General features: G+C 43.6%; 4 protein-coding genes and 2 pseudogenes across 4 annotated transcripts; 5 read left to right on the forward strand and 1 right to left on the reverse strand.

Annotated features, from left to right (window-relative positions):
- The first annotated feature begins 8,276 nt into the window (after positions 1 to 8,276).
- On the forward strand, positions 8,277 to 42,897 carry LOC121567780 (RAC-beta serine/threonine-protein kinase). Its single transcript, XM_041878057.2, has 12 exons — positions 8,277 to 8,610; positions 15,443 to 15,606; positions 15,948 to 16,079; positions 16,376 to 16,487; positions 16,746 to 16,896; positions 20,410 to 20,541; positions 22,971 to 23,036; positions 23,150 to 23,341; positions 23,698 to 23,826; positions 32,946 to 33,160; positions 42,396 to 42,586; positions 42,737 to 42,897. The coding sequence occupies exons 2-12, from the start codon at positions 15,561 to 15,563 to the stop codon at positions 42,814 to 42,816; spliced, it is 1,446 nt and encodes a 481-aa protein (XP_041733991.1). The 5' UTR covers positions 8,277 to 8,610; positions 15,443 to 15,560; the 3' UTR covers positions 42,817 to 42,897.
- LOC121567781 lies at positions 42,890 to 61,219 on the forward strand (annotated as a pseudogene).
- A 2,290-nt stretch (positions 61,220 to 63,509) lies between these two features.
- On the forward strand, positions 63,510 to 81,833 carry LOC121567779 (CLOCK-interacting pacemaker). The gene is made up of 4 exons (XM_041878056.1): positions 63,510 to 63,765; positions 65,158 to 65,334; positions 78,965 to 79,119; positions 80,109 to 81,833. Exons 2-4 carry the CDS (start codon positions 65,166 to 65,168, stop codon positions 81,324 to 81,326), a joined length of 1,542 nt encoding a protein of 513 aa, XP_041733990.1. The 5' UTR covers positions 63,510 to 63,765; positions 65,158 to 65,165; the 3' UTR covers positions 81,327 to 81,833.
- Positions 81,834 to 83,136: 1,303 nt separating this feature from the next.
- LOC121568118 lies at positions 83,137 to 96,037 on the reverse strand (annotated as a pseudogene).
- A 3,133-nt stretch (positions 96,038 to 99,170) lies between these two features.
- LOC121568349 (major histocompatibility complex class I-related gene protein-like) lies at positions 99,171 to 101,928 on the forward strand. Its single transcript, XM_041878901.2, has 5 exons — positions 99,171 to 99,350; positions 99,482 to 99,748; positions 100,027 to 100,314; positions 100,452 to 100,739; positions 100,945 to 101,928. The coding sequence occupies exons 1-5, from the start codon at positions 99,296 to 99,298 to the stop codon at positions 101,067 to 101,069; spliced, it is 1,023 nt and encodes a 340-aa protein (XP_041734835.2). The 5' UTR covers positions 99,171 to 99,295; the 3' UTR covers positions 101,070 to 101,928.
- Positions 101,929 to 103,400: 1,472 nt separating this feature from the next.
- On the forward strand, positions 103,401 to 111,093 carry LOC121568348 (major histocompatibility complex class I-related gene protein). Its single transcript, XM_041878900.2, has 5 exons — positions 103,401 to 103,502; positions 103,718 to 103,975; positions 104,185 to 104,457; positions 110,497 to 110,781; positions 110,881 to 111,093. The coding sequence occupies exons 1-5, from the start codon at positions 103,457 to 103,459 to the stop codon at positions 111,003 to 111,005; spliced, it is 987 nt and encodes a 328-aa protein (XP_041734834.1). The 5' UTR covers positions 103,401 to 103,456; the 3' UTR covers positions 111,006 to 111,093.
- Positions 111,094 to 132,497: the final 21,404 nt, after the last annotated feature.

Genomic DNA, 132,497 nt, shown 5'->3' on the forward strand with positions numbered 1-132,497 from the left:
TACTGACATTTTGAAACCCTGTTTGAACAATTTCCTGAAGGCTTCTCAGTACTAGAAGAACACAAACTGTAGAAGAAAAAAAGTCAATGCATATGCCTTGTGCGGTACTGTGGGTTACATAGCTAGGATACATATTTTTTTTCATTTTGGGTTTAGTGAAGACTGATTTGAACTTCATAGATTAATTTATTGGTAAAGCCAAGCAATGGTCATATATTAGTGCTAAAGAACACTTATCCTCGATATTAGCGTACATGCATACAGATAAATAAACCATGAGACCCATGACATGAGCAGTGGCTGTCAGGGAGCATTCCAAATGCCATTTGACTAACGTTAGCTAATACCATAAAGTTAACACATTTTCTAACTAGGGTTCTTGCCCAAAATGTCATTACTAGTGAGCTATAGCCATATAAACTAGCTAGCCTAGTTAGTGATGCACGACTTATTTGGGATGAATCAAAATAAAACTCGGTGCTGTGTACGTTACTGTGTTCAAGCAAAGTGTATTCTTGTGTACAAATAACTACCATTGTGGACACTGACAACAACAGCTACAATCAGGAATTATTGGCCAAAGGCAGCCCAACATGAACTTGTCGGAGTTAGCCACGAAACTAGCTGGCCCGCTACTCCTACCTGGCTTTCGAGCTAGCTTGCTAACTAGTAGCAGTAGTTTTAAAGTTTTGAATAATCGCGTAAGATAATAAGGTGCTGAAAAAGTCCAGTACTATACTGTGGCTAGTTACTGTACTAGGTACCTAACAACTTTGTTCAACAACAATTTATACAGTTACATTATCAAGCCCCGTAAGGAGGGAGACAGTTGAAGACGTTTCAATCAGTTCGCTAACGTTACTAGTTGACGCTTTGGTCACTGTCCTTTTCCCCTCTCCTTCTTCTTTGACTTCAGACCAGACGCCTGAAGCTAGCAATCTCGATAGCAAACAAACCGGAGAAATGGAACGATTTCTAAGTGTGAATACATCAGTGTAAAGAAAAAAAGACGCATGTATTTCACTTACCCGATGGATTCAAACAGAATTGATTATTCCACTGAGAAATAGTTCGTTAGATTGGGATTGAAGCAGACTGTCTCCATCCCCAGTGTCCACACCCTCGTCGTCGTTTTACGTGGGAGAGGAAAAATATTTGCCCTCGTCCACTACCAAATTCTCCATACTAGCGCCCTCTATCGGAAAACAGCTACTTCTTTCCTGTATGAAGATACATTTCCGTGCCTCCAGGGCACGTTTTTCCCTCAGGTTTCAATGACACCTTTATTCTAGGCCTAGCTGTATATTTTCATTTCACCGACCCCAACATGAAAACAAACATGTCCAATAAAAAGGCTCTGCTGGGGGGTCCTCCTGTGGGGGAAGACGAGAGTTTGAGGAGAGGACAGTGAAAGTACATTCCAGACGGTGGTCCTCTGTAGCTCAGCTGGTAGAGCACGGCGCTTGTGTAGTGGGTTCGATCCCCGGGGACCACCCATACACAAAAATGTATGCACGCACGACTGTAAGTCGCTTTGGATAAAAGCGTCTGCTAAATGGCATATTATTATTATTATTACTTAATGATGAAAAGCTTTTTTTGTCTGTGGCCATGCATCTTGGATAGTAATTCAAAATATAGGGGAAACTTCAAGATAGTAAGGAGTTTTACGCTTTGAGAATTAGTGCTGAGGTATGTCATAAATAACTTCACTGTAAATGCAATGCCTCGTAATTTCCACTAGGTGGCAGTATAAACCAGCTCTTCTCTACAGTGATAGGCAGATGAGTAGAAGAGGCAGAGCCCCCAAGCTGCCTGCAGCCTGTAAGATTCATTCAAAGAGTTGAAAGATAAAAAAAAAATATGACATTTCATTCTGCTTGTCTCCTTCTCTCCAGGGGTTTAGGGGTGTTCCACTGTGTTACATTAGAATATATTATGCCTCAGAAATCAAGGCTACAGGCAGTCTTAATGAGGATGAGCTACAAAGTCACAAGCTCACTAATGAATTTGCTAATTTAGACACATTTACACTTTTTCTCGCTTGCTGAAACACACACATACCAGACTGACTGCATAAATTTGACTCGCTCGAATGCACCGATTCTCTTTGGTTGTAGGACTGACCAGGACAGAACCTCCACACTTGGGGGATGAAAGCCTCTCTGTAGTAAACTGAGCAGAGGATGCATTCTATTATCTGCTGATTCAAGGACGGTTACAGAATCACATACGTATTCATTTGACAATATTTCAACGAATATACTTTTTTGAATAGGTCACCGTTTTGCCAAATTAGCACATTGGAAATCAGTAAAATAACCACAGAACCTGTATTTTCAATTTAGGAAATAAAAGGCTCAATAAATTTCTAAAGCAACATTTATTTGTATTTTTTTGATTTTCTTCCTCTGTTCCCATTCCTCAAAGAGGGAATATGTGGGTTAATACAGAATCCAGCACTAGTAATAGCGTCTGCTAAATGACTAAAATGTAAATGTAGTAGAGATCCTAATTCTATGGCAACTCCTCTCAGGTGCAGTGGCAGCATATACAGTCATTGGGCGGATCACTTTTGTCAAGTCCATGACCATCATTGGTCACCGCCTTTCAAAGTGTGTTGCATTATGGGGATAAAAATGGTCTAACTTGCACCTACATGTGGACTGCGTGAACTTTACAAAAATAATGTGATCAAAGGTCAAGAAGGTTTGACTGCAGTCGACTACAAGTTTCTGCAGTTGCTCTTCACCAACTTCCTCCTGCAGCCAGCATTGTGGGAGGCTCTATTGTCAACCAATCATTACGGTGTTTTTGTTTGACCCACATGACCAAAGACATGATTGAAACCGGAACCAACTTTGCCGCGATTCATGTATTCAGTGGATATACAAATTAATGTGATATTTGATGTTCTCTCTCACTAATTGATTGTGCAATCTACACACATATGATTTCAGTTTGTGAGGGTGTGATATGGGGGTTAGAGACATGTTTACTTCAACATTATAAAGACAAACTGGTATAAAGAATGGCAACACTACCAGGTTGATCTGAGCCTTGCCTTTGGAAAACCACTTTAGTGACCTACTTTCGGCTGTCGCAGATGCACCACCCCTAGGTGCTTTTAGCAATGTGGGTGCATCTACATACACTAGCAACATCCCCCACAAGTTATTCCTTTCTTGTCCACATATGGCACACGTGCAGGACTTTTATTTTGACATGAGGTAAGCAGAGGGGAAGTTGAAGGAAGACTTTCATGGCAGCATCAGGGCGATACATGTAAGGGAGCCATGGATGACGAACCATCAAACAGGCAAAGCGTCAATACAGGACTAAGATTGAATCGTACTACACCGGCTCCGACACTCGTCAGATGTGGCAGGGCTTGCAAACTATTACAGACCACAAAAGGAAGAATAGCCGCGATCTGTCCAGTGACACGAGACTACCAGACGAGCTAAATTACTTCTACGATCGCTTCGAGACAAGCAACACTGAAGCATACATGAGAGCATCAGCTGTTCCGGACGACTGTGTGATCACGCTCTCCATAGCCGATGTGAGTACGACCTCTAAACAGGTCAACATTCACAAGGCCACAGGGCCAGACGGATTACCAGGACGTGTATTCCGAGCATGCGCTGACCAACTGGCAAGTGTCTTCACTGACATTTTCAACCTGTCCATGACTGAGTGTGTAATACCAACATGTTTCAAGCAGACCACCACAGTCCCTGTGCCCAAGAACACTAAGGTAACCTGCCTAAATGACTACCGACCCGTAGCACTCACGTCTGTAGCCATGAAGTGCTTTGAAAGGCTGGTCATGGCTCACATCAACACCATTATCCCAGAAACCCTAGACCCACTCCAATTTGCATACCGCCCCAACAGATCCACAGATGATGCAATCTCTATTGCACTCCACACTGCCCTTTCCCACCTGGACAAAAGGAACACCTACATGAGAATGCTATTCATTGACACAGCTCAGCGTTCAACACCATTGTGCCCTCAAAGCTCATCACTAAGCTAAGGACCCTGAGACTGAACACCTCCTTCTGCAACTGGATCCTGGACTTCCTGACGGGCCGCCCCCAGGTGGTAAGGGTAGGTAACAACACATCTGCCACACTGATCCTCAACACGGGAGGCCCTCCGGGGTGCGTGCTCAGTCCCCTCCTGTACTCCCCGTTCACCAATGACTGCATGGCCAGGCATGACGCCAACACCATCATTATGTTTGCCGAAGACACAATAGTGGTAGGCCTGATCACCGACTGCTCAGCCTCCGACTGCAATGCACTACAGAGGGTAGTGCGTACGACCCAGTACATTACTGGGGCCAAGCTTCCTGCCATCCAGGACCTCTATACCAGGCGGTGTCAGAGGAAGGCCCTAAAAATTGTCAAAGACTCCAGCCACCCTAGTCATAGACTGTTCTCTCTGCTACCGCACGGCAAGCGGTCCAAAAGGCTTCTTGACAGCTTCTACCCCCAAGCCAAAAGACTCCTGAACAGCTAATCAAATGGCTACCCAGACTATTTACATTGTCCCCCCTCCCCTATTTTACGCTGCTGCTACTCTCTGTTTATTATCTATGCCTGTTTATTATCTATGCACAGTCACTTTAACTCTACCTATATGTACATATTACCTCAATTACCTCGACTAACCGGTGCCCCCGCACATTGACTCTGTACCGGTACCCCCTGTATATAGCCTCGCTACTGTTATTTTACTGCTGCTCTTATTTTACTTAACAATTTTTTACTTAACACTGATTTTTCTTAAAACTGCATTGTTGGTTAACGGCTTGTAAGTAGACATTTCACTGTAAGGTCTACTACACCTGTGGAATTCGGCGCATGTGACAAATACAATTTGATTTGATTCTGTTGGCCCGAGTGAAGCTAGAGGAAATGAGTGGTATACTGAAACATCTAAGAATGGAACTAAAAGGGCTGAAGTTGTAAATCAAGACGAGCCTCGGTATGACGACGCCTCCTTGTTGGAGTGCATTTCATGAGCAAGGATGTTTTTTTGGGGAAACCCGTTTGCGGTCACAAAAATGGTGAAGGATGCATTGGTAGAAGTGGAGTCAGTCAGAGTGGAGGAGTGGTATGATGTTGATTTCATGCGTGTCAAAAGAACAAAAGGAGAAAGCTCTGTGGATGTACAAAGTCTCGACGCATGAAGTGGAATGCTATGATTATCGGAGTAGGGCACCGATAAAAGGTGTCATATCTGGCGTCTCGATGGATATTGAGGCTTCATGGTTTATATGAACATGCCAGGAATAGTGTTTGCAAACGGAATATCATTGTTGAAGAGTCTGAGGATGCAAGGTGTTGCAATTGTGATGGGAATCACGTTCCAGAGTTCCCTGAGTGCCCTGTTAGGGTGAAGGAGGTAAATGTAGGAAGGATCAGGGCTGTCGAGAAGGTATTTTATGCAGAGACAGTGAAAATTGTCAAAGCAGCGAGTAAAGATGATGAAGCTATGGCAGTGGATGCCCAACAGTCTGTGGTGGCAGGTAGCTTAGTGGTTAAGAGCGTTGTGCCAGTAACCGAAAGGTCGCTGGTTCTAATCCCCGAGCTGACTAGGTGAAAAATCTGTCGATGTGCCCTTGAGCAAGGCACTCAATCCTAATTGCTCCTGTAAGTCGCTCTGGGTAAGAGTGTCTACTAAAATGTGAAATGTTGTCAGTCAGTTGAGAGATCCTGAAACACTAATGATGAAGAAGTTTAATTTTGTTGCCTTTATTGTGCAGGTGATTCATTGTACAGGACAAACTAACAAAATAAATGAACAAACAGGAAATTATTGTGAAAGCGGCTAAAAGGTTATTGGATCTACAGGCTGAAACGTTGCAGGGAATACTATCTGAAGATGCTTCCCCCTCTCAGGCCCCAGAGCCTGTGTAGGGATCTGAGTACAGTGAAGGAGTATATTATTATTTATTTTGAATAATATGAGTGTGTTTTATTTATATATAGTATTTTTTTGTTTTGTTAAAGTATCTCAGTTATTACCAAACCCAGTAGGTGGTGGCAATGCTCCTTTTTGGATGTAGTCCGCCAATAAAACCTTGAAGAAGAAGAAGAAGAGGGTCTCTTGGGGGGCGACGGAAGAAGCAGGCCAAGATGTCGACACAAGTCCAGAGTATAGAATAGACGCCGGAAGGGAAAGGAGGGGGAAAATTGAGTTATTTGAGAAGAAAAGAAACCGATGGTGGTTAGGAGAAATGCATTATTATCATAAGGAGACGTATACTTGGATGAATGAGGAGGAATGGAGGGAAAAAGAGAGGCAGAGGAGGTCTAAGAGAGAGAGGGAGGAAGACTGTGAGTTTGAGTCGGGAAAAAATGGGGGGAGAAAGGGAGAAGGTTTGTTAAAGAAGAGTGGTAGGAAATGTAAGCAAAGTGAGCTGAAGACAGGAGGAGAAATGTAAGTGAATGAGGGTGAAGTATCGGAGATGGTAGGTGTGGTGAAGTGCTCGGAGCCAGAGGCTTGCACAGAGGGTCAGGATAAAGATGAGTCTGTGACAGTAGGAGTGAAGTTTGTGGAAAAAGTGGATCCTTGCCTTTTGGCTGATCCATTTGTGGTTTCAAGATGGGTGAAAAAAGCGTTGGGTGTAGTGGAATCGGTGAGGGTAACCAGAAGTGGTCTAGTGATAATTGTTTGTGTTTCTGTTGGGCAGAGGGAGAAGGCGCTCAGAGTTTCTCTCAAGAAAAGGGCGCCATTGAAAGGAGTGATTACTGGGGTAGCAGTAAATGTAAAAGTGGATCAACTGAAGGAGATGATTCCCGGTGTGTGTGATGCTTGTCGTTGGGTGCGACACAAACAGGGGGTCGAGAGTGGGGAAACAGAAGAGTCATTGTCTGTTCTTTTGAGTTTTGAAGTTGAGTCTTTGCCTGACAAAGTGAAATTAGGATATATAAGTTATCCTGTGCGAGCTTATGTGCCGAGTACATTACGATGTTACAGGTGTCAAACTTATGGGCATGTGGCAGCAGTATGTAGGCGGGAGATTCCAAGGTGTGAGAAGTGTGCAGAAGGGCATTAGACAAAGGAGTGTGAAGCAGTGGGGAAAGTGGTGGTATGTGCTAATTTTAGGGGTGGCCATGGGGCTGGGGATCAGACATGTCCAGTGCGAGAGAAGCAGGTTGAGGTTTCCAGGGTAAGGGTAGAGAAGAAATTAATATGCGGAGGCAGTGAAGAAAGTAGAGGAAGAGGGGTCGGTAAGATTGGCTTTTTAGCGTTTATAGCAATGGTTATTAATTGTACTGCAGGGATGGAACGTAAGTCAAAGAAAATTGAGGTTGTGGTGGCAGCTGCAGAGAGATATTTGGGTGTGCGAGGCTTGACAGCAGAAGAGTTACATGGAGTGTTAAGTGGTGATGTCCCATCATTTCAGGTTGAGGGTATGAGGTAGGTGTGAGTATATTTAAATAGTGGAGAAGGGTGGGGTTAATTATTAGTAATAGTTTTGAATTTGTGAGTGTAGTGTTAGATGGTAGGGTATTTCTTTGCTTTGCTTTATTTTATTTTTCAAGGAAAAGAAAAGGGAGTTGTACTCCAGTCTAGTAGGTGGCAGTAATGCAACAAATTGGATGCCAACCGCCGTTAAACCTCATTGAAGAAGAAGAAGGTCTGCCTTCTCAGGTGTATTTGGGTTATATGAAATTCCCTGTGAGATCCTTCGTTCCTAAACCAATTCAGTGTGATAAATGTTAATAATTTTAGCCTAAATGCTGCAATTGTTGTGGTGAACATGCACCCAAATTTCTGAAGTGTCCTGTTAGGGTGAAGGAGACTGAGGTGGCGAGAATAAGGGCTGTCCAGAATGTCTCCTATCCGGAGGCATTGAGAAGAGTGGAAGAAAGAGAAGTTGAAGAAGTAATGGTAGTAGGAGTAGAGGCACAAGATTATGTTCCTTGTCAACATAGTGATCCTGACATGTTGCATGTTAAAAAGGTGGACTTTGTAGCGTTTATTACTTTGGTTATCAACTGCACCGCGCAAACGGAGAGGAAATCGGAGAAAATATGCATCATTGTGAGTGCGGCTGAGCGTTTTTTGGGACTTAGCGACTTTTCCGCAGAGGCATTACAAGGAATCATGTCGATGAATGCTCCGTCCTTCAAGGCACCTGAGCCAGTGTATGGATTTTTTATTTATTTAAATGTGACTGAAGGAGTGGGATGGTTGTTTGATTTATTTTTGTATTATCTCACCTACCCGACTTCTCCTCGACTTTCGTCTACAGTCGGTTTATTGCCTTACCACTCAAACGCGCCCTTTTGAGTGGCAGTGATCAAGACCACTGGGAACTCTGAAAAATAACGAGGTGAAGTCATGACGTCAGTGATCTTCAGGTTGAAAGTCGGGGCTCGAGTTGCCAGAGTTTCCGACGTGGAATTCCAAATTGGATGACTTGTTCAAAATATACTTTTTTTCCGAGTTACCAGTTGTTTCATGTAAGCCTCTCAAACGTCATATCCTGTTTGTGCGCGTGTGGAGGGTTGCTGTTCTGTCTGGTTTGGACGGGGCCTGGCCTGCTGATAGAACTGAAGCACCAGCAATAACAGGGAACTGAAGGTAAAAGCAAAAAAAAAAATTACGTCAAAGGGAGAAGAATAATACCGAAAAAGGAATACATATGAATTGTAATTCCAAAACATAACGATTTGTAATTCTTTAAAAGTTGACTAGTCGCAACTAACGTACAATTCGCGAATACACCCGACCATTCCGTTTTACTATCTTGCTACAGTACGTTAATTAACTAACCTGCGACAACACGCCGCCGTTGTGGGAAGAAAAACAAGCTCTGCGAGCATTCGTTGGTGGTTTTTTGGAGGCTGTTTGATGACTGGCAGATGTCAATTCATTTAGTAAACATCAGTCATTGGTAACTAGGTAAGCTTGCTAGATGGCTAGCTAACCGGCCATTGTTCACAGCAGGTCTGGCAGAGGCAAACTGAGTTCGAAGAGCGTGTTAACGAACCATTATCCAGGTGTCATTGTTGTTAATTGACCCACACCTCCATGCAGTTTTATCTGGCAACAACATTATGACTGGGGCAGGTGTAGATATCGACCTAGCCAATTAAACTGAACTCCTCGATGTACGATGAGTTGAGTCGGCTAATATCGACCCAGGGTCACTGCTCGACGAAACGTTACTCTGAAAAGGCCCGGGCATTTGAGGCTTGCCCGCTTCAGTTGAAGTAGCCTAATGTGTGTTTAATGCAGTAACGTTATTTAGCTAAGTTATATCACCCACAACCTAGTTTTTCTTTTAAAAGTCTATCCGTTTTTGAATTTGTACCAATGCAAGTGGCTATTCCATTATCAAAATTAAGCCATTAAATAGTCCACAGATTTACACTTGATTAGTTTAATATTATATTTGGAATTGACTAAGTGGAAGGGATCCATTGGATTTAATCTCTGCAAACAATACAGTTCAAACAGACACATCAGTCACTTGTGTGTAATGTCAGGCCCCTCCCACTGTTTATAGTTTTATTGTGGTAACAGATCAACATTGAACATTTGACTACTCCTCTCCCATCACCCAATAGAATATTGTTACATCAGTGTAGCCTAGCCTGTAGCAGAACATGTTGTCCATTGTATGTTTCTAGGAAATGATATCATGCTGGTTCCCCTGTGGGGAGGCAGGTAGCCTAGCGGTTAAAGGAACATTTCACCCAAAGACATTTGGTATTTGTTTCATTAGTCTCTATTTAGAAAATTGTATATCTTGAAATCTTGATTGCTGACATGCAAAACATTTTGGGACTTTATCAACAATGGACTAATAGGTTTTGGGTGGAGTTTTCCTTTAAGAGCTTTGGGCTACTAACCAAAGGTCGCTGGTTCGACTCCCCGAGCTGACTAGGTGAAAAATCTGTCGATGTGCCCTTGAGCAAGGCACGTAACCCTAATTGCTCCTGTAAGTCGCTCTGGATCAGTGCGTCTGCTAAATGACAAATGTATAATGTTATGCTATTTCTGCCATCTTGCCATGATCGTGCTGCTGGGAAGCAGAATGTTTAGGATCCCCACAGACGTCTGACCTATTAGTAGATGTAGGGAAAAGCTCATCCTCAAAAGCGGAACAACTTTAGGTCTAATCTGAGATTTGACACTGCAGTGTTCAGGCATGTTGCCCATCCCTTGGATCAAAATACCCCCCCCAGTCAAAAGTTTGGACACACCTACTCATTCAAGGGTTTTTCTAGATTTTTACTATTTTTTACATTGTGGAATAATAGTGAAGACATTAAAACTATGAAATAACACATATGGGATCATGTAGTAACCAAAAAAGTGCAAAACAAATATTTTTTTTGTTGAGATTCTTCAAATAGATGACAGCTTTGCACACTCTTGGCATTCTCTCAACCAGCTTCACCTGGGATGCTTTTCAAACAGTCTTGAAGGAGTTCCCACAAATGCTGAGCACTTGTTGGCTGCTTTTCCTTCACTCTGCGGTCTAACTCATCCCAACCCATCTCAATTGAGTTGAGGTCGGGTGATTGTGGAGGCCAGGTCATCTGATGCAGCATTCCATCACTCTCCTTCTTGGTAAAATAGTCCTTACACAGCCTGGAGGTGTGTTGGGTCATTGTCCTGTTGAAAAACAAATTATAGTCCCACTAAGCCCAAACCGGATGGGATGGTGTATCGCTGCAGAATGCTTTGGTAGCCATGCTGGTTAAGTGTGCCTTGAATTCTAAATAAATCACAGACCGTGTCACCAGCAAAGCACCCCCACACCATAACACCTCCTCCTCCATGCTTTACGGTGGGAACTACCCATGCGGAGATCATCTGTTCACCCACACCGCGTCTCACAAAGACACGGCGGTTGGAACCAAAAATCTCAAATTTGGACTCCAGACCAAAGGACAGATTTCCACCGGTCTAATGTCCATAGCTCGTGTTTCTTGGCCTAAGCAAGTCCCTTCTTCTTATTGGTGTCCTTTAGTAGTGGTTTATTTGCAGCAATTCAACCATGAAGGCCTGATTCACACAGTCCCCTCTGAACAGTTGATGTTGAGATGTGTCTGTGACTTGAACTCTGTGAAACATTTATTTGGGCAGCAATTTTAAAAGTTCTTGAAATTGTCCTTATTGACTGACCTTCATGTCTTAAAGTAATGATGGACTGTCGTTTCTCTTTGCTTATTTGAGCTGTTCTTGCCATAATATGGACTTGGTCTTTTACCAATTAGGGTTATCTTCTGTATACCCCCCTACCTTGTCACAACACAACTGACTGGCTCAAATGCAATAAGAAGGAAATAAATTCCACAAATTAACTTTTAAGAAGGCACACCTGTTAATTGAGATGCATTCCAGGTGACTACCTCATGAAGCTGGTTGAGAGAATGCCAAGAGTGTGCAAAGCTGTCATCAAGGCAAAGGATGGCTACTTGAAGATTCTCAAATATACAATATTTTGATTTGTTTAACACTTATTTGGTTGCTACATGAATCCATATGTGTTATTTCATAGTTTTGATGTCTTCACTATTATTCTACAATGCAAAAATAAAGAAAAACCCTTGAATGAGTTGGTGTGTCCAAACTTTTGACTGGTACTGTATATATCTTTTTTAAAGGAACTCAGTCCAGCTTTTAAGTCTTTAAAGTTGTAATAGAATGCACAAGGTGCAATTTCAAAATTGGGTCATCAGTTCCTCTGGTCATGTTAGTCATTGCATACAAATGCATACACATTTTGTTACGTTACAGCCTTATTCTAAAATTGATTAAATACTTTTTTCTACACACAATACCCCATAATGACAAAGTGAAAACAGGTTTTTAGAAATGTTTGCACATTTATTAAAAATAAAAAACAGATACTTTATTTACGTAAGTATTTATACCCTTTGATATGAGACTCGAAATTGAGCTCAGGTGTATCCTGTTTCTATTGATCATCCTTGAGATGTTTCTACAACTTGATTGGAGTCCACCTGTGGTAAATTCAATTGATTGGACATGATTTGGAAAGGCATACACCTGTCTATTTAAGGTCCCACAGTTGACAGTGCATGTCAGAGCAAAAACCAAGCCATGAGGTCGAAGGAATTGTCTGTAGAGCTCCTTGGCAGGATTGTGTCGATGCACAGATCTGGGGAAGGGTACCAAAATATTTCTGCAGCATTGAAGGTCCCCAAGAACACAGTGGCCTCCATCATTCTTAAATGGAAGAAGTTTGGGACCACCAAGACTCTTCCTAGAGCTGGCTGCCCGTTCAAACTCAGGGAGATGACCAAGAACCCGATGGTCACTCTGACAGAGCTCCAGAGTTCCTCTGTGGAGATTGGAGAACCTTCCAGAAGGACAACCATCTCTGCAGCACTCCACCAATCAGGCCTTTATGGTAGAGTGGCCCGACGGAAGCCACTCTTCAGTAAAAGGCACCTAAAGGACTCTCAGACCATGAGAAACAACATTCTCTGGTCTGATGAAACCAACATTGAACTCTTTGGTCTGAATGCCAAGTGTCACGTCTGGAGGAAACCTGGGACCATCCCTACGGTGAAGCATGATGGTGGCAGCATCATGCTGTGGGGATGTTTTTAAGTGGCAGGGACTGGGAGACTAGTCAGGATCGAGGGAAAGATGAACGGAGCAAAGTACAGAGAGATCCTTGATGAAAACCTGCTCCAGAGTGCTCAAGGCCACCGACTGGGGTGAAGGTTCACCTTCCAACAGGACAACAACCCTAAGCACACAGCCAAGACAACGCAGGAGTGATTTCGGGACAAGTCTCAATGTCCTTGAGTGGCCCAGCCAGAGCCCGGACTTGAACCCGATCGAACATCTCTGGAGAGAAAGTAGCTTTTCAGTAATACTCCCCATCCAACCTGACAGATCTTGAGATGATCTGCAGAGAAGAATGGGAGAAACTCCCCAAATACAGGTGTGCCAAGCTTGTAGCGTCATATCCAAGAAGACTCAAGACTGTAATCGCTGCCAAAGGTGCTTCAACAAAGTTCTGAGTAAAGGGTCTGAATATATATATATATATATATATATATATATATATATATTTTTTTTTTATGGGGTATTGTGTGTAGATTGATGGGGGGAGAACAATTTAATCTATTTTAGAATAAGGCTGTAACTAAACAAAATGTGGAAAAAGTCAAGAGGTCTGAATACTTTCCGAATGCACTGTACAATAGAGAGCTATTTATAACTTGTCAGAAATGTCCAGATCAACTAGCCCATGTCAGCTGTTTTTTTATTTAGGTTTTTTAGCCCATAGATATTGTTGTAATTGGAATGTCACAGGAATACACATTAGACATGGCAAAATGTAGAGAACTGCAATAAAATTGGCTTTAAAACTTTACACATTTCTTTGCACCCCATGACAAAATGTGTAGAATTGCAGGAAATAAGCTTTTAACCTACAAAAATATTTGATAGTATGGTGACCGGGAGTGCTGCCAGCCTGTGCCAGGGCAAGCTGCGACCGGTGGCTGCTGGGCTCTAACTGTGCAGAGCTGGCTGCAGAACAGACACAGACCCAACATTGTCTGGTGATGAGGATTCACATACACACATCCAGGAGGTGACCAGAAAGGGGAGTCAGTCAACAGACTTGTCGGTTTATTGACAAACATGTCAACCTTGATGATCAAATATTTTGCTCTCCTCACTTTACACCCGCATACCTGTAAAGGCATCCGCATGCTTCCCATCCAAAACAGTTCGGAATAGTTAGTGCATATTTTATGACAACATTTTGTGACGTTTTTGTTCGTTTTGGCCTTCGGCAAGGGTTTTTACTTGAGGCAAGCAGAAGTCTACACCCCTTCATCGGTGATTGGTCAACTGTAGGGATTCTTCAATGAAGTGTTTGTTGTCATTCAACAATATACGACTCATTTTCATGCACATTTTGTCACTTGAGAAATACTGTACCAAACATCCTATTTAGGTGTAAAATTGTGAGACTAAGATCTACTCTGCAAAAACCTCAAAATTAATGACGGATTTCTTGAGTCATCTTACATTAATTCTGATTATTTTGAGGAAGCCTTAAGAGGCTGCATTTCTGTTTACAATCCTCAGCAGTTCTCCAGTGGAAGTAGGGCAATTCCATGGTAACAGAATTACGTAGACTTCGATTTTTCACTTTAAAATGTATACCTAACAAAAACCATTAATTTAGAAGTTTAACAAACAATAGAACCATGCCCAAGGACTACTTTTAACAATTTCCACTGAAAATGTTACAAAAACACATTTACAGGAAGAACTGTGCAGATACAACATTTGCTAACTGTATAAAACTGAGGGAGATTTTACTGTAATTCTGTTACCAAACTTTGCATCTGCACAGTTTTTCCAGTAAGTGTGTTTAGAAAATGTATTTACTATGTAAATTGTTCGAAGCAGTCATTGTGCATAGAGTTGAATGTTTTTTTTTGGCATACATTTTAAAGTGAAAAGTCTCCACATAATTCCGTTACCTTGAAATTTCCCATTATTTAAAAAGAAAAAAGTGTCAGAATTGCATTAAGAGTGTATGTGCTATCCCTTACTTTACCGTTGTACAGGTGAGGTAATCAGAACCTAGTAGCCTACAGGGATTTGTAGTCTTTGTAGTCTTTGGGTGGGCTGCCAAAGTATGTTTTTCGGTCGCCTACGTCCAACAAGTTATTTGTATTATCATTACTTTTCGTTATGGAAAAACACTAGGTGTAAACTTAAACGACTAAAACAAAATATATAAGTATGTAGAAAAGATAATGGAGCTATATATTTTTTAATCAGATCATCTTTGAGAACTAACAATCACCAAAATAAAAGGTAGACAGGGAGAATAGAACATTCCAAAAACCAAGTAATTTAGCAGTATTCATTTTGTTATGTTTGAGCAAAAGAACACTGCATTATCCATGGCAAAATGCATAGAATTGCAGGAAATTTTAGAAATTTGTAGAATTGCAGGAAATTGTCTTTAAAATGCCAAAATGTATCTGCAGCGCCAAGATGGGGGCCTCTAAAACGTTGTCTCGACGGCCGACCACGCCCCCTGCCACGCCCACCACCTAAGCCCCTTTTTGATCCAGTAAAAACCCTGGCCTATTTACCTGGTTGTTAAATGAAACCGGGCACGGAAAAAGTGTAACAGTGTTTTTCCTATCTGACTGTGCCTCTAATTTCAAGTTTACATTACACACATCTTGGAAAAGTTACATTTATGTCATCGTCATGCGGGCATTAATTTTCCATTGTCATACACCTACATGGTGCAATGTTTTCATGATCATCATTAAAGAGTATTCAGTTGTTTTCATATATTTTTTTAAATAATTAACAATGAAAGTGGATCCTCTTTCAATTGTGGCTAATTTCTTGGTATCTTTGTGTTCTTTCTGTCCCCCAGGCATTGTGAGACATTTTCGTCAGAGACACATCTGACGCCCTTCGCCAACAGTCACAGCTCCCCTTCCCCCTAATTCCCCTGTGACCCACCCTGAGCCCCAGCAGTCCTCCGCCGCAGCATGAACGACATCAGTGTGGTCAGAGAGGGCTGGCTCCATAAGAGGGGTGAGCTGAGCTTCACTCGTCTGTTCTCACTGTGTCTGTTAGGCTTTTTAGGACACTCTGTGTCCACTTTACTCACAATTAGTTAAACATAAACCCTAATATGTATGGCTCATGTGCCTCTCTTCCCCCCTCTCTCTTCCATTCCTCTCTCTCTTCCATCCCTCTCTCTTCCATCCCTCTCTCTTCCCCTTTCTCTTCCATCCCTCTCTCTCTTCCATCCCTCTCTCTCTTCCATCCCTCTCTCTCTTCCATCCCCTCTCTCTTCCATCCCCTCTCTCTTCCATCCCTCTCTCTCTTCCCCCTCTCTTATGCCCTTCTTCCATCCCTCTAACCCCCCGCAGGAGAGTACATTAAGACGTGGAGGCCGCGGTACTTCATCCTGAAGAGTGATGGCTCCTTCATCGGCTACAAGGACAAGCCAGAGATGACGTCCGACCACAGCCTCCCACCCCTCAACAACTTCTCTGTGGCAGGTTGGTCTCTGTCATTTCTGGGACAACTGGAGTCTGGTGGTACTTGGATGATGATTAGAGTTGCCTGGTCGGGTGCACACAGATTGTCTCTCTCTCAATAGTTTCTCTTTGATTCCTTGTGTCCGTCAGCAGGAAGAAGTGTTTCCTCTCCTTGAATCCTCTTCTCACTTTTTAAGCTGATGTTTTGAGGAGGTGTAGAGAAGATGGGAAGAGAGGAATGGATGGAAGACTATTAAGATTCACCCGATGTCTTCAGTAGCACATTCCAACACCTCTCTATTACTCCCTGTCTGCAGAGTGCCAGCTGATGAAGACGGAACGGCCCAGGTCCAACACGTTTGTCATCCGCTGCCTACAGTGGACCACAGTCATAGAGCGCACCTTCCATCTGGAGAGTAACGAGGAAAGGTGAGAACGGAAAGGTCCAGAGGCAGGGACAACAAGTAAAGTAAATGTTTTTTTTGTCTTTGTAAGTTGGGCAATGCCCTCCTTCTCCAAGTTGTATTATTTTTACTTCACCAACTTTCAGGATTAGAGGTCTGTAATTAGTGACCTCACTAGTCACCCTCATCCCCACCGTATCCACACACACACACTCACAGACAATGTAGATTCATCTCTTTTGGGCTTGAAGTGATCTACATTTAACCCCCTCTCCCCTTCCAGGGAGGAATGGATGCGGGCGATCCAAGCGGTGGCCAACGGCCTGAAGACGCGAGAGGAAGAGGCGCCCATGGACATCACGTTTGGCTCCCCCAGCGACTGCAGCAGCATGGAGGAGATGGAGGTGGTCATGTCCAAGTCCCGCAACAAGGTGGTCAGTGTCCTCCTGTCCCCCTACCAACCTAGCAGACCTGTCAATTGTCCTGTCCCCTACAAACCTGTCAGTGTCTTCCTGTCCCCTACCAACCTAGCAGACCTGTCAGTGTCCTCCTGTCCCCTACCAACCTAGCAGACCTGTCAGTGTCCTCCTGTCCCCTACCAACCTAGCAGACCTGTCAGTGTCCTCCTGTCCCCTACCAACCTAGCAGACCTGTCAGTGTCCTCCTGTTCCCCTACCAACCTAGCAGACCTGTCAGTGTCCTCCTGTTCCCCTACCAACCTAGCAGACCTGTCAGTGTCCTCCTGTTCCCCTACCAACCTAGCAGACTTGTCAGTGTCCTCCTGTTTCCCTACCAACCTAGCAGACCTGTCAGTGTCCTCCTGTTTCCCTACCAACCTAGCAGACCTGTCAGTGTCCTCCTGTCCCCCACCAACCTAGCCGACCTGTCAGTGTCCTCCTGTTTCCCTACCAACCTAGCAGACCTGTCGGTGTCCTCCTGTTCCCCTACCAACCTAGCAGACCTGTCAGTGTCCTCCTGTTCCCCTACCAACCTAGCAGACCTGTCAGTGTCCTCCTGTTTCCCTACCAACCTAGCAGACCTGCAGTGTTATCCTGTCCCCCTACCAACCTAGCAGACCTGTCAGTGTCCTCCTGTTTCCCTACCAACCTAGCAGACCTGTCGGTGTCCTCCTGTTCCCCTACCAACCTAGCAGACCTGTCAGTGTCCTCCTGTTTCCCTACCAACCTAGCAGACCTGTCAGTGTCTTCCTGTTTCCCTACCAACCTAGCAGACCTGTCAGTGTCCTCCTGTTCCCCTACCAACCTAGCAGACCTGTCAGTGTCCTCCTGTTCCCCTACCAACCTAGCAGACCTGCAGTGTTATCCTGTCCCCCTACCAACCTAGCAGACCTGTCAGTGTCCTCCTGTTTCCCTACCAACCTAGCAGACCTGTCAGTGTCCTCCTGTCCCCCTACCAACCTAGCAGACCTGTCAGTGTCCTCCTGTTCCCCTACCAACCTAGCAGACCTGTCAGTGTCCTCCTGTCCCCTACCAACCTAGCAGACCTGTCAGTGTCCTCCTGTTCCCCTACCAACCTAGCAGACCTGTCAGTGTCCACCTACGCCTGTCAGTGTCCTCCTGTTCCCCTACCAACCTAGCAGACCTGTCAGTGTCCTCCTGTTTCCCCTACCAACCTAGCCGACCTGTCAGTGTCCTCCTGTTCCCCTACCAACCTAGCAGACCTGTCAGTGTCCTCCTGTTTCCCTACCAACCTAGCAGACCTGTCAGTGTCCTCCTGTTCCCCTACCAACCTAGCAGACCTGTCAGTGTCCTCCTGTTTCCCTACCAACCTAGCAGACCTGTCAGTGTCCTCCTGTCCCCCTAACAACCTAGCAGCTCTGTCAGTGTCCCCCTACCAACCTAGCCGACCTGTCAGTGTCCTCCTGTTCCCCTACCAACCTAGCAGACCTGTCAGTGTCCTCCTGTTCCCCTACCAACCTAGCAGACCTGTCAGTGTCCTCCTGTTTCCCTACCAACCTAGCAGACCTGTCAGTGTCCCCCTACCAACCTAGCCGACCTGTCAGTGTCCTCCTGTTCCCCTACCAACCTAGCAGACCTGTCAGTGTCCTCCTGTTTCCCTACCAACCTAGCAGACCTGTCAGTGTCCTCCTGTTTCCCTACCAACCTAGCAGACCTGTCAGTGTCCTCCTGTTCCCCTACCAACCTAGCAGACCTGTCGGTGTCCTCCTGTTTCCCTACCAACCTAGCAGACCTGTCAGTGTCCTCCTGTTTCCCTACCAACCTAGCAGACCTGTCAGTGTCCTCCTGTTTCCCTACCAACCTAGCAGACCTGTCAGTGTCCTCCTGTTTCCCTACCAACCTAGCAGACCTGTCAGTGTCCTCCTGTTCCCCTACCAACCTAGCAGACCTGTCAGTGTCCTCCTGTTCCCCTACCAACCTAGCAGACCTGTCAGTATCCTCCTGTTCCCCACCAACCTAGCCGACCTGTCAGTGTCCTCCTGTTCCCCTACCAACCTAGCAGACCTGTCAGTGTCCTCCTGTTCCCCTACCAACCTAGCAGACCTGTCAGTGTCCTCCTGTTCCCCTACCAACCTAGCAGACCTGTCAGTGTCCTCCTGTTCCCCTACCAACCTAGCAGACCTGTCAGTATCCTCCTGTTCCCCACCAACCTAGCCGACCTGTCAGTGTCCTCCTGTTCCCCTACCAACGTAGCAGACCTGTCAGTGTCCTCCTGTTCCCCTACCAACCTAGCAGACCTGTCAGTGTCCTCCTGTTCCCCTACCAACCTAGCAGACCTGTCAGTGTCCTCCTGTTTCCCTACCAACCTAGCAGACCTGTCAGTGTCCTCCTGTTTCCCTACCAACCTAGCAGACCTGTCAGTGTCCTCCTGTTCCCCTACCAACCTAGCAGACCTGTCAGTGTCCTCCTGTTTCCCTACCAACCTAGCAGACCTGTCAGTGTCCTCCTGTTCCCCTACCAACCTAGCAGACCTGTCGGTGTCCTCCTGTTTCCCTACCAACCTAGCAGACCTGTCAGTGTCCTCCTGTTTCCCTACCAACCTAGCAGACCTGTCAGTGTCCTCCTGTTTCCCTACCAACCTAGCAGACCTGTCAGTGTCCTCCTGTTTCCCTACCAACCTAGCAGACCTGTCAGTGTCCTCCTGTTCCCCTACCAACCTAGCAGACCTGTCAGTGTCCTCCTGTTCCCCTACCAACCTAGCAGACCTGTCAGTATCCTCCTGTTCCCCACCAACCTAGCTCGACCTGTCAGTGTCCTCCTGTTCCCCTACCAACCTAGCAGACCTGTCAGTGTCCTCCTGTTCCCCTACCAACCTAGCAGACCTGTCAGTGTCCTCCTGTTCCCCTACCAACCTAGCAGACCTGTCAGTGTCCTCCTGTTCCCCTACCAACCTAGCAGACCTGTCAGTATCCTCCTGTTCCCCACCAACCTAGCCGACCTGTCAGTGTCCTCCTGTTCCCCTACCAACCTAGCAGACCTGTCAGTGTCCTCCTGTTCCCCTACCAACCTAGCAGACCTGTCAGTGTCCTCCTGTTCCCCTACCAACCTAGCAGACCTGTCAGTGTCCTCCTGTTTCCCTACCAACCTAGCAGACCTGTCATTGTCCTCCTGTTCCCCTACCAACCTAGCAGACCTGTCAGTGCTCTTTGTGTTTGTCCAACAGCCCTCCTCTAGATGTGGCTGCTTTTGTCCATTAGAAACTCTGCATCCTAGTTCTGAGTATCTCCTCCTTAGTAACAATACCTCATCACAGCTGGTTTACCATCTCCCTATGTGACCTGGGTCATTGTGTGCGTCTTCTGCTCTATTCTCTGCCCGTTCTTCATCTAAAACCTTTGTGCAGGTCTATGTAAGCTCTTAATTACTTATACGCAGTAATTGTCATGGTCAAATTAATCCTGTCATCCAAACTGTCTCGAATAAGACTGAGATCTGAACCCTCATGGTGTTTGTCTCCCCCCCCAACAGACCATGAGTGACTTTGACTACCTGAAGCTGCTGGGGAAAGGGACGTTTGGTAAGGTGATCCTGGTAAAGGAGAAGGCCACAGGGATGTACTACGCCATGAAGATCCTGAGGAAAGAAGTCATCATCGCTAAGGTGACCATTTGGCATATAAGGAAATGACAGTCGCTCAGACAGAGGCGTCCAAAGTGGTTTCTTATAAGTGCACTACTTTTGACCAGGACCCATAGGGTGCTGGTTAAAAGTAGAGGTGCACTATATAGGGAAAAGGGTACCATTCTGTATGCAGCCAGACTAGTGTCCCAGATTCACAAAACCTTCTTAAGAAGACATTTCTTCTTAAATGCAATTTTTTTTCCTTAACTATAGATCTTAACAAGAAAGTTATGCAAAGTTGCTATTCCTCAAAAATGTTCTTGAAATGTTCTTGCGCTATTTCTTATGTTTCTCCTTAAGCAAAAAGTTAAGGAGAAATTAGAATCCTGAAAATGAAGTTATTGGAAATGTTCTTCATTCCAAGATGGATAAAACTCATGGCAGTGAGAGAATAAGCTAATGAAAGCAATTGAACATGTTTAATTCACTCACAAGCCTCATCTGAAGGTTTCAGTATTGATTATTTTAAACCCTAGAACATGTTTTAGAACAGTAATCGCACGACAAAATGTTTGATGGTTTTGATGACAATTTACATTTACATTTGAGTAATTTAGCAGACACTCTTATCCAGAGCGACTTACAGTAGTGAGTGCATACATTTTCATATTTGTTCGTACTGGTCCCCTGTGGGAATCGAACCCACAACCCTCTACCAAGTGAGCCACACCACGACTTGTCCACGGTTACTTCTTGGTTCTATTGTGGGTTCTTGAGTGGCTCAGAAGTCCAAGTCCAGCTCTGCACTGCTGGGTGTACAGTGAGGGGAAAAAAGTATTTGATCCCCTGCTGATTTTGTATGTTTGCCCACTGACAAAGACATGATCAGTCTAAAATTTTTATGGTATGTTTATTTGAACAGTGAGAGACAGAAAAACAAAACAAAAATCAGGAAAAACTCATGTCAAAAATGTTATAAATTGATTTTCATTTTAATGAGGGAAATAAGTATTTGACCCCTCTGCAAAACATGACTTAGTACTTGGTGGCAAAACCCTTGTTGGCAATCACAGAGGTCAGACGTTTCTTGTAGTTGGCCACCAGGTTTGCACACATCTCAGGAGGGATTTTGTCCCACTCTTTGCAGATCTTCTCCAAGTCATTAAGGTTTCGAGGCTGACGTTTGGCAACTCAAACCTTCAGCTCCCTCCACAGATGTTCTATGGGATTAAGGTCTGGAGACTAGCTAGGCCACTCCAGGACCTTAATGTGCTTCTTCTTGAGCCACTCCTTTGTTGCCTTGGCCGTGTGTTTTGGGTCATTGTCATGCTGGAATACCCATCCACGACCAATTTACAATGCCCTGGCTGAGGGAAGGAGGTTCTCACCCAAGATTTGATGGTACATGGCCCCGTCCATCGTCCCTTTGATGCGATGAAGTTGTCCTGTCCCCTTAGCAGAAAAACACCCCGAAAGCATAATGTTTCCACCTCCATGTTTGACGGTGGGGGTGGTGTTCTTGGGGTCATAGGCAGCATTCCTCCTCCTCCTCCAAACACTGCGAGTTGAGTTGATGCCAAAGAGCTCGAATTTGGTCTCATCTGACCACAACACTTTCACCCAGTTCTCCTCTGAATCATTCAGATGTTCATTGGCAAACTTCAGACAGGCCTGTATATGTGCTTTCTTGAGCTGGGGGACCTTGCGGGTGCTGCAGGATTTCAGTCCTTCACGGCGTAGTGTGTTACCAATTGTTTTCTTGGTGACTATGGTCCCAGCTGCCTTGAGATCATTGACAATATCCTCCCGTGTAGTTCTGGGCTGATTCCTCACCGTTCTCATGATCATTGCAACTCCACGAGGTGCGATCTTGCATGGAGCCCCAGGCCGAGGGAGATTGACAGTTATTTTGTGTTTCTTCCATTTGCGAATAATCGCACCAACTGGTGTCACCTCACCAAGCTGCTTGGCGATGGTCTTGTAGCCCATTCCAGCCTTGTGTAGGTCTACAATCTTGTCCCTGACATCCTTGGAGAGCTCTTTGGTCTTGGCCATGGTGGAGAGTTTGGAATCTGATTGATTGATTGCTTTTGTGGACAGGTGTCTTTTATACAGGTAACAAGCTGAGATTAGGAGCACTCCCTTTAAGAGTGTGCTCCTACTCTCAGCTCGTTACCTGTATAAAAGACACCTGGGAGCCAGACATCTTTCTGATTGAGAGGGGGTCAAATACTTATTTCCCTCATTAAAATGCTAATCAATTTATAACATTTTTGACATGTGTTTTTCTGGATTTTTTTGTTGTTATTCTGTCTCTCACTGTTCAAATAAACCTACCATTAAAACTATAGACTGATCATTTCTTTGTCAGTGGGCAAACTTACAAAATCAGCAGGGGATCAAATACTTTTTTCCCTCCCTGTATGTCTTTCCCTCATGGTGTGTTTTTGTGTGACGTGTTCCATCAGGATGAGGTAGCACACACGGTAACAGAAAGTAGAGTCCTTCAGAATACGAGGCATCCCTTCTTAACGGTGAGTTCCTAACTGACATCTAACCTTAATGAATACTGATTACAACATTTCACCAAGCAGCCACTTGATTCAAATGTGGTCACTAATTCTGACTGTGTCGTCCACACACACAGACACTAAAATATGCATTCCAAACACATGACCGGCTATGCTTTGTGATGGAGTATGCAAACGGAGGAGAGCTGTTCTTTCACTTGTCGCGGGATCGCGTGTTCACAGAAGACAGGGCACGGTTCTACGGTGCAGAGATTGTATCTGCGCTGGAGTACCTCCACTCACAGGACGTTGTCTACAGAGACCTTAAGGTAAAGGCTGCTTCCCTGTCTGTCTAACAAATGGGACTGACAATCTGGCTGATATTTCCCTGACTCACCCATACTTTTACACGTACCTCTTCACATTGAAAGTATATTCTCAAGACTAACATTTCTCACAATAGGAAATATGGGCTGTTTTCCTGGACCCAGATTAAGCCCGGTCTTTGACTAAAAGTGCTTCTGAATTAGTCCAGGGCTAGGCTCAAACCACAGACTGCATTAGAAGAGCACCAGCCTCTTGGTGAAAAGCCTGTGGTAGCCGTCATGTTAGCGGTGGCATTGTCTGCTGCTGACTCACTCACTCTTGTTCTCTCCTCTCTGTCTCTCATCTCTTTCTCTTCCAGCTGGAGAACTTAATGCTGGATAAAGATGGACACATAAAGATCACAGATTTTGGATTGTGTAAAGAGGGAATCACAGACGGAGCTACCATGAAGACCTTTTGTGGTACTCCAGAATATCTTGCACCTGAGGTAACTACAGCATAGTGAACAGAATCATACATTCCTGTAATGCTTTGAACAGTACATGGCAGTGTGTGCAGTTAACAATTTCAGATGCATTCCTTGCTGGTTTCTCATCTTGTCTTGGACTGGTTTCCAGTCAATAATTATCTATCCAGCAAAGAACGCTTAACATACAAAGTTAATAATTCTACTTTGCCATTGGAAAGTATATGATTATCAACTGAAATAGACAGCCGGACTGCAAATGTATGTATGTATATATATATATATATATATATATATATATATACATACATACACACACACACACACACACACACTCCACTCACCACTCACTCACTCACTCACTCACTCACTCACTCACTCACTCACTCACTCACTCACTCACTCACTCACTCACTCACTCACTCACTCACACTCTCTCTCTCTCTCTCTCTCTCTCTCTCTCTACCGGTCAAAAGTTTTAGAACACCTACTCATTCAAGGCTTTTTATTTTATTTTTACTATTTTCTACATTGTAGAATAATAGTGAAGATATCAAAACTATGAAATAACACATGGAATCATGTAGTAACTAAAAAAGTGTTAAACAAATCAAAAATATATTTTATATTTGCGATTTTTCAAATAGCCACCCTTTGCCTTGATGATGCACACTCTTGGCATTCTCTCAACCTGCTTCACCTGGAATGCTTTTCCAACAGTCTTGAAGGAGTTCCCACATAAACTGAGCACTTGTTTAACATTTGTTTAACACTTTTTTTGGTTACTACATGATTCCATATGTGTTATTTCATAGTTTTGATGTCTTCACTATTATTCTACAATGTAGAAAATAGTAAAAAAATTAAGAAAAACCCTTGAATGAGTAGGTGTGCTAAAACTTTTGACCAGGTGTGTGTGTGTGTATATATATTTTTTTGTCATTTAGCAGACGCTCTTATCCAGAGCGACTTGCATGAGCAATTAGGGTTAAGTGCCTTGCTCAAGGGCACATCGACAGATTTTTTACCTAGTTGGCTCGGGTTACTGGCACAACGCTCTTAACCACTAAGCTACCTGCCGCCCCCATATGTATGTGTATGTGTATATATAAATCTCTATATCTCACACACAGTGCATTCGGAAAGTATTCTGACCCCTTGACTTTTTCCCCATTTTGTTACATTACAGCCTTATTCTAAAATTGATTAAATTGATGAGGGGAAAAACAATCTACACACAATACCCCATAATGACAAAGCAAAAACAGGTTTTTAGAAATTGTAGCAAATTTAAAAACTGAAATGTCACATTTATGTAAGTATTCAGACCATTTAGACAGTAATAATATGCCATTTAGCAGACGCTTTTATCCAAAGCGACTTACAGTCATGCGTGCATACATTTTTTTTTTTTTTTTGTGTACTTTGTTGAAGCACCTTTGGCAGCGATTACAGCCTCGAGTCTTCTTGGGTATGACACTACAAGCTTGGCACACCTGTATTTGGGGAGTTTCTCCCATTCTTCTCTGCAGATCCTATCAAGCTCTGTCAGGTTGGATGGGGAGCGTCACTGCACAGCTATTTTCAGGTCTCTCCAGAGATGTTCGATCGGTTTCAAGCCCGGGCTCTGGCTGGGCCACTCAAGGATAGGGCTGGTGTGGTGACTGTATTACCGCCACACAGGTGGTCACGAGTCATGACGGCAGTCAAATTCCACATGACCGTTTAGTCACGGTAATTAGGCTTCTCCAAGCTCTGATGCTGCTGCTGGTCATTAGTAGCCTAGCAAACTTGATAACTGCCTGGTATTCAGCACTCTATTGTCACTTAATGAGAGCTCATATTGTGCAACATTTCTATAGGCTATGCAATTACGGGAGAAAACAGAGTGATGGCCACTAATAAAAAGACGAAGATCCCATCAGCTTTCTATAGGCTAGGCCTACTGTATTTATTTCTCAACTTTCCTAATATTAAGCACATTGCTTATATTTACAACAGGAGTATAGCCTACCTGGCTGGCATGAAAATAAACCACAGGGAAAAGTGTCCTCCATTCGGTATTTAAGTGCATAGATGACATGTATTTTTTCCCGCTGCACCTGTTTCGATACAGGTGCATGATAATGGTCCATTCTAAATCAAAACAAATACCACACATATATTATTTAGTATATGTAAAGACAAGATTAAATCAAGAATAGTCTGATGGGGTGACAATATTAGCCTATCACTTGTGAATTATGTATTGTCACTTGTGAATGATGCCCAGCATAAGAAACAATGCCTTTTTTTTGCCACATTTTCGAATCATAGTCACACACCTCATGTAGCCTAGCTCATAGGCCTATATGTTTTAATAAGGTTTGTATCACAACTAAAGTGGCCAAATAACTTCTTAATATTAAGCACAGTAATCCGCTTTACAAGGGGTGTAGAGCCAAACTTGCATATATAAGCAGCGCGTGAGTTTCAAGTTACGGGAAGATAATTCTCACCATAAATATGCACCTTTATATATAAAAGCATTACATGCATAATTGCATTTTCGGTCACTTTTGATAATGGTGTTTTCCGCTAATGGAACATTCGCACTTATAGCTTACTACCATGTGCGCATTGCTGCGCTTATAATGTGAAGAAATAGCCTAATAGTTTATCAACGTTTTACACTAAATGTTCTGATCTGTTGCGTCAGCCACATTGCGTAAAAAATGTTTTCTGATGCTAGTGGTTGTATTAATTTGGGATCTATCGCATCCCACAACTGTCCCAGACTATGTTTGGAATATTTATTTCTCGCACAGTATAGAATAGAACTACCTTTGTACTATGGGGGATAGTAGATTGACATAGGCTAGTGCTTTTGCTGTTCGTTAGGCCTACTCATCTTGTTGGCTGACGAAAAGTAAATGTGGACCGTTCTTCCAATATCTTCAATATGCACCTCGGAATTGGATAAGGACAGTTGTGTCCCCGGTGTGTCTGTCTTCACTTGTAGCCTGTGAGAAAGACCCGATCACGTGACGGAGAGCCATGTGAGTGAGAGACGCTTCGGATTGCGCAGCACACTCAGGGAGAAGGGCACAACGCAGCGCTCTGTGCCGCAAAAGGCATGGATTTTTTTAGTGTGCATTATGGCCACAAAGGGGATGCCGCCGTGAAATTCGAGACATTATCAAGTGCTTGTCAAATTGTGAATGAGAGACTATTGGAGTGTGTACAGCCTGCGCAAAAAAAACAAAGCAGAGTTCATGCCTTTCAAGCGACTTTTTTCAAATCATCATTAGTCTCATCATGCAGCCTTACAATGTATTAACAATCAAAACATAAAGCCCAATGTTTGTAAAACAACTAAAGTTACATGAATAACTCTAAATTAAGCATATAGAAGTATCTATTTCTTTGTTAACCGCTCAACACAGAATAGCCGCATGTGCGCACTCCCTCAAATCGTTTGTAGAAAATATTTATATTTATATGTTCAATTGTATTCTTTTATAATATACAATAATTTGACATAGCCATATAAGGACAACTCAGAGTATGCTAGTCTTTTCATCTGAAATAGACTACATTTTCTTCATATCATGCTTCTTTAGACCTGTCTAAAATAAATAATGGATTTATTGTGAAGGTGTAGGCTATATTACATGGATTTCTTAGACTTTTAAAATGGCTTGTAGGCTATTTGTGCAAGCCACAAGATGCTAAATGTGTTTATGTTAATTTAATTCAATTACAGTGAGACCGACAGTTTTTGCAATTTTGTGACCGCCACAGCCCTACTCAAGGACATTCGGAGACTTGTCCCGATGCCACTCCTGCGTTGTCTTGGCTGTGTGCTTAGGGTCGTTGTCCTGTTGGAAGGTGAACCTTCGCCCCAGTCTGAGGTCCTGAGCGCTCTGGAGCAGGTTTTCAGCAAGGATCTCTCTGTGTACTTTGCTCCGTTCATCTTTCCCTCGATCCTGACTAGTCTCCCAGTCCCTACCGTTGAATAACATCCCCACAGCATGATGCTGCCACCACCGTGCTTCACCGTAGGGATGGTGCCAGGCTTACTCCAGGTGTGATGCTTGGCATTCAGGCCAAAGAGTTCAATCTTGGTTTCATCAGACCAGAGAATCTTGTTTCTCATGGTCTGAGAGTCCTTTAGGTGCCTTTTGTCAAACTCCAAGCGGGCTGTCATGTGCCTTTTTATTGAGCATTTTGCTACACCCGCAATAACATCTGCTAAATATGTGTATGTGACCAATAAAATTAGATTTGATTTTAGGAGTGGTTTCCGTCTGGCCACTACCATAGAGGCCTGATTGGTGGAGTGCTGCAGAGATGGTTGTCCTTCTGGAAGGTTCTCCCATCTCCACTGAGGAACTCTGGAGCTCTGTCAGAGTGACCATCAGGTTCTTGGTCAACTCCCTGACCAAGGGCCTTCTCCCCCATTGCTCAGTTTGGCCGGGCAGCCAGCTCTAGGAAGAGTCTTGGTGGTTCCAAACTTCTTCCATTTAAGAATGATGGAGGCCACTATATTCTTGGGGACCTTCAATGCTGCAGAAATGTTTTGGTACCCTTCCCCAGATCTGTGCCTCGACACAATCCTGTCTCGGAGCTCTACGGACAATTATTTCGACCTCATGGCTTGGTTTTTGCTCTGACATGCACTGTCAACTGTGGGACCTTATATAGACAGGTGTGTGCCTTTCCAAATCATGTCCAATCAATTGAATTTACCACAGGTGGACTCCAATCAAGTTGTAGAAACATCTCAAGGATGATCAATGGAAACAGGATGCACCTGAGCTCAAGTTCGAGTCTCATAGCAAAGGGTATGAATATGTACAGTTGAAGTCGGAAGTTTACAGACACTTAGGTTGGAGTCATTAAAACTCGTTTTTCAACCACTCCACAAATGTCTTGTTAACAAACTATAGTTTTGGCAAGTCGGTTAGGACATCTACTTTGTGCATGACAAGTAATTTTTCCAACAATTGTTTACAGACATTATTTTACTTATAATTCACTGTATCACAATTCCAGTGGGTCAGAAGTTTACATACACTAAGTTGACTGTGCCTTTAAACAGCTTGGAAAATTCCAGAAAATTATGTCATGGCTTTAGAAGCTTCTGATAGGCTAATTGACATCATTTGAGTCAATTGGAGGTGTACCTGTGGATGTATTTCAAGGCCTACCTTCAAACTCAGTGCCTCTTTGCTTGACATCATGGGAAAATCTAAAGAAATCAGCCAAGACCTCAGAACAAAAATTGTAGACCTCCACAAGTCTGGTTAATCCTTGGGAGCAATTTCCAAACGCCTGAAGGTACCACGATGATCTGTACAAACAATAGTACGCAAGTCTGCTAAATGGCATATTATTATTATTATTATTATTATTATTATTATTATAAGTATAAACACCATGGGACCACGCAGCCGTCATACCGCTCAGGAAGGAGATGCGTTCTGTCTCCTAGAGATTAACGTACTTTGGTGCGAAAAGTGCAAATCAATCCCAGAACAACAGCAAAGGACCTTGTGAAGATGCTGGAGGAAACAGGTACAAAAGTATCTATATCCACAGTAAAACAAGTCCTATATCGACATAACCTGAAAGGCTGCTCAGCAAGGAACAAGCCACTGCTCCAAAACCGCCATAAAAAAGCCAGACTACGGTTTGCAACTGCACATGGGGACAAAGATCGTACTTTTTGGAGAAATGTCCTCTGGTCTGATGAAACAAAAATAGAACTGTTTGGCCATAATGACCATCGTTATGTTTGGAGGAAAAAGGGGGATGCTTGCAAGCCGAAGAACACCATCCCAACCGTGAAGCACTGGGGTGGCAGCATCATGCTGTGGGGGTGCTTTGCTGCAGGAGGGACTGGTGCACTTCACAAAATAGATGGCATCATGAGGAAGGAAAATTATGTGGATATTTTGAAGCAACATCTCAAGACAGCAGTCAGGAACTTAAAGCTTGGTCGCAAATGGGTCTTCCAAATGGACAATGACCCCTAGCATACTTCCAAAGTTGTGGCAAAATGGCTTAAGGACAACAAAGTCAAGGTATTGGAGTGGCCATCACAAAGCCCTGACCTCAATCCTATAGAAAATGTGTGGGCAGAACTGAAAAAGCATGTGCGAGCAAGGAGGCCTACAAACCTAACTAAGTTACACCAGCTCTGTCAGGAGGAATGGGCCAAAATCCACCCAACTTATTGTGGGAAGCTTGTGGAAGGCTACCCGAACGTTTGACCCAAGTTAAACAATTTAAAGGCAATGCTACCAAATACTAATTGAGTGTATGTAAACTTCTGACCCACTGGGAATGTGATGAAATTTGAAACCCCACCCTAACCCTAACCCTAACCCTAACCCTAAACCCTAACCCTAACCCTAACCCTAACCCTAACCCTAACCCTAACCCCCCCCCCTACCCCACCCCAAAAACAAACAAACATTGTAAAATGGTTATCCCACTGGCTATAAGGTGAATGCACCAATTTGTAAGTCGCACTGGATAAGAGCATCTGCTAAATGACGTACATGTAAATGTAATGAAAGAAATAAAAGCTGAAATAAATAATTCTCTCTACAATTATTCTGACATTTCACATTCTTAAAATAAAGTGGTGATCCTACCTGACCTAAAACAGGGAATTTTTACTAGGATTAAATGTCAGGAATTGTGAAAAACTGAGTTTAAATGTATTCCGCTAAGGTGAAAAAAAGTCTGAAAATGTATGCACTCACTAAGTGTAAGTCACTCTGGATAAGAGCGTCTGCTAAATGACTAAAATGTAAATGTGAAATGTATGTAAACTTCCAACTTCAACTATATGTAAATAAGTTAATCTGTTTTTTGCAAAAATTTATAAAAACCTGTTTTTGCTTTGCCATTATGGGGTATCGTGTGTAGATCGATAATATTTTTATTTTTTATTTAATCAATTTTCGAATAAGGCTGTAACATAACAAAATGTGGAAAATGTCAAGGGGTCTGAATACTTTCCGAATGCACAGTGCCTAAAATTGATTAAATTAAATTAATGACCCTTTTATTCAGTACTTTTTTGTTGAAGCACCTTTGGCAGCGATTACAGCCTCAAGTCGTCTTGGGTATGATGCTATAAGCTTGACACACCTGTATTTGGGGAGTTTCTCCCATTCTTCTCTGCAGATCCTCTCAAGCTTTGTCAGGTTGGATGGGGAGCGTCGCTGCACAAAAGTATGTGGACACCCCTTCAAATGAGTGGATTCAGCTATTTCAGCCACACCTGTTGCTGGCATGTGTATAAAATTGAGCACACATTTACATTACATTTACATTTACATTACATTTACATTTTAGTCATTTAGCAGACGCTCTTATCCAGAGCGACTTACAGGAGCAATTAGGGTTAAGTGCCTTGCTCAAGGGCACATTTACGTCATTTAGCAGACGCTCTTATCCAGAGCGACTCACAAATTGAGTGCGTTCACCCCTATAGCCAGTGGGATAACCACTTTACAATTTTGGGGGGTAGAAGGATTACTTTATCCTATCCCAGGTATTCCTTAAAGAGGTGGGGTTTCAAATGTCTCCGGAAGGTGGTGAGTGACTCCGCTTGTCCTGGCGTCGTGAGGGAGCTTGTTCCACCATTGGGGTGCCAGAGCAGCGAACAGTTTTGACTGGGCTGAGCGGGAACTATGCTTCCGCAGAGGAAGGGGAGCCAGCAGGCCAGAGGTGGATGAACGCAATGCCCTCGTTTGGGTGTAGGGACTGATCAGAGCCCGAAGGTACAGAGGTGCCGTTCCCCTCACTGCTCCATAGGCAAGCACCATGGTCTTGTAGCGGATGCGAGCTTCAACTGGAAGCCAGTGGAGTGTGCGGAGGAGGGGGGTGACGTGAGAGAACTTGGGAAGGTTGAACACCAGACGGGCTGCGGCATTCTGGATGAGTTGTAGGGGTTTAATGGCACAGGCAGGGAGGCCAGCCAACAGCGAGTTGCAGTAGTCAGACGGGAGATGACAAGTGCCTGGATTAGGACCTGTGCCGCTTCCTGTGTAAGGCAGGGTCGTACTCTCCGGATGTTGTAGAGCATGAACCTGCAGGAGCGGGTCACCGCCTTGATGTTGGCGGAGAACGACAGGGGTGTTGTCCAGGGTCACGCCTGGGCTCTTCGCACTCTGGGAGGAGGACACAGCGGAGTTGTCAACCGTGATGGCGAGATCATGGAACGGGCAGTCCTTCCCCGGGAGGAAGAGCAGCTCCGTCTTGCCAGGGTTCAGCTTGAGGTGGTGATCCGTCATCCATACTGATATGTCTGCCAGACATGCAGAGATGCGATTCGCCACCTGGTTATCAGAAGGGGGAAAGGAGAAGATTAGTTGTGTATCGTCAGCGTAGCAATGATAGGAGCACGGCCATGTACTCTCCATAGACAAACCTTGGCAGTAGAATGGCCTTACTGAAGAGCTCAGTGACTTTCAACGTGGCACTGTCATAGAATTCCACCTTTCCAACAAGTCAGTTTGTCAAATTTTCAACTGTAAGTGATGTTATTGTGAAGTGGAAATGTCTCGGAGCAACAACGGCTCAGCCGCCAAGTGGTAGGCCACACAATCTCACAGAACAGGACTGTTGAGTGCTGAAGCGTGTAAAAATCGTATGTCCTCGGTTGCAACACTCCCCACCGAGTTCCAAACTGCCTCTGGAAGCAACATCAGCACAATAACTGTTCGTCGCACACAAGCTTAAGATCACCATGCGCAATGCCAAGTGTCGGCTGGAGTGATGACTCACGCTTTTCCATCTGGCAGTCCCGACGGGCGAATCTGGGTTTGGCGAATGCCAGGAAAACGATACCTGCCCGAATGCATAGTGACAACTGTAAAGTTTGGTGGAGGAGGAATAATGGTCTGGGGCTGTTTTTCATGGTTCGGGTGTCCACATACTTTTGGTTATGTAGTGTAGGTAATTGTTTACATTGCATCAGAGGTAGAGACAGTTCATTGGCTTCCACAGAATTGGATTTGCTATTTCTCTTTTTCAGTTCTCTCCCCCTCTCTCTCTCGCTCTCTCTCCCCCTCTCCCCCGCTCTCTCCCTCTCTCTCCCCCTCCCCCTCTCCCCCTCCCCCTCTCCCCCTCTCCACCAGGTATTAGAGGACAATGACTATGGCCGAGCGGTGGACTGGTGGGGTCTGGGTGTGGTCATGTACGAGATGATGTGCGGTCGACTGCCCTTCTACAACCAGGACCATGAGCGGTTGTTTGAGCTCATTCTCATGGAGGAGATCGGCTTCCCCAAGAACCTGGCCCCCGAAGCCAAGGCTCTGCTTGCTGGCCTCCTCAAAAAAGACCCCAAGCAGAGGTAGGTGAATGGATTTGTGTGTTTCCAATGTCATTTTTTTTATATACACTGAAAAGAAATATAAGCACAACATGCAACACTTTCAAAGAGTTTACTGAGTTACAATTCATATAAGGAAATCAGTCAATTTAAATATATTCATTAGGCCCTCATCTATGGATTTCACATGACTGGGAATACAGATCAAATCAAATGTTATTTGCCACGTGCCAAATACAACACTTAGAGTGAAATGGTTACTTACAAGCCCCTAACCAACAATGCAGTTTTAAGAAAAATAAGTGATAAGTAAAAAATAATAAAAGAGCAGCAGTAAAATAAAATAACAATTGCGAGGCTATATACAGGGGGTACCGGTACAGAGTCAATGTGCGGGGGCACAGGTTAGTCGAGGTAATTGAGGTAATACAGTTGAAGTCGGAAGTTTACATGCACCTTAGCCAAATATATTTAAACTCAGTTTTTCACAATTCCTAACATTTAATCCTAGTAAAAATTCCCGGTCTTAGGTCAGTTAGGATCACCACTTTATTTTAAGAATGTGAAATGTCAGAATAATAGTAGAGAGAATGATTTCAGCTTTTATTTCTTTCATCACATTCCCAGTGGGTCAGAAGTTTACATATACTCAGTTAGTATTTGGTAGCATTGCCTTTAAATTGTTTAACTTGGGTCAAACATTTCGGGTAGCCTTCCACAAGCTTCCCACAATAAGTTGTGTGAATTTTAGCCCATTCCTCCTGACAGAGCTGGTGTAACGGAGTCAGGTTTGTAGGCCTCCTTGCTCGCACACACATTTTCAGTTCTGCCCACAGATTTTCTAAAGGATTGAGGTCAGGGCTTTGTGATGGCCACTCCAATACCTTGACTTTGTTGTCCTTAAGCCATTTTGCCACAACTTTGGAAGTATGCTTGGGGTCATTGTCCATTTGACCCATTTGCGACCAACCTTTAACTTCCTGACTGATGTCTTGAGATGATGCTTCAATATATCAACATAATTTTCCTTCCTCATGATGCTATCTATTTTGTGAAGTGCACCAGTCCCTCCTGCAGCAAAGCACCCCCACAGCATGATGCTGGTACCCCCGTGCTTCACGGTTGGGATGGTGTTCTTCGGCTTGCAAGCGCCCCCCTTTTTCCTCCAAACATAACGATGGTCATTATGGCCAAACAGTTCTGTTTTTGTTTCATCAGACCAGAGGACATTTCTCCAAAAAGTACGATCTTTGTCCCCATGTGCAGTTGCAAACCGTAGTCTGGCTTTTTTATGGCGGCTTTGGAGCAGTGGCTTGTTCCTTGCTGAGCGGCCTTTCAGGTTATGTCGATTATAGGACTTGTTTTACTGTGGATATAGATACTTTTGTACCCGTTTCCTCCAGCATCTTCACAAGGTCCTTTTCTGTTGTTCTGGGATTGATTTGCACTTTTCGCACCAAAGTACGTTCATCTCTAGGAGACAGAACGCGTCTCCTTCCTGAGCGGTATGGCGGCTGCGTGGTCCCATGGTGTTTATACTTGCATACTATTGTTTGTACAGATTAACGTGGTACCTTCAGGCGTTTGGAAATTGCTCCCAAGGATAAACCAGACTTGTGGAGGTCTACAATTTTTTTTCTGAGGTCTTGGTTGATTTATTTTGATTTTCCCATGATGTCAAGCAAAGAGGCACTGAGTTTGAAGGTAGGCCTTGAAATACATCCACAGGTACACCTCCAATTGACTCAAATGATGTCAATTCGCCTATCAGAAGCTTCTAAAGCCATGACATAATTTTCTGGAATTTTCCAAGCTGTTTAAAGGCACAGTCAACTTAGTGTATGTAAACTTCTGACCCACTGGAATTGTGATACAGTGAATTATAAGTGAAATAATCTGTCTGTAAACAATTGTTGGAAAAATTACTTGTCATGCACAAAGTAGATGTCCTAACCGACTTGCCAAAACTATAGTTTGTTAACAAGAAATTTGCGGAGTGGTTGAAAAACGAGTTTTAATGACTCCAACCTAAGTGTATGTAAACTTCCGACTTCAACTGTAGTCAAAGGTTTTTAGAATGACACAAGTATTGGTCTTCACAAAGTTCGCTGCTTCAGTGTTATGAGATATTTTTGTCAGATGTTACTATGGTATACTGAAATATAATTACAAGCATTCCATAAGTGTCAAAGGCTTTTATTGACAATTACATTTAGTTTATGCAAAGAGTCAATATTTGCAGTGTTGACCCTTCTTTTTAAAGACCTCTGCAATCCACCCTGGCATGCTGTCAATTAACTTCTGGGCCACATCCTGACTGATGGCAGCCCATTCTTGCATAATCAATGCTTGGAGTTTGTCAGAATAGGTGGGTTTTTGTTTGTCCACCCGCCTCTTGAGGATCGACCACAGGTTCTCAATGGCATTAAGGTCTGGGGAGTTTCCTGGCCATGGACCCAAAATGTCGATGTTGTGTTCCCCGAGCCACTTAGTTATCACTTTTGCCTTATGGCAAGGTGAAAGGCATTGGTCGTCACCAAACTTTTCTTGGATGGTTGGGAGAAGTTGCTCTCGGAAGATATGTTGGTTGGTACCATTCTTTATTCATGGCTGTGTTCTTTTGCAAAATTGTGAGTGAGCCCACTCCCTTGGCTGAGAAGCAACCCCACACGAATGGTCTCAGGATGCTTTACTGTTGGCATGACACAGGACTGATGGTAGCGCTAACCTTGTCTTCTCCGGATAAGGTGTTTTCCGGATGCCCCAAACAATCGGAAAGGGGATTCATCCGAGAGAATGACTTTACCCCAGTCCTCAGCCGTCCAATCCCTGTACATTTTGCGGAATATCAGTCTGTCTCTGATGTTTTTCCTGGAGAGAAGTGGCTTCTTTGCTGCCCTTCTTGACACCAGGCCATCCTCCAAAAGTCTTTGCCTCACTGTGCGTGCAGATGCACTCACACCTGCCTGCTGCCATTCCTGAGCAAGCTCTGCACTGGTGGTGCCCCGATCCCGCAGCTGAATCAACTTTAGGAGACGGTCCTGGAGCTTGCTGGACTTTCTTGGGCGCCCTGATGCCTTCTTCACAACAATTGAACCTCTCTCCTTGAAGTTCTTGATTATCCAATAAATGGTTGATTTAGGTGCAATCTTACTAGCAGCAATATCCTTGCCTGTGTAGCTCTTTTTTGTGCAAAGCAATGATGACGGCACGTGTTTCTTTGCAGGTAACCATGGTTAACAGAGGAAGAACAATGATTTGAAGCACCACCCTCCTTTTAAAGCTTCCAGTCTGTTATTCTAACTCAATCAGCATGACAGCGTGATCTCCATCCTTGTCCTCGTCAACACTCTCACCTGTGTTAACGAGAGAATCACTGACATGATGGCAGCTGGTCCTTTTGTGGCAGGGCTGAAATGCAGTGGACATTTTTTGGGGGGATTAAGTTCATTTTCATGGCAATTAATTGCAATTCATCTGATCACTCTCCATGACATTCTGGAGTATATGCAAATTGCCATCATCAAAACTGAGGCAGCAGACTTTGTGAAAATTAGTATTTGTGTCATTTTCAAAACTTTTGACCACGACTGTACATGTGGGTAAAGTTAAAGTTACTGTGCATAGATGCAGTGCATTCGGAAAGTTTTCAGATCCCTTGACTTTTTTCACATTTTGTTACGTTAAAGCCTTATTCTAAAATGGATTAAATTGGGGAGTTTTCTCCTCATACACACAATACCCCATAATGACAAAGCAAAAACAGGTTTTTTTAAATGGTTGTAAATGTATTACAAATAGAAAACGGATAATACATTTACATAAGTATTCAGACCCTTTACTCAGTACTTTGTTGAAGCACCTTTGGCAGCGATTACAGCCTTAAGTATTCTTGGGTATGACGCTACAAGCTTGGCACACTTGTATTTGGGGAGTTTCTCCCATTCTTAATATATTATAATAATATAATAATAATAATCCATTCTTCTCTGCAGATCCTCTCAAGCTCTGTCAGATTGGATGGGGAGCGTCGCTTCACAGCTATTTTCAGGTCTCTCCAGAGATGTTCGATCGGGATCAAGTCCGGGCTTTGGCTTGGCCACTCAAGGGCATTCAGAGACTTGTCCCGAAGCCACTCCTGTGTTGTCTTGGCTGTGTGCTTAGGGTCGTTGTCCTCTTGGAAGGTGAATCTTCGCCCCCAGTCTGAGGTCCTGAGCACTCTGGAGCAGGTTTTCATCAAGGATCTCTCTGTACTTTGCTCCGTTCATCTTTCCCTCGATCCTGACTAGTCTCCCAGTCCCTGCCGCTGAATAACATCCCGACAGCATGATGCTGCCACCACCATGCTTCACCTTAGGGATGGTGCAAGGTTTCCTCCAGACATGAGGCTTGGCATTCAGGCCGAAGAGTTCCATTTTGGTTTCATCAGACCAGAGAATTTTGTCTCATGGTCTGAGAGTCCTTTAGGTGCCTTTTGGCAAACTCCAAGCGGGCTGTCGTGCCTTTTAATGAGGAGTGGCTTCCATCTGGCCACTACCATAGAGGCCTGATTGGTGGAGTGCTGCAGAGATGGTTATCCTTCTGGAAGGTTCTCCCATCTCCACAGAGGAACTCTGGAGATCTGTCAGAGTGACCATCGGGTTATTGGTCACCTCCCTGACCAAGGCCCGTCTCCTCCGATTGCTCAGTTTGGCTGGGCGGCCAGCTCTAGGAAGAGTCTTGGTGGTTCCAAACTTCTTCCATTTAAGAATGATGGAGGCCACTGTGTTCTTGGGGACCTTCAATGCAGCAGAAATGTTATGGTACCCTTCCCCAGATCTGTGCCTTGACACAATCCTGTCTCGGAGCTCTACGGACAATTCCTTCGACCTCATGGCTTGGTTTTTGCTCTGACATGCACTGTCAACTTTGGGACCTTATATAGACAGGTGTATGCCTTTTCCAAATCATGTCCAATCCATTGAATTTACCACAGGTGGACTCCAATCAAGTTGTAGAAACATCTCAAGTATGATCAATGGAAACAGGATGCACCTGAGCTCAAGTTCGAGTCTCATTGCAAAGGGTCTGAGTACTTATGTAAATAAGGTATTTCAGTTTTTTTTAAATATATTTTCAAACGTTTCTTAAACCAGTTTTCGCTTTGTCATTATGGGCTATTGTGAGTAGATTGATTGAGGGGGGAAAATATTTCATCCAATTTAGAATAGGCTGTAACGTGAAAAAGTAAAGGGGTCTGTATACATTCCGTATGCATCTGTTGGTCAATCAATCACATGTATTTATAAAGTCCTTTTTACATCAGCAGATGTCACAAGTGCTGTACAGAAACCAGCCTAAAACCCCAAACAGCAAGCATTGCAGATGTAGAAGCACGATGGCTAGGAGAAACTCCCTAGAAAGGCAGGAACCTAGGAAGAAACCTAGAGAGGAACCAAGCTCTGGGGATGGCCAGTCCTCTTCTGGCTGTGCCGGGTGGAGATTATGACAGTACATGGCTCTCCAAGAGGTTCAAACGTTCATAGATGACCAGCAGGATCCAATAATTATCACAGTGGTTGTAGAGGGTGCAACAGGTCAGTACATCAGGAGTAAATGTCACTTGGCTTTTCATAGCCGGACATTCAGAGGTTGAAATAGCCCACGAAAATCTCCTCCACCACACGAGCCCGAGGGGGCGACAAACCGGACAGGAAGATCACGTCAGTGACTCAACCCACTCAAGTGACGCACCCCTCCTAGGGATGGCATGGAAGAGCACTAGTAAGCCAGTGACTCAGCCCCTGTAATAGGGTCAGAGGCAGAGAATCACAATAGAGAGAGGTGAACCGGCCAGTCAGAGACAGCAAAGGGCGGTTCGTCGCTCCAGTGCCATTCCGTTCACCTTCGCACCCTTGGGCCAGACTACACTCAATCGTAGGACCTACTGAAGAGATTAGTCTTCAGTAAAAATGTAAAGGTCAAAACCGAGTCTGCGTCTTTCACATGGATAGGCAGACCATTCTATAAAAATGGAGCGCTATAGGAGAAAGCCCTGCCTCCAGCTGTTTGCTTAGAAATTATATGGACAATAAGGAGGCCTGCGTCTTGTGACCGTAGTGTACGTGTAGGTATGTACGGCAGGACCAAATCGGAGAGATAGGTAGGAAAAAGCCCATTTAATGCTTTGTAGGTTAGCAGTAAAACCTTGAAATCAGCCCTAGCCTTAACAGGAAGCCAGTGTAGAAAGGCTAGCACTGGAGTAATATGATCACATTTTCTGGTTCTAGTCAAGATTCTAGCAGCCGTATTTAGCACGAACTTAAGTTTTAGTGCTTTATCCAGGTAGCCGGAGAGTAGAGCATTGCAGTAGTCTAATCTGGAATTGACAAAAGCATGGATTAGCTTTTCTGCATCATTTTTGGACAAAACGTTTCTGATTTTTGTAATGTTACGAAGATGGAAAAAAGCTGAGAGATCTTGGTCCAGAGTAACGCTGAGGTCCTTCACAGCTTTTTTTTTTTTTTTAGACAACTGTACAACCATCAAGATTAATTGTCAGATCCAACAGAAGATATCTTTGTTTCTTGGGACCTAGAACTAGCATCTCTGTTTTGTCCGAGTTTAAAAGTAAAAAAGTTGCCGCCATCCACTTCCTTTTGTCTGAAACACAGGCTTCCAGGGTAGGCAATTTTGGGGCTTCACCATGTTTCATCGAAATGTACAGCTGTGTGTCGTCCGCGTAGCAATGAAAGTTAACATTGTGTTTCTGAATGACATCACCAAGAGGTAAAATAGATAGTGAAAACAATAGTGGTCCTAAAACGGAACCTTGAGGAACACCGAAACTTACAATTGATTTGTCAGAGGACAAACCATCCACAGAGACAAACTGATATCTTTCCGACAGATAAGATCTAAACCAGGCAAGAACTTGTCTGTGTAGACCAATTAAGGTTTCCAATCTCTCCAAAAGAATGTGGTGATTGATGGTGTCAAAACCAGCACTAAGGTCTAGGAGCACGAGGACAGATGCAGAGCCTTGGTCTGACGCCATTAAAGGTCATTTACCACCTTCACGAGTGCAGTCTCAGTGCTATGATGGGGTCTAAAACCAGACTGAAGCGTTTCGTACAATTCTTGAGAGGAATGGGAGATTCGATATAGGCCGATTTGAGTTTTTAACATTTTCTGGGTCAAGAGAGGCTTTATTACTGCCACTTTTAGTGAGTTTGGTACACATCCGGTGGAGAGGGAGCCATTTATTATGTTCAACATATGAGGGCCAAGCACAGGAAGTAGCTCTTTCAGTAGTTTAGTTGGAATAGTGTCCAGTATGCAGCTTGAAGGTTTAGAGGCCAATACTATTTTCATGAATGTGTCAAGAGATACAGGATAAAAAAACTTGAGTGTCTCCATTGATCCTAGGTCCTGGCAGTTCTGTGCAGACTCAGGACAGCTGAGCTTTGGAGAAATACGCAGATTCAAAGAGGAGTCCGTAATTTGCTTTCTAATGATCATGATATTTTCGTCAAAGAAGTTAATGAATTCATCACTGCTGGTCACAGATACCTTTAAAAAAAAAAAGTATGGGCGTGGATCAGAAAATCAGTCGGTATCTGGTGTGACCACCATTTGCCTCATGCAGCATGACACATCTCCTTCTCATAGAGTTGATTGTGGCCTGTGTAATGTTGTCCCACTCCTCTTTAATTGGGCTTCTGAGTGGTGCAGCGTTCTAAGGCACTGCATCGCAGTGCTAGTAGGCGTCACTACAGACCCGGGTTCGATCCCGGGCTGTGTCACAACTGCCCGTGATCGGGAGTCCCATAGGGCAGCGCACAATTGGCCCAGCTTTGTCCGGGTTAGGGGAGGGTTTGGCTGGGGGGGCTTTACAAGTAGGCTCCTGTAAGTCGCTCTGGATAAGAGCGTCTGCTAAATGACTAAAATGTAAATGTAAATTGTAAATAAGAATGTATTCTTAACTGACTTGCCTAGTTAAATAAAGGTTAAATAAAATAAATAAATAAATAATAATAATGGCTGTGCGAAGTTGCTGGATATTGGCGGGAACTGGAACACACTGTCGTACACGTCGACCCAGATCATCCCAAACATGCTCAATGGGTGACATGTTTGGTGAGTATGCATGCCATGGAAGAACTGGGACATTTTCAGCTTCCAGGAATTGTGTACAGATCCTTGCAACATGGGGCCGTGTTCATGCTGAAACGTGAGGGGATGGTGGTGGATGAATGGCACGACAATGGACCTCAGGATCTCGTCACGGTATCTCTGTGCATTCAAATTGCCATTGATAAAATGCAATTGTGTTCGTTGTCCGTAGCTTATACCTGTCCATACCATAACCCCACCGCCACCATGGGGCACTCTGTTCACAACGTTGACATCAGCAAACCGCTCACCCTCACGACGTCATACACTCTGTCTGCCATCTGCCCGGTACAGTTGAAACAGGGATTCATCCGTGAAGAGCACACTTCTTCAGCATGCCAGTGGCCATCGAAGATGAGCATTTCCCCACTGAAGTTGGTTACGATGCCAAACTGCAGTCAAGTCAAGACCCTGGTGAGGATGACGAGAATGCAGATGAGCTTGCCTGAGACAGTTTCTGACAGTTTGTGCAGAAATTATTCGGTTGGGCAAACCCACAGTTTCATCAGCTGTCTGGGTGACTGGTCTCAGATGATGCCGCAGGTGATGAAGCCGGATGTGGAGATTCTGGACTGGCGTGGTTACACATGGTCTGCGGTTGTGAGGCCGGTTGGATGTACTGCCAAATTCTCTAAAATGACATTGGAGGCGGCTTATGGTAGAGAAATGAACATTAAATTGTCTGACAACAGTCAGCATTCCTGCAGTCAGCATGCCAATTGCACGTTCCCTCAAAACTTGAGACATCTGTGGCATTGTGTTGTGTGAGACAACTGCACATTTTAGAGTGGCCTTTTATTGTCCCCAGCACAAGGTGCACCGGTGTAATGATCATGCTGCTTAATCAGCTTCTTGACATGCCACACCTGTCAGGTGGATGGATTATCTTGGCAAAGGAGAAAATCTCACCAACAGGGATGTAAACAAATTTGTGCGCAAAGTTTGAGAGAAATACGCTTTTTTTTCTCGTATTGGAACATTTCTGGGATAATTTTTTTCAGCTCATGAAACATGGGACCAACACTTAACATGTTGCATTTTTATATTTTTGTTCAGTATATATTGAGTGAAGAATATAATGGTGATGCTGATAATTCTGTAGACTTGGAGGTGGACAAGAAGATGCCAAAGACGTGATGACACACAAGTTCTTCGCCACCATAAACTGGCAGGACGTGGTAGAGAGGAAGCTCTTGCCTCCCTTCAAGCCCCAGGTGACGTCAGAGACGGACACGCGCTACTTTGACGATGAGTTCACGGCACAGACCATCACCGTAACGCCCCCGGACAAGTGTAAGTTCAGGAGTCGGTTTGTTTTTGTCTCGCTGTTAAAAATGTCTTCAAATCTGGATGTTTTTTTATTGTAAAACAGGTTTTGTTTAAAAAATAATAATTGTGTAGTAAATCTCCTGGTTTTCTCTCACTCTCTCGTGTTTACTCCAGATGACAGCTTAGACGCAGAAGACCAGGACCAGCGCACACACTTCCCTCAGTTCTCTTACTCCGCCAGCATACGGGAGTGAAGTCTCTAACACACGCACACACACACTCACATGAGCAGGCAGGCTAACACACGTTCACACACACACTCGCACTGCTGGGGAATTGCGATGACACACACAAACTGACACTCTCAAACAAACACACTCACACAACACACACACTCTCACACCGAGACGCGGTGAAAACATGGATCCTAGAGCATGATGTGGTCACTGACCTCAGCAGGTCTGTCTCTCATTCTGATGGGACCAGGTGGAACAGGACAGGGCTGCCCTTAGCCATGCCTGCAGGACCCCGCCTGTCTACCCTCCACACTACTACACTGGGCACATCAAAGCATCAACAGCACTTCACCATCCCCGGGTTATGCCAGCAAATACCACCTCACCACCAGCCGAATGCGTTCTGCAGCTATCCAACACACACACTCTGACAAGCAACACATCAATCCTCCCATACACTGCAGATTTTTTTTTACTACTGGATAAAAAAATATGTAGAGCAAATGTAGAAACACATGAAAGAAGAACACATTTTTTTCAAAAAAATTTTTTCTTTTGATTGTTACGGTTTTAAAAGCCATATTTCTGCAATTTTTACGAGTGCTCTTGCTGAAACTTGCTGTTACAAATCGTATGGACTGTTCCTACAGAGGGAAAGAGAGGTGGGGACAGAATGAGGGGTGTGTGTACCTCGAGGAGGGTAGCCATTTCCCTGCTTGCACAGTGTATGTGTGAATGAATATGTTTGTATGTTTGAGTGTGTGGAAGAGAATGTATGAACAACCATTTGAATCTAAACATCTGTTTTACGTTTATGTATGTCTTTTGGATTCTGTATGACTGCTAAAGGAGGAGGAGAAAGAACACCACAGTCAAGGAGAGTTTTAAAGGGAAAGAAGAGAGGTGGTGGAGTTGTAGCTTCAGCTGCCCTGTGGATTGACTTGTTCCCCTGGTGGTTAGAACGGTCAGGATGAAAGAAGAGGAGACCAATCCCCTGTCTGGAGCCCAGTCCAGATCCCCACACAGCAATGAACATGGTTCCAGTAGCTGTCACTCCCTCTGAGCAGAAATATCCAGGAGAATAGCTGTCAATCATTTGTTCCAATATTATTTTTATCGATGTAAATATATTTTTTGTTTTTTTTAAGATAATTTGATGTTCCCATATTTAAGAATGCAAACTATTAAATCATGGATCACTGATTATCTGTGATGAGGCCAAGCTTGACTGACTGGTGGAAAATTGACACTTCAGTTCGTTAATGGTCGATATTGAAGGTTGTGGTTCGTATTTTCAAAGTAATGCAAGCCACAGACTAAGTCCTTTGTCAGGACATCAGAGTAGGACCATGCGAACTAGAGTTCGGGTCAGTTCCATTCCAATTCAGTCAATTTTGGATGTCAACTGAGTTAACGTCATGGATTGAAATGTAATTGACCCCAATCCTGGTGTGAAACAGATGCTGTATATAATGACGAGATGGTTTCCGCTTTAACAATGGGAGTCGTCCCAAAGGCGGGAAGGCAGTCGTTCTGCTTATCGCTGTATTCCATCATGGACAGATTTTTTATTTTTTCTCGCTTCGCCTCTTCCTCTCTGCGTGAACCTCCCACGATTCACCAGTCCGAAATGCGCGCGTACACCCTTTCTGACATATAGAGGAGTGGTTACAGGTTAAACAACCATTGTGGTCCACAGTTAAGTGCTGTGATATTTTTTTTATTGCCTTTTTTTAAAAAGATTCCTTCACTCAAGGAACATTAAGACATGTTTCTTATCATTTTTCATTGTTTTGTTTTTGAATTGTTTTGTTACATTTTGGTCCACCGATTCCTTACTTTGGAAGACATTGTCTCGTTTAATTATATATATATATATATATATATATATATAAAATAAGTTTAAACATGTTGGTTTTCCTTTTGGTTCTTCATTTTGGTCATTCATGTGTTTCTTTTTTTTAAGTGTGTGTGTGTGTGTGTGTGTGCATGCGTACTCATGCACAGCAGCAGATTGATGTGGGTCTTTGTAGAACAGCTCTCTAGTCTGTGCTCTATACCTGTATCCTTTAGCCTCTGTACCTCAGTACCTCAGTAGGGTAGTACAGTCTGACTGCTGGACGCAACGGCTGAGGCTATGAGAAACATCCCTATCTTCACTATCCTTTCTTGACTTGGGCCCATGTTCAGGCCTTGTAAAGGCAGCTTCAGAAACGGCAGGACCGGATTTCAGGAACAACCTCCCTCTGATGGATCTCTCTAATGTCGCCTTCAATGTTAGGACGGACACCAGGAGGTGCTGTAGACCTTTTCTAAAGTTAATGTTAGGACGGCCACTAGGAGGTGCTGTAGACCTTTTCTAAAGTTGACACTGGCAGTAAAGCCACGCGGTCTGCGCCTTGTCGCTGTCTGTCTCAATAAAGTGACCACGCGTTGTCTAGTCTAGTGTGTACGTCTAACATGCAAGCCAACACCCCTGACCTCTCCTGTAGGCTCTGCACACAGACAATCGATATGGAACTCTTCACTGGCTATGTAAATACCAAAAAGGCTTGATGATGATGAATGCATCATTTGTAGGCTAGAAGGGGGGAAATCCGCCTCTGTTGATGGAATTTGAGTTATAGTGTTAGTGATTACCTTGCTTCTCTTCTCTGTATTTTGAATGTTGATCAATAGTCACGAATGTAATATCTCAATGCTGGTGTACCAATAGTTATTTGCTTGTTATTGAGTTGAGGTTTAGCTGGGGAGGAGGTATGGTAAGCAATCTTTTAGGGAGAAGACTATGTCCTGGTAGACAGCTTCAGCCCCCATGTTGCAAGATTTTACACTTTAACAGGTGTTACCTGCTACAATATATGGTAGTTTATAATATTTGCAATTATATGCCAGTAAAGACTTTGACTGAATTAAGTGTTTGCGTCTCTTTCTTCATTAGGGTTATGAGCTTCAACATCCCATATGCTTCCTTCTGCCGTTGTGCGCTCTCGCAACAAACTTTACCGCTAATTTCTCCAGGGGCCCTGCTCCCAGCCTGTGATGTGTATGTTGTGTGTCTGTTTGGGTACCGTGGCATTTTTTTTTTGAATTTCCATTCAAATAGACCAATAAAGCAAGCATTGTATTGTAAAAGTTTTGAATTTCAAGTGGATTGAAGTAGGCTAATTAACTCTATGCCCCAGTTTACCAAAGGCCTAATTGACCAACCCTATTCCTCATCATCCAAATTCATACTGAATATGTAAGTGTGTAAACTGATCAGGGATCAGTCACGCACATGCAAATCATGATGTATACGTCCCCACCCCCAATTAGACAATCACCTGTGTTTATTAGCCGACCCTTAGATAATGTTGGCTGTTTTCATCTCTTTTCTCATCCGCCTTCCCTCGTGGGAAGTTTCAAGTAGCTGCAGGGCCTCTTAAGTGCATTTGCTGTCTCCGGATCGGAGCATCATGGCCAAGACCGGATTATGCGATTCCATGCCACTGGTGGACTTACACAAGAAGGTGAGTTAAAGTTTAAATATAATGCTTAAAGTTGAGTATATTCAACGTCCCATAATGTGTCCAAACATTTAAATGCGCGCAGTGCAGGTGACCCACAGCTGCGTGTTTGTTTATCCTTTCCAAGTAAAACAGTTGAATATTAACTTTCTGTGTTTGGGACTGGTTTCATAGAAAATTAGTAGCTCTTGATCATGAAGTTCAGTTCCATTACACGTAAGTCATTGGACGAAGACGTCTTCTGTACGGGGGAGTTTTGTTAAGGGTGTTTTCACATATAGTCCTCTTTTAAAATAACCGATCTCAGTCCTCTTTTAAGTAGTCCTCTTTTAAGTGAACTCTGGGGTAAAATAATAAAAAGGCTGTTTATATACTGTCCTTGCGTTTGAATGAGGACTCCACTCTTTTGCCAGTTCACATCAACTTTTTTTGTAGGCCTGAGTCCTCTTTGCGTTCACATTGTTATGTTTAGAAAATAACCAATATATTTTTCTAACATTCACTCAATGCACTCTGGGTTTTGGAAGAATTACTACAGATGAAATAATGCTGTAATTACAATTATTCACCCAATGTAGTCTAATGCCCCTGTTGTCTTATCACACTATTCAAACCCCACAATCGAATAATCAGTTTAGGAAGCTGTCTTGGCCTATAGATCACATATTGCAAACAAATAATCTGAACTAAAAACATTTAGTATAATTAATATCCAAAAAATGGTACAATTGTTTTTTTTCTTTTTCCCTCGAACCTGCACATCATCCAACACAATCTCTCAATCAATTCGTGCAAATATGTACAAAATGTATTTCAGCAGATTTCGTGCGTTTTTGTGCGTCTTAATTCGTGTGCAAAACACACATTTTTGTGCGACTTCCTTCATAGGAAAATACATTTTTGGGGACGAACTTCTGAAAAACATTTTTAAAAGTTCTTGGAGCAATGCATTTTTGGGCAATGGTGTTCTACACTGCCTTTTTTTGTGTCCCACATTTATTTGTATAAAAAAACAAACGTGTTAACAACTCAATATTGTTAATGAGCAAGGTTGTCACTGAAATACTTCTAATAGTAGCCTGCCTTTTTATTATTAATGCCAATACTGTTTTCTATGCTTGTTTTCACTTAATACTTTGGGATACTGGTGTGTTGGATTTTATGAGGGTTGCCAGTTTGGAGTAAAAAGCTGTATGTCTTTTATTTTTTTTGTGGTATTGAAGGTATTTGATTGGGGAATGGGAATAGATTTTCATGAATTAATGCATCAATAAATGTAGGGAAACAGAAGAAAAAATAATGTTTCAGGATGATTATTACGGTCGTGTCAATCATGTTCTATACTTAGGCTATTGTAACAAGGCATATGCCAGCATTGTAGGCCTACTGCCTCAGCCTAATAGACCTCTGGGCAATCATAGCAATTGGCGTTAGAGCTCACTTTACCACATGAGCCCTGGTTAGAGTCCCTGTTGCAGCTTTCACTTTCTTCTTCTACATTGGTGGCAGCTTTGGGATCACGTCCAGCTCCCGTCTAGTTATGTGATCTAGTGGTGGGAAGCATTCTGTTTTTCAACATTGTGTTGGGTGTAATTACGTTGATATATCTAGTGAACAATGGATAGGCAACAATGGGCTTGACGGATAGAAGTAGTCACTACAGGTGTGATCAAGCCTTACGTCAAAGTTGCCTGAAGCTGAATGGAAAGTGCTATGCACTGACCAGTTATTCAGAAGAAAATCCTCTGACTGTCTAATCTACTTAAGATAACTTACCAGTGTGGACCCAAAACAAACACATTTACAAACAACCTGTTTAAAGTGTTATTACAACCATGGTGTTTTTTTGTTACTGAAGCTTATATATCAAATAACCTGACAATGATCCACATCATATGGGAAGACAGTGTGTTATGCAGCAAAATACAACTATCATTTTTTTAGGATGCAAACCGGTAATATGAATAAGTGTTGATCCTGCCTGTTCTGATCTAATGAGATGGATGTAGGATTTTCTACAGCCTAGAATGAAGGCCTTTCCCAGTCATGAAGGACATAGCTAGGTCCCTCTTGGTTCTCATTGGTGAAAACTGAACTCAAGTTAGGGGTTATATGTCAGACTCTCCTATTGCTGCTGACATTGAACATAGGTTAGGGTATTTAATCAATTTCAGACTCTGCTACACCACTATACCCAACATCTTATACCCCAGAGGTTGTAATATTTATTTACAGTAGTGTGTTGGTTAATTATTGCTTTCTTTAGTGGAAATACAGAATGTGTGAAAATGCCAAATATACCAAAAGCTAAATCAAGTAGAGATTTACGACTATTTAACCATGTTAATCATTACTGAAACATGCAAACTACAAACATTTTAACCAGTTAAAGATAATGAATACATACAATATTTTATTAAAAATAATTCATACAAAAGCCAAGAGTTGGCTATAACATGAGTACAAACAGAGTGTGTATATGCGTGTGTATTATAATTTCCCGTCATAAAAATTTATCCCCATTCCCCAAATACCTTCATTGATACCGCCCCAAAAAATAATAATCTGGCAACCCTCATAAAATTCGACATAGCCTTGTATAAAATGCATTATGAAAGAAATTGTGTAATGTACAAGAAAAAGTGGCCCACTCCTCCATACAGACCTTCTCCAGATCCTTCAGGTTTCGGGGCTGTCGCTGGGCAATACAGACTTTCAGCTCCCTCCAAAGATTTTCTATTGGGTTCAGGTCTGGAGACTGGCTAGGCCACTACAGGACCTTGAGATGCTTCTTACGGAGCCACTCCTTAGTTGCCCTGGCTGTGTGTTTCGGGTCGTTGTCATGCTGGAAGCCCCAGCCACGACCCATCTTCAATGCTCTTACTGAGGGAAGGAGGTTGTTGGCCAAGATCTTGCGATACATGGCCCCATCTATCCTACCCCCAATACGGTGCAGTCGTCCTGTCCCCTTTGCAGAAAAGCATGTCTTTTATACAGGTAATGAGTTCAAACAGGTGCAGTTAATACAGATAATGAGTGGAGAACAGGAGGGCTTCTTAAAGAACAATTAACAGGTCTGTGAGAGCTGGAATTCTTACTGGTTGGTAGGTGATCAAATACTTATGTCATGCAATAAAATGCAAATTAATTACTTAAAAATCATACAATGTGATTTTCAGGATTATTTTTTTTTGATTCCGTCTCTCACAGTTGAAGTGTACCTATGATAAAAATTACAGACCTCTACATGCTTTGTAAGTAGGAAAACCTGAAAAATCAGCAGTGTATCAAATACTTGTTCTCCCCACTGTATGTGGAACACACAAAGGCAGTGTAGAACACCATTGCCCATCATGCATCGCTCTAATAACTTTCTGAAGTTCCCCCCCCCCAAATTTTTATTTTCTTACGAATTAAGCCACACAAAAACGCACAATATGCTGAAATGCAACACAACCAACATCTTCTCTCTTTTGTGGGGTTATGGCAAGGAAAATGGTGTTGCTGTAGTCTAGCATGTGGTGTGGGAATACAATTAAAGCAATTATCTGGCAACAACTCTGGTGGACATTCCTGCAGTCAGCATTCCAATCGCACGCTCCCTCAACTTGAGACACCTGTGGCATTGTGTTGTGACAAAACTGCACATTTTAGAGTGGCCTTTTATTGTCCCCAGCACAAGATGCACCGGTGTAATGATCATGCTGCTTAATCAGCTTCTTGATATGCCGTACCTGTCAGGTGGATGGATTATCTTGGCAAAGGAGAAATGCTCACTAACAGGGATGTAAACAAATTTGAGAGAAATAAGCTTTTTGTGCGTATGGAACATTTCTGGGATCTTTTATTTCAGCTCATGAAACATGGGACCAACACTTTACATGTTGCGTTTTATATTTTTGTTCAGCATAGATAGCCATAGATAACACCTGTGTAAACTAAAGGACACCACAAACATGTTGTCACTGAAAAGTACTGTCGGCTGCAACTGTTAAAACCGCTTAAAATAGTGTAAGTGTATTTTGCATTGGTGAAAGAGGGATTTATGTTTTCTAGAACCTTACCGCAATTGAGAATCGGTTCACGTTTTAGATGGACTTTTAAGTTGTTTTGCCTTTTCTAAACATTTCATGCAATTCTACGAAATGTTACATATTAGTGGGAAACTATTTTTTTTTTTTTATACCACACAAATTACTGAAATGACAGGCTAAGAATGGCCAGAGAGAGGCCTATGTTCATCTTACCATATTTCTCCATTGCCAAATTAATGTCTTGTTTGCAACTAAACTGTTCCTGTTTGCAAATAATTACTGAGACATCATTAGGAATCTGAGCGTGGTACTTTCAAAAGTTAGGCCTACCTTGCCACCCCAGACAGAGTAGGCCTACCAACGCAGAAACATTTAAGCTTTAACTGCTGGCTACACTTCCGTGGCTTAACCCAACGAGAGACTGTCACAAGTGTTTCCCTAAAAGCAGTCTTCTATTGTACAGAAAGTGAATAGCTTAATCAATTGAAAGTGACATAATTAGATTATTTCCCAAGCAAACTCAGTCTCTGAATGTCAAAGAAACAAAACGATGATATCCCCATATGCATCAGTCACGTCTTTCCCTGGTATTTTATAGCGCAGTTATAGATCATTTTATATAATTGGATCAGTTTTATTTTCTACAAAATCTTATCTTGGCGCTCTCGTTTCTCAAACTGAACAGAACATAGGCTATAGGATAGTCAGTGCGCAAGATAGTTATTATATATATATATTTTTGGAAGGAACCTTTGACTCTCCTCCTGAACTGCCACTGTAGCCCCACACACACAGCCATTGGTTACGCAGCATACCGTTTTTGATCAAGAACAGAGCAGGGCTCAGGGTTAGAATATCTGTTGCGGTGTGTAATGCAGCCTGGTTTTATTTACACCATCCCAGCAGCTGTCTTTAGAAATAGAACTTTGCTCTGTGCTTCTCTGAGCATGCACTTCATAGCCTATGGATCATTTTGATTGAGACCACACTAAATAGCCTATAGGCTCAATTGATATTGCGCGCCCAGAGGAGAATCCGAGATGAGGGACAACATCGGGCACACACCTCTATCTCCTAATAAGCAACTCATTCTAAAACACTGAAATATAAAAATTACTAAACCCTCCACTTGACTGAAATTGAAAAAGTATCACCCTCCCCCGTTTTCCTCCAGGTAACCATTCTGTACATTTTGATCTGTTGCTAAGATGTATTTTTGGCTGCCTCCCACACAGGTGGCGGAAGAGAGACGAGCCCCCTTAAGAGACTTGGCCAATGCCTGTGGGCCCAAAGAGCACTGGAAGCCCCAGGAGGGAGAGCTCAGGGGGACCCACCAGAAGACTGAGCCAGAGAGCAGATGGGTACGCCTCCTCTCTCCTGCTACAGCCTGACCTCTTCCTGCTGTTAACGCTCTTCAGTCTGTTCAGGGGTGCAATCATTAGTCCAAACAGTAAAATGAGAATTTCTATTGGACAAATTCAGGTAGGTCCCTCCCCGTTTCATCCGTTTAAGAAACATTTTGCAACAGAATCGGCTTAATGAATACAGCCCAGCTGCAAAGGCCCACAAGTGTCTCTCGCCCCATAAGCCTCAAGTACTCTTCACATCAAATCCTTTATTGAAGTCTCAGAGCAGTATGTGAAGTCTCCGTATTAATGCACTCTTACCAATACCATATGTTTTGACATCTTATCCTTCCTTTGTGCCACGCTCTGTGTTAATTTAATTGTCCTGTTGTGTATTTCTGTGCAGGCCAGGAGGCTGCCTGTGTCGACAGACGATGGCATTGTCATGGGCTTCCATGAGGACGACAGCCCCTCTCATTCAGGTCACTGCAATATACTTCTGTACCAAATGTAGTATATCAACTCGGCAAAAAAATACCCTTCTCATCTGTGTGAATGTGCCTTAGGCATACTGCAAGAAGGCATGAGGACTGCAGATGTGGCCAGTGCAATAAATTGCGATGTCTGTACTGAGATGCCTAAGACGGCGCTACAGGGAGACAGGATGGACGGCTGATCGTCCTTGCAATGGCAGACCATGTGTAACAACCCCTGCACAGGATCGGTACATCCGAACATCACACCTGCGGGACAGGTACAGGATGGCAACAACTGCCTGAGTTCCACCAGGAACGCACAATGCCTCCATCAGTGCTCAGACTCTCTGCAATAGGCTGAGAGAGGCTGGACTGAGAGCTTGTAGGCCTGTTGTAAGGCAGCTCCTCACCAGATGTCACCGGCAACAACGTCGCCTATGGGCACAAACCCACCGTTGCTGGACCAGACAGGACTGGCAAAAAGTGCTCTTCACTGACAAGTCGCGGTTTTGTCTCACCAGGGGTGATGGTCGGATTCGCGTTTATCGTCGAAGGAATGAGCGTTACACCGAGGCCTGTATTCTGGAGTGGGATCGAGGTGGAGGGTCCGTCATGATCTGGGGTGGTGTGTCACAGCATCATCGGACTGAGCTTGTTGTCATTGCAGGCACTCTCAACACTGTGCGTTACAGGGAAGACATCCTCCTCCCTCATGTGGTACCCTTCCTGCAGGCTCATCCTGACATGACCCGCCAGCATGACAATGTCACCAGCCATACTGCTCGTTCTGTGCGTGATTTCCTGCAAGACAGGAATGTCAGTGTTCTGCCATGGCCAGTGACGAGCCTGGATCTCAATCGCATTGAGCACGTCTGGGACCTGTTGGCTTGAGGGTGAGGGCCATTCCCCCCCCAGAAATGTCAGAGAACTTGCAGGTGCCTTGGCGGAAGAGTGGGGTAACATCTCACAGCAAGAACTGGCAAATATGGTGCAGTCTATGAGGAGGAGATGCACCGCAGTACTTAATGCAGCTGGTGGCCGCACCAGATACTGACTGTTACTTTTGATATTGAACCCCCTGTTTGTTCAGGGACACATTATGCCATTTCTGTTAGTCACATGTCTGTGGCACTTGTTCAGTTTATATCTGTTGTTGAATCTTGTTATGTTCATACAAATATTTACACATGTTAAGTTTGCTGAAAATAAACGCAGTTGACAGTGAGAGGACGCTTCTTTTTTTTTTTGCTGAGTTTAGTTGTGTGTTAAGCCATGCGTCTGTGCTAAGTTAACCTTTTCTCTCCGATGGTCAGATGGCTGTATGGAGGAAGAGGCTGTGCTGCTCTACCTGCATGGCCTCCAGGGTCTCTATAGCCTGCAGGCGTTAGTGCCTGGCCTGCTGACGCTGGGGCTAATCTACGACAGGAGCTACGCATGGGGACATCTTCTCTGACATGATGGTGGTAATAATAATCATAATAATAGAGGTGGTTCCATGAGCCATGTAATGAGTAACCTTGCCTGAGACCTAGGTAGCCTTGTTAGATCCCGGAGTTAATTCCTTTAGCTCCGGCTTTAGCTCACACTCTTGTGGCACAAATGTAACAAGGTTGGGAGTAGGCTTGTATTGTTAGTGTCCAGGATAGCTCTACGTTTTAATCAGTAACCCCGTTTCCATCCACAGTTTTTATGCGAGTAAAGGTATACCGTATATAAAGATACAATCACGGTAGCCGTGATGCAAACAGGAAGTTTCGGAACAATTTTTGTAAATCCTGACAGATCATTTGTTCGTTCAACATAGTGTGATCTTTGTCGGTTAAATTAATTATGCGAGAAATGGCGGTGGAAACGCCTTAATGTGCAAATATTGATATAACAACCATCAACAACCATAAACTTTGAGTCACGCGATGACATGGTGTGGTATTTTAACGCAAGTTTTTGTGTCCAAAATATCGGTGGAGTTGGAAATGCGACTGAAACACATGAAACTTGAGATTTGTTTTGTACATGACAACTTCAGCGAAAAATAAAATTGTGTGCACTACATCACGCACTGATTCTTATCTGCAACAAGTCAGTTTGGTGGAAACATCCCTGGTGGGAAAATGTTAGCATATCTGCATGAAAAGCTGTCGCCACTTGGATGGAAACTTAGCTAGTGAAGTTATTTTGTTGTTTTGCTGTACCTCATTCACTGACACTGCCTTCTTTTCCAGAGAAGTCAGTTGCGGTTCACCTTCCCCAATGCAGACCTAGCCAGACCTTTCACAGACACCACCCGTGCCATACTGGTCGACTGGCTCATCCAAGTCAATGTGAGTTCCCCTCATGTGTAGCTCTACTATTTATCTAAAAGGATTCCCTGGTTAAAATGTACTCAACCTGCTACTCCTCAAATGTAGGAAAGGCGCACTTACTTGAAAACAGGTTGACCCTCCATAATGAAGCAGTTTTTAAGCAGGTGCCCTTCAGCTTACCTAAGACAAAATGTATGTGGTAAAATTCAGGCCACTGTGTGCTCCCCATCACCCCTTCCTTCTTCTTACAGGAGGTGTTCCATTTCTCAGAGGAGACCCTCTACCTGTCTGTCCACCTCCTGAACCGCTGTCTACATAAAATCAAGCTGAACACTGCCAAACTGCAGCTGCTGGGAGTGGTCTGTCTCTTCCTGGCTGCCAAGAAAGAAGAGAGTCTTCTCCCTGAGGTATTCTACAACAGATACATATGGAGTTCTTTACCAACTTTTTCCCTCACTGAAGCCATTATGCGTAGCTTGCTGTAGCATAATCAAGTAAGCGTTGCATATACAATGCATTCTGAAAGTATTCAGACCCCTTAACTTTTAACACATTTTGTTACGTTACAGCCTTATTCTAAAATCGATTAAATAAAACATTTTCCTCATCAATCTACACACAATACCCCATAATGACAAAGCGAAAAACAGGTTTAGACATTTTTGCAAATGTATAAAATAAAAAAAAAGATGCCGTATTTACATAAGTATTCAGACCTTTTGCTATGAGACTTGAAATTGAGCTCAGGTGCATCCTGTTACCATTGATCATCCTTGAGATGTTTCTACAATTCGATTGGAGTCCACCTGTGGTCAATTAATTGATTGGACATGATTTGGAAAGGCACACAACTGTCTAAGGTCCCGCAGTTGACAGTGCACGTCAGAGCAAAAACCAAGCCATGAGGTCGAAGGAATTGTCCGTAGACCTCAGAGGAAGGATTGTGTCGAGGCACAGATCTGGGGAAGGGTACCAAAAATATTTCTGCAGCATTGAAGGTCCCCAAGAACACAGTGGCCTCCATCATTCTTAAATGGAATAAGTTTGGAACCACCAAGACTCTTTCTAGAGCTGGCCGCCCGGCCAAACTGCGCAATCGGGGGGGAAGGTCCTTGATCAGGTAGGTGACCAAGAACCCAATGGTCACTCTGACAGAGCGCCAGAGTTCCTCTGTGGAGATGGGAGAACCTTCCAGAAGGACAACCATCTCTGCAGCACTCAGGCCTTTATGGTAGAGTGGCCAGATGGAAGCCACTCCTCAGTAAAAGGCACATGACAGCCTGCTTGGAGTTTGCCAAAAGGCACCTAAAGGACTCTCAGACCCTGAGAAACAAGATTATCTGGTCTGATGAAACCAAGATTGAACTCTTTGGCCTGAATGCCAAGCGTCATGTCTGGAGGAAACCTGGCACCATCCCTATGGTGGTGGCAGCATCATGCTGTCGGGATGTTTTTCAGGGGCAGGGACACTAGTCAAAATCAAGGGAAAGATGAACGGAGCAAAGTACAGAGATCATTGATGAAAACCTGCTCCAGAGCCTCATACTGGGTTCACCTTCCAACAGGACAACGACCCTAAGCCCTCAGCCAAGACAACGCAGGAGTGGCTACGGGACAAGTCTCTGAATGTCCTTGAGTGGCCCAGCCAGAGCCCGGACTTCAACCTGATCAAACATCTCTGGAGAGACCTGAAAATAGCTGTGCAGCGACGCTCCCCATCCAACCTGACAGAACTTGAGAGGATCTGCAGAGAAGAATGGGAGAAACTCCCCAAATACAGGTGTGCCATGCTTGTAGCGTCATACCCAAGGACTCTAAACTGTAATCACTGCCTATGGTGCTTCAACAAAGTACTGAGGAAAGGGTCTGAATACTTACAGTATCAGTCAAAAGTTTGGACACACCTACTCATTCAAGTGTTTTTCTTTATTTTTACTATTTTCTACATTGTAGAATAATAGTGAAGACAACTATGAAATAACACATGGAATCATGTAGTAACCAAAAGTGTTAAACAAATCAAAATATATATTTTAGATTCTTCAAAGTAACCACCCTTTGCCAGCTTTGCACACTCTTGGCATTCTCTCAACCAGCTTTATGAGTTAGTCACCTGGAATGCTTTTCCAACAGTCTTGAAGGGGTTCCCACATTCTGAGCACTTGTTGGCTGCTTTTCCTTCACTCTGCGGTCCGACTCATCCCAAACCATCTCAATTGGGTTGAGGTCGGGTGATTGTGGAGGCCAGGTCATCTGATGCAGCACTCCATCACTCTCCTTCTTGGTAAAATAGCCCTTACACAGCCTGGAGGTGTGTTGGGTCATTGTCCTGCCTGTTGAAAAACAGATGATATTCCCACTGAGCGCAAACCAGATGGGACGGCGTATCGCTGCAGAATGCTGTGGTAGCCATGCTGGTTAAGTTTGCCTTGAATTCTAAATAAATCACTGACAGTGTCACCAGCAAAGCACCCCCACACCATCACAGCTCATCCATGCTTCACGGTGGGAACCACACATGCGGAGATCATCCGTTCACCTACTCTGCGTCTCACAAAGCACAGCGATTGGAACCAAAAATATCAAATTTGGACTCCACAGGACAGATTTCCACCGGTCTAATGTCCATTGCTCGTGTTTCTTAGCACAAGCAAGTCTCTTCTTATTGGTGTCCTTTAGTGGTTTCTTTGCAGCAATTTGACCATTTTACATTTTACTCATTTAGCAGACGCTCTTATCCAGAGCGACTTAGTTAGTGAGTGCATACATTTTCATACTGGCCCCCCGTGGGAAACGAACCCACAACCCTGGCATTGCAAGCGCCATGCTCTACCAACTGAGCTACACGGGGCCATGAAGGCCTGATTCACGCAGTGTCTGAACAGTTGATGTGTCTGTTACTTGAACTCTGAAGCATTTATTTGGGCTGCAATCTGAGGTGCAGATAATTACTGATTTCTGAGGTTGGTAACTCTAATGCACTCATCCTCTGCAGCAGAGGTAACTCGGTCTTCCTTTCCTGTGGCGGTCCTCATGAGAATCAGTTTCATCATAGCGCTTGATGGTTTTTGTGACTGCTCTTGAAGAAACTATCAACGTTCTTTAAATTTTCCGGATTGACTGACCTTCCTTTCTTGAAGATAATGATGGACTGTCGTTTCTCTTTGCTTATTTGAGCTGTTCTTGCCATAATATGGACTTGGTCTTTTACCAAATAGGGCTGTCTTCTGTATACCACCCCTACCTTGTCACAACACAACGGATTGGCTCAAACGTGTTAATTTGTAGAATTTATTTCCTTAACTTTTAAGAAGGCACACCTGTTAATTGAAATGCATTCCAGGTGACTACCTCATGAAGCTGGTTGAGAGAATGCCAAGAGTGTGCAAAGCTGTCATCAAAGCAAATGGTGGCTACTTTGAAGAATCTCAAATATAAAATATATATTTTGATTTTGTTTAACTCTTTGGTTACTACATGATTCCATATGTGTTATTTCATAGTTTTGGTGTCTTCACTATTATTCTACAATGTAGAAAATAAAGAGAACCCTTGGAATGAGTAGGTGTGTCCCAACTTTTGACTGGTACTGTATGTAAATGTGATATTTCCCATTTTTTTATATATGTTTGCAAACCATTTCTAAACCTGTTTTTGCTTTGTCATTATGGGGTAGTGTGTAGATTGATTATTATTTTTTTATAAAAAAAAATTTTTTTTTTGGGGGTGGGGACAATTTAATCAAATTTAGAATAAGGCTGTAACGTAACAAAGTCAAGGGGTCTGAATACTTTCCGAATGCACTGTATGTCGGGTTCTTCCAGACCTGCAAACGCCGACTGTGGGAGCTACAGGAAAAGGGGATTGGGCAGGGTTGTTTTTGGACCAGGCCTTTCTCTAGTATTCTCCAACCCCCTCCCTCTCTCCTCCAGGTGTCTGAGCTGTGCTTCCTCATGGAGAACGGCTACTCCAAGAGACAGCTGCTCGGTATGGAGCGCCGGGTCCTCACTGAGCTGAAGTTTGAGATTTCCCACTGCTCTCCGCTGCACTTCCTGCTCCTCTCTGCCTCAATCGCCCACTGCAGCGCCAAGGTGGGTGAACCCGCAACACTTTAACCCAGAGCAGAGTTCGGCCAGGTTTTAGAACGGACGCCATGTTTGCTCCTTTACACTCTAAATGTTGGTGATGTAACACGAGAGCGCCTCTGACAGTTCCCTATGAAATGACCCACTGTAAACAAGCAAAACAGAGCAGTGAATTTAAGACGTTTTTATTGATTAGCATTCAGGATAATGTGGTTCTGTGTTGTAGTGTCAACGTTGTTTCTGCCTTCACTGGAGATCTTCATAGGGATTGAAAACGTTCAGAAATAAAAAGCACAACGCGGCAGGGTCAATTATCACTTAGCAAGTGCTATGGAGGACAAAGTGGCACCCTTGGAAGGTTTAGACAGAAACCGCATTGGCCAAATGATTGCTTTAACCTATTTGCTAGTCAAACTGCTCAGATTATCAGATCCACATGAACATGTTAGTCTTCTGAGATGTGCCGCATGACCGCATTAAAGACAACCTGGACCATCCCCCTTGTTTCTACGTCCAGGTGGTGTGGATGTCTCGTTACCTGTTGGAGCTCTCTCTGCTGGAGGGACAGTGTGTGCTGTTCCTGGCTGCCCACCTGGCTGGTGCTGCCCTCTGTCTGGCTCGTAGGGTACTGCAGGAGCCCCCCACCCCAGAGGGAGAGACTGCCTGGTGTGTTGCCTCCAGTATCCACATAGGCAGGTGAGGAGAGGCTCTTTCTCAATTGTCAAAATTATTTTATCCTTGTCTCCACACTGATTTTAAAATACACTTGACAGATGATTCCCTATCAGACTTTGAAGTGTAATGTACTTCTTCTCTGTTGTATTTTGACCCCACCTCTTTCTCCTGTCTGCCTCTTTCAGTGAGACGACCCTGCTGAGGATAATGCTAATCCAGGCAGGGGCTGCAGCCCGGGCCCAGAGCAGAGAGACCCGTGCTACTTTCCTCAAGTACTCCACAGCAGGGACCATGCACGTCAGCAGCCACCCAACCCTGCTGAGTGCCCCCTGTCTGCTGGGCCTGCCCACTGCACACACCTGAAGCCCCACCGTAGCCTACACATGAAGAGGAGAGTGAGGTGTGTCACTGTTTTTCTATGGGAATGAACCATTTTAGGAGGAGTGAATGAGGATCACGTTCTAATGAATTCAGCGAGGCAGACGTCCTAAATGAGGATTGACTTCGAGGACAGCAGAGGGTTTGTTGGACCCTACAGTCACCTGTTACCTCTGACAGACATTTCATATTGTAAACGGGCATGCTTGAGATGGGATGAAGGCTTGCTAGAATACATTTGACCCACCACATCAAGTAGGTGTGTGGCGGAGGAAGGGGACGTCAATATAATATGCAGTATCAAACTGACTTGTTTGGTTAAGCAGGACTTGAGTCCTTGTTCTGGACTGGCCAGTGCCACATTTCTTTTATGCTCTTATCTTCGATGTATTGTGAGAAAAAAAAATACATGTTTTGTCTTCCGATCCATCTGTTTAAAAAAAAATATATATGTTTTTCTTGTAATTTGCTCAGTTGATGTTGGGACAAAGCAGGCATCTATTGTTTAAATGTGACATGGTTTATTGGAACTTTTAATAATGTTAAATAAAGTTATGACTGCTGCTAAATGTCAGTCTGCTGGCATTTCTTTGTAAGCTACCTCTAGATTTCTGCCTGCCCTTATTCACATAGCCAGGCCATAAACTGTCAACTTAATCTGCCTGAGATTAAAATGGAATTTGAATGTTGGTTTAAATATATTACAATTAATTATGTCTGAGTCAAAGCAACTGAGGAAAAACTAAATTGCTAGTGTGTAAACCACTTGAATGAAATTCAATTTTTGTCAACTCTGGCAGATTTATAGCTAACGTCAACGCCGTTAGTGCAGAAAGATCTGATAGAATAGTTGTTTTTATTGAGGATTTTCAAATGAATCATTTTCCACCAATGTTTGTATTTAATTTTTTTCTTCAAGGCAAAAGTGTCTGTTTTGAGTATTCTGAAGAATTATGGTCATCACTGTTCAACATATGCTTAAACAATTGATGTTGCTGTGTTAAGGGATAATGTTTGCTTTATAAATGTTTTATGTTCTAAATCTAGGAAAAACATGCCAAAATTTGAACGAAATTAGCACTGTAGCATTTAATAGTGCTATAAAACCAAAAAGTTTTGGAGATTTGTATTACATATTTGAATAATCCAATGTTAGAATTAAATAATCAAGGCCTTAACACTTGTTGGACAATAATTGAAAAATGAAATGCCTGTTATGGTGTCCTAACAGAGTTGACATAAATCCAATAGCATTTTATGAAGAAAAAAAGTAGGTTGTTCCTTTTGTGGTGTGGTTCCCAAACGTAGCTATTTATAACTTGTCATAAATGTCCAGGTCAGCTGTTTAAGCTAGGTTTTTTTTAGCCCATAGATTTTGTTGTAATGTTTGAGTCACTCATATCACATGAATACACAACGGAAAAATGTAGAGAATTGCAAGAAATAACCGTTAAACCTGAAAAAAAGAGTTGTCAACAGTTTGGGGGGGGGGGGTTTGGGAACCCCCTGTGATAGCTGATACTTTGGTCTATCAAAATATATATTTCAAACGTTAATATTAAGACAAATATTTGTGGACCTTGCGGACAGGGCCGTGTATTCATGGATGCTAAGGGAAGCCAGACCCCCCCCCCAAAAAAAAATGTATCATTAGTCTCTGTGTTTCATACATGTAGCCTTATGCGAATTGAAAGAAATGTATCTCACCAGAAAGCATCCGATTGAACAAAACAGCGCCCCTCTGTCTCAGTATGTGTAGTGTATCTATCTGATGCTGTCTGGTCAAAAATAGTAAATTGTTGCCGCCCATAGCATTGAATGCAAGGGAAGCTAGCGAGCATTTGGCCACCCTTGATAATTTTTTCAAATAAAATAACAGCCAATCAGCATTGCGCTAAACTGAGTGAGCTCAGCTGTGAATGGTCCTGGTGCACCAAAAAAAAAAAAAAGTGTCAAGGGAAGCCAGTTTGGATTCGGCTTCAGACCAATCACATCAGAAGCCAAACGTCATTGACAGAAAAAAATAACTTGAATTGTTGCATATCCTTGCGTCGTCCTCCAGTGGCTAGCTAACTAAAATCATCCCTTTCCTAAATTAGCCATGGATGGAGATGGGGATTTGAACTTGTGGTTTTACTTAATTCTCCGTACTGATCAATGATTATAATGGCGATTCTGATCCAACCATAAATTCACACATTGTGCCCCTGGCCTGAGAGGATGGAAGTTCAACATGTAGCTAGATGTAGTATGCTAACGTTAACTAGCTGACCTGGAAAGGAAGATAGGCTAGCGAACAAGCAGTTTAGCCAGGTAGCCTCGGACAAACTTAAAGCATGTACTGTATGACAGTCATAGACCGTTTAGGCAACATGAAAGAGGATGGGTGAATCAACATGGTTTTTCTACTTGCACGCACACACACAATCATTACCATGGACAGCCACATACTTAGCTTAAGTTGATTGTACTATATCGTTTCGGGTATATTTTAGTTGTCACTGTATTAAACTAAACATAGATGTTAATGGTGCTGGATTAGTGGAGGCCGTTCCTGTTTTCTTTGCGACTTGGGGTAACTCTCCATGTTTTTAAATCATTAGTTGTTTAGTAGTCTGAAAATGTCGGAAACATTACCTTGCTTGACCATGCTGTAGGTCATGTAACTGTTTGTTACATGCAATATGCTTTGTGGACTTCACCAGACAGATGTTGCTCTCTGGTTATGTAATGAAACAAATGTATGGTTGAATTTATTCTGCCACTGTGTCTTTTTATTGTCTCGGATTTAGGCCTATATATCAAGGTGTCAAGGCATATGAACTAACAGGTTATAGAGCAAACAACTCAATTATCACTTGGCTTCCGCGGTGACTTTACCCACGCAGTAGCGTGCGTGCGGAACTGCTACGCCACTTGTCAGGGTTTCTATAGTCTCCCTGGCTGTACAATCAGTGCTCTGTCTGCTAGCAGCATGTGCTCATTTGCCTAACCCCGCCTCCTTAGGCTCTGCTCACGTGCTCGACCAGATCCCGTGGCACTCACTGGCTGAGAGTCGTTCGTAGGAGAGCCATGTGGATGAGTTCTGGACCAGCTGACTGATGAACTATGGCACATTTCACATCTGAGAGACACGTGTAATGTAGCAACAATGTAGCAATTCTAATTCTCCCATAGGGAAGGCAAAAAATGTATGCATGTATCTATTTTTAAATCACACCATGTATGTATCTATTTTTAAATCACACCATGCTTCCCTGTCGGTCTCTTTTCATTAGTCCAGTTGACGTAGGCTGTTAAGTGTAGCCTAGGCTGTAGCATAACAAGTCCAGTGACCCAAAGAAACACGGTATAGAAATAACAGAATAGGTAGAGCTTTGTCCCCATATAATTTGGTAATTTAATAGGATCTCTGTTTGTCCCTATGATATTCTGTCCAAACGTCATCACTCTAGTCACACCTCTGTTACTCAAGTCCTGACGTTCTCATCCAGTCCCTTCAGCTCAAAACTCATGCGGTCCCACCCCTACACGTGTCCAGCAAACTAAGTAGTCTTTATTATGCTACATCCTCCCAGATTTGGCCTGGAGGGCCGCGCACGAGCAATCTCTTAATATCGACGGGAACAGATTGTCATTCTAGCAAGGGGAGGGTCGTCACTAGCTACCATAGCCACAAAGTCATAAACCCTTAATATGTCTACAATGTATCTTCTTAAAATGTGATTTTTAAACCTAATTTTAACCTTAACCATACTCCTACCCTTATGCCTAACTTTAAATTACGACTAAAAAGCAACAAAAAAAAATCCATTAATTTTTACAATAGGCCTATAGCCAATTTTGACTTTGTGGCTGTGGCAACTAGTGGAACCCGCGGGGAGGTCTAGGAGGCGGGGCCATTTTCAGGTTGGGGACCGATTATTAATCTTCGGATTTGCGCTCGTCTCGGCTACAGGTAGTCTTCAAATCCCGGCAGCTAGTTTATAAATTGAATGAGATATATGTAATAGAAACGCAGCGAAACACACGCAGAGATGACATGACATAAGGAAAACGTTGAAAGATAAATGAGGTGCTCTAGTCAAAAATAAGGCGATACGGAGCGCTATGCAAGTGAAGTGAACCACCAGTGGCAAAGAGTCTAAATTGTTATTGGAGGTAAGCTGTTTTTTAAATATACTTTGAGACTGAGACTTTTAAAACAATAATTTAATTTAAAAGGTGCACTGACCACAGTTGCTTTATATGTGGACTTTTAGACCTGATTTAAACCTGCTGACAAATATAGTTGTCATGTTCTTTCTTTGATTGATTTATTAGGCCTAATTATTTCTGATTTATTTCGTGCGTTTTGTATATCGCGTTTGTTAATGTGTAAAGCAATAGAGCAAGTGTGTCAGCTCTGCCGAAGTTGTGATGTTACATAAGGGATAGGGGAGGAGCCGCGCACGTTTGATACACATCATACACGTTTGTCCTAGTGGCCCTTTGTTTACAAAATAACACCACAGAAAGTTACCTATAAACAAAAGCTTAGTCGGAACTTCTTAAAACCTGCCATTGTGTATCATCATGAACAAGAAAGTGTAAGTTCTCAGGGGGCTATATAGACGCACAGCGTTACTTTGTGCCCCTCTAAAAAGCTTGAGGTGCAAATAGATTTCATTTAGTCAGCTATTGTTTAATACATCGATTTTTATCCAATCTTTCTGCTTACAAGTCCCATGACTGACTTAAAGCTCTTCTCCAAGAGACAAATATGTTTACCTCAACAGCTGAAATTCATGGTGGGGCTTGAGCTGTCATATATATATTTTTTTTTCAGATACTGTCACTTAAAGAGAGAAAATTGAGAGATTGGGGAAAGAGAGAGGGATGGAGGGAGGAGAGACGAAATTGTGTAAACATGTCTGTCAGAATAGGGTTAACCTATAGGGTCACACAGTGTTACATAAAGAAGCACATTTACATCTGCATACACTATATCGCTCTAAAGACTTCCCCACACACATAAATATGCTAAATCACTTCTGAAGCTCTCATGATCATATCTATGTTAACCACCATGATTTAACATCTCCCTTAGTGTGCCATCATGTCTGGTCAACACATGCAAAAAATTTGTATTTTTCATGGTGATGTTTAATTAGTGGGTGGATGTGATATTATCAAACACACAGCCCCCTCCCCCACATAGCCCACCCACCCATCCCCCCATCCTCCCGACACACACACGTACAGCCCACACACACAGGACCCTGCTGTATCTAGGAGTGAAGAGGAGGAGACAGACAAAGGGAACGGGGCTGTGGAGGGAGAAGTGACTGAGGAGGAGGAGCTAAATCAGAGATGATGTATCCAGCAGCATACATAATAATGTCATTTCAACCCACAAAAGAAAAACCCCTCACTATATATTTTTTTCTGGTACTTGGAGCCAAAGTGTTTCTATTTTGTGACAGGAGCTTTTTGAAGTACCATAGGCCTACGCATTTTAAAACATATTCCAGGGAAATGTTACTCAATGGTGTGTATTTGGTTCTTCATCAGGGCTCAGTATGCCTCTGGAGCAGGCTTGTCTAAGTGGGCGAGAGCCACGTGCATCCAGCAAGCATGTCAAGGACAGGAGCAACGCTGCCACCCTGCTGGCCTCAAGGAGTACTGCAGACACCGAGTCCTACAGAAGAGGCTCTCGCTGCGGCTCTGAAAAAGATTCTGGATATTCCGGTGAGGGAGAACATTCCGGACACTCACTCGCCCCCAAAACGTGTCAAACACCCACCCACCCCTCGCTCTTTCTCACTCAATGTGTTTCTCACACTGCCAGACTCCCTCATGAGTCATGACACATGCTCACTCATAGGCCAGGCAGTGCATGTCACAGCTCCCAATTGGATTACTGACTACAGTATGACAAGTATGTGATTTTTATTTTTATTTTTTATTTCACCTTTATTTAACCAGGTAAGCCAGTTGAGAACAGGTTCTCATTTACAACTGCGACCTGGCCAAGACAAAGCAAAGTAGTGCAACAAAAACAACACAGAGTTACATATGGGGTAAAAAAAAAAAAAAAAAAAAAAAAAACATAAAGTCAGAAATACAACAGAAAATATATATACAGTGTGTGCAAATGTAGCAAGTTATGGAGGTAAGGCAATAAATAGGCTATAGTGCAGAATAATTACAATAGTATTAACACTGGAATTCTAGATGTGCAAGAGATTATGTGCAAATAGAGATACTGGGGTGCAAAAGAGCAAATTAAATAACAATATAGGGATGAGGTAGTTGAGTGGGCTAATTTCAGATGGGCTGTGTACAGGTGCAGTGATCGGTAAGGTGCTCTGACAACTGATGCTTAAAGTTATTGAGGGAGATAAGAGTCTCCAGCTTCAGAGATTTTTGCAATTCGTTCCAGTCATTGGCAGCAGAGAACTGGAAGGAATGGCGGCCAAAGGAGGTGTTGGCTTTGGGAATGACCAGTGAGATATACCTGCTGGAGCGCAGACTACGGGTGGGTGCTGCTATGGTGACCAATGAGCTAAGATAAGGCGGGGATTTGCCTAGCAGTGATTTATAGATGGCCTGGAGCCAGTGGGTTTGACGACGAACATGTAGTGAGGACCAGCCAACAAGAGCGTACAGGTCACAGTGGTGGGTAGTGTATGGGGCTTTGGAGACAAAACGGATGGCACTGTGATAGACTACATCCAATTTGCTGAGTAGAGTGTTGGAGGCTATTTTATAAATGACATCGCCGAAGTCAAGGATCGGTAGGATAGTCAGTTTTACGAGGGCATGTTTGGCAGCATGAGTGAAGGAGGCTTTGTTGCGAAATAGGAAGCCGATTCTAGATTTAACTTTGGATTGGAGATTCTTTATGTGAGTCTGGAAGTTGAGTTTACAGTCTAACCAGACACCTAGATATTTGTAGTTGTCCACATACTCTAGGTCAGACCCGTCGAGAGTGGTGATTCTAGTCGGGTGGGCGGGTGCTAGCAGCGTTCGATTGAAAAGCATGCATTTAGTTTTACTAGTGTTTAAGAGCAGTTGAAGGCTACTGAAGGATTGTTGTATGGCATTGAAGCTCGTTTGGAGGTTTGTTAACACAGTGTCCAATGAAGGGCCAGATGTATACAAAATGGTGTCGTCTGCGTAGAGGTGGATCTGAGAGTCACCAGCAGCAAGAGCGACATCATTGATATACACGGAGAAAAGTGTCGGCCCAAGAATTGAACCCTGTGGCACCCCCATAGAGACTGCCATAGGTCCAGACAACAGGCCCTCCGATTTGACACACTGAACTCTATCTGAGAAGTAGTTGGTGAACCAGGCGAGGCAGTCATTTGAGAAACCAAGGCTATTTAGTCTGCCAATAAGAATGCGGTGGTTGACAGAGTCGAAAGCCTTGGCCAGGTCGATGAAGACGGCTGCACAGTACTGTCTATTATCAATCGCGGTTATAATATCGTTTAGGACCTTGAGCGTGGCTGAAGTGCACCCGTGACCAGCTCGGAAACCGGATTGCATAGCGGAGAAGGTACGGTGGTATTCGAAATGGTCGATGATCTGTTTATTAACAGTCTGAGGTGTTGTATTCCTAGATAGAGAAGGACACACATGTAGTCTACATGCACACTGGAGTATTGCTGATATAATTCCATGAATTCCTTCATGAGGAGTACTAAATTACTGTCCTTGATGATGTGTGAGTATGACCTCACAGTTACATGACTCACTCAGTAACCAGTGGGAAATGGTATAAAAGGAATCGTGTGTCACATTTCTTGTGAGGACAGCTCCCATCCCCCCCTGTATTTCTTCAATTCTTTACACTCCACTCTTCCCTTAACCTGCTTCTCTCTCTCTCTAAATTCAAATTCAGGCTGCTTTATTGGCATGAAAAACATTGTGTCAATATTGCCAAAGCAACAATACATTGTAATAAAATAAAGAATAACAAATAATAATATAAAATGGTAGTAAATAATAATACATAAATAACAACAATAAAATGGTAACAGTCAATAGAAATATAATAAATAGAAAAGGCTAAACATGGAAAATGAAACTATAACTGACTTATAACTAACTGTCATCCTCACCATTACATCAGTACTACAACTACCATCATCATTACTACTACTACTACCACCACCACCATCATTAAACTGCTATCATTACCATCACCCCTACACCCGTACAACTACCATTTAGAATAATAATCACAACAATAATAATAATAATAATAATAGTAATAACAATATTATTCATAATAATAATAATAATGATAACAATAATACTAATACTAATAATAAGTAAATTACTGCTTACTATGCAGATGTAAGTATTCAGTGTCCCTCAGGCTATGGCAGGCAAATACATATTTGGCTGCAAGAGGAGCCGTTGCTCCCTCGCCCATGACTATTTTTAGTTTTTCCTCTGGGTTTAATAAGTTAAAATTTGGAATAAATGTAGTAATTTCGGTGAATAATGAATCTCTTGGTGAGGAATATTTCTCACAGTAAAGGAGAAAGTGCATCTCTGTTTCTACCTCCCCTGTCGTGCAGTGACCACATACACGCTCCTCTTTGGGTAGCCATGTTTTTTTTTTTATGTCTGCCGGTTTCTATTGCCAATTGGTGGTCACTCAGCCTGTACTTGGTAAGGATCTCTCTGCTTCGTATCTCTGACAGAGTAGAGATAATCAGCCAATTCATATTCTCTGTTCAGAGCCAGTGTCACGAGTTGCAAAGCCAGAACCCAGAAGCAGACCAGGACAAGGTAAGTTGAAACGAAGGTGAGTGTTTATTTACAAATTCAAGAGTGATGCTGAATAATCCAGGGAACAGAGCGGGCGGCGTTGATTAGTTGTTGGGGGTGCAGTGGTTGATCCCATCATGGGTCGGCAGCCGCCGACCACCAGGCAGAGGTTGGATGAAGGTTCCGGACGGGTGACTGCAGATGGAACAAAACGGAGGTAAGTAAACAACAAGGTGCAAAAACAACAAAACTAACGCTAGGCTCTAAGACTGATACTCTGGTAAACCTACTGTTCATGGCTAACGATCCGGCAGGGAATGGATGTTAGGCCAGAGCCTAAGAAGGGTGATGATCAGGACCAGGTGTGCAGATTGCTGATGGGATGCAGGTGCGGAAATCAAGAGAGCTCCCCGGAGCGTTCCAGAACCCTCGGGAAACTGGAGATCACGAGCAGAAAAAACTAGTCCACAGACAGGACCCGACTCAGACTGCCGGGATCGTTACAGTACCCCCCTCCGACGAACGCCACCGGGCGGACTCCCGGAGCGCCAGGATGGAGGCGGTAGAAGTCACGGATGAGGTCAGCATCTAGGATCTGTCGCCGCGAATCCAACTCCTCTCTTCAGGACCATACCCCTCCCAGTCCACGAGATACTGGAAACCCCGGCCCCGCCGTCTGGAATCCATGATTCGCCGCACCGTGTAGGCAGGACCACCTCCGATCATCCGAGGAGGAGGAGGAGGAGGCGGAGGAGGCAACAGAGGACTGAGGAAAACCGGCTTGAGGCAGGAGACATGAAAGGTGGGATGGACTCTGAGCGTCCTCGGTAGTTTGAGTCGAACTGCCACTGGATTGATCACCTTCTCCACCACAAACGGACCAATGAACTTCGGTAACAACTTCCTAGACTCAGTCCGTAACGGAAGATCCCGTGTGGCCAACCAGACCCTATCTCCGATGGGATAGGTGGGAGCGGGGATCCGGCGACGATTCGCCTGGAGCTGATACCGGTCCGAAACTCTAAGGAGTGCCTTTCTGGCCCGATGCCAGGTCCGGTGGCAACGACGAATATGGGCCTGAACAGAGGGCACTGAGAGCTCCTTCTCCTGAGAAGGGAACAAGGGAGGTTGGTAGCCATACAGGCACTGGAAGGGAGACATCCCAGTGGCAGATGTAGGGAGAGTATTGTGGGCATACTCAACCCAAGGCAACTGAGAGACCCAGGAGGTGGGGTTGGAAGAGACCAGGCAGCGTAGCGTGGTTTCCATCTTCTGGTTGGCTCTCTCCGCCTGACCATTGGATTGGGGGTGAAAACCAGATGTGAGACTGACTGTAGCTCCAATGGCCAAACAGAAGGACTTCCAGACAGCAGAGGTAAACTGAGGGCCACGGTCGGAAACGATATCACTGGGCAACCCGTGGACCCTGAAAACCTCCCCTAACCAGGATCTCGGACGTCTCCGAGGCAGAGGGAAGCTTGGCAATTGGCACAAAGTGGGCGAACTTGCTGAATCTGTCCACGATAGTCAGAACGACCGTGTTCCCCTCAGAAGCGGGCAACCCAGTGACGAAGTCCAGGGCCAGATGCGACCATGGTCGCCGGGGAATAGGAAGGGGGTGAAGTAGTCCAGAGCTGGGCCGATTGGTACTCTTATTCTGCGCACACACTGGACAGGCAGCAACAAAACCCCGAGTATCCTCGGCCATGGCAGGCCACCAAAAAGCGTCTGCGAAGAAACGCCATTGTCCGAGCCACGCCAGGGTGACAAGCCATCTTGCTGGCGTGGGACCATTTGAGGACAGCAGGACGAACCGACTCAGGCACAAACAACCGACCGGATGGACCGTTACCGGGACCGGGCTGAGTCCGAAGGGCCGCCAGCACCTCCTCCTCAATCTTCCACATAACTGCTCCCACGACGCAGTTCCGGGGGAGAATTGTCTCGGTCTTGGACCCACTCTCCTCCGTCTTGGAGAACATCCGGGACAAGGCGTCCGCCTTGCCGTTCTTAGATCCAGGTCGGAACGTCAGGGAAAACTTGAATCGTCCGAAAAACAACGCCCACCTGGCCTGACGGGAGTTGAGACGTTTAGCCGATTGCACGTAAGCAAGATTCTTGTGGTCAGTCCAGACAATAAACGGTTGCTCCGCCCCCTCCAACCAGTGGCGCCACTCCTCCAAGGCAAGTTTCACCGCGAGAAGCTCCCGGTTACCCACATCGTAATTCCTCTCCGCAGGCGAAAGGCGACGGAGTAGTAGGCGCAGGGATGGAGTTTACTGTCCGTGGAGCATCGCTGCGACAGGATGGCGCCAACTCCCACATCAGACGCGTCCACTTCAACGACGAACTGACGGGCCGTGTCCGGTTGAGAGAGAATCGGTGCGTTGGTGAATCGCCTCTTCAAATCCAGAAACGCTCGATCCGCCTCCGGATTCCACTTGAAGGTCCTGATACTGGAAGTCAAGGCAGTTAACGGAGCGGCCACACGGCTGTAATCCCGGATGAATCTGCGGTAGAAATTCGCAAACCCCAAAAATCTCTGGAGCTGCAATCTCGTACCGGGCTGGGCCCATTCCAGAACCGCTCTAACCTTCTCCTGGTCCATCCTAATCTCTCCCCTGGAGATGATGTACCCGAGAAAGGATGTCGTGTGGGCGTGAAACTCGCACTTCTCGGCCTTCACGAACAGGCGATTCTCCAACAATCGCTGCAGAACCTGCCGGACATGCTGGACGTGGTCGGAAGGTTCCTTCGAGAAGATCAGAATGTCATCCAGGTAAACAAACACAAAGAGACCGATCATATCTCTCAGGACGTCGTTCACCATACTCTGGAATACCGCTGGAGCATTGGTCAGTCCAAACGGCATCACCTGATACTCGAAGTGACCCATCGGTGTATTGAAACCCGTCAACCACTCGTCCCCCTCTCTGATCCGGACCATGTGATACGCATTGCGTAGGTCTAGCTTGGTGAACACCGTAGCACCCTGTAAGGAGTCGAAGGCAGAACTCATCAAGGGCAGGGGATACTTGTTCTTGACCGTGATGTCATTCAACCCCCGATAATCAATGCACGGTCGAAGAGAGCCATCCTTCTTACCCACAAAGAAGAATCCTGCCCCCAGGGGTGATGACGAGGGACGAACGAGACCAGCAGCTAGGGACTCCTTGATGTAGGTCTCCAAAGCCTCACGTTCAGGTCGGGAGATACTGTATAACCTTCCCTTGGGGTAGACAGCTCCAGGGAACAGGTTGATGGCACAATCATATGGTCGGTGGGGAGGGAGTGACAGAGCCTTCTGCTTACTGAAAACTTCCCCCAAATCGTGATATGTCTCGGGAACCAGGGACAAATCTGGGGGTTTAGCCTCAATCACCTGACTGGGAACCGAATGGGGACAGGCAGTCTTGAGACAGTTAGCATGACAATCAAGGCTCCAACTCGTTACCTTGCCCGTCACCCAATCGAACGTGGGATTGTGTTCCTTCAGCCAGGGGTATCCAAGGACCAGAGGAACATGGGAAGACGGCAGAATGAAGAATGAAATCATCTCAGAATGATTCCCCGACAACAGCATCTTAACCGGTTCAGTCCTCATCGTGATACGTGCCAGACTACTGCCGTCCAGAGTGGTAGCTTCAATGGCTTCCGGCAATTGCTCCTTGGAAAGCCCCAGCTGTTCCACCAACTCGGCATCTAGAAAGCTTCCATCGGCACCTGAATCGATAAAGCGTTAATCGCTAAGCTCTGATTCCTGTTCATAAGGGTAGCCGGGAAACGGGGTCTGACAGAGGTATTGAGAGGTCGAAACTGGCTCGCTAAAAGTCCTCCCAACTTTAGCGAGCCGCGCAGTTTGACGACCCGACTGGAACCTGAGAAGCTGATCGGTTGGACGGAACCCATTGCTTCTCCCTCCTTCGCTCTCGGACTCGATTATCCACCCGAATAGACAAGGCTACCAAGCTGTCCAGGTCACTAGGCTCCGGATAGGAGATCAACTCATCCTTGAGCTGCTCCGACAGACCCTGGTAAAAGGCCGCTTGCAGAGACTCCTCATTCCACCCACTCTCCACAGCCAACGTCTTGAACTCGATCACGAAGTCGGCCACGCTGCGAGTTCCTTGGCGAAGCGAAAACAGGCGCCTAGCTGCGTCCCTCCCTCGGACGGAATGGTCGAAGAGCTTCCTCATCTCGGCCGTGAACCCCTGGTATGAAGCCATGCAGGGATCCTGTCGTTCCCAAACGGCTGAAGCCCACTCCAGCGCTCGACCACGCAGCAACTCAATCACAAAGGCTATCCTAGCCTTGTCTGTGGCATAAGAGTAGGGCTGTAGATCGAACACTAATCCACACTGCATAAGGAAGGAACGGCATCTTCCCAGCTCCCCCTCATATTTATCCGCGTCGGAACCTTGGGCTCACGGAAGGACACAGCTCCAGAAGCGGCAGGCGAGATGGGTGAAACCGGTAGTGGATCCTCCACCGGAAACTGGCGTTGGTTCTGGACCTCCGTCAGACCGGTAGAAAGGTTCCGAACTGACAACGCGATCTCCTGTAGTACCGTGCTATGATGGCCCAACATCTTCTCCTGCTGGGTAATGGCATGGCGAACAGAGTCCAGGTCCGCTGGGTTCATTACTGGCCGGATCGTTCTGTCACGAGTTGCAAAGCCAGAACCCAGAAGCAGACCAGGACAAGGTAAGTTGAAACGAAGGTGAGTGTTTATTTACAAATTCAAGAGTGATGCTGAATAATCCAGGGAACAGAGCGGGCGGCGTTGATTAGTTGTTGGGGGTGCAGTGGTTGATCCCATCATGGGTCGGCAGCCGCCGACCACCAGGCAGAGGTTGGATGAAGGTTCCGGACGGGTGACTGCAGATGGAACAAAACGGAGGTAAGTAAACAACAAGGTGCAAAAACAACAAAACTAACGCTAGGCTCTAAGACTGATACTCTGGTAAACCTACTGTTCATGGCTAACGATCCGGCAGGGAATGGATGTTAGGCCAGAGCCTAAGAAGGGTGATGATCAGGACCAGGTGTGCAGATTGCTGATGGGATGCAGGTGCGGAAATCAAGAGAGCTCCCCGGAGCGTTCCAGAACCCTCGGGAAACTGGAGATCACGAGCAGAAAAAACTAGTCCACAGACAGGACCCGACTCAGACTGCCGGGATCGTTACAGCCAGATAGCAATTTAGTCGGCTTTGGGATTTTGTTTTGTTTTTCCAATGTTGTAAATATGAGTCCTTTGATTGGTTCATGATTTTGTTTATTTGAATTATTTATTTTGAAGCAGTGCTGCTGTCAGCTTGGTTGGTTAGGTCCAACACCAGCTGACTGAGAGGGCTCGTTTCTGTGCTCAGCTCTTGGGTTTGAAGTGCTTTAAATTGGAGACTTGAATTTGGACTTGAATTTAGGTGTAGCCAAAATTTTAATGATCTTTTTTGTACTTTCATTACCACTGGAAAGCGGCCCAATTCTGCCCTACATGCATTAGTTGGTGTATTTCTTTGGACTTGTAGAATTGTCCGACAGAATTCTGCATGTAGGGCTTCAATTGGGTGTTTGTCCCACATTTTAAAGTCCAGTTTATTGAGTGGCCCCCAAACCTCATTTCCGTAAAGAGCTATTGGTAGGATTACGCTGTCAAATATTTTGGTCCAAATTCTAATTGGGATGTTGATTTTGAATAATTTCATTTTTATTTCATACAATGCTCTGCAGGCTGTTTCTTTGAGTGCATTCACTGCCATATTAAAGTTTCCCCGATGCAGATATGGTCAGACCAAGGTATGAGTCATTTTTAGTGTGTTCAATTATGGTGTTGTTCAGGGTGAATTTATATGTGTGTTTCTGACATCTGGTTTTTGTTCTGGAAAATCATGATTTTTGTTTTTTTGAAATTTACTGCCAGGGCCCAATTATGGCAATATTGCTCTAGAATGTTAAGATTCTGTTGAAGACCTTCTTTGGTTGGTGATAGAAGAACCAAATCATGAGCATATAGCAGGTATTTTACCTCTGTGTCAAATAGTGTGAGTCCTGGGGCTGCAGAATGGTCCAACATGTCTGCTAATTCATTTATATAAATGTTGAAAAGGTTTGGACTCAAACTGCAGCCTTGTCTCACACCTCGACATTGAGAAAATAATTATGTTATTTATTGCACACTTGTTTTCTGTGTACATACATTTTATTAAGTCATACACCTTACCACCAAGCCCACTTTGGAGATCTTTGAAGAATAGCCCTTCGTGCCAAATAGAATCAAATGCTTTTTTAAAGTCAATAAAGCAAGCAAAGATTTTGCCCTCTTTTTTTTGGTGGATGTATTTATTAATTAGTGTGTGTAAGGTGTATATATGGTCAGTAGTGCGATGGTTTTTATTTATTTTATTTCACCTTTGTTTAACCAGGTAAGGTTGGGGAGAAAGCCAATGTGACATTTACAGTTGAAGTCGGAAGTTTACATACACCTTAGCCAAATACATTTAAACTCCGTTTTTCACAATTGCTGACATTTAATCCTAGTAAAAATTCCCTGTCTTAGGTCAGTTAGGATCACCACTTTATTTTAAGAATGTGAAATGTCAGAATAATAGTAGAGAGAACAATTTATTTCAGCTTTTATTTCTTTCATCACAATCCCAGTGGGTCAGAAGTTTACATACACTCAATTAGTATTTGGTAGCATTGCCTTTAAATTGTTTAACTTGGGTCAAACATTTCGGGTAGCCTTCCACAAGCTTCCCACAATAAGTTGGGTGAATTTTGGCCCATTCCTCCTGACAGAGCTGGTGTAACTGAGTCAGCTTTGTAGGCCTCCTTGCTCGCACACACATTTTCAGTTCTGCCCAAAATGTATAGGAGGATTGAGGTCAGGGCTTTGTGATGGCCACTCCAATACCTTGACTTTGTTGGCCTTAAGCCATTTTGCCACAACTTTGGAAGTATGCTTGGGGTCATTGTCCATTTGGAAGACCCATTTGCGACCAAGCTTTAACTTCCTGACTTATGTCTTGAGATGTTGCTTCAATATATCCACATAATTTTATCTTCCTCATGATGCCATCTATTTTGTGAAGTGCACCAGTCCCTCCTGCAGCAAAGCACCCCCACAGCATGATGCTGCCATCCCCATGCTTCACGGTTGGGATGGTGTTCTTTGGCTTGCAAGCGACCCCCTTTTTCCTCCAAACATAATGATGGTCATTATGGCCAAAGAGTTCTATTTTTGTTTCATCAGACCAGAGGACATTTCTCCAAAAAGTACGATCTTTGTCCCCATGTGCAGTTGCAAACCATAGTCTGGCTTTTTTATGGCGGTTTTGGAGCAGTGGCTTCTTCCTTGCTGAGCAGCCTTTCAGGTTATGTCGATATAGGACTCGTTTTACTGTGGATATAGATACTTTTGTACCTGTTTCCTCCAGCATCTTCACAAGGTACTTTGCTGTTGTTCTGGGATTGATTTGCACTTTTCGCACCAAAGTACGTTCATCTCTAGGAGACAGAACGCGTCTCCTTCCTGAGTGGTATGACAGCTGCGTGGTCCCATGGTGTTTATACTTGCGTACTATTGTTTGTACAGATGAACGTTGTACCTTCAGGCGTTTGGAAATTGCTCCCAAGGATGAACCAGACTTGTGGAGGTCTACAATTTTTTTCTGAGGTCTTGTCTGATTTCTTTTGATTTTCCCATGATGTCAAGCAGAGGCACTGAGTTTGAAGGTAGGCCTTGAAATACATCCACAGGTACACCTCCAATTGACTGAAATGATGTCAATTAGCCTATCAAAAGCTTCTAAAGCCATGACATCATTTTCTGGAATTTTACAAGCTGTTTAAAGGCACAGTCAACTTAGTGTATGTAAACTTCTGACGCACTGGATTTGTGATACAGTGAATTATAAGTGAAATAATCTGTCTGTAAACAATTGTTGGAGAAATTACTTGTGTCATGCACAAAGTAGATGTCCTAACCGACTTGCCAAAACTAGTTTGTTAACAAGAAATTTGTGGAGTGGTTGAAAAACAAGTTTTAATGACTCCAACCTAAGTGTATGTAAACTTCCGACTTCAACTGTACTTATTACATTTTTTTCTTGATGAAAGGTTTGAATTCTTGAAATAAAAATGCGACAGAAAACCTTTCCCAAGTTGCAGTTTACACATATTCCCCTGTAATTATTGGGGTCTGATTTGTCTCCACTTTTGTGGATAGGGGAGATGAGCCCCTGGTTCCAGACGTCAGGAAAGCAGCCAGAAGTTAGTACCATGTTGAACAATTTAAGCACAGCATTTTGCAACTCAGGTGTGCTGTTTTTCCAGCATTTCATTTCTGATATTTAGACCACAAGCTTTCTTTGGTTTTATAGATTTTAGCATTTCATTTAGTTCTTGTTGGGTTATTGGGTAATCTAATGGATTTTGGTTGTTTTTAATGACTAATTCAAGTCTTTTTGTGGGATGTTTTTGTATAGATTATCAAAATAAGTTTTCCAAATTGCTTCATCTTGTATGGCTAATTCTTGTGGCTTTGTCGTGCTTAAATTGTTCCACATGTCCCAGAACTGATTTTGGTCAATTGCGTTTTCAATTTCATCAAGTGTCTTTTTGATATAATTCAATTTCGTGCGTTTCAGTATATGTTTATTACATTTACATTTTTACATTTTAGTCATTTAGCAGACGCTCTTATCCAGAGCGACTTACAGGAGCAATTAGGGTTAAGTGCCTTGCTCAAGGGCACATCGACAGATTTTTCACCTAGTCGGCTTGGGGATTAGAACCAGCAACCTTTCGGTTACTGGCACAACGCTCTTACCCACTAAGCGTAGCTCTGGGTTGTTTTGCTGCTTATGTTTATCATTTGACATTTGTCTTAGGTGTTTTCTAATTGTTTTACATTCGTTATCAAACCATTTTTCAGAAACATTTTGTTTTTTGTTTCTGATGTATTTCTTTGGTTTTCTCAAATTTGCTTTTGATGCTGCTTTTTGGAATATTCAATTAATGTTTTGAGTAGCCGAATTGACACCTTCTTAATTTTTTTGGTGTTGTGAGTTATTGAAGACCTGTATAGAGTTAATCATTTCATTTGAGTTCAATGTTTCAATTAATTTCTCTGCACTGTTTGGAGCCCATCTGTACGATTGGTTCATGTTGTAGAGTTTATTGGGCTGTTTTTTTAATGGGTATTGCTGGTTAATTTCTTCAGAAACACGTTGATCTGACTGTGATCTGACAATGGTGTCTGTGGTCTGACAGTGAATGCACTAATGGAGGAAGGGTCGATGTCAGTGATGGCATAATCGACTACACTTGTCCCAAGAGCTGAGCAGTAAGTAAACCGACATAAAGAGTCCCCTCTGATTCTACCATTAAGCATGTACAGGCATAAGGCTCGACAGAGATGCACTAACTCCTTCCCGTTTTTGTTCAGTATTTGGTCAGGACTGTTTCTATTATTTATAATAGGGCTACTGTACAAGGAGGGGTGTCCAAATATGTGGACGTAACCTCCCGCGTCAGTGTAGTCAGGCTCAGAACCTGTTCTCGCATTGAAATCTTGACAAAGAAGCACTTTACCCTCTGCCTGAAATTGAAGGATTTCTGTATTGAGATTGTCAAATAACGGATCATCATAAAATGATGAATCTGAAGGAGGAACATAAGCTGCACATATGTATACATCATTGTCACAATAGATTGTACCTTTGTTAAGTTTTAGCCAAATGTGGCTAGTACCTTTATTCATTTCATTCAGTGCTAAATCCTTCTTATGCCAAATTATTATTCCACCTGAGTCCCAGCCCTGTTTAACATTTTTAGTTTTGATTGATGGTAGTAAACTTTCTCTATAGCCTGAGGGACACTGAGTATCAATGTCTCCACGACACCATGTTCCAGTAGGATTATGATGTCCTGTCCCTTGATGTTTTTAAGAAATTCTGGATTTGTTGTTTTAGAACCAAAATGTGAAGAGTATAGGCCCTGGATATTCCAAGAGCTGATAGTTAATGATCTCATTTATAATAAGTGATATTCACTGGTTTGAGTAAAGTACATTGAAAAAAATAAAAAATATATATATACATACAAACACACACACATATATATACATACAGTGAGGGAAAAAAGTATTTGATCCCCTGCTGATTTTGTACGTTTGCCCACTGACAAAGAAATGATGAGTCTATAATTTTAATGGTAGGTTTATTTGAACAGTGAGAGACAGAATAACAACAAAAAAATCCAGAAAAATGCATGTAAAAAATGTTATAAATTGATTTGCATTTGAATGCCTCTCTCTCTCTCTCTCTCTCTCTCTCTCTCTCTCTCTCTCTCTCTCTCTCTCTCTCTCTCTCTCTCCCCTTCTCTCTCCCCCTTCTCTCTCCCTATCTCTTCCCTCTCTCTCTGTCCCTCTCTCTCTCTCGGCTCCCTCTCTCTCTCCCCATTTCGCTCCCCCCCTCTATCTATGTATCTCTCTCTCTTTCTCTCTCTCTCTCTCTCTCTCTTTCTCTCTCCCCCTCTCTCTCTCTCCCCCTCTCTCTCTCTCCCCCTCTCCTTCTTCCTCTCCTCCAGACAACAGCTGTACAGACTGGCTCCATGTGGATAGAGAGGACCAGGGCAGCAGCGCGAATGAACCCAGGGGAAGGGAAGGTCTTCAGGGCCAGGTCAAGCCCGGAGGCCCCGACCTCACCCCCATCTTCATCATCAAGAACGTGGTGCTCAAACAGGTGAGAGAGGTGGGAGGCAGGCTTGAGGTCAATTCCACTCAGTTAGTCAATTGAGAAAGTAAACCAAATTCCAATTCCAAATGTTCCTAATTGAAAAGCATTGAAGAGATGGGAGGACTAGAGCATGAAACTGATAAGAAAGACAGCACAGGAGGTGGGCAATCATAAGGCAGGAGAACTAAAAGGAGAGACAAATAGAAAGGAGGAAGAGGAGGTGACAGGTGGAGGAGGAAAAGGAGGTGACAGGCGGAGGAGTAAGAGGAGGTGACAGGCGGAGGAGGTAGAGGAGGTGACAGGTGGAGGAGGAAGAGGAGGTGACAGGTGGAGGAGGAAGAGGAGGTGACAGGTGGAGGAGGAAGAGGAGGTGACAGGCGGAGGAGGAAGAGGAGGTGACAGGCGGAGGAGGAAGAGGAGGGGACAGCGACAGGTGGAAGAAGAGGTGACAAGAGGAGGAGGAAGAGGAGGTGACAGGGACAGGAGGAAGAGGAGGGGACAGGAGGAGGAGGAAGAAGAGGTGACAGGCGGAGGAGGAGAGGAGGTGACAGGAGGAGGTGACAGGTGGAGGAGGAAGAGGAGGTGACAGGTGGAGGAGGAAGAGCGGGTGACAGGTGGAGGAGGAAGAGGTGGTGACAGGGACAGGTGGAGGAGGAAGAGGAGGGAACAGGTGAAGGAGGAAGAGGGGGTGACAGAGACAGGTAGAAGAGGTGACAGGTGGAGGAGGAAGAGGAGATGACGGGGACAGAGTGTGAGGAAGAAAGCAGCTTTTGAATCATCAGAAAATGAGTTGTCTGATAAATGTTACAGTGAGCCAGGTCAGAATGATCAAATGGTTTTAGGGATGTATTTGATGGCACCATAAGACTCTTACAGCAAGTCCCCTCAAATAAGTTGCCCTTTTCTTTACAGTATGTGTTAGCACGAGGAGTTGCCTGTCTTTCTCTCATCTTCCCTTCATCTTTCATATTTCCTGCCCCCCCCCTCCCCTCCAGAATGGCTCAGACCATCACCTCCAGAACCAGCTAAACTGGGAGAACAGAGGAGGAAGTTCCAATGACTCTGGCCCCTGTCATGTGATCCTGGTCCAGCAGCCCAGTGAAGCCTCGCCCTCACCCGCATCCCCAAAGCCCCACAGAACACAGTCCCGGAGAGCTGACAGCACAGCCAGGAAAACCAAAAGCAGAACCTACCTGCCCATTCTTAAGTCCTACCCCCGTATCGCCCCCCATCCCAGCAAGAAGCCCTCAGACAAGACCCCAGTGGACCCCCATGTTAAGGGGACTGGCAATGAGGACCAGAGCCAGGACAAGAGGGATGAGGTGTCCACTACTACTCACTTACTGACACCAACCAGAAAACATGTCCGGAAGCAGCCGGACCCCAAGAGAAGCCTGTCCCACTGGAGGAGCCCTGCCTTCTCCCACTCCCCTAGTCCCCGCTCTCGACCCCGCTCTCGATCTCCCTCCACACTTTCCAGCTTTGGCTCCCCCTCTGTGTCCAGCTCCGACACCACCACCGCCTCCTCCTACTCCTCTTCCGGTGGCTCCTCTCCCCTCCCGGCCAGCAGGTGGCCCCGCAGGCACAGTCCAGGCCTGTCCCAGTTCAGTGCGGCGCGCGACAGGCGCTTCCTGAACACGGTGGGCATCCTAAGCCAGTCAGGCCTGCTTGACATCACGCTGCGCACCCAGGACCTCCTCCGTCAGACCAACGCCACAGACCGAGACATCACCCAGCTCCGCCAGCACACCCAGCTGCTGTTGCAGGCCACCAACCATCACAACAACAACAACAACCCCAATAACAACAACCCCAGTAATAACAACGACAACAACAACCCCTATAACAACAACAATCCCAAGAACAACGATCCCAATGCCAACACAGCCAACGCGGGCTGGGAGAGGATACACCAGGCTATGGCTCAGTCAGGCTGCTACCCCAGCCTCAAGAACCTGGGGAGTGAAGAGGATCACCACAGTTATAGTCCAGAGCCAGGAGTGGGACGGGACGCCAGTTTCAAGAGAGATTCAGTTGGCCCTAATATCGCCACTCATACCCACAATGGTTTGGAGGCCCCGGCCCCACCCTCGCCCCTCCTGGCCCCCATATCAGATCTGCTCCCACAGTACTGCCCTGTTTCCCTGGCATTCTCTAATCAGCGTCACCACGTCCCGCTCTCACTCTGGGCAGGCCAGAGCCAAACCCCCTGAGACATTCACCATCATGCCCCCTGACAGTTCCACCCATGGGGTCTTCTCTAGCACCTGCCCAGGGAAACGCAGGGCACCTGGCCAGTTTGTAACCCTGTGTAACAATCAATTCAGTTCATGCTCCAATGAACCCAAAGTATGTAGTCTGTATAGTAACATGTTTCCAACGGTTACCCCAGCAGAGACATTACTAGCCTCCCAAACAAAGACAATAAAGGTTGTTTTGGCCTCTTCTTCAAAGACTGCTTGAGGAAATTCCTGGAGATGCTGAAGGGAAGAGGTTGAACGTTTAATGACGCGTGAGACAATGTTGAAACGGACAGCGCTACGCTACACTGTATTTCTGCACAGCGTCTGAATGCTACTCAATGCCTGCCATAAAAACTCTGCTTCAGCTTACCTTTTTGTAAGCTGAATATCAATAAACTTCACCCCGTATAGAGAAAATATACTGATAATGTGCATTATTTTTGTATTTGCCATACATAAAAGACTGACCAGGTGAAAGCTATGATCCGTTATTGATGTCATCTGTTAAATCCACTTCAATCAATTAGTGTAGATGAAAGGGAGGAGACAGGTTAAATAAGGATTTTTAAGCCTTGAGACAATTGAGACATGGGTTGTGTATGTGTGCCATTCAGAGGGTGAATGGGCAAGACAAAATATTTAAGTGCCTTTGAACAACGGGGTATGGTAGTAGGTGCCAGGCGCACCGGTTTGAGTGTGTCAAGAACTGCAACGCTGCTGGGTTTTTCACGCTCCACATTTTCCCGTGTGTATCAAGAATGGTCCACCACCCAAAGGACATTCAGCCAACTTGACACAACTGTGGGAGGCATTGGAGTCAACATGGGCCAGCATCCCTGTGGAATGCTTTCGACTCCTTGTAGAGTCCATGCCCTGACGAATTGAGGTTGTTCTGAGGGCAAAGGGGGTGTAACTCAATATTAGGAAGGTGTTCCTAATGTTTTGTACACTCAGTGATTTTAACCGTATCGAATGGTTAAAGATGTCATTGAAACATAAAAGGCAATCTCATTCAGGGTCTTGAAGATCTACCAGGGAATTATGTATTAACATTGGTCTTTGATAGTTTGTTTTAGTATTGACAAAGTATTGTGATTTTAGACTAAATACTGTATATAGTAACAAAGTCAGGTGTGTATGTGTTTGCTTCTTGAGTCTCATCTAAGGGAGACTTTCTATGTGAGATAAAGACAAACACGTTTTATTCTTTAATCTACTTTAACTTGTGTTTTTAGAAAAACATCCTTTTGTGGGGAATTCATCAATGTTTCTGATGTCTAACGTTGAGGTAAAACACTAATTTACATAACAAAAATGCCATTAGTCAAAGAGTTGCTTTATATTGGCCAAAAATGGTCTTTCATAATAAGAAACTGACAGAATGAGATGACCTTTATATGTGACTACAACTGCTTCCAGGTAAACTGGAGTGACTTCAGAAAGGTACGTCACGAGCTGCCAGTAACCCATGTTAAGCCTTGAGTGGGGACAGTTGAAAGGACATTGTGTTTTGTTTTGTACTGTATTAATGACAATCTGCAGTGTCTCAAGGTCGCTCGCTCTGTGCTTGGGCTATGTCCTTACAAATGTATGGTGGCAACACACTGTTCAAATATGGAACATGACGACACTGTATTGAAACGTGCACCATTGTTCATTATCAATGGTCTTCTCTCAACGTGTTGGTAAAGATACAAGAGTTCAGCTAGGTGTTGTGTTAAGATAAACGTTCAGTATATGAAGAACTTTGACACAGAAGCTTTTCTAGGCGGGTGTCAGTTCATTTGTCTGTGGTTTCCCTTGCTGCGGTCATGAGTACCTCCGTCTCTGCTCCAGAGGTCATGTGCTCCAGCTCAGCCTTTCTCTTCCGGGTCAATGGGTGGTCATGGTCCGGCCGACACAGGTGGAGGAAACGCTGGGGAGATGAGGGGAAAGTCAGCACGTCAACATGTCAACTTTAATGGTTAATGATTTAAACTTCATTGTTTCTTTAAGTGAGTGAGTTGGTTTCTTCAATACTTTATGGTCATTTTGCTGTGATTAAATGATACCTACCCACTCAGTTTTGAAAAATAATTTGAGATCTATAATTCCTCCAATTTGATCGTTTAAACATAATTATCCTATGACCAATCCATGAAGGAAACCCGGGTTTGAACGCCGGTCACAGGTCAGTCACACTCTCACTTCTCTAAGACTGCCTGTTCCAGTGCAGATCTGCATCAGGGCCCACCTGGGGACCAGGAGGATGGAGGAGAGGGCCAACAGCCAGCCCAGAACATACACCCATCGTGGGTACACATACCAGCGGTTGAAGGTCAGGGACTGGTACTCCACCAGAGAGCAGATGAACAACACATGGGAGAGACGAGAGGAAATTAGGATTTCTTCAACATTAAGATATGCTTTTAACATTTAAAGTAACTCCAGATCAGTCCTTTTTGTTGCTGTTGAGAACACTACCATAATTCCGTCTCTCAAAGATGTGAGCATGTGAATAGTTGCTTGTGTAAAGCAAGTGAAAGTTCAAATGCAACAGGTGCCATTCTGAGAAACAGCTGAGCTCCGATTAATTTGTAACCTATTGCATTGTAATAATGCCACCTGTTGGTGTTTTATAGGATTGCATAATGTGAGTCCTGCAAGCCATTACTGTCCATCAAAGCCTGGAACTCACCAGGGAAACCAGAGGGGTCATGTAGAGCCAGCAGAGCTTGAAGATGGGGTTAGGCCTCATCCCTGTCATGTCCTCTATCACACCATACATACGCTCTGCACCTGGTGGGTTAGATTGGGTAGAGACACGTTAATGACATTATCTAAATGTTGGCATGTTGTATTGATATCAGGTTTATCATCTCAATATGATTGATAGTGGAATGATACTGGTTTGTATTTCTATATGATTTTATGGCATCACATTGTTTATATGTATGTTTTATATATCTTTTATAAATCATATTTTTTATTGGACATAAAAGAGGGCATTGACAGAAATATATTCCAGGTTAGTTCATATCAGCCTCACCAAATATCCATCCTATGGCCAGGGACTCGAACACAGAGAGGAACAGCAGACAGGTTCTGTTACAGGCGTAGTAGTCAAACAGCTGGAACACATACATCCCACCCTGGGGACAGGAGAAGAGAGGTGTGAATAGGACGACCACTCTCTTTAAGTAGATCACAGCTAGAGATCTGGAACACAATATTATCTCTCTTTCTCTCTCTCTAATTCAATTCAATTCATTAGACTTTATAGACATGGCAAGTTAAATGACTTACATTGTCAAAGTATACATATAACAAAAATGGTGGGACCAACAGCAATAATACAGTGGGGAAAAAAAGTATTTAGTCAGCCACCAATTGTGCAAGTTCTCCCACTTAAAAAGATGAGAGAGGCCTGTAATTTTCATCATAGGTACACGTCAAATATGACAGACAAATTTAGATTTTTTTTTCTCCAGAAAATCACATTGTAGGATTTTTAATGAATTTATTTGCAAATTATGGTGGAAAATAAGTATTTGGTCACCTACAAACAAGCAAGATTTCTGGCTCTCACAGACCTGTAACTTCTTCTTTAAGAGGCTCCTCTGTCCTCCACTCGTTACCTGTATTAATGACACCTGTTTGAACTTGTTATCAGTATAAAAGACACCTGTCCACAACCTCAAACAGTCACACTCCAAACTCCACTATGGCCAAGACCAAAGAGCTGTCAAAGGACACCAGAAACAAAATTGTAGACCTGCACCAGGCTGGGAAGACTGAATCTGCAATAGGTAAGCAGCTTGGTTTGAAGAAATCAACTGTGGGAGCAATTATTAGGAAATGGAAGACATACAAGACCACTGATAATCTCCCTCGATCTGGGGCTCCACGCAAGATCTCACCCCGTGGGGTGAAAATGATCACAAGAACGGTGAGCAAAAATCCCAGAACCACACGGGGGGACCTAGTGAATGACCTGCAGAGAGCTGGGACCAAAGTAACAAAGCCTACCATCAGTAACACACTACGCTGCCAGGGACTCAAATCCTGCAGTGCCAGACGTGTCCCCCTGCTTAAGCCAGTACATGTCCAGGCCCGTCTGAAGTTTGCTAGAGTGCATTTGGATGATCCAGAAGAGGATTGGGAGAATGTCATATGGTCAGATGAAACCAAAATATAACTTTTTGGTAAAAACTCAACTCGTCGTGTTTGGAGGACAAAGAATGCTGAGTTGCATCCAAAGAACACCATACCTACTGTGAAGCATGGGGGTGGAAACATCATGCTTTGGGGCTGTTTTTCTGCAAAGGGACCAGGACGACTGATCCGTGTAAAGGAAAGAATGAATGGGGCCATGTATCGTGAGATTTTGAGTGAAAACCTCCTTCCATCAACAGATGAAACGTGGCTGGGTCTTTCAGCATGACAATGATCCCAAACACACCGCCCGGGCAACGAAGGAGTGGCTTCGTAAGAAGCATTTCAAGGTCCTGGAGTGGCCTAGCCAGTCTCCAGATCTCAACCCCATAGAAAATCTTTGGAGGGAGTTGAAAGTCTGTGTTGCCCAGCGACAGCCCCAAAACATCACTGCTCTAGAGGAGATCTGCATGGAGGAATGGGCCAAAATACCAGCAACAGTGTGTGAAAACCTTGTGAAGACTTACAGAAAACGTTTGACCTGTGTCATTGCCAACAAAGGGTATATATCTAAGTATTGAGAAACTTTTGTTATTGACCAAATACTTATTTTCCACCATAATTTGCAAATAAATTCATAAAAAATCCTACAATGTGATTTTCTGGAGAAAGAAAATCTCATTTTGCCTGTCATAGTTGACGTGTACCTATGATGAAAATTACAGGCCTCTCTCATCTTTTTAAGTGGGAGAACTTACACAATTGGTGGCTGACTAAATATTTTCCCCCCCCACTGTAACAGTAGTAGTGTAAATGGGGATTACCATTAACTACAACAACAATATTAACGAGAATAACAATACATTACAGCAATAGTAGTCGACCAGTCTCAACATGACTGAGAGGACACATGACATGGTTTGAAAGCCAAAACAAAACAGGAAATATTATTAACATTACATTACACATTTCACTGGCTGTCCCTCAGGTTGTGACAGGAGGACTGTCACGCCCTGACGTATGGAACTCTTGTATGTTGAGTCAGGGTGTGGAAATCTATGTGATGTATCTCTCTGTTTAGGATCTAGGTATTGTGTTTCTATGTTTGGCCGGGTGTGATTCCCAATCAGAGACATCTCGTTGTCTCTGATTGGGGATCATACTTAAGTAGCCTGTTTGCCTACCTTAGTTGTGGGATCTTGTTCCTGTGTTAGGCTTGTATTGTGTACAGCCTTGGACTTCACGTTACATTTACATTTTAGTCATTTAGCAGACGCTCTTATCCTGAGCGACTTACAGTTAGTTAGTGCATACATTTAAAAAATTTCATACCCCCTGTGGGGTTACGTTGTTTTGTTGTTTTGTCATGAGTTTATTTGAGTTAAATGAACATGTTCACATCGCACGCTGCACCTTGGTCTGACCCGTCTCTCAACGATCGTGACAAGTACAACTATTTGGCTGCCAAAACTGCACATTTTGGCTTTTCACCCAATAAATATTTTATAGTTTCAAAATCTTTGTACTGAATGATAATTTTGGAAAATAAATATTCTCTTAGGTCTGAGTATATGTCACAGTGTAATAGGAAATGCAGCTCTGTCTCTACCTCTCCCCTGGAGCAGAGTGAGCACAGCCTGTCCTCTCTGGGCAGCCAGGTTCGCCTGTGACGACCGGTCTCTATAGCCAGTTTACTTTCATTTTTTGTGGTGTCTTTCCAATAGGTGATATATTTTTCTTTTTGCTTTGTGATAATTTGGTTGGGCCAGATTTTCTGAGTGCTGTCCTGAGGCTCTATGAGGTTGGTTTGGGTTAGTGAACTGAGTCTCAGAACCAGCTGGCTGTGTGATGGTATGTTTTGGGGTCACTTGTTTTTAGATGGTTGTAAAATTTGATGGCTCTTTTTTCTATTCGAATAAGGAGGGGGTATTGGTCCAATTCTGCTCTACATGCGTTATTTTGAGTTTTTCTTTGCACTTGCAATACAGTCCTGCAAAACTCTGCATGCAGTATTTCGATTGGATGTTTGTCCCATTTGGTAAATTCATTATTAGAGAGCGGACCCCATACTTCGCTGCCATATAGAGCAATTGGTTCTATAACTGATAGGAAATGTTTTAGCCAGATTCTAATTGGAATTTTGATTTTAATGTTCCTTTTAATGGCATAGAATTATCTTTTTGCATTGTCTCTCAGCTCATTCACAGCCATGTGAAAGCTACCTGTGTTGCTGATATTTAGTCCTAGATACGTGTAGTTTTTGGTGTGTTCTAATAGAACTGTGTCCAAATAGAATTTATATTTGTCATCCTGATTTCCTGACCTTTTTTGGAATAACATTATATATATATATTTTTTATTAACGGTCAGAGCCCAGGTCTGACAGAACCTGTGCAGATGATCTAGATGCTGCTGTAACCGCTCCTTAGTGGGAAACAGTAGCACCAGGTCATCTGCATACATCATACACTTGATTTCAGTGTTGTGTAGGGTGAGACCAGGTGCTGCCGATTCTTCTAATGTTTTTTCCAATTCATTAATGTAGATGTTAAATAGTGTTGTACTTATTGGGCAGCCCTGTTTCACTCCACGTCCCTGAGAGAAGAAGTCTGTTAGTTTGTTTCCAATTTTAACCGCACATTTGTTTTTAGTGTACATTGATTTAATAACATCATATGTTTTCCCTCTAATACCACTTTCTATTAGTTTATAAAAAAATACCTTTGTGCCAAATTGAATCAAATGCTTTATTGAAGTCTACAAACACGAGTAGATTTTGCCTATGTTTTGGTTTACTTGTTTGTCAATTAGAGTGTGGAGGGTCTAAATATGATCTGTTGTACAATAATTTTAAAAAATCCAATCTGGCTTCTGATTAGGATGTTGTGTTCATCAAGGAAATACTATTTATGATACTGCAGAGAATTTTCCCCAAGTTGGTGTTAACGCAAATTCCTGTAATTATTTGGGTCAAATTTGTCTCCATTTTTATAGATTGGTGTGCTCAATCCTTGGTTCCAAATATCAGGGAAAATACATGCAGTGAGGATAATGTTGAAGAGTTTGGGTATAGCCAATTTGAATTTGTGTCTGTATATTTGATCATTTCATTTAAAATACCATCAGCACCACAGGAGCATAGTTTTTCCAATTATTCTTGTTCTGTATTTGGGGTATCCACAGGATTCTGATAGTCTTTGACTGCTGATTCAAGGATTTGTAATTATTCTTGTATATCTTATTGTTCTGGGCTCTTTGTTATATTGCTGTAGAGGTTTGCAAAGTGATTTCTCCACATATCCCCATTTTGGATGGCCAATTCCTCATGATGAGGTTTGTTTAATTTATTCAAATTCTCCCAGAAGTGGTTTGATTCTATGCATTCCTCAATTACATCCAGCTGATTTCTAATGTGCTGTTCCTTTTTTGTTCTTAGGGTGTGTTTGTATTGCTTCAGTGTTTCCCCATATTGAAGGCATATTTTTGTTGTCTGGGTCTCTGTGTTTTTGATTAGATAAATTTCTCAATGGCATTCTTAGATTTTTGCAATCATTATCAAACCATTTTTCATTATCTATTCTTTTTGGTTTGCTCTTATGTTTCTTTAGATTTAGATTAGCCAAGGAGACTAATTTGTCAAAAATAAAGTTTATGTTCCAAACGGCCAAATTTACACCTTCATTGCTGTAGGACAATGTTAAGGCTAAAAAGTTATCAAGGAGAGATTGTATTTTTTGGCTACTAATTGCTTTTTGGTAGATTTCTGTACTGTTTGCACTCCATCTATAGGCCTGTTTAGTACCATGTAATTTATTGGGCCGTGATGCCTCATGGTTGGGTTCTGCTCTTCTCAGATACATTGTGATTTTACTGTGGTCTGAGAGAGGTGTTAGTGGGCTGACTGTGAAGGCTCCGAGAGACTCTGGGTTGAGGTCGGTGATTAAGTAGTCTACGGTACTGCTGCCAAGGGATGAGCTGTAGGTGTACCTACCAAAAGAGTCCCCTCTTAGCCTATCATTGACTATGTACAGACCCAGTGTTCGACAGAGCTTCAGGAGCTGTACTCCATTTTTGTTTTTCACTTTGTCATTGTTGTTTCTGGGGGGTATGTGGGGAGGGAAATGTTGTTGCTTCCCGGTAGGTGTTTGTCCCCATGACTGTTAAAAGTGTCTAGTTCTTCTGCTGTTGTAGCATTCAGGTCTCCACAGACCAGTACATTGCCTTGGGCCTGAAAGTGACTAATCTCCCCCTCTAGAATGGAGAAACTCTCTTCATTGAAGTAGGGTGACTCTGAGGGGGGAATGTATGTGGCACAGAGGAAGACGTTTCTATCTGTTAAAATAGCCTTAAAATAACCAGATAAAGAATTCTCCTGTTTTGATCAATTCGATTGAATGAGTTAGTTCAGATTTAGACCATATTAGCATTCCCCCTGAGTCTCTGCCCTGTGTGATTCCTTTTAATTTGGTGGATGGTACGATTATCTCCCTATAATCTAGTGGACAGCTAGTGGAAACATCACTTCTGCACCATGTTTCCTGTAGTACTACAATATCAACATCATACATTTCTTTCAGGAAGTCTGGGTTTCTGCTCTTTAGCCCAAAAGCAGAGGACTTCAAACCTTATAAATTCCAACATGCAACGTAAAAAGATTTCATAACTGTTTTTTCTTTACCTTCAAAATTAGATAAACACTCACAATCCAACAATAACTATTAAAATATGATTTTTCAATTAACCTAAACTCTTAATATGCAAATGTGATTAGTTTATCATTTAAGATAGCATTTGTGTCATGCCACTTGGGTGGATGTAGTGTGAGGATGGTGGAGTTCTTGTGCTCATCTTACCATGACCCTCGGCCTATCACATTTTGCATTTGTTTAATGTCACTAATTTCTTTGGTGGGGGCTGGGCCAGTTGCTCCTCTCACAGCCTGTGCATAGCTCTGCCTGCCGGGCTGTGGCTCCTCCAGGTGTGGGTAAACATGGTCATAGAGACAGTCCAGATCGAGGGTGGGATGGTGGGCCAGGTGTACATTGGGTCGCAGGGCACAGTCCCGGGAGAGGCTGGTGTTTATTCTTTGGAGACGCAGAGAGGGGAGAGACGCAGAGAGGAGAGAGACAGAGGGGGGAGACAGAGAGGGGTGAGACAGAGAGAGGGGAGAAACACAGAGAGGGGAGAGAGAGAGAGAGGGGAGAGACAGAGAGGGGAGAGAGACAGAGAGGGGTGAGAGACAGAGAGGTGTGAGAGATAGAGAGGTGTGAGAGACAGAGAAGGGTGAGAGACAGAGAGGGGTGAGACACAGAGGGGTGAGAGACAGAGAGGGGAGAGACAGAGAGGGGGGAGAGACAGAGAGGGGAGAGACACAGAGAGGGGAGAAAGACAGAGAGGAGTGAGAGACAGAGAGGTGTGAGAGACAGAGAGGTGTGAGAGACAGAGAGGTGTGAGAGACAGAGAGGTGTGAGACACAGAGGGGTGAGACACAGAGGGGTGAGAGACAGAGAGGGGAGAGAGACAGAGAGGGGAGAGAGACAGAGAGGGGAGAGACACAGAGAGGGGAGAGACAGAGAGGGGAGAGACACAGAGAGAGGGGAGAGAGAGTGAGGGTAAGAGACAGAGAGAGGAGAGACACAGAGAGGGGTGAGAGACAGAGAGGGGAGAGACACAGAGATGGGAGAAAGACAGAGAGGGGTGAGAGAGAGAGGGGTGAGAGACAGAGAGGGGTGAGAGACAGAGAGGGGTGAGAGACAGAGAGGGGAGAGAGACAGAGAGGGGAGAGACAGAGGGGGGAGAGACAGTGAGGGGTGAGATACAGAGAGGGGAGAAAGACAGAGAGGGGAGAAAGACAGAGAGGGGAGAAAGACAGAGAGGGGAGAAAGACAGAGAGGGGAGAGAGACAGAGAGGGGTGAGACAGAGAGGGGTGAAAGACAGAGAGGGGAGAGACAGAGAGGGGTGAGAGACAGAGAGGGGTGAGAGACAGAGAGGGGTGAGAGACAGAGAGGGGTGAGACACAGAGGGGGTGAGAGACAGAGAGGGGAGAGAGACAGAGAGGGGAGAGACAGTGAGGGGTGAGACATAGAGGGGAGAGACAGAGAGGGGAGAGAGACAGAGAGGGGAGAGACAGTGAGGGGTGAGACAGTGAGGGGTGAGACGCAGAGAGGGAAGAGACAGAGAGGGGAGAGACATAGAGGGGAGAGAGAGTGAGGGGTGAGACAGAGAGGGGAGAGACAGAGAGGGGAGAGACACAGAGAGGGGAGACACAGAGAGGGGAGAGACAGAGAGGGGAGAGACACAGATAGGGGTGAGACACAGAGAGGGGAGAGACACAGAGAGGGGAGAGAGACAGAGAGGGGAGAAAGACAGAGAGGGGTGAGACAGAGAGGGTTGAGAGACAGAGAGGGTTGAGAGACAGAGAGGGGTGTGAGACAGAGGGGGGTGAGACAGAGAGGGTTGAGAGACAGAGGGGGTTGAGAGACAGAGAGGGATGAGAGACAGAGAGGGGAGAAAGACAGAGAGTGGTGAGACAGAGAGGGTTGAGAGACAGAGAGGGGAGAGACACAGAGAGAGGTGAGAGACTGAGAGGGGTGAGAGACAGAGAGGGGTGAGAGACAGAGAGGGGAGAGAGACAGAGTGGGGTGAGAGAGCGGGGAGAGACAAAGGAGAGACAGACAGAGGAGAGAGAGGTGAGACAGAGAGAGGGGTGGGACAGGGAGAGGGAGAGAGAGGCGAGAGAGGGGTGAGACAGAGAGAGGGGTGAGACACAGCAGCACCTCCCACTTGACACTGCCCACCTCCCCTATACTCCCCAGATTACCAGCACATGCAGCCTAGAGAAAGAGACTGGTGGAGATTGTAGACAAACTGACATTGTCTTTAATGTTGTGGCCAACTGGAAGATCAAGGTATGTTGAATCCGTAAACCTAGTCCCAGAATTCAGTGGCTGCAGATGTTGATTTCATCTGTCTGGTTTGAGAGGAGAAGTAACACAGTCATCTAATGGGGTAGAGAGAACATAATGTTCACAATTACAACTTGCTCTAACAATTCTTATGGTAAAGAACACCCTTTATATTAATTTTGTTTGTATTCCTTATTTTACCACTTGAGTTGACTGAGAATACATTCTCATTTACAGCAATGACCTGGGGAAAGTTACAAAACAGTCAAAATAAATACACTACATGACCAAAAGTATGTGGACACCTTCTCATCAAACATCTAATTCAAATATCATGGGCATTAATATGGAGTTGGTCCCCCCTTTGCTGCTATAACAGCCTCCACTCTTCTGGGAAGACTTTCCACTAGATGTTGGAACATTGCTGCAGGGACTTGCTTCCATTCAGCCACAAGAGCATTAGTGAGGTCGGGGACAATTAGGCCTGGCTCGCAGTCGGCGTTCCAATTCATCCCAAAGGTGTTCAATTGGGTTGAAGTCAGGGCTCTGTGCAGGCCAGTGAAGTTCTTCCACACCGATGTCGACAAATCATTTCTGTATGGCCCTTGCTTTGTGCACGAGGGCATTGTCATGCTGAAACAGGAAAGGACCTTCCCTAAACGGTTACCACAAAGTTGGAAGCACAGAATTGTCTAGAATGTCATTGTATGCTGTAGCATTAAGATTTCCCTTCACTAAAACTAAGGGGCCTAGCCCGAACCATGAAAAACAGTGCCAGACCATTATTCCTATTCCACCAAACTTTACAGTTGGCACTATGCATTCGGCCAGGTAGCGTTCTCCTGGCATCCGCCAAACCCAGATTAGTCCGTCGGACTGCCAGATGGTGAAGCGTGATTCATCACTCCAGATAATGCGTTTCCACTGCTCCAGAGTCCAATGGTGGCGAGCTTTACACCACTCCAGACGACGATTGGCATTGCGCATGGTGATCTTAGGCTTGTGTGCGGCTGCTTGGCCATGGAAACCATTTCATGAAGCTCCCCACAAACAGTTATTGTGCTGACGTTGCTTCCAGAGGCAGTTTGGAACTCAGTAGTGGGTGTTGCAACCAACGACAGACAATGTTTACACGCTACGCGCTTCAGCACTCGGCGGTCCCACTCTGTGAGCTTGTGTGGCTTACCACTTCGCGGCTGAGCTGTTGTTGCTCCTAGACGTTTCCACTTCACAATAACAGCACTTACAGTTGACCGGGGCAGCTCTAGCAGGGCAGAAATTTGACCAACTGACTTGTTGGAAAGGTGGCATCCTATCATGGTGCCACGTTGAAAGTCACTGAGCTCTTCAGTAAGGCCATTCTACTGCCAATGCTTGTTTATGGAGATTGCATGGCTGTGTGCTCGATTTTATACACCTGTCAGCAATGGGTGTGGATGAAATAGCCAAATCCACTAATTTGAAGGGGTGTCCACATACTTTTGTATTTATAGTACCTATAACGTGGCCCAGGGTACCTACCAGTGTTCCAGGGGTTGGTGCTGCCGGCCCAGGGTACCTACCAGTGTTCCAGGGGTTGGTGCTGCCGGCCCAGGGTACCTACCAGTGTTCCAGGGGTTGGTGCTGCCGGCCCAGGGTACGTACCAGTGTTCCAGGGGTTGGTGCTGCCGGCCCAGGGTACGTACCAGTGTTCCTGGGGTTGGTGCAGCTGGTCCAGGGGAGCTGAGCGCTGAAGGAGGAGACCGGGTAGAACAGAGCCCAGGCCAGGATGATGATGTAACACATACAGCTGTACAGGAGGATCAACTGCCCTGCATAGCCGATACCTGAGAGGGGGGACACATTGACAGACTGTACAACCAGATAATTTTCGCATGGTCCCAAATGGACAGCTGTTAAACTAACCCTAACTTTATCAAGAGTGAATTACCACACTTTCTTTCTGCCAAAGGTTGGGGAACAAGGCTCAGACAAACAGAAGACACCTTCCAACACCATCCCAGGGTGAGAGTCCTACCCATCTTCCATCTCTTCAAAAAGCATTGACTTTGCTGACAGCTGCTCTACTGAAGACAGCTAGGCCATGGATGTCTCAGTGACAAAGAGTAGTACATGTCCTATTGTGGGAGGGATTTCCTTTCAGTTGTAGTCAGGAGTTTGGGTCAATTTTTTTTTTTTAATTCAGACATTGGATTCAATTTGGATTACATTACTTAGGATTAATTGGAAATCCACCCTTATTGCACTGTTCGTCATTCCAATTCAGATGAATTTAAATTGTTTGAGCGTCATGTATTCATATGTCCTTCTGCCTGTCCTGTCTACAGCCCTGTTTCTATGTGACTCCTCAGTGGGTGGTGGTGTGTTATGATGAGTTTCTGGTATGAATAAGTGCAGGATGTAAGAGAAAGCAGCAGACACTCAGATGGAAGTTTGACTCTACATTTATTCAGTACTGGATCACATAATAAGATTAACGTGCTTTGCCTCTTATCATGTGACTCTCTCTCAGCCTAAATAGTGCTCTTCCAGTCTACTTTTGTCTTGTCCAGTTGCTAACCATAATTGATTTGTCACTCAACTACGCCCATATCATTCCTTTCCTTGGTTTCGTGTGGCACACTAGTCATGACATTTCATCACGCACCATTCCTAAGATTAGCACCAGTGGCCCCCCAATCTATCTTGGCACACTGACCTTCTAGTATTCACTCGTGATACTACGAACACATGGCTTTCCTCGCTCTCTCATACAATTTACAATCTTTATAATATTGGATCAAACACTCTTCATATCATGGTGTCATTGTGTTGCCATGGTGCCCACCCTCGGCCAGTGGGCACAGCCTCTTCCAGCAGGTGATGCCCCCCTCCTGAGTGTACTGTCCCATGGCCATCTCCAGCAGGAACAAGGGCACCCCGCATGGCACCACAAACACCAGGTACGGCACCAGGAACGCCCCTGAGAAATACACACCACCAAATCAATACTCGAGAACAAAATGATAGCTATTACAGTACCTTATAGAAACAAGAGGAGAAATGCCATACTCCCATACCTTGTCTTTGTCTTGTGACCTCTGTACTTGGTCTGTTAAATGAAACACACACATTGGCTCTGTACAAACAGAGGTTTAAAAACAGGGGTTTAAATGGTCTAAGTTGCTCATTTGTTCAGCTGATCATCATTTGAATAACCTTGGCACCCTCTCCTTCATGGACACACCTCCACCATTTTTGTAGCAGAGGTAGGGGAACCTCCACACGTTACCTAGACCCACCACGTTCCCTGCTACGGCCAGGAGAAACTCTGTCTTGCTGCCCCAGTGACCTCTCTCCTCCATCTTCACCTTCGCTGATCCCTCCTTCTGACCCAGGTCATCATCCTTTCTTTCTCCGCCCTCCAGGCTTTTCCGTTTGTCCCATCTCTCCCATATGTCTGTCCGTCCATTGTGTTCTGAACGCTGGTGTCTATCCCAAGTTCAGCCAGTGTGACTGAAGCAGCAGGAGTCTGAGATGTACTCATTGACTCAGACAGACACATTCCAACTGCTACCGTTGAGTTTGGACAACTGCAATCCTTCAATAAGTTACTAAGGCCTGAAAGGACCTTACTCAAAGACATGGGCTCTAGAGTGCATTATTGTAGCCATTTTCTGTAGCCTGTCAACTATGTGTCTGTCTATCCCTGTTCTCTCCTCTCAGCACAGGCTATACAAACGCCTCACACCACGTGGCTGCTGCCACTCTAACCTGGTGGTCCCTGCACACACGACCCACGTGGAGTTCCAGGTCTCCGGCAGCCTCTGGAACTGCCGTTCTGCGGCCAACAAGGCAGAGTTCATCTCAGCCTATGCTACCCTCCAGTCCCTCGACTTCTTGGCACTGACGGAATCATGGATTACCACAGAAAACACTGCTACTCCTACTGCTCTCTCCTCGTCTGACCATGTGTTCTCGCATACCCCGAGAGCATCTGGTCAGCGGGGTGGTGGCACAGGAATCCTCATCTCTCCCAAGTGGACATTCTCTCTTTCTCCCCTGACCCATCTGTCTATCTCCTCATTTGAATTCCATGCTGTCACAGTCACTAGCCCATTCAAGCTTAACATCCTTATCATTTATCGCCCTCCAGGTTCCCTTGGAGAGTTCATCAATGAGCTTGACACCTTGATAAGTTCCTTTCCTGAGGATGGTTCACCCCTCACTCTGCCCCTACTTTTCTCTCCCGCTACTCTCTCCTCTTCCATCCTATCATCTCTTCCCTCTGCTCAATCCTTCTCCCTCCAATCTCCTGATTCTGCCTCCTCAACCCTCCTCTCCTCCATTTCTGCATCCTTTGACTCTCTATGTCCCCTATCCTCCCGGCCGGCTCGGTCCTCCCCTCCTGCTCCGTGGCTTGACGACACATTGCGAGCTCACAGAACAGGGCTCCGGGCAGCCGAGCGGAAATGGAGGAAAACTAGACTCCCTGCGGACCTGGTATCTTTTCACTCCCTCCTCTCTACATTTTCTTCCTCTGTTTCTGCTGCTGAAGCCACTTTCTACCACTCTAAATTCCAAGCATCTGCCTCTAACCCTAGGAAGCTCTTTGCCACCTTCTCCTCCCTGCTGAATCCTCCTCCCCCTCCCCCCTCCCTCTCTGTGGATGACTTCGTCAACCATTTTTAAAAGAAGGTTGACGACATCCGATTCTCGTTTGTTAAGTCAAATGACACCGCTGGTCCTGCTCACACTGCCCTACCCTATGCTTTGACTTCTTTCTCCCCTCTCTCTCCAGATGAAATCTTGCGACTTGTGACGGCCGGCCGCCCAACAACCTGCCCTCTTGACCCTATCCCCTCCTCTCTTCTCCAGACCATTTCCGGAGACCTTCTCCCTTACCTCACCTCGCTCATCAACTCATCCTTGACCGCTGGCTATGTCCCTTCCGTCTTCAAGAGAGCGAGAGTTGCACCCCTTCTCAAAAAACCTACACTCGATCCCTCCGATGTCAACAACTACAGACCAGTATCCCTTCTTTCTTTTCTCTCCAAAACTCTTGAGCGTGCCGTCTTTAGCCAACTCTCTTGCTATCTCTCTCAGAATGACCTTCTTGATCCAAACCAGTCAGGTTTCAAGACTGGTCATTCAACTGAGACTGCTCTTCTCTGTGTCACGGAGGCTCTCCGCACTGCTAAAGCTAACTCTCTCTCCTCTGCTCTCGTCCTTCTAGATCTATCTGCTGCCTTTGATACTGTGAACCATCAGATCCTCCTCTCCACCCTCTCCAAGTTGCGCATCTCCGGCGCGGCTCACTCTTGGATTGCGTCCTACCTGACAGGTCGCTCCTACCAGGTGGCGTGGCGAGAACCTGTCTCCGCACCACGTGCTCTCACCACTGGTGTCCCCCAGGGCTCAGTTCTAGGCCCTCTCCTATTCTCGCTATAGACCAAGTCACTTGGCTCTGTCATATCCTCACATGGCCTCTCCTATCATTGCTACACAGACGACACACAATTAATCTTCTCCTTTCCCCCTTCTGATAACCAGGTGGCGAATCGCATCTCTGCATGTCTGGCAGACATATCAGTTTGGATGACGGATCACCACCTCAAGCTGAACCTCGGCAAGATGGAGCTACTCTTCCTCCTGGGGAAGGACTGCCCGTTCCATGATCTCGCCATCACGGTTGACAACTCCTCCTCCCAGAGTGCAAAGAGCCTTGGCGTGACCCTGGACAACACCCTGTCGTTCTCCGCTAACATCAAGGCGGTGACCCGATTCTGTAGGTTCATGCTCTACAACATTCGCAGAGTACGACCCTGCCTTACACAGGAAGCGGCACAGGTCCTAATCCAGGCACTTGTCATCTCCCGTCTGAATTACTGCAACTCGCTGTTGGCTGGGCTCCCTGCCTGTGCCATTAAACCCCTACAACTCATCCAGAACGCCGCAGCCCGTCTGGTGTTCAACCTTCCCAAGTTCTCTCACGTCACCCCGCTCCTCCGCACACTCCACTGGCTTCCAGTTGAAGCCAGCATCTGCTACAAGACCATGGTGCTTGCCTACGGAGCTGTGAGGGGAACGGCACCTCCGTACCTTCAGGCTCTGATCAGTCCCTACACCCAAACGAGGGCATTGCGTTCATCCACCTCTGGCCTGCTGGTCCCCCTACCTCTGCGGAAGCACAGTTCCCGCTCAGCCCAGTCAAAACTGTTCACTGCTCTGGCACCCCAATGGTGGAACAAGCTCCCTCACGACGCCAGGACAGCGGAGTCACTCACCACCTTCCGGAGACACTTGAAACCCCACCTCTTTAAGGAATACCTGGGATAGGATAAAGTAATCCTTCTACCCCCTCCTTTCCCCACCCCAAAGAAAAAATAAAATAAAAAATAAATAATAATAATAATATTGTAAAGTGGTTGTCCCACTGGCTATCATAAGGTGAATGCACCAATTTGTAAGTCGCTCTGGATAAGAGCGTTTGCTAAATGACGAAAATGTAAATGTAATAAGTTAGCATGATGAGTTATTATTAACCTACATAATCTACTTAGGCTTCAAAACAATCAAATGTACAAATAGGGAGGAATTGAATTCCATCTCCTTGCACTGATAAAGTTAAATGTCATTGAAAACAAAAGGGCTTTGTTTTTTGCTATTGGTTATGTTTAACAGTGCGAGCATGATTCCTGACAGAAATGAAGGTGACATTCCTAACTTGTTAAACCTGTCTGCTGTACGTGTATTAGGTAAACTGACATGCCACTCTGTGTCTGTGATGCAATCTTTGCAAGAGACCAATCCGTGTGTTGTACAGCAAGGTAATCAGGCTGTGACAACAAACCCACAGAAACAAAAGTGTGAATAGAACCTAATCTCTTCACACTCAAGGTTTACACATCCATCTTGAGATGAAGTGTATCTTGATTTGGGCTCTGCTTTGCAGCCATACCATACTATATGCAGGTGAGTGTACTTAAGGACATTTACATGACAGATATTCTTTACCTATTTACTGTATATTAATCATATTAACCATATCTTTGCATAAATATTTGAAATTAAATATTATCTCTGCATGTTGTGTTGTTTTGCAGATGCTCAGGTCCTCCACCTACATCACATAGGGTCAGAGGGTGTAGCAGGTCTGCCAGAGTTCATGGGGTCGTGGAGTGTAGATGACAGAACCATCCTCCAGTATGACAGTAACACCATGCACATGGACGCTGATGCCCCAATACCTGATTGGCTCAGCAGCAACGAGGGTCCCTCTCATTGGAGGGGAATGAACTTCGTCTCCAGAATGATTCGCAGGTTTTTGGTTACCACCTTGAATACGATTGGGCAGCATGATAACCTTACAGGTGAGTGCTGTCAACTCAATGCATTTGTATATCCATTATATTAGAATGATTATAATCTATTTATTTACAAAATCACAATTTTTTAAATCTCTATTCTTTCAATTTCATAGAAACCTAATAAACCGTACTTACAAGTAAGCATTTCACTGTAATGTCTGCACCTGTTGTATTCGGCGCATGTGACCAATAAAATTTGATTTGATTTGATTTGATTTGATTTACACCTTAGCATACACTCCTGAACTCCACAAAGATGATACTTATTCTATTTCCTGAAGCTTCCCCTCCTCAGGCTCGGCTTTACCAAACTCACGGCTACTGCCAACTGAACCCTGATGGTACAATGCACACCTCTGTCAGCCATGGCTACAACGGGAAGGACTTTGTGACCTTTGACATCCCAGCCAGGACCTGGGCGGCTGCAGTCCCTCAAGCTGTCCACTTGGTGAAGTGCAGAGCCAACAGAGCATTTGATCTGGAGAACCTTTACTACTACTACAACTATGAGTGCATCGAAAGGCTAAAGACCATTTTGAAGTACGCACCTTGGATCCACGACAAAAAAGGTAGACAGACATACAGTCAGACAGTATAGTATTCTTCAAATGCTAATTATGTCAGCGGTCAATGTGTCAGTGGTAGAGACAGTGTTGACAACACAATGAACGTTGAGGTGGCTTGATCACACCTGGTCTTCTCTCAGTCCCTGAGGTGGGTGTTATTGAGAGCAGAGGCCTACGGATACCCTCCAAGGTGGAGGTCACGTGTCATGTGACAGGGTTCTACCCTCGGGCGGTGCAGGTGGAATGGCTGGGGGCAGAGGGGCTTCCCCTGGTGGACGGGGTGAGCAGTGGGGAGGTGCTGCCCAACGGAGATGGTTCGTACCAGCTGAGGAAAAGCCTGACTCTCCCACAGGGAGCCCAGTACACCCAACACTACAGCTGCCTGGTGCTCCACAGCAGTGTAGCGGGGAACATCACAGTAAACTGGGGTAAGGCACCGGTACTGGGGAACATGCCTTTGTGTTATCTTTCCATTTGTTTGTTGAGTAAGGAATGGACTGTTACCTACGAGGAATATCCTATATAAAAGTGTAACCTACGCTCACCTCAGGGTAAAATGATTATTTAGGACGTCACTTTGAAATGACCAACACTTTGAAATGACCTGTTTTCTCTTTATATCTATGTCCACAGTTCCCAAGACCCGGTCCAGCTACTGGAGGGCCAGTATCTTAACAGTGATTGGCTGTCTATTGTTTCTGACGTTGTTGGTCTGTTGTAGAAGAGAGGAGGAGCAGTCAGAGAGACCTCCACTGTGACTTCCAAGTCTGACCACGGCATGACCCAGTCCACCACTTACCAGGAACTGCAGGCACACGTCACTGTTTTTGCTCCAACTGAGAGAAAGTTGCTCCGTTGCTATAAATAGTGTCTTGGTTGACGTAGCTTCTATCCTCAGCCTATGACAAGACAGGGAGATTTAAAGCAGAGACTTGTCAGAAACATGTCATACACTTTCAGATAGGATGAGTACTGTGGAAAACTGACGTACTGAACTATGCTGTGTTGAAATATTGGTTTAGTCTAAATTTAAACCAACAAGGATGTCAGGTTTTATTTTTAGGTGTTCTATTTTAGATGTTAGGTTTGGGAGCTGGCTTGGGAATTCTCAGTATGGTAATTAATACTTTTATCATATGAAGCATTGATCAGAACAACAATATGTACATCAACATTCATAGCTTTATAGACAGAACATAAAAAAACAAGCAACAATATTTCAAGCAAATATGATGTGGATAAGAATTTGTATGGCACATTGTCAATAAAAATAAATCACATGTAGGCCTACAACTTGTTCATTATTATCTGATTTCCAGTGTATAGTTTCCAGCTACAGTGGTTTTCATATGAGAAATTGAATAAAACTGTACTTCGTGGCCCATGATGTATTTTGTTAAGTTATTCCACAAAATGAAATGTTTATGTTTGTGCACGAGAAGTGTTTAACCTGCACTGGGCCACAATCATCTATGTCCTGTGTGTCTTGTGAAAGGCATTTCCAGTGGTAGGTTGAGTGGTTTCCAGTGGTTCCATTTCCAGTGGTTGCTTGAGTTTGGTGTCTTTTACTGGTACCACATCAAATCAAATCAAATGTTATTGGTCACATACACATATTTAGCAGATGTTGTTGGTGGTGTAGCGAAATGCTTGTGTTCCTAGCTCCAACAGTGCAGTAGTATCTAACAATTCACAACAATACACACAAATCTAAATGTAAAAGAATGGAACTCAGAAATATATAAATATTAGGACGAGCAATGTCGGAGTGACATTGACTAAAATACAGTAGAATATAATATAGTATATACATATGAAATGAGTAAAGCAGTATGTAAACATTATTAAAGTGGCTAGTGTTCCATTATTAAAGTGACCAGTGATTCCATGTCTATGTATATAGGGCAGCAGCCTCTAAGGTGCAGGGTTGAGTAACCGGGTGGTAGCCGGCTAGTGATGGCTATTTAACAGTATGATGGCCTTCCTGTGACAACGGGTGTTGTAGGTGTCCTGGAAGGCAGGCAGTGTGCCCACCGGTGATGCGTTGGGCAGACTTCACCACCCTCTGGAGAGCCCTGCGGTTGTGGGCGATGCAGTTGCCGTAACAGGCGGTGATACAGCCCAACAGGATGCTCTCAATTGTGCATCTGTAAAAGTTTGTGAGGGTCTTAGGGGCGAAGCCGAATTTCTTCCACCTCCTGAGGTTGAAGAGGCTCTGTTGCGTATTCTTCACCACACTGTCTGTGTGGGTGGACCATTTCAGATTGTCAGTAATGTGTACGCCGAGGAACTTGAAGCTTTTCACCTTCTCCACTGCGGTCCCGTCGATGTGGATAGGGGCGTGCTCCCTCTGCTGTTTCCTGAAGTCCACAATCAGCTCCTTCGTTTTGTTGACGTTGAAGGAGAGGTTATTTTCCTGGCACCACTCCTCCAGGGCCACCTCCTCCCTATAGGTTGTCTCACCATTGTTGGTAGTCAGGCCTACCACTGTTGTCATCTGCAAACTTGATGATTGAGTTGGAGGCGTGCGTGGCCAGTACAGTAAGTAAGCATTTCACTGTAAGTCTACACCTGTTGTTTACAAAGCATGTGACGAATAAAAAATAAAATAAAAATGTATTTGAGAAGTATCTCATTCCAGGGGGCGATGTGTCCAATTTGTCCTGATTGGGGCACTGTGGGCCAACAGCTGAACCCCAGCATTGCTGCTTGCAGCTGTATTAATTTAGCTGTGTGTGTTCATCTCCCCCTACCTCTCGGGGCAGATGCTGCATGGACGCTTCTGCTATATCACCGCCATCTAGTGGCCACAATAAACGAATGACACACAAGATTTGGTTCAGGACTCCATCACTGCAGGTGGCAGTAAATCATCAATATTAGCTTTATCCTTTTTTCAAACTCGAAAGAAGAAGAAAATGTACTACTTCAAAAAGGAGATGACCTCAATGAGGCTGTCTGTGCACTCACAGACGCCATAATGGGACAGATACAAAGATGAGTCCACTAACTAACTCTATGCTCCAGCCCTGTTCGACACTCTGCTCCCCTCCCCTCCCAACTTGTCAACACAAGTTCTTTCACTTTCACTTCAGCTCACATTGTGTGTTTATGAATACACCAACGAGAACATGTTATTGCAAATATGATAACCACAATTTTAATTTCATTCATGGTGTTCTCCATCGTAGGTGAGTTCATTATTTGAGTTGTGTTTTTGGCATTCTTGTCTCACCAAGTTGTATCATAGTGTAACAAACTGAATGCAGTTTTACTTTGTATACTTAAAAAAAAAAAAAGGCTTCAACAGGCTAAACCCAGCAAACACAACCACTACAAAATGTTGTCTTAACGTTGTCTATTGAAATAGGCTACAGAAACGATAACTTGAAGTGTTGTCTTCCAGCCCCTCAGTCTCTTCATCGCCACTGCATCACAACCCAAGGGTCCTTGTATCCGAAAAACATCCAGTTGGTAATGATAGATGATGTCATTGTCTATTACTACAACAGCAGTGCTGAACAAGAGGCCGTGATGCCAGAATGGTTAAACCACCCTGAGGGAATTGAATTCTGGCAGGAGCTTAATCGAAATCTGAAATTTAATCGATATGTAATGGATACGGCTGTGAGAGTAACAAGTGAACATTACAATCATTCACATGGTAAGACAAAATATGTGTGCCAAGACAGTGCAACAGAGAGCTGAAGGCCTAAAGGACAATTGCATGGCTATACAGAGGTTAAATAACCAAAAACATACCTTCTTAGTTGCAGCCATTAGCCTACCTTTGTGAGCTGATACTTTTAACCAGTAGCCTATATTTGAAGTAAATGGTGCTGATATGTTATGGTCATTTTATGTGTCATACAGATCACTTTTACCAAGCTCATGGACGCTGTGGATGGAAGTCAGACGGAACCACAGAGGCGTTTATGAGCCATGCATATGACGGCAAGGACTTTGTCAGCTTCGATGTATCGACCAGAAAATGGACAGCTGCAGTTTCCCATGCTGTATTTTACAAAAGAAAAAGGGAAACAGATTTGGAAGATCTTGTTAGGCTGGTCATTCATTACGAATCTGTATGCATCCGTTGGCTGAAGAAACTGCTACAGTTCAGTGTTACAGTTCGAGAATCCAAAGGTAAGGACACACTAGACACTTTATTATTGGGACCAATTAACTGGTACATTTTGTAAACCTCAACGAGGTGTGTGTTGCGCTATCAGTATATACAGTTGAAGTCGTAAGTTTACATACACTTAGGTTGGAGCAGGGGCGGCCTGTTCAATAGGGCGATATGGGCGACGCACTGCCAAACGGGAAAAGGAAGGGATTTTTTTTCTAATCAATTATATCACGGCAACAGTAGTTATCAGTGTTGTAATCTATACGTCTGATCTGCCACAGTGCCACACTGCCACTAAATGTCGAATCAGGCTAAAGTCGTGCTTCAAATGGCTCCCCCCCCTTTTGGGGCGATTTCAGTCAGGTTGAAAATCGCCCAGAAGTCTGTCATAGACTCCCATGTAAAATCTATTTTTTCAAATTTCAGAGCCTTCAATACAATCTCAATGGGTGTCTGTGGGCTTGCACTTACGCGCTTTCGTCATACGTTACGTAACCATGAACGTAACTGAGAAAATAGTGGATTGTTTGAAAGAAGTTCCTTTTTGTCGGCCGAACAAATGAAGATAAATTGGCAACAAAAACAATTAGGACCTCCCAGACCAAATTTAATAATTCAACAGGTTTCTACTAAAGGCGGAAAGTCCTACACCCGAGGATTTTCCAAAAATTGGTACGAACGAAAAAAGACATTGCCACTCACTCAACTGGATGACGAGGGATACAGGCTAGCTGTCCGCCGCCACAACGATGAGGTTAGTGTTGATAATCACAAGTTTACTGGAGAACCAACTGAGACCAAGTAGAGACTTTGGACAGGGTGGATATGGTGTAATAAAGGCAGTTTATTCAGAGGTAAATATATCTGGAATCGCGTTCACGGACCCGTTCGTCAAACTCTTAAGGAGCTATAAATTAAGCCCCATTACTTACCATATCAGATAAGAGAAATTGCTGCAGCTACATATATTTTACATCCTGGCCCTACATAGTTCACTATTTGCATCACTTACCAAAATATTACATGTGGTCATATATGCTTGGAAAGTGGAGATGCCATAGAACGTCAAAAAAGTAAACATTGCTGGAGACACATTGCCGTTTTGGAGAAGACATCGCGTTTGCTAGCGAAGAGATTTGTTGTGGCAAATGAACTTGGGCTGGGAATTGCCAGGAACCTCACGATAAGATATATGCATCAGCATTGCGAGTCTCATGATTCTATACGTATTGCGATTCGATACTGTGATTTTATTGCGCACCATATGTCTGTTGCAGAGGGATCAGAAAGCCATGAGAACGAGTTTTGATCAGTCATGGAAATAAAAGTGCTGAAAACAAATTGAAAAGATTGAGAACAAGCTATGAAGGAACAATAATGGTGTTTTGGTGCAGGTACAGCCAACTAGCGCTAAAATATTGCGATATTGTCAATACAGTATATCGTAAAGTATCACTATGTAACTCGATTTCTTTCACCCCAATCCCTCAAATTAACGGTAAATAACTGAATTGTTTGCCCCACATTTAGCTAAGATGATTAGCTAGCCAGCTAAAATGTTTTATTTAGTTAGCAGTCGCATCTACAATAGTTTACTGTCAATAACATGTCTCCAAAAATGACGTGGTGTCTCCAATTGTGTTGACATTTTACAATTGCAATGCGCATCCATGAGTATCCACTTTCTGTAGCTCAGCTGGTAGAGCATGGTGCTTGTAACGCCAAGGTAGTGGGTTCGATCCCCGGGACCACCCATACACAAAAATGTATGCACGCATGACTGTAAGTCGCTTTGGATAAAAGCGTCTGCTAAATGGCATATTATTATTATTATTATTATTATCTGAAGAGAGCCCCGAAACATTGTGTGCAGACATTTTATGCAATAAATGAAGTAGGTTCAATCTAGTAGTTCTGATCTTCTGATTGGTCCTGATGAGTTGGGCGAGGTCCCCTCCAGGCTACTGTCACTGTTGCATTGGCTCTGAGTCGGGTTCTCTGTCTTCAAATGTTCAGCCTAAGAGAGGGGATTTTTGTGTGTGTGTGTGTGTGTGTGTGTTTAACAGTGATGATGTGTGTGTGTGTGTGTTTAACAGTGATGATGTGTGTGTGTGTGTGTGTTTGTGTGTGTGTGTGTCCTCAGAGCAAGAACTCGTGAGTTGGAAGAACTGAGAGGCCTATGGCGTGGGTGTTGTCCTTGGCCACCTGCTGACAAGGCTGACAAGATAGGACCCTTTTGTCCATTGTTATTGGATAGGAACAGAACTTATAACCAGCTCCTGACCTAAATAGATCTTAGCACAACATTTTACTCAACATATCATATTCCATATTCACTATAACAAATATATTTACTACGACATTAGCAAGAACCGCCACATCCTCAGCCGGCTAATCCAGTGTGTGAAGTTTTGCGGAGTGTTTGAGTTAGCTTTGCGAGGCAAAGATGAAACTGAGGGCTCCACCAACCCTGGTAAGCCAACACTTTTGAGATCAGTCAATAAATGCTTCTGGTATTGACTTATATGCTGCCCCTGTCTTCATGTTGTTGCTGGACATATCTTTTTTTAAATGTGTGTAGGTCACCTAAATCATCAGAAAAATTGCCCCTCCTGAGAATTTTTTCAGGAGCCGCCACTGGGTTGGAGTCAATAAACTCGTTTTTCAACCACTCCACAAATGTCTTGTTAACAAACTATAGTTTTGGCAAGTCGGTTAGGACATCTACTTTGTGCATGACACAAGTAATTTTTCCAACAATTGTTTACAGACAGATTATTTCACTTATAATTCACTGTATCACAATTCCAGTGGGTCAGAAGTTTACATACACTAAGTTGACTGTGCCTTTAAACAGCTTGGAAAATTCCAGAAAATGATGTCATGGCTTTAGAAGCTTCTGATAGGCTAATTGACATCATTTGAGTCAATTGGAGGTGTACCTGTGGATGTATTTCAAGGCCTACCTTCAAACTCAGTGCCTCTTTGCTTGACATCATGGGAAAATCAAAAGAAATCAGCCAAGACCTCAGAAAAATTGTAGACCTCCACAAGTCTGGTTTATCCTTGGGAGCAATTTCCAAACGCCTGAAGGTACCACGTTAATCTGTACAAACAATAGTATGCAAGTATAAACACCATGGGACCACGCAGCTGTCATACCACTCAGGAAGGAGACGCGTTCTGTCTCCTAGAGATGAACGTACTTTGGTGCGAAAAGTGCAAATCAATCCCAGAACAACAGCAAAGGACCTTGGGAAGATGCTGGAGGAAACGAGTCCTATATCGAAATAACCTGAAAGGCCGCTCAGCAAGGAAGAAGCCACTTCTCCAAAACCTCCATAAAAAAGCCAGACTACGGTTTGCAACTGCACATGGGGACAAAGATCGTAATTTTTGGAGAAATGTCCTCTGGTCTGATGAAACAAAAATAGAACTGTTTGGCCATAATGACCATCGTTATGTTTGGAGGTGTAGTGTCTGAAGGTCTATTGATTTTGCTGATGTTTGCAAATGGTGTAATAGATTAACTTTACTCTGCTTTGCTGAAGCATTTGGAAAAGCATTGCTACATAGGTTTATTGGAATAGAGGACATTTGGAGATATGTGAAAGCCGGGGATTGGTTTATTAAAATCACGCCATATTATGTTACATAGGATATAAATACCAGGTTCTGAACAAAGGGAGGGAGAGAGACAACATATTGGATCAACAGATTGGCCGTTTCTCTCCAGATATAACTGCAGATATCTGTAAATTAATACTGTGAACTTTGATACAATAAATCTTTATAATCAAAGAACAGTGTAAGCAGACTTCTTATCATCACAGCATAATTAGCAACGTTGACTTGGACACCACAGAGGAAAAAGGGGGACGCTTGCAAGCTGAAGAACACCATCCCAACCGTGACGCTCGGGGGTGGCAGAATCATGCTGTGTGGGTACTTTTGCTGCAGGAGGGACTGGTGCACTTCACAAAATAGATGGCATCATGAGGAAGGAAAATGATGTGGATATATTGAAGCAACATCTCAAGACATCAGTCAGGAAGTTAAAGCTTGGTCGCAAATGGGTCTTCCAATTGGACAATGACCCCAAGCATACTTCCAAAGTTGTGGCAAAATGGCTTAAGGACAACAAAGTCAAGGTATTGGAGTGGCCATCACAAAGCCCTGACCTCAATCCTATAGAATATGTGTGGGCAGAACTGAAAAAGCGTGTGCGAGCAAGGAGGCCTACAAACCTAACTCAGTTACACCAGCTCTGTCAGGAGGAATGGGCCAAAATTCACCGAATTTATTGTGGGAAGCTTGTGGAAGGCTACCCGAAACGTTTGACCCAAGTTAAACAATTTAAAGGCAATGCTACCAAATACTAATTGAGTGTCTGTAAACTTCTTACCCACTGGGAATGTGATGAAAGAAAGAAAAGCTGAAATAAATAATTCTCTCTACTATTATTCTGACATTTCACATTCTTAAAATAAAGTGGTGATCCTAACTGACCTAAGACAGGGAATTTTTACTAGGATTAGTAAAAATGTTAGGAATTGTGAAAAACAGAGTTTAAATGTATTTGGCTAAGGTGTATGTAAACTTCCGACTCCAACTGTATGTTCTCCTTTCGATTTAAACCAAATCATTGACCCAGAACGCTAGCTATATACAGTACCAGTCAAAAGTTTGGACACACCTACTCATTCAAGGGTTTTTCTTTATTTTTACTATTTTCTACATTGTATGAAAATATCTATGAAATAACACATATGGAATCATGTAGTAACCAAAAAAGTGTTAAACAAATCAAAATATATTTTATATTTGAGATTCTTCAAAGTAGCCACCCTTTGCCTTGATGACAGCTTTGCACACTCTTGGCATTCTCTCAACCAGCTTTACCTGGAATGCTTTTCCAACAGTCTTGAAGGAGTTCCCACATATGCTGAGCACTTGTTGGCTGCTTTTCCTTCACTCTGTGGTCTAACTCATCCCAAACCATCTCAATTTGGTTGAGGACGGGGGATTGTGGAGGCCAGGTAATCTGATGCAGTACTCAATCACTCTCCTTCTTGGTCATATAGCCCTTCCACAGCCTGTAGGTGTGTTGTGTCATTGTCCTGTTGAAAAACAAATGATAGTCCGACTAAGCGCAAACCAGATGGGATGGCTTATCGCTGCAGAATGCTGTGGTAGCCATGCTGGTTAAGTGTGCCTTGAATTCTAAATAAATCACAGACAGTGTCACCAGCAAAGCACCATCACACCTCCTCCTCCATGCTTCACTGTGGGAACCACACATGCGGAGCAAGTCTCTTCTTATTATTGGTGTCCTTTAGTAGTTTCTTTGCAGCAATTCGACCATGAAGGCCTGATTCACGCAGTCACCTTTGAACAGTTGATGTTGAGATGTGTCTGTTACTTGAACTCTGTGAAGCATTTATTTGGGCTGCAATTTCTGAGGCTGGTAACTCTAATAAACTTATCCTCTGCAGCAGAGGTGACTCTGGGTCTTCCTATCCTGTGGCGGTCCTCATGAGAGCCAGTTTCATCATAGCGCTTGATGGTTTTTGCGACTGCACTTTAAGAAACTTTAAAAGTTCTTGAAATGTTCCGTATTGACTGACATTCATGTATTAAAGTAAGGATGGACTGTCGTTTCTCTTTGCTTATTTGAGCTGTTCTTGCCATAATGGACTTGGTCTTTTACCAAATATGGCTATCTTCTGTATACCACCCCTACCTTGTCATAACACAACAGATTGGCTCAAACGCATTAAGAAGGAAAGAAATTCCACAAATTATTTCATAGTTTTGATGTCTTCACTATTATTCTACAATGTAGAAAATGGTAAAAAAAATAAAGAAAAACCCTGGAATGAGTAGATGTGTCCAAACTTTTCACTGGTATTGTATGTTATTCGAGATGTGATATTTTGCAGACAGAATTCCTCTAGTCTAGTAAACAAACAGCACATGTTTGTAATGTCGAGATGTCCCTTGCAGTGGAAACGCAGACCAAATGTGTTCATCAAAAATTTTCCTCTCTTAAGTCCCTGGGGTGAGTCTGTTTGAGAGACTGCCTCATGGCAACTCCGAGGTGGAGGTCACGTGTCATGTGACAGGGTTCTACCCTCGGGCGGTGCAGGTGGAATGGCTGGGGACAGAGGGACTTCCCCTGGTGGACGGGGTGAGCAGTGGGGAGGTGCTGCCCAACGGAGACGGTTCGTACCAGCTGAGGAAAAGCCTGACTCTCCCACAGGGAGCCCAGTACACCCAACACTACAGCTGCCTGGTGCTCCACAGCAGTGTAGCGGGGAACATCACAGTAAACTGGGGTAAGGCACCGGTACATTTCCCAATATAATTTACAATTGAATTGGCTGGAGATATACTAGAGCATGTAATATGTTCATATGTATGATATTTTTTTCCAGATCCAAAGAAGAACCTGGCCAATGTGCTGATAGCCATAGGCATCATTGTATCTGTTGTCTTAATACTTGCTGTCCTAGTCAAGTATTTAGTATGGAGGAGAGCAGTTGGTCAGAGTCAATCTTAACTCTTGCTACACTAGGTGTTATGTCTGGTCAGAGTAAACAAGAGCTGAATACCCCCTCAGACACATTTGAAAGATATTTCCCTTTCATGTTCATTCAGCTCAAAATCCAGAGGAAGAAAGATCACCAACGATGAATGAGAAAAGTCATCTGTATGCATTTGTGCTCTATACAACCCTAAAGTCATTTACAAATGTTAGACTTGCTGCTTTTGATGTTGTGGTTGATGTTGTTGTTACATTTTTTTAAAAAAATCTTTGGCCTGTTAATTGTTATTTTACTGTGACATGAGCTCAAGATGTAATTCAAACAACAAATAAACGTTTGAGTATATAATTGAAGGAGTGGTTAACATCAGGAAGTAGCTCCATGGAGAGGCTTTATAGACATATTTCGGGGGTGGAGAATTGAATACTTTTCTACTCTCTTTTTTTTATTTCTGTGAAGTGTCTTATGACTTTGTTAAATGCACTTTAAATACATTGTGATTAGATTTGAACACTGGCCTGCTGGCTCCCCTTCCTCTGCGGAAGCATAGTTCCCGCTCAGCCCAGTCAAAACTGTTCGCTGCTCTGGCACCCCAATGGTGGAACAAGCTCCCTCACGACGCCAGGACAGCGGAGTCACTCACCACCTTCTGGAGACATTTGAAACCCCACCTCTTTAAGGAATACCTGGGATAGGATAAAGTAATCCTTCTACCCCCCCAAAAAAAAATAAAAAAGTAAAAATAAAAACAAAAAACAAAAAACATTTTGTAAAGTGGTTATCCCACTGGCTATAGGGTGAATGCACCAATTTGTAAGTCGCTCTGGATAAGAGCGTCTGCTAAATGACGTAAATGTAATGTAAATGAGGAACTACATTCATGGAAATTTCAAGTCAAAAGGACACAGCATTTGTGCATCTCTAACACCTTGCAGGGGTGTACACAACAACTAGAATGGATATGTTCATTAGTTTGTCTGAACTGTAGAACTACAGTGGGGGAAAAAAGTATTTAGTCAGCCACCAATTGTGCAAGTTCTCCCACTTAAAAAGATGAAAGAGGCCTGTAATTTTCATCATAGGTACACGTCAACTATGACAAACAAATTGAGGAAAAAAAATCCAGAAAATCACATTGTAGGATTTTAAATGAATTTATTTGCAAATTATGGTGGAAAATAAGTATTTGGTCACCTACAAACAAGTAAGATTTCTGGCTCTCACAGACCTGTAACTTCTTCTTTAAGAGGCTCCTCACTCCTCCACTCGTTACCTGTATTAATGGCACCTGTTTGAACTTGTTATCCGTATAAAAGACACCTGTCCACAACCTCAATCAGTCACACTCCAAACTCCACTATGGCCAAGACCAAAGAGCTGTCAAAGGACACCAGAAACAAAATTGTAGACCTGCACCAGGCTGGGAAGACTGAATCTGCAATAGGTAAGCAGCTTGGTTTGAAGAAATCAACTGTGGGAGCAATTATTAGGAAATGGAAGACATACAAGACCACTGATAATCTCCCTCGATCTGGGGCTCCACGCAAGATCTCACCCCGTGGGGTCAAAATGATCACAAGAACGGTGAGCAAAAATCCCAGAACCACACGGGGGGACCTAGTGAATGACCTGCAGAGAGCTGGGACCAAAGTAACAAAGCCTACCATCAGTAACACACTACGCCGCCAGGGACTCAAATCCTGCAGTGCCAGACGTGTCCCCCTGCTTAAGCCAGTACATGTCCAGGCCCGTCTGAAGTTTGCTAGAGTACATTTGGATGATCCAGAAGAGGATTGGGAGAATGTCATATGGTCAGATGAAACCAAAATATAACTTTTTGGTAAAAACTCAACTCGTCGTGTTTGGAGGACAAAGAATGCTGTGTTGCATCCAAAGAACACCATACCTACTGTGAAGCATGGGGGTGGAAACATCATGCTTTGGGGCTGTTTTTCTGCAAAGGGACCAGGACGACTGATCCGTGTAAAGGAAAGAATGAATGGGGCCATGTATCGTGAGATTTTGAGTGAAAACCTCCTTCCATCAGCAGATGAAACGTGGCTGGGTCTTTCAGCATGACAATGATCCCAAACACACCGCCCGGGCAACGAAGGAGTGGCTTCGTAAGAAGTATTTCAAGGTCCTGGAGTGGCCTAGCCAGTCTCCAGATCTCAACCCCATAGAAAATCTTTGGAGGGAGTTGAAAGTCCGTGTTGCCCAGCGACAGCCCAAAAACATCACTGCTCTAGAGGAGATCTGCATGGAGGAATGGGCCAAAATACCAGCAACAGTGTGTGAAAACCTTGTAAAGACTTACAGAAAACGTTTGACCTGTGTCATTGCCAACAAAGGGTATATAACAAAGTATTGAGAAACTTTTGTTATTGACCAAAAACTTATTTTCCACCATAATTTGCAAATAAATTCATAAAAAATCCTACAATGTGATTTCCTGGATTTTTTCCCCTCATTTTTGGATTTTTGGGGGGTTGGTATCATTTGATTTACACAACACGCCTACCACTTTGAAGATGCAAAAACATTTTTGGTGTGAAACAAACAAGAAATAAGACAATAGAACAGAAAACTTGAGCTTGCATAACTATTCACCCCCCAAATCAATACTTTGTAGAGCCACCTTTTGCAGCACTTACAGCTGCAAGTCTCTTGGGGTCTCTATAAGCTTGGCACATCTAGCCACTGGGATTTTTGCCCATTTTACAAGGCAAAACTGCTCCAGCTCCTTCAAATCAAATCAAATCAAGTTGGATGGATTCCGCTGGTGTACAGCAATCTTTAAGACATACCACAGATTCTCAATTGGATTGAGGTCTGGGCTTTGACTAGGCCATTCCAAGACATTTAAATGTTTCCCCTTAAACCACTTGAGTATTGCTTTAGCAGTATGCTTAGGGTTATTGTCCTGCTGGAAGGTGAACCTCCGTCCCAGTCTCAAATCTCTGGAAGACTGAAACAGGTTTCCCTCAAGAATTTCCCTGTATTTAGCGCCATCCAGCATTCCTTCAATTCTGACCAGTTTCCCAGTGTCTGCCGATGAAAAACATCCCACAGCATGATGCTGCCACCACCATGCTTCACTGTGGGGATGGTGTTCTCGGGGTGATGAGAGGTGTTGGGTTTCCCCCAGACATAGCGTTTTCCTTGATGGCCAAAAAGCTCAATTTTAGTCTCGTCTGACCAGAGTACCTTCTTCCATATGTTTGGGGAGTCTCCCACATGCCTTTTGGCGAACACCAAACGTGTTTGCTTATTTTTCTCTTTAAGCAATGGCTTTTTTCTGGCCACTCTTCCGTAAAGCCCAGCTCTGTGGAGTGTACGGCTTAATGTGGTCCAATGGACAGATACTCCAATCTCTGCTGTGGAGCTTTGCAGCTCCATCAGGGTTATCTTTGGTCTCTTTGTTGCCTCTCTGATTAATGCCCTCCTTGCCTGGTCTGTGAGTTTTGTTGGACGGCCCTCTCTTGGCAGGTTTGTTGTGGTGCCATATTCTTTCCATTTTTTAAAAATGGATTTAATGGTGCTCCGTGGGATGTTCAAAGTTTCTGATATTTTTTTATAACCCAACCCTGATCTGTACTTCTCCACAACTTTGTCCCTGACCTGTTTGGAGAGCTCCTTGGTCTTCATGGTGCTGCTTGCTTGGTACTGCCCTTTGCTTAGTGGTGTTGCAGACTCTGGGGCCTTTCAGAACAGGTGTATATATACTGAGATCATGTGACAGATCATGTGACACTTAGATTGCACACAGGTGACTTCTGAAGGTAATTGGTTGCACCATATCTTATTTAGGGGCTTCATAGCAAAGGGGGTGAATACATATTTATGCACCACTTTTCCGTGATTAATTTTTTTGAATTTTTTGAAACAAGTTAGTTTTTTCATTTCACTTCAACAATTTGGACTATTTTGTGTATGTCCATTACATGAAATCCAAATAAAAATCCATTTAAATGACAGGTTGTAATGCAACAAAATAGGAAAAACGTCAACGGGGATGAATACTTTTCCAAGGCACTGTATGGACGGTTGAGCTAACGTGCGCTAATGTGATTAGCATGACTGTTGTAGGTAACAGCAAACTTTCCAGGACATAGACATGTCTTATATGGGCAGAAAGCTTAAATTCTTGTTAATCTAACGGCACTGTCCAATTTACAGTAGCTATCACAGTGAAAAAATACCATGCTAGTGTTTGAGGAGAGTGCACAACAACAAAAAACTTAGCACGGCAACTGGTTTGATACATTCACCTCTGAAGGTAATTAATGTACTTACATTCAGTAATCTTGCTCTGATTTGTCATCCTGAGGGTCCCAGAGATAAAATGTAACATAGTTTTGTTTGATAAAATCCATTTTTATATTCAAATGTAGTAACCGTGTTCTACAGTTTGAACCCTTGCTGTCTCTGGCTCCACACCCACCCCACCTGGCGATCTAGATGTGTGAAAGTTAGTGTATAAGCTAATGATCCATCATGTATGACATTCCTGGGAGTGTGTAAACTTACATTTTGTATTAGTATATTATCTTTGTATGTTCTCTATAGTTATGTACTTGAAAATGTATCAATTGACCAATTCGGCACATTTGGGCAGACTTGATACAAAATAGTCCAGTATTGCAATGCTTCACTGGATCAATCTGAAACTTTGCACACACACTGCTGCCATCTAGTGGCCAAAATCTAAATTGCGCCTAAACTGCAATATTATATTGTGGCCTTTCTCTTGCATTTCAAAGATGATGAAAAAATAACTAAATAGAAATGCATGTTTTTTTTGTTTGTATTATCTTTTACCAGATCTAATGTGTTATATTCTCCTACATTAATTTCATATTTCCACAAACTTCAAAGTGTATCCTTTCAAATGGTATCAAGAATATGCATATCCTTGCTTCAGGTCCTGAGCTACAGGCAGTTAGATTTGGGTATGTCATTTTAGACGAAAATTGAAAAAAAGTGTCCAATCCTTAAGAGGTTATTAAACAATAAAAGCTCATTTACCAACATTTATGAAAATGGATATATAGCATTTTGAAATTAAACTCTTCAACTCATTCTTTGCATATGTAACGCTAATGCTCAAAATCACCTTCTCCTCATGAACCATATGTCAGGTTCACTCCAGATTTTGTATAAAGGAAGGTAGTTACTATATGATAGAGGGCTTGCTTTGTTATCTAACTGACGTTGTATCCTTTCTGTCATCCTGTGAACCCCGTTCATTGCTGCTCGCTGCTATATTTTTTATTCTGTTTTGTTTTCAGAAATCTATTTAATTGGTACTGTATACAGCCAAAACAACATTATCCAAAAGTAGCAATAACACAATGATGCTGGTTGTGATATTGACAGCAGTCAGCATCATCATCATCATCAGCATCATCATCATCATCATCCTCGTCATCATCCCATTATTTTATCTTCATGTTTGTGTCTATAGACAGCCTTCCATGCATCCTCAATTACCTGGAGCTGAGTTAAACGCTTTAAAGATGGAACACATTACTGCAATGTGATTGTGTGTGTGTTTTTGTGTGTGTGTGTGCGTGCATGTGTATGTTCACACACACCACAGCCTGACCTGCTCCTGTGTCGGTTGGCCATGCTCAGTGTCTCCAGAGTGACGTTGAGGACACCTTGCTCGGTGATGAACTGATTTGTGAAGGAGTCCAAGGACAGGGTTAACATACGGGACCAGAAGTTGGGGAGGAAGGCTCTGCAGCCTGGTAGAGCCAGTACCACACACAGCAAAACATACAGCCCCCTCATCCGAACCCCTGACCCACCGTGACCCCTACTCTGTGAAATCATCACTTCCTTGGGAATAGAGTGTGGAGAAGGAGACATTACACCTGAAACATACAATTATTTCCAATAGACATTGGTCTTATGTTGGTACCGGTAGACTTGCAAGGTTTTTAATAGTTTAATCTTTACATGAAAGGCAAACCAGTGTGTTACGTGTGTTATGTGCCTGTGTGTATTGTGTTAGTTGTATGGACCAGTACATCACTGGGGCCAAGCTTCCTGCCATTCAGGACCTCTATACCAGGCGGTGTCAGAGGAAGCCCCTAAAAATTGTCAAAGACTCCAGCCACCCTAGTCATAGACTGTTCTCTCTGCTACCACACGGCAAGCGGTACCGGAGTGCCAAGTCTAGGTCCAAAAGGCTTCTTAACAGCTTCTACCCCCAAGCCATAAGACTCATGAACAGCTAATCATGGCTACCCGGACTATTTGCATTGCTCCCGCCCCCACCCCATTCTACCCCCAAGCCATAAGACTCATGAACAGCTAATCATGGCTACCCGGACTACTTGCATTGCTCCCCCACCCCCACCCCACCCCAACCCCCTCTTTTATGCTGCTGCTACTCTGTTTATTATTTATGCACAGTCACTTTAACTCTACCCACATGTACATATTACCTAAATTACCTCGACTAACCGGTGCCCCCACACATTGACTCTGTACCGGTACCCTCGGTATATAGCCTCCCTACTGTTATTTTATTTTACTGCTGCTCTTTAATTTTTTTTATTTTTTACTTATCTGTTTTTTACTTAACGTTTTATTTTATTTTCTTAAAAACTGCATTGTTGGTTAAAGGCTTGTAAGTAAGCATTTCACTGTAAGGTCTACTACACCTGTTGTATTCGGTGCATGTGGCAAATAAAATGTCATTTGATTTGATTTGTGAGAACAGATGTGAGCGGATGTGTTTCTTGTTTCTTGAACATAAACGTTTGTTTGTGGTGACAAAGATTTTCCATGTAGAGTAAAATAGGCCATGACCCTTTTTGTATTTTGCCACCATGTTTATGGGGCATTGATCAGTGAAGTCCCCTAAATACCACAAATGTCAAACTTCCAACTGAACAGTGTTCCGGAGTCTCTGAAGCCTTCTAGCACATTCTCTGTTGTGCATACTCACCACAGCGTGACTATCAGTTTCATGCTTATCTAGCTAGTGTATGATGCAGGAATTTATTTAAATGTTTAGCACAGTGGAGCCTATTTGAACTTTGAAGTACGTGCTCACCAAAAATGACATGGTGAAGAGTCACATTTGTACACAGTACTGAAATACAGTGCCTTGCAAAAGTATTCATCCCCTCTGTGTGTGTGTGTGTGTGTGTGTGTGTGTATGTGTGTGTGTGTGTGTGTGTGTGTGTGTGTGTGTGTGTGTGTGTGTGTGTGTGTGTGTGCGCGCGTGTGTGCGTGTGTGTGCGTGTGTGTGCGTGTGTGCACGTGCATAGTGTATACCAAGCGTATGTCCAGTGTGTGTGTGTTGGAGGTTGGAGTGACCTTGGCTAGGGGTACGTGCTGCCTGCTCTCTCTGCTAGGATTAAAAGCCTGCGTTGATTTCAATACAAACAATGAGCACTCTTCTTTGATATATGAGCGAGAGAGAGAGAGAGAGAATGCTATTTGGCCCTAAACAGAGAGTACACAGTGGCAGAATACCTGACCACTGTGACTGACCCAAACTTAAGGAAAGCTTTGACTATGTACAGACTCAGTGAGCATAGCCTTGCTATTGAGAAAGGCCGCCGTAGGCAGACCTGGCTCTCAAGAGAAGACAGGCTATGTGCACACTGCCCACAAAATGAGGTGGAAACTGAGCTGCACTTCCTAACCTCCTGCCAAATGTATGACCATATTAGAGACACATATTTCCCTCAGATTACAGCGATCCACAAAGAATTCGAAAACAAACCCAAATTTGATAAACTCCCTTATCTACTAGGTGAAAAACCACAGTGTGCCATCACAGCTGCAAGATTTGTGACCTGTTGCCACAAGAAAAGGGCAACCAGTGAAGAACAAACACCATTGTAAATACAACCCATATTTATGTTTATTTATTTTCCCATTTGTACTTTAACTATTTGCACATTGTTACAACACTGTATATATACATAATATGACATTTGAAATGTCTTTATTCTTTTGAAACTTCTGAGTGTAATGTTTACTGTTAATATTTATTGTTTATTTCACTTTTGTTTACTATCTACTTCACTTGCTTTGGCAATGTTAACACACGTTTCCCATGCCAATAAAGCCCTTAAATTGAAATTGAATTGAGAGAGAGAGAGAGAGAGAGAGAGAGAGAGAGAGAGATAAAGAGAGATAAAGAGAGATAAAGAGAGATAAAGAGAGATAAAGAGAGATAAAGAGATAAAGAGGGAGAGAGGGAGAGAGAGCGTTTTGGTGTCCAAACTTGTAAACTCCAGTATTATTTCCAACAAACTCCTGCATGCTTTACTGGAAGCTCATTCATATTCCTGGAGGAAGGTAGGCATCCTTTTTATCCATAAGTAATGACTGTGGTTCCTGATGGTCTCCAACATACCACTGCAGAAACAAACCAACATGATGGAGTATATTGGAAACCAAACCAAACAGAACATGAAGTTTTAGGCCATAAACAAACTGATCTATAGTGACAGTCCCAAACATTCTTATCCCTCATACTTCCAACATATTTTACATCCATGAATTACCAACTGGGGTCATTTTGACCCCAAGAAGAAACTATTGGAAAAACCACCAATCAGAACATCATTAGACGTGTAAATAATGTTATTTGAATGTTAGCACAATTACTGTTATTTTGCATATTCTGTCAAATTAAAATATAAATTCTTCCCTTCATTAGTACTAAAAAGCTGATTTACCATCTGTTATGATGAGTTTCTAGGGTATCAAGTAATTCATGATGCAAGAAGATATTTAACACTTAGATGGAGAATTCATTCAAATATTTAATAGGTACCATGGTTCGTATAACAAAAGGCACGTGCTTCGCCTCTTGCCATTCGAACTAACTGAACAAAGAAAACCTCTCAGTTTATATACCTCATGTGACACGTTTCTTGAACAACATCTGTTAACCATCATTTGGCACTCCCTTCTTTGATGGTATTACCCTGTACCCAAGTCAGTATATTACTATCTATCAATCATTCTAAGATGAACCACCAGAAAGCTCCCTTGACAATAATGGAATCCTTGTTATTCAGAGACTGTGGCACCAAGTCACTTATCTACTAAATCTACCTTGTTCCTACGACACTGTGAAATGACATCATAACACCATCATTTGATTTTAGTATGTCATGACTTGCCCTCATGGGTTGAGGATCAAACATTCCTGCTAGGCAAAGGTTTGAACACCCCCTTTCCTGGGGGCCAGTTTTATGACTTTACAGCCGGTCATAAATAGTTTGCAGAAAAGTACTCATTTTGGTCTCTAGTATGGGAAGAAATAATTTCACTGTGAGACAAAGGAAGTCTTCCCGCCAAGACTCCAACATCCAAAAGTGGATAATGAAGCAATATTCCTACTTAAAATAATGTGGGAAATGGTCATTGGGGATCTAAGGAATAATCATGTCATATTGTTTATTATTTTGTGATGTCATTAAGGATGGTATGTAACTCGGAAAGTGTACATATTCTATCTATCAACTTTACATCTAAATGTTGTATAAAATATATGATTAAGTATGAGAGTATTTTGGTGAAGATAGGAATGTGATTTTAGTCTTCTAATGAGATAATCATTTTTTATATAAACTATGCACAGTGACTAACCACGCCCCGAGTGACATCAGAGATTTGGATTTATTTGGATTTCATGTAATGGGCATACACAAAATAGTCCAAATTGGTGAAGTGAAATGAAAAAAATAGCTTGTTTAAAATAATTATAAAATATAAATAACGGAAAAGTGGTGTGTGCATATGTATTCACCCCCTTTGCTATGAAGCCCCTAAATAAGATCTGGTGCAACCAATTACCTTCAGAAGTCACATAATTAGTTAAATAAAGTCCACCTGTGTGCAATCTAAGTGTCACATGATCTGTCACATGATCTAAGTATATTTACACACCTGTTCTGAAAGGCCCCAAAGTCTGCAACACCACTAAGCAAGGGGCACCACCAAGCAAGGGGCACCATGAAGACCAATGAGCTCTCCAAACAGGTCAGGGACAAAGTTGTGGAGAAGTACAGATCAGGGTTGGGTTATAAAAAAATATCTGAAACTTAGAACATCCCACGGAGCACCATTAAATCCATTATTAAAAAATTGAAAGAATATGGTACCACAACAAACCTGCCAAGAGAGGGCCGCCTACCAAAACTCACAGACCAGGCAAGGAGGGCATTAATCAGAGAGGCAACAAAGAGACCAAAGATAACCCTGAAGGAGCTGCAAAGCTCCACAGCAGAGATTGGAGTATCTGTCCATAGGACCACTTTAAGCCGTACACTCCACAGAGCTGGGCTTTATGGAAGAGTGGCCAGAAAAAAGCCATTGCTTAAAGAAAAAAATAAGCAAACACGTTTGTTGTTCGCCAAAAGGCATGTGGGAGACTCCCCAAACATATGGAAGAAGGTACTCTGGTCAGATGAGACTAAAATTGAGCTTTTTGGCCATCAAGGAAAACGCTATGTCTGGCCAACACCTCTCATCACCCCAAGAACACCATCCCCACAGTGAAGCATGGTGGTGGCAGCATCATGCTGTGAAGTGAATAGTGAATAGTTATGCACGCTCAAGTTTTCTGTTTTTTTTGGTCTTATTTCTTGTTTGTTTCACAATAAAAAAACATTTTGCATCTTCAAAGTGGTAGGCATGTTGTGTAAATCAAATGATACAAATCCAGTTTAATTCCAGGTTGTAAGGCAACAAAATAGGAGAAATGCCAAGGGGGTGAATACTTTCGCAAGCCACTGTAAGTATGTTTACCTGACATAGGCATGTCTTGATGACTAGATTAACTGGATTGTGGGTGGTACCCATCATTGGGATGTTTTCTTAACTAATGTGATGTACAACCCTATTTAAAGTTAACTAATAATGTGTATCATCATCGCCATAGTAATAAAGTAAAGTTGTAAATACATGTATTTCAGTAATCTTATATCTTGTGCGGTGCTTTCTTAGTTAATATTGTGTTATATAAACAATTTTAGTGCGATGTGCTGCATTGCAACCATGGATTTCAGGCACGGAGATATGAACCTACAATGTTTTAAATTAATACAATTGAATACCATTTAATATCATAAGCAGTTGTTACTTATAATTACTATAGTTACTATAATTTCTTAGTGTATATCAGATGAGGAAAGCCCTCATCTTCAACTTGATTATATAAGTTATCCAAATAAATGTACTTTGAACGTATTGCTGTACGTAGGTACGACACATAGTTATTTTTCACCTTAGTTCATGACCTGTCTTGGTTCTTGGTCCTGTTCCTTCTACTTCCTGTTTGATAAGTGAGTTGGATATATCTCCAGAGTTCAGACACTATTGGCGTACGTGTCAGACATGTTGTGTGCCAGGTGTCTGTAGAGGAAATCTACATGTGAGTTCCGCTGAGCCTTCAACCACAGTCTGTAACCAGAGAAAAGTTGTTGAGGATATCCATTATAACCTGGTTTTGGTGTAATACCACATACCACAGAGGGGGGATGGCGTATGTTTAAGCTAGGGGTACGACGTAGAGTCTGCTAAAACGCGTGTTATTCTCCATTGCGTTAATAAAAGCCTCTAACACGACAGTGATACATTTAGAGAAATAATTTACATTGTCTACTCGGGTGGTTTGTCTTAGCGAACTCTCTCTTAGGCATAAGGTGGAGGTTGTGTTCGGAGCTTGTAATTGGATATGATGTACCACTGAGGATGCTCCATTATAAGTGTGTGTATGTGACTAATTTGAAGCGTTAATTGGAAGCATTCTAGAGAGCATTAACTAGGATTTAAGTATTGAGAGTGGTGGTCCATTGGTAACGGGTGACAATGGTTGGTAAATTCAGATATGCGCATTCTTTAGGGCACTGGACCGCTTCAAGACCCCAGGGGGCCATTTTAGATAATGGGCTGGCAAATCCGTGTGTACGATAGGAATGTATATTCGGTGGTTTCTTTTTTTTAAAGAGAGCTCGGATTAATGAGGTTTATCTGATTGTGATTATGATTTGACTCGTCCGACGGGATGTTTGATTGGATCTGATTTCTCGGTGTAATGGTCATTAGTCTCGCAACAAAAACGGTAGGAGAAATAGGTTAAAAAATAATAGGCCAGTGCAGGGTATGTTTCGTGTGGTAGGCTGCAGGTAGCTAGTGGCTAAGGCTAAGGGCTAATTGTGTTTGTGTGCTACAGGCTAACGTATCCCCAGAGATTCCGTTGCGACGGGTGAAAGTCTCTTAAACTTGTTTATGTGTTTGTAAGTCAGGTTATATGTTTTGTGAGCTCTGTTATGTGTAATTGTGTGATTATAAGGTATATAATGGTGACGCTGTAGCGTAATGCTATCGGTCTATTGTGTGGGGAAGCATGGGCTTAAGGGGTTGTGCGCATGTGCGTGTGATTTACGGGGCTAATAACTACGACATGAGGTGCGTTGAGCCTACAAAACAAAATGGTGGCTTAGGGTCAGAGGTCTTTGGGTTTCTTTGCAGGGGTTTAATAGCTACTGAGAAGGAAAGGTGGACACCATCTTTAAAATCGTTAGAGTAACTGTTATTTGAACGTTAAACTATTTGTTGGGATGTAGTAAATTTATAAATTAAATATATGTTGAGGAAGTATAATGCATTGAATTGGATGACGGATTAAAAGCAAAATGTTTTTGGGCGATCTATAATTAGTCCTGAGTTTAGTCTTAGAGTGAATAATGTAGAACGAATGAATTTTGAATGGTTGGAAATACTCAGTGATGGCATGAACTACTAAAAGCTGTTCTTGTGTCTTTGTCCCTTGTCATGAGAGACAGGAGAGAAGGGGGGCGAGGAGATACAGGAAGCGATCACGTCACGTGGCAGAGGATCAAGTCAAAAAGGTTTTGGTACTGATTATGGTTACAAAATCTTTCCCTAACAGGATATGTGATGTTATGACGATTTTACATAGACTTGGCAAATACTATTTCATTAAAAATTGCATTTTGGAGGCTATGTGCATCACTGGGGTTTAATTACAGATGTGTTGGGAATCCAGGATGGATTGAGGAGTCTTCTGTACATTTATGATAATTAGAGCTAATAGAGCAAGGGGTTATGGGAATTGGAGTATTGAAGGGTTGTAAGGTTAGAAGGCTTTGTTTATGGGTATTTTAGTCTGAAGATGACTAACTTGCATTTACTTGCATTTGATGGGTTGTGGTAATATACTCAACACTAATGGATAAATTGGTGACATAGGAATAGGAATTAGAGTTAATTATTCAGGATTGTTAATGGATTTGTTTAGGTTATATTAAGAATTACAGGGGAAGGCTACTAGGCTATACAGGTTAGAATAACATAGTTCACAATAAAGGAATATAAAGGGCTTGATATAGGGGAAAATTGATTAAAATAGTCATTTTTTAATCAAAGTAGTGTTAGGAGAGACTAATGGCAGAAGTTAGTACACCTTTCCTCGCATATGGATTCAGCAGAAAGACATCATCCAGCAGGGTGATTATGGCATCAGAGATGAAGACGAATACGAAGCAGAAACGACGATGAAGATGAATTCAAAACTCCAGAAGTAAGAAGAACCGACATGTCTGGAAACGAAGAGAAGGAGGTTTAGAAAGATGAAGGGGAAGAGGATGATGGAGAATGAGAGTGATTCATGAGAGGTCATGGGTGGAGGTGACTCTGTGATCAGAGGGAAGTGGCAAGAGAGGAAAGAAGAAATGGATACTAGAGATTTGATCTCTGATGGAAGTTGAAGATGAAAAGTGATGAAGATTTGGAGATTAAAGGTGCTTTATTTTCAAGAGGAGTTTGTCCTACAAGGACTGGCACAGAAGATGATGGAAGATGATAGTTCAAGAACAGAAATTAGAAGATAACCTTTTGAAGAATACTGATAGGTCCACAACGAGAAGAACTGGACGAAGAAAACTCAATCAAATACAACTTATAACTGGTGGTGGAGAAGAAGAAAAGTATGAAGAATCAGAGTGAACCAAATCAACAATCACTGTCACAGCTTCAACTGAACAATATCAAATGCAATTGTACCAGCCAAGGGGGGACCAGATGTTCCATATCGACCGCCAGTTTCCTGGACAGACACAGAATTGGAGAGGAGAAGAACAAAGAAGAAGGAGGAATATTTCAGCTACACTTTCAGCAACTTTCAGAAGACTGGTATAATTATGGACAGATTGGGTACTTTACTGTTCATGCAACAAGTTAGGAGGAAGAACAGAGAACATTTTTAATACAGGGGCAATTCAAGATCACCTGTTCTCCAGGTGAACACTAAATATTCTAGAGTGCCTAGAATATCCAGAAGGGGGTATCAGCTGATAGCATCGATTAGAGAAGAAGAGAAAATAGCCAACAATTGAAGTAAAAACAACCGACCATTAGAAGTGATAGTGAATAGGGGAAAAACTTATCTGGGTTCAGCCTAAAGAGGTTAAACATATTACTCTGTAAAATAAACTAATTAGATTAGGATAGAGATTTGAGGTAGTAAAACAGTTAATCAAAATAGACATACTAATATTAGAAGATTACTGTTATTGTAGTGTTGGGAAGAGAATTGAAGTGTACAATAAGATGCACACTAAATGACTGACTGTCTGGTAGAATATTTTAATAAGTAGGGTTTTTGGGAATCATTTGCTTAAAAGATAATATCATAGGAAGGATGATAATGTATTAGATTGCCTGTTAGACAATCTGTCTGGGAAAAAAACTTAATAGGGGTGACTGTTATTTTGGGTTATATTCTTACACTAAGAGATTTGAGGTTAGGCTAAAAGGTGTTTAGCCGGTTTTGCCAAGTCTGTGTAAAGGAGTCAGGAGCAGGTGGGGAATTCCCAATCACGTATTCTAAAAAATTTGGTGGTAAGAGATTTTGTCAATAAATCAGGGGAAAAGGTTTTAAATGTTATGAGAGAAAAGATTAGATTAAAATAAGTTAGGAGAACTAGGGGTGAAGGAACTCTGAGACAGTAAGCTAAGTTTCAAAGTTAGTAGTAAGACAGAGAGAGAACAGTGAGGAAGGACATTTTAAAGTTTAGTGGGAAGATATGGTAGGAGTTTAAATCGATTAGGAGCAGATGCATTGAGAAAGTATGTGTTGCTGAATGATTTGAGGGTGATTGAGTATCTATATTTACAGTTTCCAGCAGGGAGATCAAGGTCATTATAGGTGTTACTTTGTGTAATCAAAAGTTTGAAAGTCAGGGATTTAGAGATAGGACTGAGATTTGGGGGAAAAAGTGACACTAGTGGTGATGGATGGAAGTACAAGGAAAGAGTTCAAAGTTTTAGGGGAAAACTGGGGGAAACTAGGAGTAAATAAGGACATTAACACTTCAGTCTATTAGAACAACAGAGAGAAGCAATTTAACTCTTTCAACATTGATAGGTATTAAAGTCATAAATATATCGCATTTGATTATAAGGGAACCAATACAGCACCAATTTTAGGGGGAAAACACTTATTAGGGTTTAGGATGGGGACGTTTCTCCCATATGGAGAGATAATTATGGAGAATAAGTGTTGTTATCAGGACCAGGAGTAAAAGGAGGTATAGTTTAGAAGAGGGTTAGGAGTGACTGTTCACTTATGTTGCTGTAATGTTACAGAGAAAGGTCAGGGAGAATATGTGTACTTATCTAGTGAAAGCATAGAAATTTGTTCCGGTTAAGAATTATTGGTTAAAGGGCTATGTAATTTGTAAGGTGATGCTTATAATGGAAGATTTGAAGTCTGTAAAACTTTCCACAGTCACAGAGGGAGTTAAGGATAAGTTTATTACAGTAGTCACTCCAATAGGGAATAATCGAATAGGATGTTGGTAGTTTCCCACTAGAGGGAATTAAGGGTTTTAATTCAAATCAAATCAAATTTTATTGGTCACATGCGCCGAATACAACAAGTGCAGACATTACAGTGAAATGCTTACTTACAGCCCTTAACCAACAGTGCGTTTATTTTAAACAAAAAAGTAAGAATAAAACAACAAAAAAAAAAAAAAAAAAAAGTGTTGAGAAAAACAAAGAGCAGAAGTAAAATAAAGTGACAGTAGGGAGGCTATATATACAGGGGGTAACGGTGCAGAGTCAATGTGCGGGGGCACCGACTAGTTGAGGTAGTTGAGGTAATATGTACATGTGGGTAGAGTTAAAGTGACTATGCATAAATACTTAACAGAGTAGCAGCAGCGTAAAAAGGATGGGGTGTGGGGGCAGTGCAAATAGTCCGGGTAGCCATGATTAGCTGTTCAGGAGTCTTATGGCTTGTGGGTAGAAGCTGTTGAGAAGTCTTTTGGACCTAGACTTGGCACTCCGGTACCGCTTGCCATGCGTAGCAGAGAGAACAGTCTATGACTAGGGTGGCTGGAGTCTTTGACAATTTTGAGGGCCTTCCTCTGACACCGCCTGGTATAGAGGTCTTGGATGGCAGGGAGCTTTGCCCCCAGTGATGTACTGGGCCGTCACGCACTACCCTCTGTAGTGCCTTGCGGTCAGAGGCCAAGCAGTTGCCATACCAGGCGGTGATGCAACCAGTCAGGATGCTCTCGATGGTGCAGCTGTAGAATTTTTTGAGGATCTGAGGACCCATGCCAAATCTTTTTAGTCTCCTGAGGGGGGAATAGGCTTTGTCGTGCCCTCTTCACGACTGTCTTGGTGTGCTTGGACCATGATAGTTCGTTGGTGATGTGGACACCAAGGAACTTGAAGCTCTCAACCTGTTCCACTACAGCCCCGTCGATGAGAATGGGGCGTGCTCAGTCCTCTTTTTTTCCTGTAGTCCACAATCATCTCCTTTGTCTTGGTCACGTTGAGGGAGAGGTTGTTGTCCTGGCACCACACGGCCAGATCTCTGACCTCCTCCCTATAGGCTGTCTCATCGTTGTCGGTGATCAGGCCTACCACTGTTGTGTCGTCGGCAAACTTAATGATGGTGTTGGAGTCGTGCCTGGCCATGCAGTCATGGGTGAACAGAGAGTACAGGAGGGGACTGAGCACGCACCCCTGAGGGGCCCCCGTGTTGAGGATCAGTGTGGCAATTGGTTAGAGGGCTGTAAAACGGCAGCCATCTTCTCCGGCGCTGTTGGTGCATCAACTAAATCAACTAAATCAACAACGTTAATGGTAACTTTGGGAAGGGATTAATGATACGATGGTAATAGCAAATGTAGGAAGGATGACAACAACTTTTCTGAAATTAAAGGAGGCAGCAAGAGAGACTCAGGGGTTTAGGTTACGACGAATAGGGTTAAAAAGCAGAGCAGATAGTAGTAGAGAGCAATATAGATTAATCTGAAACGGAGAAGAGAGATTCATCATGGAAGCTGCGGGATGGGGTCTTTTGATTTTGATGACAGAGGGGGGGGGCATCTGATCAGTGCTGCTCGTTCCTCTGTTGTGAAAATTAGAGATAGATTAACTCATTCTGTAAGAATCAGTGAGGAATCTTGAGGGTTGATGTCTGTTGGGGATGCCAGCCCAAGACGTGTTGGACGGTTGCGCAGCCTCTAGCGGGTCTGGGTCAGGGTTATGCTTTGTCATGACTGTGGTATCGGCAACAGTCATTGACAGATAAAATAATGTAGTTGTCAGAACAGTAGGGTTAAGTGTTCTTGGGTAAAGGGATTACCCTATGGGAATTGTTAGATGGAAAGTAAGGTCAGGTAACAGTGGAAACCTGAAGTATTCAGGTGAAAACATTGAGGGCTAAAAGTTGTTGTTGTTCTAATAAAACATATGAGGTAAAGGGTATGTTTATGGGAATATCATATTGGGATGTTATATGATAACTTTGGATAAGCATGAACATAAGGTTAGAGATGACAAATATAATGTAATTTTTATGTACCAGGTGGTAGAAAAGCAGGACTTTGATGGTTAAATGATTAGCTTTGACTGACAATGTGACTATGGGGAATCTTAGAGATATTTAGGGGTTTGGGGGTGATAAAGCATCTATATTCTTACATTAGGGATGGACAGGATTTGGTTACATGTCAACATTGAAGCTTCCATATGAGGCTTTTACTATTAAAAGAGAGTTAGCACGAACACAGCTAAATCTAGGGTTAAAAGGGTGACATGGCTACATGTCATAGTCTTCAAGCCTACCATTGGAGAATGAGTCTAAGGGAGAAGGGGGACCTCTTCCATGATATGGTGTAACATTTGGGAGATCTGAGAAGATTTGGTTGCAAGATCAGTTAGGCCAGTAGGGGCAGTGATGGGTCAGATTTTAGTTTCAGCTTTGATAACACTGTGTGATGTTTGTACTGACTTTTGATAAAGTTATGAGATTGAGATAGGTTGGAGAAGTGGTGCCTGGAGACAACACTCAGATGCCGGTGTTGACTGTTCCTGATCTGGATAAAGATTGACAAGTGGAACTGATGGATAAATATCCTTTTTGATTATTTGATCATTTTATGTTTATTGTTTCAAAGAAAACATTTTGTAGGCTGATTTTAGTATGATTTTTAGTATGATTTATGAATCAAGGGGGGATAGGTTAATGTGATTCATGCATCATTTATGTATCATTTTTTAGATTCTTAGGTGAAATGGAGGTTTAATTTGAAAGTGGTTGTTTTGCAAAGGATACTGTTTGGTCGTTTATTTTCTTGTCATTCCAGAAGCATTTGGGGAACATGTGACTCAAACAAAGACAATATGAAGGGACAATATGACTGGAGGAGATGAAACAAGGAGGGTGTGGCTGATTCCATCATCAACGATGCAGTGGAAGTCGAGATTGGAGGAGGAGAATACGGAGGAGATGAAGTGTAGTGGACTACATTCCAGTGTCTGCAATGAAATATAGACATATTTGATGTGTAATACATAATTGTGTCATATTCTTAGGTATTGATTTTAGTAGAATGATGTTTGATGTTATTGAATGCAGATGAGGATCTTAGATGCTTTTGTTTATTTCGGTGAATGTTTAGGGACAGAGAAGGTCTAGGAAGGAGAGATTCATTGTACGATTCGATGGGTTGACCAGCCGTACAATGGATATTTATGGATAGGATTTTGTTTACATGTGTATTTAATTACATCATAGTTTCAAATGCATTTACATGGTTAATGAGGTTATCTGGAGTACCGACGGTGGTTGCCTGGGGCAGAGGGACCGTGAGAGAATTTTACTGTCTTGATTGATATGGATGGATGGCTGCTGGACAGTTTTTCGCTCTTACACTCCATAGAGATTTCTTCATATGTCATAGTAATGTATTTACACTTCATAGAGATTTCTTCATATGTCATAGTAATGTGTTCACACTTCATAAACAGTTTGTTCATAATTCATAGTAATGTGTTCACACTTCATAAACAGTTTGTTCATAATTCATAGTAATGTGTTCACACTTCATCAACAGTTATTCATATTTCATAAGAAAGGTATTTACACTCTAGAGGAGAATGTTTTGGTTTAAGGTTAAAGATACTTAATAAGATAAGTTGTTACTAGTCATAATCCTATTCTGTTTGGTTTCGAGACGTTTAGTTCGTCTCTCGAAAGGGGGGAATATAGTATCTGAAGATTATGCCTTTGTTAAATGTTTTTCATGAAGAAATAGAATGTTGTTTATGGTAGTATCAAGAGGGAATGTTTTAGGTGTAATACCACATACCACAGACAGGGGGTGGGTTGTAGACAGGGGAGACTGGTGATTGGCCAGAAGAGGGGGCAGCAGTGTTTATAAATAGGGGTTAAACGGTGAGACGTTAGAACGGCCATAGCAATCTTGAGGAGCCGTTCTCCGGACAACGCGTGTCTGTATCTATGCTGTAAACTCGTGATTTTAATAAAAGCCTCTAACACGATGCAGCATAGCGGACTTTTTGTTGACAGCAATAATTGCCACCATTCATCATATACGACAATATCACACCATTATTGAGTCTTCCAGTCCGTTGTCCTTGGGCCTTGTCTCAAGATGTCCTCTCTAGCGTGAAAATACATAAATATGTCATGGATGGGATGGGCACCGTTGTTGCAGCTTGCATGAGAGTCTGGTTGAAACTGAATCTTTCTGAGGGGGTAAACGGAAGGCTGAAGGCATCCCCCCCCATAGTTTTCAACTGAAGGCCCCCCTCCCCCTTCTCTCAATCCCTAACTCCCTCTCTTTTCTCCCAGGAAGAAAAGCGTTGGGGCGGCCTCTACGATGAAAAACACCCTCTCTACACCCTCTCCCTCCAAGTAGATCCTTTCTTATGAGGGGGTCAGTTGCTAACCAACGAGAGACTCAGCATTGCACTTCAGCTCGTTGGCCTGTTTGTTCTAAGATGAGATGGGGCACAGAGAGGTTGGGGTCTGACCCCAAGAGGAAGCAGAGCTAGACTCTATAACTTAAACCCGTACGTTTCAACAGGAGAAGGGAATTGTGAATGTGACTGAGAAGAGTGTGTGAGCTAGAGAGGGAGTGTCAGAGAAAAAGGGGGGAATTGTTTAGTAATGTTTATTTGCATGCATCAATATAAACATGAAAATGAGAAACACGGGAGTAGATGATGTTAGAGAATTAACCAGAGCTTGGGTGAATGACTCAACAGAGGATTAATAATGCAACAGTAAGCAACAGCGACAGTGAATTAATTGGAATCTGAGTCAGGCTTTGAGGTGCCTCATGGACGAAATACGATGAAAGAGAGAGTGAGAGTGAGAGTGAGAGAGAGAGAGAGAGAGAGAGAGAGAGAGAGAGAGAGAGAGAGAGAGAGAGAGAGAGAGAGAGAGAGAGAGAGAGAGACAGAGAGAGCGAGAGAGAGAGAGAGAGAGAGAGAGAGAGAGAGAGAGAGAGAGAGAGAGAGAGAGAGAGAGAGAGAGAGAGAGAGAGAGAGAGAGAGAGAGCGAGAGAGCGAGAGAGAGAGAGAGAGAGAGAGAGAGAGAGAGATCGTGAAAGTGAATATAGTGAAACTCATAACCCTGTACAGTCCACCCTAGCTGCACCATATCCAGTAAGTTGAGTGAGTGGGAGCCTTCTGCTGCTTGCCTGAATTGTATAACTAGTATTCCATTCCAGACATTCCCTTGCTGTGTGTCTCTCTAGTAACTCAGCCCAGTCAGTTAATCATATAATGCTGTTCAAGCAGCCAGGCGCCAGCTGACAGACTGGATATCCACAGACCCCCCCTCCCACACACACTCTGGATGTTGTTTAGGCCCCTGAACCCCCCCTCCACACACACACACACACACCACTATAGCTGCTTCAACAGTGCCCAGTCCATTTTGTAAATTAATCACCTATTCTCTAAAAAGCCTTAAACGTTTTTTATGATTTCGTGAGTACAGTTTAACGTTAACTGCTTATTAAGCCTAATCTGGGGAGCAGAATGTGGTAACACCTTACTTTACTCTGACAGGAGATAAACAATGCATTGTAAGAATAGCTATAAGCACACTGACCAGACAGCTATGTTTAGCGTTCAGTCCATTGACGAATTGCTATAGCCTATAG

The sequence above is a fragment of the Coregonus clupeaformis genome, chromosome 6 (assembly GCF_020615455.1).
Source record: "Coregonus clupeaformis isolate EN_2021a chromosome 6, ASM2061545v1, whole genome shotgun sequence".
Taxonomy (NCBI): domain Eukaryota; kingdom Metazoa; phylum Chordata; class Actinopteri; order Salmoniformes; family Salmonidae; genus Coregonus; species Coregonus clupeaformis.

Excerpts from the sequence above, each read along its gene's own strand:
- LOC121567779 (XM_041878056.1), top strand. The coding sequence starts at position 65,166 with ATGCCTCTGGAGCAGGCTTGTCTAAGTGGGCGAGAGCCACGTGCATCC. Across the intron at positions 65,335-78,964 it reads AAAAGATTCTGGATATTCCG|ACAACAGCTGTACAGACTGG; the intron begins GTGAGGGAGAAC and ends CCTCTCCTCCAG. Across the intron at positions 79,120-80,108 it reads AGAACGTGGTGCTCAAACAG|AATGGCTCAGACCATCACCT; the intron begins GTGAGAGAGGTG and ends CCTCCCCTCCAG.
- LOC121568348 (XM_041878900.2), top strand. The coding sequence starts at position 103,457 with ATGATAACCACAATTTTAATTTCATTCATGGTGTTCTCCATCGTAG. Across the intron at positions 103,976-104,184 it reads ACATTACAATCATTCACATG|ATCACTTTTACCAAGCTCAT; the intron begins GTAAGACAAAAT and ends TGTGTCATACAG. Across the intron at positions 104,458-110,496 it reads TACAGTTCGAGAATCCAAAG|TCCCTGGGGTGAGTCTGTTT; the intron begins GTAAGGACACAC and ends TCCTCTCTTAAG.
- LOC121568349 (XM_041878901.2), top strand. The coding sequence starts at position 99,296 with ATGAAGTGTATCTTGATTTGGGCTCTGCTTTGCAGCCATACCATACTA. Across the intron at positions 99,351-99,481 it reads CCATACCATACTATATGCAG|ATGCTCAGGTCCTCCACCTA; the intron begins GTGAGTGTACTT and ends GTTGTTTTGCAG. Across the intron at positions 99,749-100,026 it reads GCAGCATGATAACCTTACAG|CTTCCCCTCCTCAGGCTCGG; the intron begins GTGAGTGCTGTC and ends TATTTCCTGAAG.
- LOC121567780 (XM_041878057.2), top strand. The coding sequence starts at position 15,561 with ATGAACGACATCAGTGTGGTCAGAGAGGGCTGGCTCCATAAGAGGG. Across the intron at positions 23,342-23,697 it reads TTGTCTACAGAGACCTTAAG|CTGGAGAACTTAATGCTGGA; the intron begins GTAAAGGCTGCT and ends TTTCTCTTCCAG. Across the intron at positions 33,161-42,395 it reads AAAAAAGACCCCAAGCAGAG|ACTTGGAGGTGGACAAGAAG; the intron begins GTAGGTGAATGG and ends ATAATTCTGTAG.